Source organism: Coffea arabica, chromosome 7c (genome assembly GCF_036785885.1).
Source record: "Coffea arabica cultivar ET-39 chromosome 7c, Coffea Arabica ET-39 HiFi, whole genome shotgun sequence".
NCBI lineage: Eukaryota > Viridiplantae > Streptophyta > Magnoliopsida > Gentianales > Rubiaceae > Coffea > Coffea arabica.
In genome coordinates, this window is record NC_092322.1 from 14037692 (window position 1) to 14178049 (window position 140358).

The following is a 140358-nucleotide window of genomic DNA, read 5'->3' on the forward strand; positions in this document are numbered from 1 at the left end:
CGTAAATAGAGTAATCCTTGGGCATACGAGTTACGGGCTTCCATGGACTAGTGAATGGCGCCAAACGAGTCGATGATAATTTGCATTCTCCATTCACTCCTCCCCCACTTGCATTTATTGGTTCAAGATATCTCGCCATCGCCACTCTTAATTTATTCCTGTCATGAAATTCAAAATTGTCTGGTATAATAAAGTCAATTTCATTAACAGGAATTGAAGAGTAAGAGTCAGGAGAATAGTGATGAAGGAGTGGAGGGGATGTCACCGCATTTGGAGATTGTTCACTGGATTCATTCACTTGAATGAGTTGATCCTGGAGTCTCATTTTTTGCACTTCGACTTCCTTTTCAACTGCATCTTTAAATCCGTTTCCTTGAAACTCTTGCAGTTCCATGTCATTTGGCCGGATAATTGCACTCTCATCTCCTTCAAGATTGATATTGGTTTGTGAGGGCAATTCTTCAAGGTGAGAAGCTAATCGCTCTATCCTGGATGTCAATTGACGCATTTGATCCGCCAGGTCGCGAAGACTCGCTTGTGTCTCCTGATGAAATCGATTTAGGCTCGCTTGTGTCTCCTGATGAAATCGATTTGTATTACCAATTAGTAATCCCATCATTTGTTCAAGAGACATACCTGACACGGAGGATGATTGCTGAGACTCTTGCTGTTGAAAATCCCTTGGCCCCGTCGCATAATTAAAATTGGAATTATCCCACCATCCTTGATCATACCTGTTTGGATAAGGGTCATACCACGTTTGAAATCGAGATGGAAAATCTCCAAAAGTATCAATCAGAGCACTTAGATTATCTTGAAATGCGGGGCATGTGTCGGTTGAATAATTTGAGGCAAAATAAGTTTCACAATTTGCAACAGCCCATTGATCATTAGGAAGAACACGAGTCTCATAACTCCATTCAGGAATAAAGTCCAGTCTATCATCAAAATACGGAATGTTAGCAGCCATAAAAAAATAAAAAAAAAGAGAAAAATAAATAATAAAAAAAAATGAAAACAAGATAAATTCAAAAAGAAACAAATTAATCTGGCACCAGTCCCCGGCAACGGCGCCAAAAATTGACAGGTTGTCGAAACCTGTGCAATAATAAACCTGCTTAAACTAAAATTAATTTCTGTAGATAGCAGTAAGTAGGGTCGAATCCACAAGGACTGGGAGTAATTGTTCCTTTCCAAATTCACAGTGACAAAGGGGGTGTTTTTATCTCAGGGGTGACAATTTAAACAATCCAACTAAAAGTAAAATAATAAAAATAAAATAGCCAATTAGAAATTAAATAACAATTTACTAAAATCAAAGGATCTAGCCAAGGAATAATTTCAGCAATAGTTCACCTAATTGATCATCGATAAGCAAAGGCAATTCCAATTATTTACTAATAAATAGGTTATAACTGCCAAACAAGCGATGACAGTCAACCCCTCCTTACTGTGTCGGTGATCAAGGTACGCCCGTTAATCACTGCTCTAATTGGAAAACAATTCTAGGTACGCCCATAGAATTTAATTCCCCAATTGCCTTACGTATTAGAGGAGCCCTATTCTAACCAAATAACACACTACCAGGGTTATTTTAGATTAGCCCGCGTATTCTCCTGACACAAACCTAATCATGCCAGTTGTCACTATTTTAGAGCAATTAAACAATTACGGATTTAATGCCCTAATTGACAATAGATTACCAAATCAATTAATTATCCGGATCCAAGACAATCAATTAATCAAATAATCATAAATACTACAACCAAGGAATATGCGAATACCAATAAATAAAGAAAAAGATAAAATTAAATCGATCTCACAATTTTTAGGCGAATCAAAACCTCCGTTGTTCCTTGACTAGACAAGGGAAATTAGTTCATTGTTGCTAAACAAAGCCCACAAGAAATTGTAAAAAGAGCCGCGGCCATTGTCACGGATATTTGGAGAATTCAATTCGCAAGAACTAAAGGGGAAGAAAAGTCAAAGCTGTCCTCTTTGCTCCTGCCATGCGTACCAAGACCCAAAGGAAAAGTCACCAGTAAAGCTATTCCTATTTGCTCCTGACATGCACAGGGAAGTCCTAATCAAAAGCTTCAAAAGGAAAATCGCAAGCTAAGCTCCTCAGCAATCTTCATACGTAAGAAAGAAACTAGCTAACAAGAACTAAGAAGATAAGTCAACAACTGCGGCTAAGCTACAAGACGGAAAGCTCTCCAATGTGCGGCGGCTCCCCTTCCGGAGAGGAAGAAGAAGACCCCCACTTCAGCCCTTCGTTCCTCCTTTTAATGCTGCGCTCTGCGAATTACCAAAAAGGCCTTGTATCTCCTTGTTCCAAAAATGCCCTGGTTGCCTGCTACTTGAACTCTTTCCTGATAATTGTCAAATCGACACTTATTATGGTATTTTCGTTCTACTCCCTGAAATATATGTAAAATACTAAAAGTGAGTAGAATCTAACAATTAATTCACATTGGATTAAGTAATAGGGAAATTAATAATAAAATAAATGATAAAATTGCAACCTATCACAAGAACCACACGGTCCATGGGTGTCGCAGTGGACCGGGTTCATTCAAGAATTTGCTGATATGTTGAATGTGTGTTTACAGTTGACTGTCGTTCTTTGGGGGAGTAATTGTTGCCACAGCAGAGCAAGAAAGAATGTTGCATATATTTAAAATTACTGCAAGAAAAAAGGAGTCTTGCCGCAATATTTAATTATTCATGAGGAATTTGTAGATCTTGAACTAAGTTCATTCAGCATAATTTGCTGCACTAGACAGAGATCTGATATCAGAGTGAAAAAGAAGACACCATAATGAAGATGGCCTCCAGTGGTAGCCGCACTAGTGTCTTTGAATCTATTTTAGAGCATCTGGACTGGCTTATAGAGATGCGGCTCCAGTTCGATGATGAAGTGGAGTCGAAGTTGAATCGTCTAATGTTGGAGCTGAAGGACGACGTACGCGTATTGCTACCCTTTGATCTGTATATCACAAATTGCTGGAAGAACCAGGAAATGTGTTGGGAACCCGATCTGGAGGAGAAGGGTAATACTAAGTCCGACAGTTCGAGACTTAGTATTATGTTGTCGAAGATTCAAGATCTGGCTAGGACGATAGTGCCTGGTCCTGAGTCTGCTGTTTTTACATATATGCAGTCTCTTGGATCAAATCACAGTGACATCAAAACTAAGCTCACCACATTTAAGGAAAAGATCAGGTTATTTTTTGAGACAGAAATCCAATCATCGTGCATCATCAGTTTGTTGCACCACTGCTCACTGGGAGATCCACGACTAGTTACAAATTTGATTGACTCTGTTTTAGAGAGTCTGGAGTGGGTTGGCTGCTGGATTGGCGAACTTCACAAAGCTCCGTCTATTGAAATGAGAACCCTTGAAGCGAAGCTATCGTTCTTGAAGAGTTTCATTTGCTTTGCCACAGTGCAAGGCATCGAGGGTAAGCAATTGATGGATCTGTTGTTCCACGCTGAAGTTGTGGCTGTCAAAGCTGCACGCCTGATTTCTATATGTTGGTTTGATAGAGAAAGTAAACAAATGTGCAATGAAGTGGAATTTCAAATTTCTCAATTGATACGCAAGGAGATTGATCCCGTTGATCCCCAAGTCCGAGAAACTTATATCCGTGTTCTGACAGCTTCAAAGTTATCCAGATCGTCACACACTTTAGTGCTGGAGAAGAATAAGCATCTATTGGCCAAATTTATTGATTGTCTCCTGTATAATGCTATGGAGCTACTAGAACATTTTCCTAGTTTCTCGGTTCTCATGAAGGATCAAATGCTAATACTCCACGAGGGAGTAAGGTTCCTGAGAAACCTCTTCGGGCAGCAGCAAGAGAAATTCGACGGGCTACATGATCAAATGAAGGATCTAATTGGATTTGTGGCCTGTGATGCAGGAATTGTGATTTTATCCCTTTCAGCAACTGAAATGAACGAAGGTTTGGCCAAGGAAACAGATCTCGCGCTTTTTCATCTGGTCAAAGTGCTCAAGTTTATTATGGCAGAATTTGCACAAATTTATCCACCACCGTCATTCTGCTTTCCTTGGACCAATGAGTTGGGCTGCTTTGATTTCCTCCTAGAAAGTCTCCAAGATTTATCGAATTCTGAAGCTGATTCAATTGATTTCCCAAAGAATCATATCGACAGAGTGCAAGAGGATCTTACGTTCTTAAGATCTTTGCTCAAGAATATTGTCGGGCAGCGCAACCAGAACGTAAAACTCCAAGCTCTTTGGAATCGTGGTATGGAGGTGGCCTATAAGGCAAAGTTACTCATCAACTCTATTGTATTTGGGGATAAATCTGAATGTTTGGATACCCTTGCTGGAGATATTGAACTGATGAGGACTGAGGCCCTTGGAATCTGTGACAGCCTCGGCCATGGCACTGATACTCAAAGAGTTACCACCAATTCAGCTGATACAACATCAAAACTCAGAACCCCAGCACTGAATGAAGCTCCAGTGGGTCTTGATGAAGCAGTAAAGATAATCATCAATAGACTTACCAGGAGTTCAAAGCAGCTGGATATTGTTTCAATTGTTGGTATGGGGGGACTCGGTAAGACAACATTAGCAAACACAGTTTACAACCGTATGCAAAATTCAGTTTGTCGCCACTTTCATATTCACGCTTGGTGTACTGTTTCTCAAGCATATAGCAAGCACAATTTGTTAGCGCAGATTTTGTGCAGTATTCATCATGGTAGTCCTGGGGAATATCTTAACAAAGATGAAGATGATTTGGCTGAAGAGCTAAGGAGGGTTTTGTTGAGAAATAGGTATCTCATAGTTTTGGATGACTTGTGGGACATTGAGGCATGGAATTTGTTGGAAAGATCATTTCCAAATGATTTAAGCGGAAGTAGGATTCTCTTAACCAGCAGAATTCACAGTTTGCCATTACAATTAAAACATGATAGCGAACCTTACCATCTTCACCAACTTACTGACAAAGAGAGCTGGACATTGCTGCAAAATAAGTTATTTGGCAAGGAAGGTTGCTGTCCTCCAACACTAAATGAAGTTGGATTCCAAATTGCAAAAAACTGTAAGGGACTACCTCTCACAATTGTCCTTGTTGCTGGAATTCTTGCAACTACTGAGCATGATTGCTGGAAAGAAGTTGCAGAAACTCTAAGTTCTAGCACAATTGTTGAGACTGAACAATGCAAGATGACACTGGAGTTGAGTTACAGCAATTTGCCTGGTCATCTGAAGCCATGCCTTCTTTATTTCGGTGCATTCCCGGAAGATGAAGACGTTCCTGTTCGAAAATTGATCTGGCTTTGGAGCTCTGAAGGATTTCTGCAAAAGACTGAAGGAAAGAGCTTAGAGGATGTGGTAGATGAGTACTTGACGGATCTGCTCCAAAGAAGTTTAGTTATGGTCACTCGACAAAGATCTATAGGTGGTGCCAAAGCTTGCCGAATTCATGATTTGATACACGAGTTTTGTGTGGAAAAAGCCAAAGAAGAAAGTTTCCTACAGATTTCTCGTGGGAAAAATGATCTTTTGACTCTGACTGGACCGCACAACCTTCATCGACTATGTATTTACAATACCGGGCTGGAGAAGCTTAAAAAGTCTAAGGTATTTTTTCCCGATTTACGTTCTTTGCTCTTCTTTGATAAGTGGGATGGGCTGCGTTATCTTCCAATTGGGGTTTTGCCATTCAGACTTCTTAGAGTGTTGGATTTTGGATGTTTTAGTTTTCTCTATGGATTTCCGATGGAAGTAGTATTGCTTGTTCACTTGAGATGCTTGGTGATTTCAAGCATTGGGTCCGTGCCATCTGAAATAGCTAACCTCTCAAGATTAGAAACTCTTTTGGTGATGGCATGCCGTCGTAATGTTGGGCTGCCGACCACTATCTGGAACATTCAGACGTTGAGGCATCTATGCATTGCACATTCCTGTTTTGGTTTTAGTTTTCCTGCTGACAGTCTTGACGGCTGCCCGGATTTAAAACATTTAGAGACTTTAAGCCTTGCAATTGATTCCTCTTCTCAAAGCTTGCAGAAGATATTGACAAAGTTACCAAGCATCCGCAGGCTAAAATGCGTGCCTTGCATTGAGGATTCTAGTTCTTCCAGAAACTGGATTCTCGTGCTGGATGGTCTGAGTCGACTAGAGTCACTTAAAGTGGATTTTCGTGCTCCGTTGGAAATTAAATTCCCACTTTATTTGAAAAAGTTGACTCTCTCATGTACTCGTATGCCATGGACTGAAATTTCAACAATCGGAAAGCTGCCGAGTCTTGAAGCGCTTAAATTACGGCATGAAGCCTTTGTAGGGGAAAAATGGGAAATGAAAGCAGGGGAGTTCCTTAACCTCCGATTCTTGGAATTGTCAAGTTTGGACCTCCGAAGTTGGACTGCCACTTCTGACAATTTTTCCCGTCTTGAGAAGTTAGTTGTGGAAAGATGTTGGAAGCTGGAAGAGGTCCCTTCTTCTTGTTTAGGGGAATGTTTGACTCTTGAAATGATTGAGCTCAAGTGGTGCTGCAAGTCTGCTGCGACTTCTGTAAAGCAAATTCAAGAAGAACAGGTGGATATGGGAAATGTGGATCTAAGGGTCATTCTTGAGGATCTAGTCGATTCTTCAGAAGCAGAGTCGTGTGATTATGCTGATCTATCCGATTCTTCAGAAGCAGAGTTAAATTAACTCTTTTCTCATCCCAGTATCTGTTTAAGAGTCAGTTAATTCAGATTGGGACTGCACTCCACAGTATTATTTGTATGTGTTGAATCAGTTCAATGATGTAATTTTATTTATATTCATGTTCCGGAAGCAATTTCCGGAGTTGTTCAATTCTTGGCTTGAAGTTGGTGCAACTGTGACTTTGTGATTGCAGTCATAAGAAAAGTCATGCATTTATCAAATCCTAAGACCTAGAATTTGTTTCCTCCAACTTTCTATTTCTCATTTCCTTTGACACTTTAATCACTTTATTCGTGATTATGCTGATTCTTCAGAAGCAGAGTCAAATCAACTCTTCTAGTCACAGTATTCGTTTAAGAGTCATTAATTCAGATTGGGACTGCACTCCGCAGTATTATTTGTATCAGTTCAATGATGTAATTTTGTATTCATGTTCCGGAAGCAATTTCAGAGTTCTTCAATTCTGTGGCTTAAAGTTCTTCAACAAGCGTTTCTCCAAAATAAAGAACCGTACACTAAAATTATTAATATGTAAACTTCTTTGTGAATAAAAAACCTTCATATCATATCCGTGCAGAGAGCATTAATAGGTGTGTTTGGATAGGAGATTATTTGAAATAATTATTGTAATACTTTTTATAATTTTAAGTATGTGAAATAAAAAGGTAATTTCAAATATAAAAAAAAATGATGTGTTAAAAATGTGTTTATAAGACAAGTAAATTATTTTTTGTCAAATAATTCTTATCCGAGCACATTATCAATGAAAAAAAGAAATCAATTTTTTCTGTCTTGTTTTGGACTGCTTGCTTGTGTTTTCTTTGGGCTTTTCTTTTACTGTCTATTTTGCTTTGTTTGATTTTGGGCTTTGGCAAACGTCTTGGTGTTTATCACTGCTTTTGGGTTTTCTTTTTCTTTAATTTTGCTAGAAGATGTAAAGCTCTTATGGTGCTAGAAGACGTATTGACAAATTGCTATAACAGATTATATTTGGAAGTGGCGCTGGCTTCCAATACGCCACCATCATAATCAATACCTGATAGCAATCTGGAATCAGGAGCGAGGAGCAGATACCATCATGGAGATCTGCTCCAGCAGTAAGAATTAGGCCAATTCTTGTTTCTTCTTTCTGAAGTACAACATTGCTTCCCCATGAGGTAGTGCTCAAATGGTTCATTGTACATTTGTCGAATAAGTTGTTCCTTTGCAAGAATTAGAGCTACAAGCTAGCAGTAATATAGGCGGAAGACTCTTGCTGCTTCTCTTGTTGATTTATGCCATCTGCAACATGAGCAATGACTCCAGCCCCAGCATTATGAAACCATTCATTTTTCACCTGCGGCCAAATAACGGATTTACATTGAAAAACAGCAGCTGGTAATCATGAATAACAATTTTCGAATAATGCACAGAAACCATTACATGAATGTTGTTATGAGCGAAAAAGGGCCAGAATGCCGAGTGAAAGCTGACATCAACTTTCTTCCACCCCAATTGTTGCAGTCCACGTATCATTTCCTCTGCGACAAAATAAACAATAATGTCATTTGGTCTGACGCTGTAGTGTGTCTTATAACTAACAGCAGCTGTTAACACTTTTAGAGTACCTTCCACAATTTCATGATATTCCAATGTATTCTGCATGGTTGGTGCATTTTGAGCTGCCTCTTTTGCTTTAGCAGCTTCTGGAGGAAAATGGGGACTGCTGGACGGAACAGGTGGACAATATTCAACATCTACTACATGTTGGTAACCATCCAGCGAACGCTGAGGGGGCTGCCAGATTAAGTAGAAATCTCAGAGAGACGGAAGAACATAAACATGTAACAAATCATTTTATCATTCTTAAAAAGGTGGTCAACGCAGTCATGTTATTGCTTCTACATTTTTTGAAAAAAGACTTGCATTTAAAATATCGAGCTGCTAATCAAGAATCTAGGCACAAAAATCTTGATCAGTTGCAGATTCACTATCCACGGAATGTTATAGTGCCAAACCCAGAACAAACAAGTGAAAAAGAAATTGGTGGATGCTGCAAATTAACTATAAAGATAGGAAAAGCAATGAAGACACATAAGCAGGGTCTCTTTCTTTTTCAAATTACTCCATAAAAATGCTCAATGAAGATGAATCTAACAAGTGTATTATTTGAAATACAAAGATAATATATGCAGATTCAAACGCCGTGTATATAGTCATTCCAATTCTGTAAGCAAACACCATCTTAATTCCAGCTTATGAATAAGGAGCTTAACGAAAAAGTTGCACCCAAAGAAAAATAAAATGATGACAAGGAAGTGCAAAGCCTCAAAGTTTCACCATAAAGACTTAATAGCAGATAAGAAAAGCATGTTAATATTTGACAAAAAGGTTAATTTTCAGAGGATGATCTTAATGAGGAAACTCCATAGAAAGAAAGAAAGCAGATTTAATGTTCCCAGAGGGGCAACATTTTACCTCAGCAGATTCTCACAAAAAAGTAACTTCATATTGATGGGCTGGATTAACTTTAAAAATCATTTAATACAAGCTAACACCAAAGTGCTTTTTTTAAAAAAAAAATTTAGCAGAGGGAGGGGTGGTATTTAAGAAGCAGGGAGGGAGGCCCAGGACCACTAATTCCTTGTTCCTCGAGCCTTAACCTTAGCCACTAGACCAAGTCCTCCTCAGCAACCAAAAAAGTACTTGATATTTGATGTACATGCATTATGTAAAAGATAATATCATACATAAACAACTGTCTGCTCAGTAGTTAATGGTTTTGAGATTCTGATTAAGAAATTGAACAACTTAAACTGATCACCACCATTCTTCAGGTTCTGATACACACCCCAAAAAAAAAAGGTCCCACCGAGATTTGAACTCGGGCCATTGGATTCAAAGTCCAATGTCCTAACCGCAAGACCATTGCACCATTTGCTAAGAGATGGGTCCACCATGGAATTACTTAGCTTTCTAAAGTTCATTTCACAATTATATTGTGCAAGAACTAAAAACGTAAAAGATCGCATCAAGATTAAACTCGACTATTGGAATCAGTGTCCAATGTCCTGGTAGCCAGACCATGGAACCTTCTCTTAAGATATGGGTTCCATCAATTGAACCCATATCCAACAACAGCAGTTTTTAGGCAAAAACTTGCAAACATCCTTGTTTACACCAACTTAGGAATAAAAAGGATAAAAGGTTCCACCGAGATTTGAACTCGGGCTGTTGGATTCAGAGTCCAATGTCCTAACCCCTAGACCATGGAACCTTCTGTTGTTATCCACCCAACTATCAATACATTTTGACGATAGCAAGCATTCTCAAGTCCAATGAAGTGAAATTAGCTGTACTTTCTACATTAAACATAGCTAATATGTTCTGCAGGATACAAGGAACCAAAAAGGTAAAAGGTTCCATCAAGGTTGGATTCAGAACCCAATTCACCAGACAAGGAACCAATCTGTACTATACAATCTCAGTAAGGTTAATATAGATGAAGCAATCTTAATGTCAAGAACTTAAAATTTACATCTCTTCCTAAACTAATCGATGAATTTATTCTACAGGAGAAAAGAGAGAGAAGGTTCCATCAAAATCTTTACTAGTCCACGACTCATCTGACAAATAACATTCCTATCAGTTTTCTTTACTGGACATTATTTTGCAGTCAACAACTTAGAAATTTCTTAGGCATATGACTAGCAATTAGTTTATTCCAAAGACCAAAACAAAAAGGTCCCACCGAGATTCGAACTCAGGCTATTGGATTCAAAGTCCAATGTCCTAACCCCTACACCATGGAACCATTCTTGGGATAGAGTTCCATCAGTTTTTAATTTATAGCAGTAGTTTGGATCCAAATATACGAGATTAATTGATCTTCCATGCTAAATAAGTATATAAATGTTCTACTCATAAAAGTACCACGAGTCGTGTACGACACATAAGTTTCACGACTATCCCAACCAGAACATCAAAATTCCACAAACACGATGCTCCCAAAATTCATGCTTAGCATCCTTGCAATAAAAAACCTTTACGTTTGGCATGTATATTACAGCAGGACGGCAGACAAATTTCCCAATAGGAACTAAGATTCAAGGTGAAATCAGTATATTCAGACTTGTTATCAAAATTAGTCCCTAGACAAGGTATACATGCACGATGCACTTGACTTGTCACTTATCAAATACCATGGAAAAGGTTGTCTACTTCTGTAATCTAAGCTATGTGCTTGCAATTGTATTAATCTCTACTCGACTTATATACCCAACTAAATACCTAGAATCACTATATGTCATGTCTAACTATACTAGCTCTGCTGAGCAAAAATCTATTTCTTATCTTTCAAACCATGAGAATAATTAGATAAATCATCGAAAATAGCTAATGCTTTAGATCCTTACAAAATGCTACAATTTAATTTCATGGATAGACTATCAAGTATCAAAAGACTGCATAACACGTCTATACCTAGTTCAAGATATTGTCCATTCAAATACATTAAAATGACAAAGCAGGTAAACACTTCAAGTAGAAGACCCAAAAGCAAATGTTCAGCCAGCATTTGAGCTCAGCTGCTGCATTCTGTCTAGTAATAACAACCGGACCACAGCACTAAAGAAAACTTCCAATCAACTTCTGTTAGTGAAAACAAATATTCAAATTCCTCAAGTTTATAGCAAAATAGCTGAATATCTACCTTATTGAGCCAACATGGAAAAGGCTCTACCAAAAGCTAAACTCAAGCTGCAGGATTAGGATCACATTGTAAAGTAGAAAGATTCATCTTTATGCTAACAAGCAGATCTCACAATCTCGACCAAAAAACAGTTAAGGTGGTACCAAAATCTGAAATCAGGCTACTAGAGTCGAAGTTCGAGATCCCACTAACTAGGCCAGAGGACTTTCTCGAGAACTTCTATGGTACGTAACAACATCAATGCTTGAACTCATATCAGTTTCCAACCTAAACTAATATAAATCACTCTCTCCGTCCCATTGAAATTGTCATGCTTTCCATTTTGGTCTGTCCCAAAATGTTTGCCATTGCCAAAAAATGGTTGTGAACTTTATCAATAATTTCCAATGCTTACCCCTGTCTCAGCTAACTAAAAAGTAAGTATTATTGGGGCCAGAAAGTCTGCCATCAATACTTGCACTTTGTTGTTCAGTTGATTGATATGCACGCACCAACCATTTTGAAATGATTGCCTTGCGTGCCTTCACTCTCTAATTCTAACTGGAGTAAGCCATGTGCCAACCAATACATATGTAGACCCAGCTGTCACCTTTTGTCCACCCATTGTCCACCTTTTGTAGTCAAACAAAGGGCAAAACGGAAAACGAAGATGAATTCTTCAAAAGTCTGGCACTGTTGATAATAAGTTGAGGTCCCAAAAAGCGTCAAACTTTTCACACTTAAAAAAGGCAAGCTGTTTACATGGCCAGTTTAACCAAGATCTGAACTCTACAATAAAAACAGGAAACTAATCTTTTAATGACTGCTGACATCAACTTATCCTAAGGAACCAAAAAGAAAGGTTCCGCTGAGATTTGAACTCAGGTTATTGGATTCAGAGTCCAATGTCCTAGCCACTAGACCATGGAACCAATTGACCATGCTTTTTGTCCAGATTGCATTAGTAAGAAGGGAAGAAAAGGCAGTTGCCTGGAGACAAAAATTTAATCAATTTGAGCTGAAGAGAAGCATTCCCTATTATTGTATTCACATGCCTTATTGGCATTTAAACTTTGATCAAATCATTAATGGCCAATCATTCCCAAAAGTATTCTATAACCATTAATTAGCCACTTACTAGTTGCCATTCAATTAGGCCCCAAATGTTAATGAGCTCATCCATTCACACTTTATGCACACACCTTTATTAAATGTGTATCATGAGAGGAAAAGTACTCAGGAGTAAATCAGCAAATTACCTTCACAAGTTCTGTCTCCCTTCTTATTGAAGATGTACGCCAGCCAACCATATCTAAATTATGCTAAGAAAATTTTCATTAGAAAACAGGAAAAAGTCATATCAGCTTGGTAGAAAATGTTAGATATGAAATATATGGCTGGATACGGTCATAAGAGACATTAGCATAGAGGACACGGTATCTGAAAGCACCAAGGGCAGATCTGCAAGAGAAAAGCAGCTTAGAAGCTTTAGAAAGGAGTTCCAACCAGAATGTACTTTCGAACATTATCTTTACTCACATAAATTTCCCATCCTCACAATCAGATGCCATTCGCAACAGCAGAGGAGGTTTGTTAGGCTTGCCATCAGTAAGGAAGAGCTGACTACCAGTTCGGCCAATGAAAATGGGGGCAAGTGGTGCAGCAATCTTCTCCAAGAAGGGGACTCCAAGAAGAAATGGAAGCTAAATCAGACAACAAAAACTGTCTGGAGGTCAGGTTCCAGATCAGAAGTCAATGTTCATAGATGAGAAAGTTGATCATGCTTTAACCAGAAATATTCCTGAAAAGAACACTTTATCACACACTATGCATTAGTCAGTAAGCTTATCTACCCAAATTTTAGTCAGATAGGACCTCAATGACTATATTAAATTCTCATAGAAGTAGGAAAAAGGGGAAAAAAGTCTCTCTCTCTCTCTCTCTCTCTGAAATTCCTCTTTCTTTTACTAAGAGTTCCAACACCAAACTTTAAAATATCATTTCTTTAGAAATATGAATCTACTTTTTCCCTTGCAGAACTCTAAGAAGGCCAAAAAATGAAAGTACTGCATCCTCTTATCAGCCACTTTAGTCAACAAACCCCAAATTTTGCTAGATGGCCACCAAGGCAATGACTACATTTCTTTCTTTTTACATTCCTATCTTCATCTACCAAAACCAGTGCAATTATTTCCATTATTCTTCTCTTGTCAGGCACTTGACTTCAGGTATGCAGTAAAATACCAGAGACAAGAAAATTTTACTAATTATTACAATGAAAACTTTACAAAAGCCCAAGTGAAAGAAAATCAGGAAAACTGCAGGACTTTGTTTGCTGATGTGGCTGCAGACAAGCTTTTGCTGATTCACAGGACTATTTAGTGAAACTATAAATGAATGAATGTGATCAAGCATAACCCCAAATCAATAGCAACAAGCTTGGTTTATCATCAAGCAAAGCACTTCAAGAAGATGACACAATTGGTGAGTTAACGTAAAATTATTGTGTCCTGCTGAACTGTCCAGGAAATTCAAACTTCCAGTCAAACAAACTTGATAACTGGCAATAGTGTTTTGGATATCAATTCCAGAGGAACAGCACTACCCTTTTTAGAGAAAAAGATAGTTGAAAAATTGCAGGGAAAGCTGCATCAATATTATGTCCACCAACCAATGTAACAATGAAATTAGTAAGAGAGTAAAATAGCAAGTTAAAGCTTCTACAGAATTCTTTACCCACACTTATACATCAGTGAGTGGTTTTTATGTTAACTACGGAAAAGGTGTACAAGTATCATGCTTGAATAAAGAGCAACACGGATTTAGAGGCCTTGCAGCCCCAGAAGAGGAGGAGAAAATATCAAAAGCTAAGCATCATAAAGCTTTATGGAACTAGAATGATTTACAGCAGAATCAAATAAACCAGAATAAAGTTTCAACAAAGAACACTACGGGCACTTTCATTTGCTGAACCATATATAGTTGCAAATAACCAACCTACAACAGGGCAAAGCAACTACAGTCCACTATAGTGGAAAAATTTCATCTCTGTTTCTTAAGTAGGAAGATCACCAAGCCATCAACCGGTGTTTTCAAGATTATTGGTCGAAGAATAGAAACTTTGAAAAAGAAAAACACAGATTTTTGGACTTTAGGATCTTTTTCTTTTTCCTCCAATTCCTACCTCTTCCTCTTGTGAAAGGACAAGGAAAATAAGGAACCACAAGGCAGAGATATTGTAAATTATAACAGTATACAAGTATAACAGGGGACCCTCCAAGTCAACATCCTCATGATGACATGCACAAAGTCTCACTTTGCCATTAATTCAAAATTTAAGATATTTCTTACAACAAACCTGTTTATTCCCTCTCACTCCGAGATGCGGTGTAGCCAAGGTAATAAAATTGATAGGTTCAAGCCCAGCAATTAATCCTTTTGTAGAAGCAGAAAGATCATAGGGATGACCTGAGTTATTTGGCGTATAAAGCACAGAAATTGCATATCTTGCAAACAATCCACCAAGCGAATGGGCTAAGAATGATATCTTTTTCAGGGTTTCTTGTTTTCTAACAACCTGCATTACCTGTTCATAGTTGAATTATGGTGAAGACAATGCAATGCTACTTAAAGCTGATGCTCCAACGCTGCTGGAGAAACACAAAATATTAAGAAAGATTTCTGAACATATAAATACCAGCAAAGAAGAGCTATTGATCATACATTAACTGCGAAGATGTCATTGATCAAATCAAAGTAACTAAGCATGTTAATCCAACTTGTAGTACTGTCTATAAAATGGAAACAACCTGCCTATATCTAGAAAGCACACACAAGTGCAAATGCATATTAACCACTTTCAAGTTCCAGCTAGCCTATAAGTTCAGACATGGCATTAACAGCAAAAACGTTTGGCAACAAAGAAAAGAAAACTCACCTCATCTGCTAATCTCTTGCCAGCTCCATCAATCCCAGTGAATGTTTTGGTATAACTGTTACAAGAACTTGCTGCACATTGGGGGAAAGGGAAAAGAAGAAGAAGAACAAATTAATCCTGGGGCAAGAAATCAGCATGCACACATAGTTAATCGCAGAAACATAGAATACCCAATTAGAAATTAAATGGAGCACTCAGGAAAATCAATTCATCTAAGAAGAAAACATATTCTGCAGCAAACACCATTAAACGACTTGAATAATTATCCTTCACAGTCACCAAATTAAGTGCATCAGCTTGGACTCAACAACTTTGCCTTAAATATAGATGTAAAATTTTCAGCATTTGCCTTCCGTTCTTTTTCACCACAGCAAGCAAGCAAGGATGCTTCATGTTATGAATTTCGCTAACTCAGTTCTCTCTCGATATCCTTAAATTTCAATAGTCCATTTGACTATTATTAAATCTGCATTAATTATATACAAAGGTCTGACATCAATCTCAAGCATGCTGCTTACATGGTACCCATCACTTTTAAAACATATATTTGAGCATAAAGTTATAGAAACAAGAGAGTCAAAGATCCAGAAGATAAAAAATGACACTGCTTATAGTTATTATTGAATGCTGAGCTAGGAAAAAGAATTTCAAGTAAAGTTGCCACAGCCTGATCAATCAAACATATAGGTCAGGTAGGTATCTGCATAATACCAATAATTGCCAATCAGGGTGTGTGAGAGAGAGGTTCATAGATTGGTCTCCCTCAATTGCCATAATTTATTTCATTATATATGAACAGCTAGAATAACTAAAGGGTAGCAACAAAATCCAGAGCAGAGTAGATGGTAACAAGTTCCAACTTTTCACCGACTCCTAAGCAAAATGCTTTTGAAGCTTGTGTGATCGTGAAATTCATCCACTTTCATTCACCTAGGTTTTTCACATTTTTCTCTTGAATTGCACCAAGAATGATATGAATTTCGATTGTCAACAATGAGCCCCACTCTTTCTATGTTGCTATCACAGTACTCCACCCTTCTTAGAATCTCTATATAAGGAAACAAGAAAAACATAATAGAAAATATAAGGGATAAGATGATGGTATATGCTCTTCTTTCCAAGAAAATATGGTAAATAAGGGTGAACAAAGCCCAATATCAAGTTCCAAGCCTGCTAGAAGAACAAAAGATAGTCTCTAGTTCTATTCACACAAAGTAATTGCTGTCATGGTCAAACCCAGAATCCTGTCAATACAAGCCAAACAAAAGATTGCTATTACTACGTGTAACCACCTTCACTAAACTAAAAAATGAAATCCATAAGTTTCATAAATTTTATACAAACACTATAAACCATACCGTATATCAAAAAGTTTCTTCCCAACCGCTTCTTCAACTCTGCTTCTACATATGTCCAGTCACTAGGGCTGCACTAATCATAAAAACCAATCAAAGTTGCTTATATACCTGCAGCTTAAAAGTGCATTAAACTTGTCACTATTATGCGCAATTTGTCTTGGGCATACAAATGAAATGATCAATTCGCCTGAAGCATGCTAATACAAGACAAGCAAAAAACAAGCTTAATACATTCCTTCCTGTCTTAAGATTTGCAAAATAAACAGAAGGAATATATATCTATATGAGAAGTATATCATCTGCTGGTGACTGCTCCAAGAGGTTCAGAAAAAGCAAAGATGTTGTAGCAGCAACAAGATTCTAAAAGCGTGACAAGTTAAAAGCTACAAGTAATGGAAAAGACGCAGAATACTGAGTGGGTGCTAAGGATAACCATCACATGCACGAAATATCAATGGCTTTCTTCCACCAAGAAATACTAATAAAGCTATCCACAATGACTTCTGTATAAACATCATACATGCAGGACATGCAATGGTATACCCATCATAAGTTCTTTAATCATGAACCTCGGATGCTGCTGCATGCATCAGGAATTTTCTGATGCTCAGGATCCATGACACAAATGTGAAGTTAGAGCAATATATAATAGCATATACAGTTTAAAGATGCAAATTTACACTCCTCAAAAAAAAAACTACTCTGCTACTTTTAATCATCTTTCTTTTTCTTACCTTACATTTACCTGTAAATTTTACTCAATTATTAACATCCAAGTACAACTATGCTCCAGATTGTTATCAGACAACCAAATCAAATGCCAGTTTGAAGGCACTATTCCCCTATTTTTGACATGTAAAACTCAAGAAACACATATACCTTGCCAAGATCCCATGAACAAGGACAAGCAGATGATCTGGCTCATCTTTCAAATTATAAATGCCCTTTGGTGATGCAACATTACTCTGGGTTGAACTCATAGCGTGAGCTCTAAAGCCTTGATGTTCCCAGATCTTCTTTATGCCTGCAAAGTCATGCTACTCTCAAACTTATGGAAAGGTAACTCCAAGATTAATAAGAAGAAAATATTTCCACTATATGATGTTTGCATCACTTGTAAATTTAGGAATGGAAAATCTATAAAGTCTAAGCATCAAAAGCAGATCAAAGATGCACAAAGTCCTCAAATTTAAACCACAATGTGGTCCAGACCAATTATCTAATACTGAATGGACAACATAAATATCAAAGGCGACAGGACAAATTCTTGAAATTCTGCATGCTTAGGAAAGACTGTAGTAATGGTTCAGCTCAGATGATTTCACTTATTTTCAAAGATAATACTAATGAAAGAAACTTACTCGAACTATCACTTTTCTAGAAAGTAACTTTTGGAAAATGGGTTCAATACTTTACTGCATTGAATGTACATAACTGCTTCCATAAAAAGTGTTGAGCTCACTATTAGCCAAGAGAGAGAGAAGTTTTTATGTGGCAAGGCAAGGCACAACCTCCCTGGAAGTAAGAGCCTACATACAATGCCTAGGAAGCCTTAGTCCCAAGTCTTGTTGGTCAAATAAGAAAAAAATAAATTCAGACAAAATATAGTATTTTTGTGTTTAAGTTGTATGTGTAAAGAATGTGCACATATTATTACCACTGTCCTCTTTAATTATCTTAAACCCAATAGTCTCTACAACTATGAACTCCAACCATCTTATTAACTAGCCTTCTAGTGTTGCTCAGAATTACCTCCGTTGCAAAACACAACTTGTTGCACCAGATCAGATGCTTAACCTACTCTGCAAAGGTGCAAGTCCCTCAGATCTTTTCTTCAATTACCATGCCTAAGAACTGTATAATCACACATTTAGTGTAACAAACAGAAAGTGCAATTTGTTTGTTAAAATTATGAATGCTTTAGCAAGCCATTTAACAGAAATGCTGCTGCGTAACTAGGCAAGTCAAATTACATAAAATTAAGCCCGACACGATGATCCTTAAAAGTAGAACTGATAATTGACACTTTGTTAGGGCCATCCCTAAATTTGGAAGGATGCCATAGGCATCAGATATTAACTTACGTACCAGCCAAATATATGTGTCTAATATTAGCAACAATCACAGGAAAATGAGTGATTGACTGACAAACGACATTGGGTTCTCATTTATCTTGGAAACATGTAACTTCTTCCACCAACATGTACATCATCTAGTACCAGCTGGTTGTCAAAATTCGACTTTTCCTTCAACTTTAGAGTCATAAAAGAGATTAAGTAGTCACATTGAATTGTCAAATTCGCAGAAATGTTTTAACACGCGTTCTTACAAAAACTCTGCATGCCGACAAACCAAGTCTCCATGCATATGTTCCCCTCCAAACTATAAAATCCAAATGTTTATGTGACCAAAGTCATTTAGGGTTTCAGAAGCCATGTAATCACATTTTCAGCAACCTTAATGAATTATTAAACCATTGCCATAGGATGAAACTCAAGACTCAAGGTATCATATATTACTAATCATACAAAAGCAAAAACAAAGCACATAATCCCTGATATTCGATAAACTACTTTGTCTCATTCCTAGGACAGACAAATGTGCCAACACGCAGTCACTTCCCAAGTTACAACCTGAAGATACTTTCTAGCTGCTTTCCAACACTGTAAACAAACGGTAGCGTGCAATTACAAGTGCTACACTGTAATAATGGCAACAAAATTCTCATTCTTTCTGTCAATTAAAATTCAATCAAATTGTTACAAATGGCTGGATATCTCCCAAATAACAGATCTGAAGATTCCGTTGTCTGACTCTAATCTACGCCTACAAACAGCACGCAAACTTAATCCAAACACACCTTAATTCTCATGTATTCATTCTTTCTCGATCTACAATTTAGGCAAGACTCTTCATTTCTAACACCACATAATTCACCAAACAAAACTAACCAAAAGACAAATAAAATCTGAGCTATCTTTAGCATGAAATGAAAGGTATCATGAACTAAACCACATAAATTCCAACTTCCGCACTAATTTCCGTCAAAAAAAAACCATAAAAATAGATAGAATGACGAGCTTCAAAAAACAAATAGTTATAAATTGTGAACATGAACGAGAGCAAAAAATGAACAAATACTAAAGCATAAACTTTACCGGAAAAAGCGATGAAATCCGAATTACTCCGTTGCCGATTATCCGCCGACGACGACGAAGAAGAAGAGCAGGAACAATACGGCGAAGAAGAACAGGAATTACTAATATTATTCTGATTATGATTATTATTATTATTACTATTATTGCTACTATTTTTACCAGTATAATTAGTATTGATAAAACTGGAATTGGAGCTTGGGAGGCTAAGAATCCGGGGGGAATGGTGAATCAAAGGCGCCGGATAAGCCATGGGTAAATATACACGATTTACTATTTATAGTAATAATAATAATTGACAATTATACTTTGGAGAGGTGGCCACGGAATTGACAAATGCTGGTTGTTAGGAAGGCGTGGGTGGAGTGTCCAATTTGCTAATACGGCACGGTGTCGTTTCGTGAGGTATCGGAATGGGCATTGGAAATGGGTACTCTTTTCCCTTGTCAGCCAGCTGCCTCGTTTTTCGTGTGGGCTTAGATTTTGTCATCCTGTCCTGTGGCAATGGGATTAAGAATCCGTGTCCTTTGGAATCGTAATAGGGTCGGGCTAGAATTAGTTGATGAAGTCACTCTTGTATGGATTTTAAATCTCTTTTTTTTTTTTGGCAATTGAAAAGTTTATTATTTAGATATGAAGATGAGAGTTTGGCGAATAAGGGGCCAGGACTCCGATAAAGTCAACGGTTATGATTTGGTAAAAAAAAAAAAAAGTATGATTCATGTAATTTACCTTGCTTTTAACATATTATGTATAAGGTTCACAAAAAATTGTTGGATAAAATATCAAAAACTCCCTATGATTTATCAAATATTTAATTTAACTCCCTCTAATTTAGAAATTTACGCGATAGCTCCGTATGATTTTGATTCAATTTAATCTACGCTATAGTATAAATTTTCAAATCAGAGGGAGTTATACTGAACATTTAACAAACTATAGTGAATTTTTTGGTATTTTAACCAAAATTATTCTATAACCAATTACTACTAGACTAGTTGGGCACCAAGGAGAAAATGAAAGCTCTTCTTCGGTATAAACCAAGGGATCAAATCCCTTGATTTATGCACTCTTCTTTAGGATTTTTTAAAAATTTCACTAGCAGGTGCACAAGCATCCATATGCTCCCATAGAGGTTCAGTGGTTCAGTTTTTTTTGAGTTTCTCATTGATTCCTTTAGATCTGTCCCTTCCTCTCAATATTCAGTAGAAGTAGGTGTAGAATAAAAATTATCGTGTTAATAAAAAAAATTATTCTATGTTTTTAGAGACAGTTCCTCTCAGCCAGTGTTCAAATTTGGCTAACAAATGCCTAGTGAGCACTTGGCAAGAGAGCTTCAGGTGTTAGTTTTTTGGCAAAGGAGTTACTAATTTGAGAAAGTGTTCAAATATAAGGATATGTACACTAACAAGTACCTTCCAAACACACGTTAATAAAAAAATCCTAAAACCAAATATGAACATTAAAAAAAATTAATTTTTGCGATTCATTAGTCTCAAAAAAAGTTGGATCTCTAAAAGACAAAATTTGGGATGGTTCAGAATTAGGCCTAGTTTGTGAGTCTATGAGAGGAACAAAAGAGACAAGAAAAGACGGGATTCCAATCTTTTAAAATGGAGTTTGGAGAGAAATGCAAGGAAAAGAATTTTCACAACTGTATCCATTGAGGTTTTTGACCACACGTCCCCAGCTTTTTAGTTCGGTAGCATTGAACTTATGGTTTCTTTACGTGGTTTTTAGCCTATACTTTCAAATGATGTGGTTTGTTGGACAAGAACAAATTTTACAGTAGCATATTTCTTAAAAAATGCATGTAGATCATAATAGTGATCTTATTTGAGCAAAATCTTGAGACAGCACTAAGAATTAGTTCTCTACAATCACAAAAGAAAATGCTTCACCAACCAATGTTGGTGCAAGTGGAAGGGGCTTGCATCCTTTAACCATGAGATCTCGGTTCGAAATTCATGGAGATAGAAAAAATGACGTTGGGAGAGTTACCCTCCTATGGGGCCGGGGTGATGTCGGGGAAGCTACTCTTATGGGGCCCGATCCGGCTCGAACAAGATTAGTCGCAAACCGTAAAACGGATGCGGATACCTGTGGATTATACAAAAAAAAAAAAAAAAAAAAAAGAAAATGCTTCGACCAAAGCATTGGCTTGGTTAGAAACTTGAATTGAATTCCAGAAAATATGAATGGTAAGTTTAGGCTAGAGACTAGACTTTTGAATGGCTGAAGAAATAAATTTTTGGAATTTGATGTATTTTTGTCAAGTAAAAATGAGTTTTATTAGTCACCTAAATAGTCCGTGTCAAAAAATAGTAAAAAGTAACGGCTTTAAAAGTGGACAGTTTCTATCAAAAATTTATTCCCATAAAATACAAAGGAATTTTATTTATTCTTGCCGAATAAAAATGAAGTTTACACCTCCCTGAATAGTATTTAATCTGTGATTTTTTTATTTAATTGTATAGAAATTATATTCGTAACTTCTTCTGCCTATCTTTGTGGGAGGACATTACTTTCACCAAAAATTTTTAAAAAAAAAAATTTGTGAGAGAGCATTATATTATTGCATGTATCACAGCAACCATATTGACCAAAAAATAATTCCATTTCGAAAAATTATAAAAGGGATTTAGCTAGTAAATTACTTAAGAAAACAATAATTTTTCTTAAAAGAAAAATTACTCAATATCTAATTTTCTGCCAATGTACTTGTTAAAATTGTGAAGTGACACAGGAATCTCTCCAAGCCACAGAACGAATGTCGGAACAAACTAAGAAGTTTGAGTTGAGGCGTTCCCTAATAAGTACTATCCGAAAAACCCTTTTTCCTCAGGCCTTTTCTTGATCAAGAAGTGTCTCTCCTCTTTCCATCTCCTAGCAACAAAAAACTAGAAAGCCTCTCCATCTTCTCTCTGGCTTTGGCAAAGCCAGCTCTTCTATGCAATATATTGTTCGCAATATATAGAAAGAAGGGCAAGAATTTCAATTCATAAATTCAAGGAGAGAAAATGGGAGGCTGTACGAGCAAGCCAAAAGTGTTGAAGGATGATGGGGTTGAGGCACCTGAGCCAGCACCTGAGAAGGTGAGTGTGGAGGAGAAGGGGACTCTCGCCGCGGAGCTGGCACCTCAACAGGAACCCGAAAAGGCGGTGGAAGAGGACAAGGAGGTTGTGGCTGAGGCTCCAGAACCGGTGGCATCCGAAAAGGTAGAAAAGGAGGAGGAGGAGGCTCTCAATGCGGTGGTTGATGGAGTTGAAAATAAGGTACTCAACATCACAATTAAAACAAAACTTTGATATACGTACAAATGCATGGCACTCGGTGTCATGGCATTCATTTAAATCTGTTAGTGTAAAAAAATATTTAGTTTTGTGATGTATCAAAATTAATCTCGTTAAGTTATGTTATCACGTTTCTATTATTAAGAATTGACATACACTTTCATATACGATATATAAACACATTGAATTGCTTGTCAACGAGTAAACATGTCGAACATGGTTGATTTCTTAAGAATTTGCCCACTCTATATGTATAGAAATTCTTTTATTTGGGAGTTATAACTAATAAGAAGCTATATTCGCAATGTTTACTTATCGATATTTTTCAAAATAATTATAGGCAATGCCCCCATGGTTGCCTAGTCGTTCTCATGTTCGCGTTAATGCATTTAATTTTTCACGAAAATTTTTTAAGGTTTTTGACGGGGATCTAATATGCAGATCTAGATTCTCTGTGACGGTAGGTGCAATAATAAAGAACTTTTAAAGGATTTAACGGTCAAGATCAACTCATTTGAGTTGAGACGGCTGATCTCGATCATTGATTTAAAATTCAAATCAACCCCTAAATACTTTTCTATAGTTGCACCTGCAACCTTAGAGAATCCGCAATCCTTAAAATGCCAATATTTGGGGATGGCATCCCCCGTTGTTCCCCAATTTGTTGCATATGCATGAATGCAGCCATAAACACAGACACGATCTTTTGCTATTTTCCTTCTTTTTTTTGAAGCTACTAATTTCAGAGAAACTACAAATTAAAAGAATTTTATGTTCATATTGTATTGCAGAATGGAGAAGTAAAAGATTCCGAAGATGATCAAAAGGTAAAATCTGAAGAAGAGGTAAACTCCAAAGAAGATGACAAGGTAGAATCTGGAGAAGTAAACTCTAAAGAAGATGAAAAGGTAAAATCTGTAGAAGAGGAAAACTCTACGGAAGATGAAAAGGTGAAATCTGAAGTGGAAGAAACTGCTGGTCCTGAAAAGCTTGAAAAAGAAGAGGTAAAACCAGCAACGGAGGCCGAAAGCCAACAAAGACTGGACAAAAATGTAGAAGAGAAAACTGAAACTTCGGAAGAGAAGAAAAAAGAGGCAGCAAAACCAGAGGCTGACAATGTTCCAATAATATCATTTTTCACATCATTTATGGGTCAGAAACACTAATAATTCGTAACGCTTTTCCAATTTATATAAGGCGTGCATACAAATTAGAGGGTCATATGTCACGTTTCCACATGCTGCTTCTAGTATGCCAAATGAAAGCGTGAACATTGTAGTGCGGTATATATATCACGCTTTCGTTGTTACCTTTAACCTTAACGATGAAATTTTGTACTCATTACTCATTAGTATTAGAGCATGATCCCCAATTCTTAAATTCTTCAAGGTATACACAAATTACGTTTTTGACTAGATCCAATGTAGATGGCAAGTGATGTGAAATATGTTGCATTCTATTCCTTCATATTATGATTTAATTAACTAGCTTGTTTACTTTCTTGACACATTTATTCAATAGAACCCAAAAGAAAAAAAAAAAAAAAAACAGGAATCAAGAGCTACTAAGGGCTAGGGGCTCATGAAATTTTGAAGGCGTGAAAGAACCATTGCCCTTCACATATTTGCTTTAACCATTTTGGATTTCTAAATGTGAGATCTAATGGCTTATTCTATTGTATATTATCCTTCCAAAAGTGGTTCTTGTAGGACCATGATCCGCCTGTTACGCAAGAATGACTCTCCTAATACTTTGGAAAGTAAAGGTGTGCATTTAAGAAGGAACCCTTATATGTTGGAAAATTTTTGAGGGCAAGCCCTAAGATTTACATAGATAATTTTTAAAGTTTTTACAGGGATGTTAAAGGACTTGTAAAAATTTGGGGGAACAAAATCTAATATTTCTTAAGATATAAGTAAAACTTTTTATTATTTTAAAGGGTTATAAAAAGATTTTTGAAATCTTGGGTACTCTCCCCGGATTTAGGGCAAGCAACCCTTCTAGAAGGTTAATGGCAAAAAAAAAAAATGTAAGATCTAGATTTCATCTTTTACATCGTTTTTTATATCATGTGTGAGCCCACAAAATGTTATTCTATAATTACACGTTATGCAAAGTAAGTTATATTGTGTGTAAATTGAGTTACATCTTGTATAAAATACACAAATCGGTCTGGACGGTTTTTTTTTGTTGACTGTTCTTACCGCAAATCCGCTCTCCCCGCTCCCACTAGATCTGCCATTGTTTCCTAGGAACCTGTAGGGGTTTTTTTTTACCAAAAAAAAAAAAAAGGATATTTTCGAATATTATTGGCTAGTTCCCTGAGCGTTGGATTACAGACCTTACAACAGATCAAGCCTTCCAATTAGGCATGGCCACGGTTCCAGAACCAACGGTTCCAGAACCGCCGGTTCTGGTTCTTCAAAGAGGTAGAACCAGAACCGCACCATATAAGATGGTTCTGGTTCTGGTTCCAGAACCGGCGGTTCTGGTTCTTCAAAGAGGTAGAACCAGAACCGCATAGTTCTGATTTCTATTCTTTATGGTTCCGGTTCCGGTTCCGGTTCCGGTTCCGTATGGTTGTTTCTTTCTTCCGTTGAGAGCTCGAGGACCTCTGTGCAAGTCAGGAGCCCCCGAGAGCAAAAATTGAAGAAGCTCCTTTTTTCTCTTCGAATACAAGCTTTTTCTTCCGAGCCCTTCTTTGCAATTTTTTCCTCTTGGATCCGTTGAGAGCTTGGTCAAAAGGTTGTGGTGGATCATGATGATCATCATGATGTCTCTACTTTTATTATTTTTTATATTAATTATTTTTAATTTTTTTAACAGTTCTAGAACCGGCGGTTCTGGTTCTGGTTCTATTTTTTAGAGAACCAGAACCGGAACCTTTATCCAAGGTTCTACTACGGTTCTGGTTCCACGGTTCTGGTTCCGGTTCTGGTCCGGTTCCGGTCCGGTTCCCGGTTCCAAATGGAACCATGGCCATGCCTACTTCCAATGCACCATTCTCAAACCTCTGAAGACGTGGAGTCTAGAGAGATAAGGTATCACGCCTTCGTCGGATGCCCAATTATAAACCATAAATTGGAATTGACGTACCTCTTTTCGTTTGCTGCTTTAGTAGCTATATTTCATTAACTTTTGTAAATGTTATTTTAATATCATCATTGGTTTGGAATAATTCATGCAGACAAGCTTGTCGTTTAACATGAGTATTACAATTGTAATTGAAGACCAAGAACAAATGATTAGTCGCCAGAATAGCAAATTGATAATGTCATTATTTACTTAAATATCCCATTTAACATGGTTCAAGTAATGCAATAAACATTGAGAAAGAAAGAAAGATAGAAAAAGAAATGAAATAAATTGAGTAATTTCACTGACAAACATATGAAACCAGGAAACAATATACATCACATGAAAGAAAAATAGGCAAATTGAGATAATAAAAGAAAGATAATTATGAGGACCATCCATAGATGTTAAACAAGTTGCAGGAATGTTCAGTACTACTCATGAGTAATCAAAATATGATGTTTACAGCACAAATCAAGATATTTATAAAGCAACATCACTTAGATGGTTTGCTTGCCACTAAGATGGATTGCCTCTTAGTTTCTTTTTTATCTCATTCTATTCCATTCGCCTCAACCACAAGAACTCCATTATGAAATATTAGTTATCTTATAGTATATCTTGTTTAGCAAGTTGAATTAATAAGAAAAGAAAAGAAGAAGAAAGATCACAAAAATATAGCACAGCATAACCAGATTTTTTTTTTTAACCTTCAGATATTAGTTTCACGCAGGGAAAGAAGAGCCTTCCAAGTCATCTTCTGTGATTAATTTCTTGAAGATATACGTAGGATCCTAGTTCTTGAACCTTGTAATTTATGTACTATTGTTTTATTGCAGAAGATAAAAACATTTTCCTACTTGGGAAGGAAGAAAAAAGAAAATTTTGAACTTAAATTATGTGGTGCCCTTAATCGTCTCTATCAAATATGTGCTATTTGTTTATTTTATTTTATTTTTTTTTATGCATGTCACGAATCTAGACTTCTCGTGTAAAGCATTTTCTAAATATTCAAGAAAAATCAATCCTTACTAAAATGCCTTTCCCAAATCATATAAGACACGTAGCATCAATCACACTTGTTAGCCATTTCAAGGATTCTTCAAATCCGGTTACATATGAAATAGGATAGTCTTATAAATTCTGAATTTTTGAGTTCTTTTTTTCAGCATTTTAAAGTGTGATAGATGATGCACACACGTAGTTCTATTCGACATAGATATACTAGGCATATAGAAATTGTATCAAGTAGAAAATTTTCAGAATATATGATTGGATTACTTAGAGATGCAAATATTTCAAATATACAAATTGTGTTACTCAATTCATAGGCATGACATGCTAAGTAACTTGTCCATCTTAGTACGAAAAGGAGGAGATGGTCATGGACAATACTTCTTTTACTTATACAGTAATTAGGTGCATTACATAAACTATGGCATATGTGATATCACAACAATGTTCTATTCGGTTTGTCTAACGGGTCACCCGTTAAAATATATTTTAGGTGTTATATTTTTTAAAATATATTAAATTTAATATTTAACAATTCAATGACTAAATGAATTCAAATTTCAGATTTCAGTTTTATCAAACGCACTCTAAGTGTATTAACGAGTGCCCTATGACACCCATTAGAAAAACCCTTTATCTATTTACCTTTGTGTAATTAGATGTTGAGCCCTAAAATTAGGCTAAATTTCTTCAATCTCTAGGAGCGTTTTGGTTTGTGTTTTGGAGTCCTAAAGGATGAGTTTCAGTTGAGATCAGGATCTAAACCAGCGTGTGCAAGGGCATTTGTTCCTCGTTTCTCGGTTGTTCCAATTTAAAAAATTTTCACACACAAAAAAAAAAAAAAGCAAAAACAATAAGGTACCAGTTTTAGTTTCAGTTTTACTTTGGGTCCTCACCTGATCCATTCTACGACTTTAGACAAGGACTAATCCATAATATATGTATTAAGGTTAATTATTGGATACGCCCGGATCTTTGTGGAATATTCATGAAAAAAAAAAATCTGGCTAATAAATTTATTATACTATGGGAAAAGAATTGATAATGGAACCGTGGCGAAAAAATCTTTGTAACTTTCTTATTCAAAACTCTTGGATTTTTTAACATATGTAGGAGGCATTATTGGAGTTTGATGAGATGAGCTACTTTGGCTTCTTCAAGAACCCTTGTTTCTAAATTAATTCGGTTTCACCCATACATAAAATTTGGCATTTAACTTAGGATTTGTCTAACTGGTACCCTTAATGCACTCGTTAAGATATATTTCAAATGTTATATTTTTAAACTATAAAATTAATTTTAAAAAAGTAAATAAATACATGAGAGGGTAGGCAAGATTAAATAGAAAAGGTATATAAATATAAGAGAAGATAATAATTGTTAATATGTATATGTATGTATATATATATATATATATATAATAGGTTAGGTGAATACTATGTGTTAATAAGTACCCTAAGGGCATCCTTTAGAAAAACCCTTTAACTTAAATTTATCTACAATAATTAGAGGTCCAATATCAAATTTTTAAAATCCCACACGAAGTTTTACAATACCTCAAATGCGAGTTTTAAAACATAACGGACCGAAATGACAACGAATACAAAGTATGAGGCTACAATATTTAATTCCCAAATTTTCCAACACGTACATTTCATGTGTTGTAATGATGCAGGCTTGTTTGGACCAAAATTTATGTCAATGGACCAATCAAATAAGACGTGGTTTCGATAACCACAACATGGCCAACTCATTACACGTAGTGCTGTTCTTTGCTGTTTCTGCTTTAATTTCAATCATCAAAATCTGCTATCATTCCTGATCTCATTTTCCTACTGAAGGTGTTTCATTCCAAATGTGGTTTGAGATATTCTTATGCACGTGCATGCACAAACATGTTGGACCCTTTCAGTTTTTGTTTTGTTAATTTTCCTTTTTTATTTATGGTATCTACTAATTGACTCTTAGTAGGAAGTTCGACAGGCAACAGCTTACTGTACTAGATATTTTTGGGTACAATTACAAATTGACTGGATATGATTTTGGTTGTAAAATAATGCTTTTAGGGACAATTTAAGAGACTTCCTCTAAAGTTTCTGACTATTTCACTGGCCTCCGCGCAAGTTTTGAAAATTATACTAATTTTTCTTGAAGTTTATTATCTTGTAACATTTAGGTCCAACCAATAATTAAAAAGTGATATTAAAAGAGAGAAGATAATATGATTCTACCATTGTCCCTCTTCTACTAAATTATTTAATTAATCTAATACCAGCCCAAATAGTTAAAAAAATTAGAATTTACTATTTATCATTAGGAATTAAATTACATATGGTATCAAAAATAATATATCATTCTATATTATTCACTTAATGTAACATTCAAATTGCTTTTTTCAGTCACAAACCCATTGTCAATGTGATCAACAACAAATAATCAAAATAATCTGTAACCAAAATATTACAACAAGTGAATTTTAATACCTTAAAAATCTGAACAACTAATCTTAATATGTTGACAAGAAATGGTATACTTTTTATTAGCTGGCCAATTATAACTTGCTGGCCAATTATAATTGGCTAGCAACTAACCTTAAAAAAAAAAAAGGAAGTTATAATTGGCCAGCTACTCTAGGGTTCCTCTCGAAGTATTTTCAAAATATTTGAAGTCTAAATGCCTCGAATTTGAACATGTTCAAGGCTAAAACTTATGCTTTTGTTTTAATAAATAGACTACTCAATTTCACAATTTTTTTTTTTGGAGTGAAGATTATGTTGCATCCATGATTGCATCAATTTGATCGCTGACAAAATGGAAAGGAACTAATTATGTCAAGGAAAAATGCAAAAATGAAAACATGTGCATGTCATAGAGCCAAAATTTGAATAGCATTTACTTTCCAACTATGACTGTTTAAATATGATTGATCCCTTGTGTGCTCCCCACATAGATGCAACATATGATATTTGTGCAAGAGTTTTCTTCCCTATGCCTAATTAAGAATAACACAGACTTGTTTATAAACTTGCACCTAGAACCTTTAATCTACTTGGACATTGGCTAATTAATTGGAGATATATACTATATCGGCAAATGCTTACGAAATGTATTTATGTGTCAATCATGTTTGGTCATCCTATGCTCGTAAAAGAGGGCAAGTGCTACCAGCATTAAAGATTGATTAAGAAGAACGATCAATCCTTCTTGAACTTGATTATCCTCAATGTTTTTGTATCAACCTTGGTCAAAATCTTGATTCAATTCTGCATGGAATTCTGCAATTACATGTAACAGTTTGATTATTGAGAACTTTACATTTATATACCTATAGATAAACATATGGTTAAAAGAAAACCAAGAAAAAAAATCATATGAATTACTTTATGGTTTTAAGGAAACAATGCTAATGTCGGCCAATTGTCTAGTTGTCTACAAATAGGTCAAAATCGTGAAGCGACACAAAAATCTCTCCAAACCGCATATTGAATGTCGGAACTACGCAGTCTGTGTTGGCTTTCATATTTCGATCCCTCCCTATAAATCTCTCAAATTCACACAACTTCCTCTTCCACTACCTTTCCTTTCTCTAAAAATTTCTCCTCTCTCTACTAACCCCAGAAAAAAAAGCCAGCCCTCTCCTCTCACCCTTCTCCCATAGTATTCCTTCCAAAAAAAATCCCATCATACATTTCTACACCAAAAATTTAAAAATAAATTTAAGAAGGATGGGAGCATGTACAAGCAAGCCTAAAGTGTTGAAGGGTGATGTGCCTGAGGAGAAGGTCAAGGCTCCCGAGCCAGCACCCAAGAAGGTGGTGGTAGAGGAGGAGGAGAAGAAGGACGACGCCGTGGAGAAGGCGGCCGCGGTGGTGGTGGAAGAAGAGGTAAAGAAAGATGAAGATGTAGCCGCTGCTGCTGGTGATGAGAAAGTTACCAGGAGCCGTTCTCTTGGTAACTTGTTTAAGGAGGTATGTTTTCATGAAAATTATAACGTTAATGCAGCTATATAATGCCTGTGTATAATTTTACCATGCAAACATGGTTTTTTTATTTTTTTTATTTAATTGTGTAGCCATTAATGTAGAGTCAGAAAAAAAGAACTTGACAATTACGTCAAAAGGTGAAAAAAAAAATCATGTTTGTATCTTTTTAATTTAAATTCTTCTGATTATATTTTGTACAATGGAAATTTTAATGTCACATATGAATGAATTTAGCACCTCTAAAGACTCTAATGTTATTTTGAAAAATTATACATGTATACTGAATTTCGAAAGAAATCCACGTTTCGAAATTATGTTTTTCATGTCTCTTTGTCTTTTAAGTCTTGTTCGAATAAGAGATATCGAATTTTCCTTTCTTTTTCTTTGATTTTTGAAAAACCATGGAAAAGTCGACAATTGATTGTAGGGGAAATGGAAGATGTGGGTTATTTTAAATTTCTATTTCTCAGCAATTTAATGTATGGAGACTTTAATCTTTCTTTTCCCTTCGTACAAATTGAGAGGTAAAAATACATTTAACCCGTTGGCTTTATTACCTCTTCTTTGTCTGCTAAATTTAGTAAGTAAATGCCTTTACAATCAAGAATTTTAAATTTTATCTACTTACTCTATTAAAGTTTGGAAGATTTTTTTCCCGCGTTAATACATATCCTTTCCTATTTTGGCGGTGGAAAATTAGATGTCCTTTTTTCCCCCAAAGCCATAGAAAATACACATAAATCTAGTTAGTATACAACCAATTGCATGTTAAGGCTGCAAACAAGTCGAGTCGAGTCGAGATTTGGGCTAATCGAGCCAAGTCTCGACTAAATTTTATCAAGCTTGAACTCAAACTCAAGCTCGACGAGCCGGCAATTTAAAGCTCGAGCTCGAAAAAAATAAAAAAAATAATATTTTTTTCTTAATAAATAATAAAATATTAATGATATATATGTAATTTTACTATTAAAATAAGAAAATAAAAAAAATATATACTTAAAATAATATATATATACTTAAAATAACAAAAATAAAAAATATTATATATATATATATATACTCTAGCTCGCGAGCCTAACGAGCTTAATATTTTGAACTCAAGTTCGTGTTCGATTTCGACTCGAGCCAGCTCGAGCTCCACTCGAGCTTGACACGAGCGGCTCGATTCGTTCATAACCCTGTTGCACATGATTAGACTAGCACAGCCAATTTCTTTCTTTTTTTTTTTTTGCTTTTAGTTTCATTAGACTAATAATTGATATACTTCGGTAATTATTACCTTTGATAGTGCGTTGGTCGACTACCTTTTATCTCAGAGGATACCAATTGGTTTTCATGACCTTTTTCCTATTGTGGTTATGCCACAATTTCTTGGAATTTGAACCTAATCATTTCATTAGGATAGTGTAATTATTTGATTAATAATGGCTAAACGACTATTATTCACAGAAAATGGCTCTTAAGGTCTTTTAAGATTTTTTTGCATTTCAAGTTTAGGGTTCAAATTTTACGCCTTGAAAAATAATAATAGGGAACGGATGGAAAGGATTAGAACAAAAATGACCATCATTCAAGGTGGCCCATCTATTTCTTTAGCCTTTGTTGAATGGTCTGAGATTCTGTCTGGTTCATGCGCCTTTACCCAAAGACTCTCAATTTCTCAAACATCCAACTTGATTTTGCAACTTTATCACTGTAAATTGCTTCTTTTTCGTTGTTTGGCTATGGCCCATCAATTTTTTTAATCTACACATAACTATTAATTCCAAGAATCCTTTTGATCTGTAAAATCTTGATTGATAAGTTCCTGTTTAAGCAATATGTTACTTGCATACATCTTCATACGTATGAAATCATTAGACTATCTCATACTTCCATAATTTTTTCTGAAAATTGGAGTAATTGCCAAGCAATATACTACAAGTTCTTCAAAGTGTCAAAAAAATCTGTTTGGATTGGTCATTTTTTCAAAAACAAGTTTTTTAAATACAATACTATAAAAAAACATCTCATCCATACAATATATCAAATACTTCAAAAAAAGTTTATGGTAAAAATGTTTCAAATACACTGTTACAATAAAATTTTTCAAAAACACCCCCAAAAACAGCTAATCCAAACGGAGAAATTTTCTACCTTTTTTTGTGGGCAAAGTTTGATTAGCCTATTTTTACTATCGGGTCTTTCTAAAATTCAATAAACATGATTAATACCATGAGATCACAATATATAATAGTAGGATTTTTCATTACTCAATATGTGTAATAGTTTTTTTTTTTAAAAATTTTTGATGGTAAGATATTCATTCCCCCTTTACAAGATCACGGAGAATTTTCTGTACTGAAAGGAATGCTACTAGGACCCACTATTGGTCTCTTCTCCTTTGTTGCCCAATGAATATTCACTTGTGAAAAGAATTAATGTTCCTAGGATTATCTGTCTTTTGTTGCTTTATTTCCCTTAATGTTCCCTATGTCTTTGGCCATGTTGGACAGATCCTATTTGTCTTGTTTCTAATTTTGAGTAATTTCAAGATCCCACTTGGTCAATTCTTCAATAGCAAAAGTACAATTCATCCACTTACATTCCATAGTACATATAAAAAAACATTAAAGATTTTTTGGCTAAATTTTTGTACATAAGAATAGTATTAGGACAATTGCGCTTGGAATAATAATTAATAAATGGAATTTGAAAATTTTCTTGTAACTCTGAAATTTTATTTGCAGAACCAAGAGAGGAAAGATTCATCTGAGAATGAAGCTGTAAAAGAATCAGTTGGGTCTGAAGTGGAGCCAGCAGAAGCTGAAACAGTCAAAGAGGTCCAGCCCGAGGAGGTAAAACCAGCTGCAACAGAGCAAGTTGCTGCTTCAGTGGTTGATGCCGCTGAAAAGGAGGTCCAACCTGAGGAGGTAAAACCAACTGCAGAGGCCAAAGATGCTGTAAGATCAGATGAGACGCCTGAAGAGAAATCTGAAAAATCAGAGGAGAAGAAACAAGAAGAATCTCAACCTGCTACCGTGACAGGAAAGGATGAGATGTGAAATGGAGCAGTCTGCTGTTGTGATGAATGTTAGAATATGATTAGGAAAGCCTTGATGAAAAGTACTTCAAGGTAACAGGATAAAACAATGAATGTTTTTCGGAGTTTGTGGTGGAAAATAGTTTTGCTCAATGAACCTCATTTTCATTTTACTTTTCTGATGCAAGTTTTTGTGAATGTTCTTCGCTGTGATTGCAACTTGAAGATACTGTGGGATTAGAGATTTGTTCTCCCTGGTTACCGACTAAGCAGCCATAAACCCCAACTTTCTTTCCAGTAACGCGGCATTTTCGGGGACTAGCCTCCTTCCTTTTCCTCATGCTGACAATGAGGTTTCCCTATTTTTCTTATGTTAAACCCAAGAATACATAAGACCAAGGTGTTAAGAGTAAAATAATAAGTCCAATCTGGTAGGTAGCGAATTGATATCCAAGAATTTTAGCAGACTCAGAGTGTTTTCTCTGACCTCATCGATAAGATTTCTACATAACTTCTAGTTAGGCCAGAGTGAGGAGGGATTAAATCTTAAAAGCTGCTGTTTATCCCTCACTACCTAAGATGTATTTCAAGAAATAATCAGGGGTTTTCCTTTTCTTCCATACATAAGTCAGAGTTGATAAAAGTTTAAGAGGCATCGATAAGGATAACTTTGTGGCCTTCAATGAGATTTTGTAGCTCAGTGCTTGAGCTGAAAGAAGGAAGAACGCAAAAGCCAAACACCTAAGGCAATTGTGCAAGTTCCACAATCAAGAGCAATTATAAGTCTTCAGGATGGTTTACATTGAGAAGCTAAGAAATGTGCTGATAAGTGGCTCTTCATCTTTCGAATAACAGAAGCAGAATTCAGACCCGTTTGCTTACTGTTTTAACCATGGTTCGCCATCGCGGGTTGTGGTCGCGTCACGGTCTCAGTTGTTCCACATCCGTCGCGGCATATCGGTTGAATATCGGGTGATATGAACATTATAACACATTAAAGTTTCCAAAAATTTTGAAAAAATTACTAAAATTAGAAAATACTGAAAAAGACGCAATTTAAAAAAATATCGGAGTCGACTCGGAGTTGACTCGGATATATCGACTGATATCATGTATCACGGATTCAAATCGGTCAATATCGGCCGAGTCAGAGCGAGTCGTCGCAAATATGGTAATATCCGCGATTCGGGGATCGATATCGTACCGGTCCCTTCCGTTCCAAATACGACTCAGCCGATACGTATCGGTATCGGCCGATATGGCAAACCATGGTTTTAACAGAAAATGCTAAGACAAAAAGAGGAAAAAGAGAAGGATACAGTGGCTCAGCAATATTCAATCAATTCTTGGCAATGATGACTGAGCTTGTAAAACATGTTCATGCTTAAATTGTTGATGAACCCCATTTGTTAGATAATCAGTGCACTGCCCGGGGACAATGGGAGGAGCAGCCTGGCTACCATCAGTTACTTCATCCCTCCTGCTTTCAGTTTCTCCATCTTGAGATGCAGTTGCCTCCTTGCCTTTTCCCCAGATCACAAAGCAAAGGCCTATTGTGATGATAATGGATCCTATCAAGCTGTTATACAAGATTATCGAGGTTTAATTCAAGTCGGATATAACAGTTTGATTAAAACATAAAAATGTTTCAATGGAAAGATAGATGTGCTATAGATCATAACCTTCCCAAACACAGCTCCTCTTTTAGAAAGAGGGATCCAGCAAGGGCAGTGAATACTAGTCCCAAAGGACTGAAAGAAGACACGAATAAAGGGCCTTTCATCATTGAGCTCCAGAAAACTGCGGCCACACATAGTCCAGAACTGACAATTCCCTGCCAGAAAGATTGTACAATGAAGATTTCAGAAAGATTTCAGGTGACAAACAGTAAGACGAATTGACATTCGAAAGCCATTGCTTGCTAAGGCAGCAATACCAAAGCCATTATTGAAATGTTAGGTTATTCAAGTATGTATTTTATGACAGTGACAATCAAGTGCCTCATCAAGAAGCTTCAAAACTAGAAACCATACCAAATAAGCAACAGCTAGGAGTCTACAATCCCATCCAAGCATCCATGAAGACAATTCCCTCTCAGTACATATTGCAAGAACACCAGTCAGGATTGATCCAGTGAAACACATCACTGCAGTACTTGAATAGCATGGGTAACTATGGCTCATCTTAGTCTAATCACAATAGGAAAAGCCTTGCAGTTAGAGATGTTTTAGCTGATGAATTATTGTGCTCTATGTAATTGGAGCATAATTACCTGAATAACTAACCAAATTGCAAATGACAAACAACTCAATAAGGCCAGCAAAGAGCCTACGACATTATTAGATGGAACTGATGCATGATTGTGGAGAGGAATTATGTCAACATGCTGTGACAATATTTTGATCTTCTTCCCTTTAACAAAAGTCAGAATCATTGCTCCACCACTGCCCAAGACAGTCCCAAGAACTTTGGCTTTTCCAGCAGAGTTTCTAACATCCAATTTCTCCAACCTAAGGATTAATGATGAATAGGTGATTGTGATATTATCTTGTTAACCATAGCAGAAGAAGGATCCACATATTTGAAATTCAATTATGATCAATCTCAACACTTTTATAAGATATTACTCTGTAAAGCTCAGTTAGTGCATATTTGAATTCTGACTAACTTCCCTATGAGTTGCTGTGAAGAGTTCACTTAAAAAGTTTTATATCTCTGGCTGAGAAAATGGTAAGGAATGAGACTTTACTAGGGTTCTGAAATTAAATAAAACATTGAGATCTTCAATTCACGTTCTATTTGAATGGGTTCCAAAAGCTATATACTGCCACTTCAAACGCTATGAGAGAAAACTAATCAAGAGCTTATATATGCAGAACCTGGCAGTAAATACAAGTCTGGATAAGATCAATGTGATCAGTTGATGAAGAAGGTGCAAGAAGAAGAAAACAAATCTCTGCAAGGGTGACTGGAGATAGGCCAATCACTACATAAACTGTAGTGCAGTCCTTTCTGAATAACATATGAGCATTTTTAACAACTCAAGGCAGAAATACCTGAATATTAGGGCCAACACTAATGTGAAGCCTGGAATGAGGTTGAACATTGCTGTCACAAAAGTTGCTGATGTTAGCGACAAGCTTTTAGCGTATAAATAGTTGCCTAGCGTTGCTCTGCAGTCAGCACAGAAAGTAAAATTCTCAGTAAATTCTACTACTTGGAAATGAGTTTGTTCTTCAAATCTTATCAGATGCAAATCCACTTTATTAGATATAAATGGAAGGAAATCAAAAAAATCATTTTCAGAATCAATAAGGAAACCAGGCCTACTAGGACTTAGAAATGGTAATCTGGGAAATTCTTGATTACTTTGTTCTCAAATAAATCACCAAGGAACTAATGTTACATTTGCACAGAATTCTGTACTTGATCCAAATTTTTCATTGTTTTCTTGAGAAGTTCAGTGTGCATGCAAGAAGATAATGTGCTCATATTCTGCAAAAGCTTTGTGACTGTTACCCAAATAAAGCACTCAGGAATCCATCAAGAGCTATCATCCAGGTGAACCTTGGTCTACAATTTCTGTAAAATGAACATAGAGCTTATCAGTGAAGAAACTTCTTTCCTGTTTAATCTCGATTACCGTTTACAAAACGCTAAATGCTACATATTTCTGCACTACATGCACTAGACAGGGTCCTAATCTATGGAATGCATCCCATCAACTACTTTTCAACTATCACAGATGGAAAAGGAAACTTGAAATCTGTTGCCATCATGAAAACAAAGCACTTACATCAATTAGGGAAGAAAAGAGATCATTTTGTACCTCTCAGTGAAAAAAGCAATAGGAGCCATGAAAACTGTGGCAAACAGCAATTTGTAAAGGATTATAGTCTGGATACCCATACCATTAGCCATTGCAATTTTGTACATGAAATTAGAACCTGTAGATGCTACTTGAACTATGACCATCACCACTGCTGGTTTTAGCTCTTCTGAGATGAAGCATACATTCCTTGCCATTCTTTCTACCACAGCGTGCACTCCAAACAGAAATTGTTACGAAATACGAAACGAGATCAGTAAAATACTTTTCATCTTTTTCTAAGCCTACTTATTGGCTCCAGCTGTTTTTATCTATCAAGAAACGTACAAATATGATCTCTGCAACTAGGATATAGGTGGCAAATGCAAAAGGTAGACTTTAACATAATGATCAAAAGTCCTCATTTCGGATAACTTGGATGAAAAAGTAGAATTTCTCTAACTGATATTTACTTATTCCACTAAATATCACGCATTTACTTTTAGGCAAATTAATCACTTTCTTAAGCAAAGCAATAAGCCTAGGCAGTTGCCTTCTAATGACCCTTTTGAGTTCACTTCTCATGGTTGTTTCAAGACATCAAACGTCCATGTAAAACAAGGTGCATCAAAAATGAAATGGTAACTTCTTATTCTAGATATTTCACACAACATTTCCTCTTTTTCAAGATTCTGCGTACACGGGTCGGAACCAAGGTACTTTGTTTTTAGAAAATTATAAATAAAATACGTAGGCAATTGCAAACATTTTCACATTTCAGATGTATAGCTAGGAAAAGGCAATATTTTTACGTGGAAGTTAAAATATGCTGATAAATAGGAGTTGTAATTGCTTATATTTAGTATGTTGGTTGAGGTGTTTCAGGAAAGGTTGCTTAGCAGAACGCCTCTGGAGTGAACGTCTCATCATATAACTCAACTCCACAAATATACACTAAGTGCTAACTATAATTTAAATTAACAATTTAATAACATGCAAAATTTTAAAAGTAAATGGAAATTAAGATTGTTCATTATCTGCAGATTCATGTAGAGGTAATCGCAGCATTAGTCTTACGTCCATCAAAAACCAGGCGCAGTTACGATCCCACTTATTCAGAGAGAGCCAAAGTCTATAATTCTAATGGGTAGCTGATAACTCGTTCGTGTATTATCAATTTTGGGCACCACAAACCCGGCGAGGTGAAGTAAGATCCCTCTATTCAGCAAAAGCCCAATTCCATGATTCTACGTGCTCCAGCTGCATGGCATCCTAGTGACAATAATTCTGCTTTGCAATTTTTAAGCTTTACAAATACGAAAGGTAGGGTGAGAAATTGTGTTTTTTTTTTCCTAATAAGGGAGAGATGTAATTTAAGAAACGAAAAGAAAAAATGAAGATTAGAACCCAAAACTTTTGTATCTTGAAGTCTAACTTTAGCCACTAGACTAACGCTTCTTCATTGGAAGGGTAAGGGATTGAGTGGTACCAAGCATACCAAATTGATGCCTTGACTATTTACATGTTTGTTCCTACTTAGAAATTTGTCGATGGATATTTCACTATGAATTTGCATTTTGCTCATAGTAATTAATGCTGTTTTCCTAAATAACCTACATAATGATTTAATTATGTGCAAGAACAAAAATAATGGCAAGTAGTTTAAATTAAGGTAATTATTATTTACCATCCCATGATTTTGTCTTTTACGACATAATCCCGGCCAGTACTGGTCAATAATATTCATTTAATTCCAGTGTGGTTTGGTGCAAGGTCGAAAATACGAAAAGCAATCACGGTTGTTAAGGTTTCAGTTATATCCTCACTTAAATATACTAACACAATTAGGATCTAATCACTTTACCTAAAATGATAGGGGAATTATACGGTCAAATGCAAAATTGTAAGGGAATAAGTGGATATTTCACATTTTAGCTCTTCCCCATTTTATGCTTCCCTATTAAAAAGGGTGAAGTAGCAATCGAAAGAAGGATCCCTCAACCAAACCAAATTCTTCAAGCTATCTTTCGTTTTTGTTTTGACCTTGTTCAAGAAAATTTTCATTTCACTAACTTATTCAGGTTCTTCCTATCGGAATAAGGGGCTCAACTACGCTGTCCGGTCAATGGTCTAGATATAACCGACGAGTCTTTCCAGTTCGATCTTGGACCATTGATAGCTAGGCTGGTTGTTGAATCCTTTAAATCCTAACTAAAAAGGTAGTTCATTCTACTGTAATTCCGGATTCTTCAATTTACTAAATCATACGACGTTAAAAAGCAATCTCTAACTTGTTTAGAGATTATCTTGGTCTAGATATAATCGATTATTTTAGTTCGATCTTGGGTCATTGACAATTGGACCGGTTAGTGGATTCTTCAAACCCTAACTAAAAAGGTAATCCGTTCTAATGTAATTTTGGATTTTTCAATTTACCAAAATCATACAACGCTCAAAAAGGCAATCTTTAACTTGTTTTTTTATCTTGTGCACACTGGCTATAATTCACATCAAATGGGAATCAAATACTAAAAGGATGGCTGAGAGGTTATAATTCACATCAAATGGGAATTAAGTACTAATAAGAGTAAAGGATGCTCGACGAGACATTGGTCCAGTGGTTAAAGTTCAAATCTCAAGAATTAAATGTTCTATATTCAAATCTCCCGCCTCGCTCCTCACTTCTTGAGTTCCATCATTCCCTTAGAAAAAATTTTTAAAAAGAATACTAATACGACATAATGCTTCTTAAAGGTTCTTCGTTTTATAGTATAACTACATAAAAGAAAAATTTTATAGTATAACTATACTTGCACAAATTACGTAAATATATTTGAACTAATTAGAAATATTTGATTGGAAGAATATCTGTGGTTAATTTAACATTCTTGATTAACCTTATGCTCGTTCAAAAATAAGCTTTACTTGAAAGTTATATTATGCCAATGAATATGATTTGGAAAGTTAAAGGTTCACCAAATACGAATTTTGATAGGGTAGATCGCTCTAATTCAAGAAAAAGCGAAGAAAATTTTGTGAAAAAAATTCATTTATCATTTATAACATATTGGATAAATAACTTCAATTGTCCCTCAACTTTTACCAATGGTATTATTTGGTCTTTCGGCTTTTAAAAGTATCTTTTTGGTCCTTAAACTTTGAATTTGGTTTTAATTAGTTTTTTTTTTTTTTTTTTTTTTGTAAGTGGGGAAGGGATGGATTATAATTAGTTCCCAAGGCCAAATCTAATTAATATATTTTTACTACTAAGATTTAATTTAAAATTAGGTTGGCCCATTCAAAGTTATAGAGTGATCAAATTTCTCCACATTACTAACGAATTTATCTATCTAAAAACAAAGAGCAAACAACGAAGAAAAATGGAACAAATCAAAATAAGGAAATTCCTATTTAATTTTATTATTTGTCATCTTTTGCTTGTTGAAATTTGTTATATTCTCTGTGGCATTATTAAACAATGAATTGATAAAAAGTACAAAAAAATATCTCTCTTTTATTAATTTCCCTTGAAAATAATCAAATTCATGTTGAATTAGTTTTATGTTTCTATATGTTGCTTTCGATTTATTACATTTGAAATCAACTATTCATGATGATAGTTATAGTGACAACTAGGGAAAAAAAAAGGCACCAAAAATTTGCAAAGATTAGGTAATACTGAGCTGGTTATCAATAAAAGAACAAATATGATTGAGAAAGTTTGACTCGCGTGAGAGACACAAATATAAAAGCGCCAATAACGCTGTCAATTGAAAAAAAAAAAGTATATTCAATAATAATAAATCGAAAACATACAATTTTAGTTGTTTGAGATCCCTGAAATTAGAGGTCATGAATTCAAATCCCCTTCTTAAACCCCACCCTTGCCTCGCTAAAAGAAAAGTTTTCTGTATATATATATATATATATATATATATGTATGTATGTATGTATGTATATATGTATGTATGTATACACCTTGTACAATCATATAAGTTTTCTTTTATTATAGTTTCATTTAATATTTTGCATCCTAGAACCTAATATCTTTGTATATCTTGTATGGTTATCTATGACATCTAGGGACAAAACCAGATAATATACTCTGACGAAGCTATTTTTATACACATGCAAACTTTGCAGTCAAGACATGAGTTTTTGGAAGTTTTTTTTGGTCTTGAGGGAGGGGGAGTTCAATTCATAAAGAACACTGTTGAAAATTTTCAAAACTTAAAGGGGAAAAACATATGATTGGGAAGGACTTTGGTTTGGTGGGCGGTTTTCATAGTAGATGTGCGATAATTTGCGTCTTCCAACGTCCAACCTACCTATTGCACTTTTTCCTTCCACACCTGTCTACTATTTGGTAACCAATCCATTAGGGAATAGGGAGTCCATTTCGAAGTTTACTAGGCCAGGAGTTCCCATTCCCTAGTTTCCCGCTGGAGAATAAGATAGAAGTAAAAGAAAAGAGACGGAGTGATGGACCCTATATCCACGCTGCAGCATCGCTTTGGCGAAACAGCAGCTCAATAGTCTCCCTTCACACGCAATACTATACTGCTAGGACTAAAATTTTCTCGTTTCTTTCACGTCTAACAACTCTCTTTCCCAAATCTCCTGTTATCTTGGAGAGGAAATGCAAGTGATACCCAGATGGAGAAGTATATTGATTTTGAGGAATTCAGTGATTCAGTCAACAGCAATTGCATCAACATCAAGAACCCAGCTGGCTGATTTTCATTCTACAACAGTTAGCCTTGAGAGATGGAACAACAAATGGCCTTCTGCCGGTAAAAAGACCCCTGTGAGTATATTTCTTTAGCACCCAGAATATAAGAATCCCATTTCATATATGAGGAAAGCCCTGTTCGTTTTTCATGTTCAGAATCAAAACTTTGCTTCTTGTTATCTGATTACTTACTAATGATGGTTCTTAGCTTAGGTGGTGATGTGCTAAGATATCTTGGTTGCTTGAATATTGGAATTTTGTTGAATGTGTGCTGTTGTATTGTACATATGGAATGACAGTTATGTTGTGGTGGTAAATTGTCTTTTTTGGACTAGAACCATAAAAGGGGATGAAGGTCTCAAAATAGATTTTCAATTTTACATGTTAAAGTCTGAAATCTAGAGGTGCCAACTTGCATGGTGTAATGGCCAATTTTAGGTGACACTGGATGCTGCTTAGTTGTTTGAATCAATTTCAGTGGCCTGAGTAATGTCCAATGAGAATTTCTTTTTGTTATTTGAGTTGCACTGACATAAAGATTTGAACTTGTTCACATTTTTCGTATTTCTTTCATCTTCCTTGATTTCCAGGCGTGTATCAGAAAATGAAATGAATCTTGGTGTTTAAAAATGTTTCAGGGGAATAGTTAGCCTATTAGTATTCTTTTCAATTTTCTAGTCCATTGTGCATAGGTAGATGAATAAAAAAATCTCCAATTTTTTCTTTCTTATCATCATCTTGCAAATTTGATAATCAGTGATTAGGATGGTGGCAGATTGTTATCCTGGCTCTTCTTTTTGTTTCCACAGATGAAACTACCTTACCCATAATCACTTGTTTCATGAACTAATTTCTACAAAGCCTTTGATACTTTTTGAAACGCTTTTCAGAAGATGCCCTAGATTCTGTTTACAATGATCAGGATTGCAGCAATTATTCATAATTATTGGACCAAGATTAATGGATTTATCTTTAGGATGTCTAATTTCATATGTGTTTGTTGGGGGGGGGGGGGGGGAGGATACTTCATTACGTTAAGAAATGGCAGAGAAATGCGGTTGTACTTAGTAAGACAAGGCAAAAGACAATTAAACTTTTTGGGTGCGAAGCCGTTAATACTAATGATCATTTATTTGTCATGTATGAGCTAAGTCCATTTATCTGTTGTATGTGCTTGTGCCCCTTGGTTGATTTTAGTTGCCTTGTTTTGATGTCTATCAAGCATTCTCCACTTACCTGTTATAGGTTAGTCCTTTTTATTTGGTTAGTTTATTACTAATTTAGAAGTTTGACATATAATGTCTGCAGGATGTGAGAAGTGGCCAGAAACCATCTAAGGTAAACTCCTAAATATAACGTTTTAAAATTTCTAGCTGCTTCTCTGAACATTCAAACTGATTGTCAAGTTACCTGTTCCACCCCCTCAAAAGAAGTCTATATTTATTGGAAAATCTAAAATTTGGAATGACCGCTTTGATGGTGGGTAATTTTAGCGGGGTGTCCAACTTGTTTGTTAATACCATGTCAAAGTCAAAAGGAACACCTCAAACTTTAGTTCTGTTGTTGATAAGGAAATCTTTGATCCATTCTTTTCATGTGCAAAATGTTGTATGATGTCCTTTGACTTACCTGAAATTCCAAAAGGTGATAAATTCGATCTAATAAATTAAAATATAAAGATCCGTATTCTTTTCCTTTCAAGTTTTCTACCTAGGGATTAGGTATACAGCAAACTCAAAAGGGGGAGAATTCGCTTCTTGTTTAGGGTAAGTTACATTGAAAGTGGTGAGTCTTAACTAAACTAGTTGTACAGCTGCTGAAATTTGGTTGTAAGAGAATGTGCAAAAAGACAGTCAATGAAAGAAAAACAAGGGTGTACAAGTGTATATCTGCTTAAGCAACACTCTTTCTCCTCCCCTCTTGCATTTCCTGTTAATAGCCGTTCTCCATTTTCCTGGAAATTGATTCTAGTCCTTCACTGTTCTAACTTCATTCATCAGTTTTTTCAGTTGTGGCGAGAAGCCGTTTCTAGTTCTCTACTGTTCTTCCTTTTCTTTGACTTTGTAAATTTCAACAGGATTATATAAAATACAAAATTCGTCAGAAGCGTGCTGATACCAAGAAAGCACTGAAAAATCTACTCTTCAATAGTGGAGCCTCCAGTTCTGTATTTGAGGTAGATCCTTGGACACATGAATGAGATTTCTAACTTTTCTGGTAACTAGAAATCCCTCTCCATTGACTTGTTCTGTTTTTATGCATGTGAATCCACACTGACTTTTGTGTCAGTTTTTCATGAACACCGTGCTTGATGAATCTTATTGTTGTATGTTTACTTCCATTCAAATCATTAATGTTTCCCCTTTCTCTGTGCTACATTTGTGACTGCCTTAAGGTGGAGGATACACATTTTTTAGGTCTAAAATCCATTTTTCTTGTAGCATACACTGAAATGTTGAGTTGTAAAATTATCAGGGAGTTATACATATCTTTCAGTGTTGGCTTATCCTATACTTGTCGAATAGACTAAAATGCAAGTTGTTTTTTTCATTCACTTTTAAAAGTAGACATGTATTTGGTGCTGAGATTGCAAGGAATTATTTACATACTAGGGAGTAATTTAGTTACTTCTTAGCTCTTGGCTAATCAGACTGTTTTTGGGGATTCATCTTTTTCTTTTCATATCAGACTAGCATAGTGGTAATCTGGTTTAAATCTAAGAGCTGAAGGGTTCAGGTCATTCTGGGTTCCTGAAAGAGTTGCCGGATTGCTCTGTGAACTGACCCCAGAGTAAGGTATCGTGGATGCCAGCAACTTTCAGATGTTAAGAGTAGCGTCTGCTCGGTGCCTTGTGTAGGATAGATTGGTTTTTGTTTGTGGTAAAGAGCCTTGCTTTTTCTGGACACTCTTGAAAGAAGGTTATGCCAACGATCTGGTAACCCATGTAAACAATCTATTTAGATTTTATTTTCATTTTTTACAAGGAATAGCTTTAAGATAATCTTAGAACTCTCATCCACATTAGAAGCATTTGAGGATTTAGCTTTTTCCTATACGACACACAAGATGTATTCTGAGCATATAATCTGATGATAGTTCTGGTGAGAAGATCCGTGTCCTTTCCTGCTCTTGTGTCCATGCTTCACTTTTGTTATGGATCATCCTTCCACGTACTTCAACATTGACTGCATGGAGCAGGTTTTTAGATTTTGCACCAAACATACTCAGAATTATGGGTCAGCCAATTAAATGAGAGTAGAAGATATATATAATCATATTCTTGCTTCCTTCTGCACTTAGATTATAACTCTTTCCAATCAAATCCTATATCATATGACACCAGGATGAAACCAAATGTCGTCTTCTTCAATGCACAAGAAGGAAGATGGGGAAATTTACATTCATCTTTCCCTTCTTTACATCATTGCTGAAGAGAGCTATAAATATTTTAATACTGGTTAACTATGAAGACCATCTCTTGTACTTCAAAAGCTGGTGAAACTGATTCATTCCTCATCATAGATTGCAGACTGAAGAAGTTTCTGCGAAGAACATGTGGGGTACTATTAGAATTACAAGAGGGGGTTAGCTTCAGGTTAACTTTGACATTTGCCCGACTGCATCAGTGTTTGCTAAAGGTGATATATCATCGCCAATTGATAAAGAGAGGGGGTTATCTTCCTTGTCTTTTTTCATCTAGATGGCATAGTAGGAACCAACATGAAACAAAGAAACTAGAATTTGCAAAAGCACAAAAAATTCCTTGTGTAGAACCCATTTTTAAGTTCATTAGACTCCGTTACTAGCTTCAAAAGGGGCTAATTATACCACCACCAATTTTGAATCTACACATTTTATCACCGAATTTTAATTTTACTATGGCTGCTGGAAAAGGTCGTACAGCTTATATTTCAACTCATCTGCCTTGGAAAGTGGGGTTGTTTATCCAAATATTGATATTTTTATTGGAAATTATTGAAATATTGTTGGTTTTATTGATCTTTATAAAATCTCTTAGAAATCAATTTCCTAGCAATTGACTTCTTCTTTCCCTATGACATTTGTTCTTTTTCAGCAAATCTTCCTCTTCTCAATTTCGAGGAAATTGACTTCAAAGTTCATTCCTAGAAGTTGTTTTTCCTATCTTGTGAGAATACCAATTTAAACCAGCTATATTTGTTTAATTTACGTAAAGAAAAAATAGCATGATCGAGGTAAATGAACCTTGGATATGTATTTAAATATTTATATATGGTCTCAATAGTGCAACTTTTGGTAAAGTTACTTTTTATTTTTATTGCCTAGCCAAAAACCTTATAGCAGACATGAAAATATTGCATGACCATGAAATCTGGATTTCCTTTCAAACAAAAAAATATCTTGGGTGTATTATGCGTACATGGCACAACAGAGATGTTTAAGGCCAGATTGCTTGCTTAGAGAATTTACAAAGTTGCTAAAATGAGTTCTCTTGTTCACCTCTTACTTCAGGAATGGATATCTGTCACATTATTGATGTTCTGAATTATCCTCTTCACTTGTCTCTGTTCTCTTCTTTCTTTTCATAGTAGTACTCAAACTTGTCAATTTTCCCTCTTTGTAAAGCCCAAAAGCTATCTTTTTGCTAACCTTTACAGTATTGTTTTTCATTTTAATGTGTTAGTTTTTACACTAGTGATTATAGATACTCATTACCAATGGTCAATTGCTTCTATGATTTTCTCTTAACAACCCAGGAGACATTTGCCGAAACAGATACAACATGGGATGTGGATGAGGAAGAACCTTTGGACAAGAATGACCAATCTAAGTCTTCTCATGCTGCACGTCGTGCTGCTAGAGCTCATCATAGGAGAATGAAGCGTGAGTTTCTATTTTATGGCCTACTTTTTGATGCCATGCGGGGCATTTGGTCTTAATAGAGTCCTCTATCTCTCTTTCATTGTGTTGCTCTGTAGCATACATACATCATAGACATCTTATTAGGTTGCTCTGGAGCATACATACATCATAGACATCTTATTAGATGTGATGAAAAAGAGCTGTTGTTTGTACAAAAACATGCTCTGTATTATCAACGAGTTTCACTTTGGACACATTTTCCCCATCTTGAGCGACTCTTTGTTTTCCTTGCATTTGTATTTTGTTTAGTTCTTCTTTTTTAGGAAGGGCGTTGCTTACAGGAAGCGTATTGACATTCCGACAAACTAACAACGTGCTGCTGTATAAGTAATTTTATAATATTGTAAACACGAAACCAGCAGACTAGTATTTTATTGCTTGTTTATCACAATGGGTTTAAGGTGATTGTCCTAATGAAAGCATGATAGACCATGATATTTACAGAAAAATTTCGTAGTATCTATTCATTCCTTTCTTGTTTAAAATGAAGACCAAGCCCTTTCCATTTTCTCATGCTTAACAATTTTCCTGCATCTTCAGGTAAGTTAAGAAGAGAGAGAAAGCATGAAGATGTTGATGATCCAGAAAATATTTTCCAGGCATCTTTTGGGAAAAGGTGGTGTAGTTGGTCTTATTGGAGAGAGCCCTCTTATCAGAGTTTGGCAACTGGATTTGACTTTAGAGAACATTCCAACTGGAGTTCTAGAAGACCCAGAGAATCAGATATTGAAAGTGAGGCAGAGTCTGATACTGAGCCTTGCATTGACAGCACAAATTCTGATAGAAAAGTTCTTGGTTTGCCCCTGAAAGGTCCTCTGCAGATTCAGGATGTTAAGAATGCGTGAGTTCTTCAAGAGAGAAGTACTCTATGTTCAGTATAATTTACGATTAGTATACATGTATGTACAACTTGTTAAATTGTTGAAAATTTTCTTGATGTAGTTTTCGCTTGTCAGCTCTCAAATGGCATCCCGATAAGCATCAAGGCCCTTCACAGGTAAGTTTATTTCTTGTCTATTGATTGTCTATTATCACCCGAAATATGCACATGCATTACTTGTGTTTATCGTGAAAGAAACATGTCATACTTGTGTGACAGATTTAGCATTGCTGTAAATCAGAAACTGGAACAAATTCAATACAATACAAATTGGAAGAAGGTTGAGATAGTCCCCTTTAGGTTTTTAGAAAGGGAGGGCCAGAGAGTGGGAGGAAAGAGGAAGCAATAAAGGATAATTGGGCTGCGAGAATCTAAGCTAATGCTAAGAAGAGGAAATTGTACATTTACCTTGGGCTATATATTTCTCAAGTTACTGCTATGAGTAATGAAACTCTGTTCAATCATTTTAGATTGTTGTTGGTTTTGTCATTTTTGAGTATTATTTCTTCTGTGGTTGTTAATCTGGAAGAGAAGTTCCTTTAAGCCCTTCTTTACCCTTGTTGTGTGCAATATGGGCTCCCTGCAACATGATTATCTACTCTGTTGCAGGTAGCAGCGGAAGAGAAGTTTAAACAGTGTGTAGACGCATACAAGTCATTGTGCAGCTCACTCTCAACAGCTTGAGCTTCAAAATTTTCAGTCCATTTTCCTCTCAATTATTGGGGATGATAGGTGGAAGAGACAGGTGGGTTCTTCCTTGTGTTTAGTTCTGACTGCCCTTTAAAGAAAGCCAATTAAATATAGAAAATAGGCAATTAGTATTTTAGTTCACCCACGATACAAAGCTTCATTGCTAGCATTGTAACTTTTGTTTCTCACTAGAGTAATAAAGATGGTTGGCCATTTTTGTGTCAACAATATTGTTAGGTGGAGTAAAGGTTGTATCATTAATCTTTTGCTAGAAACCAACCAAAAGTCAATTGGGATCAATCCACAAAATATAAAGTGCTTTTCTTCTCTTCTCTCTAAAGCAACTGGCAACTAATTCATGGTTGGATAAGATATTGAGGGCTCTTGATGGAGAAAAATGACATATTGGTTATGTTTTACATTGACAAGTTCATATGAATAACTCCCAAAGTAAATGGTACAGATTGCCTGATTAGGTCTTAAACTCTTGAGGGAATGAGAAAATGTGGGTATAAAATGGACTGGTGAAGCAAATGTACAGCTCAAGATGTGTAATATCAGCATGGGAGAATGTTTTGCTTCTTCAGTCCAAAATATTCAGTGTGACAGCAGCTTGAAAGAGTGTCTACACATTCTGTCCAAGTTCAACTTTATTGGTTCAGAACATGAATATGTTGCTTTCTTAATGTTTATCATTAATTACAACAGCATACATTATACCTTTCCTCAGCTATTGAAGCCTTTGGGCATCATGTTCCTCTGTTGAGGTGTTGCAACTTTATGCAGCTGCATTATATACCCAATATATAAGCTGCAATAGGCAGTGAAATATGTACAACATATGAATAAAGTTTTAGAGCTGAGACATATTCAACTCTTATGGGATGCAAGTATCTGTTGTAAAACCTCAAAACTGAATCTCTACTTGGTAATCTTATTCCACATGTCCTGGCACCTTTGGTATTTGGTTAAAAAAAAAAAAAAAACTTTCAGCAGATGACAGAAATGCTAATCCATATTTGATCTTAGCAGAAGTCAGAAATTTGTCTACGCTGCTCAGCAATTTACTGTCAACTCATAGAAGATGACAGGATGTTGTATATATTGAAGTAAGTTTGAACTTGCCAAAAAGAAATAAAAGGGATGCTTGTATCAAGAAAATCTAAGATGGGCATTGATACTTGGTAGCGGGAAAACATGTGTAATTAATATCATATTTACATGAGAAAATGGCCATTTAAAAATGCATCTCATATTTACATTGAAAAAGTTTCATTTTGTCGTCAACCTTTTTATTTTAACTGTGCCAATGACATTATTGATGTTAATATCATACATGTTTCTTGAAGTTTTGGTATTGAGACTTCGCTATCCAAACCTGAACATTTCCATCTGACTCGAAACATTTTTTATGTTGCCATTCAAAATTTAACACCAAAACCACAAAATTTTTTTTTGATATATATATATATATAAGTAAAAGTTTGGATGAATTCGACTTAGGTGTCAAACATATATCCGAAAGCACATGTCACTTATGGGGGGATTTTATATAGATCATCAATTAACATAGTTTTCATATTGGTAGCGAAATTCTCGAACACCACTCCCACCGTTTTTTAAGAAATAAGAAAATAATCCGTCCTTGCTAAATTGAACAAACTTGTGTTCGCAGTGCAAAAGTAACAAGGTCTGGTTTAAACTTGCACCTTTGGTTCATTTATGCTGCACCCAGACATCAATGAGCCTTTACAGACGAATGGCCCATCAAACCAAACCCCATTTTTCAGTAATTTCTCCTTCTACCCCACCAAAAAAAGTTTTTTCTTTTTCCAAGTAATCATTTTTAGCACAGATGATATGAACAAAAATTTTCGCAGCACTAAGCAATATAAATGTGTATTTATAAAACAAAACATTTCCACAGAATCAGCCAAAGGAGGAAAAAAAAAAAGTAATAACCAAAATCCTAAAACAGATAAATAATAATGATAATAATAATAATAATAGAGGAAAGTTAATTTTAGGCTCTACTGAAGCTAGAAGCAAAGAAGAACAACAGAGGAAGACACCATAAACCCATAAATCAAGATCAAGAACCCAAAATGCAGAGCCCAGTTTCTCTTAAACTTGCCAAAATAACTCTCCGGTGGTTCTTGATAAGGCACTTCCAATTCATCTCCATACTCATCAATTACCCCACCACCACCTCCGCCGCCGGCGCAGCTGCTGATTTTCATCCTGAGCTGCCTGAGCCTGTCAGTAGCCAAGCCAAGAGTCAGCTTGTGACACCTCCTCTGATACTTGAACCCATTGATGCACCTAAGAGTCTGAGCCACGGAAACATAAAAGATCAGATGAGCTAAAGAAAGCAATCCAATGGGTACCCAACAATGCCGGCATTGGAGCCTTGGGGACTGGGATTGAGCTAGGAAGACAAGACCCAAGAAAAGGAAGAAAATTTGGAATAGTTTCCAAAGCTCCTTTTTCTGGACGTCTACTGCTCTTTTCTTCTCGAGGGTCTTCTCGAAATGGAGTTGGATTATGGTGTTTAGTGCTTGCAGGGCTGCTTCTTTTGGGATGAGATTGTGGTGGTGTGCGGCAGCTGTGGGGTCGTATTCCGCCATTGCTGGTGGAGCTGAGTGGTAGTAAATTGGTTGTTTGCGGGAAGGGACGGCTGGGAGATTTGTGGGCTGTGGCCAGTGGGGCTGTTTTGGGGTACGAACCAACTTGGCTGGAATATCAAAGGATGCCATGCTACGTGCAAATATATTATGTTATTGTTTATCATTATTATTATTTGGAAAAACCTCCCACATACTATTACTCCAATTGCAGTTTACACCCTTAAAGATTTTTGTAGGAACATTTATATTGATTCACATCTTTTTCTATGAATTAAATTAGCAATTGACTTGAAGCGTGTGAGGTGCAAATTCAATCTCTGAAAAACAATTTGAGCATAATGTGCCTCGTTTTTAACGACCCTCTGTTTTCTTTTTCAACAAAATAAGTTACCAGTGCATTTTTCGTGTTTTCTTTAACGAAATAAGCTATTCATATCTTCCTTCCACACAGACATAAAATTTACGACTAAATCTCACAAATGTTTAGAAAAAGGAAAGGCAAAACAATAAAAATAAAAATAAAAACCAAATATAAAAATCCGCTAACCTCTCTCTTTTTCCAATTTACTTTCTTATTTGGACAACAACAATACAACCGACAAACTCTATTAGTACACATATAGAATCATCCTTTCTTATTCGTGTTTGGTTGAGGCCTTTTTGCAGAAAAATTAGTAGGCACACAATTAAGGAATAGTTTTGATGTCCTAAACAAATTATACCTTGCCCATTTTTAGTCAAAAAATTCAGAGGAATATTAATTACAAAATCATAGGAAAATGACTACAATGCAAAATAAACAACTTCAAGAAAACTAAGAAGAACAAGTGGTAAAACATCCATAAATTGTTCTTAGATTCTCAAAACTACATATTGGAAGAATAAACAATATTAAAAGACAACCTCCAAGGCAATAGTGGTGTCCCTCTTCTCCTACCAAATCCTCTTCCACTCTTTCTATTTTGGTTTTCTTCCATTTCTTTTCTTTTTTTATGGGATTTTTTTTGAGGTTTTTTTTTTTGTCATGAAGAGAGATAGTTTGATGATTTAGCGTAAGTTAGTTATTTCCTTGATTCATGATGGATGGTGGTCACGTTTGTGGAGGAAGGAGATGGCTAGAGGCTTGAATTAAGGTGATGAAAATGATGAGAATAGTGTTGTAATACGTCATTGGAGCAGTTTTTGATTGTTTATGAGAAGAAAGAAGAATGATCAAATGATGCATTTTAACTAGCCATTCAACCAATAACATGGAGGCCACACACCGGTATTTTCATCAACAAAATGCACGGTCAAATTAACACATTATTACCATTATTTTTTAAACTGAGTTGAGGGTGTAAACTGTAAAGTGCATATAAAATCTTTGAAGGGATAATCTGTAACTTTGGTAACAGTCTGTGGAGTTCTTTTGCAATTAACTCCTGTACATTTTTTCCATAGACTCCTGTACATTGAGTTATAAATTTTTGAAAAATGTATTGTATTGATTTTTTCAACGGTAGGGAAAGGAATGTGGGCCATAATGCATTGAGAGTGGGTGTCAGTGTCAGGCGAAAGAACAGTACTGAAACGCAGATCAAACCAAATGCGGAGAGGAGACCAAAAAAAAAAAAAACAGAGAATGGTGCTGGGTGCAGTCAAAGAAACCTGCATGAATTTCAAAAATTTCTTTATCGTTTTCTTCTTCTTTTGATACCAGTCCAACGAGTCAAGTTCTTATGGTTATAGGCTATAGGGACAAGAGACATGTGATAATCATTTATCCGCTTGTTGAACGGGTGCTCGTAGCTACTCGTTAAAATATGTATTTCGGATGATATATTTTTCAAACTATATTATTAATTAAAAATTAATAAGTATACGTAAGGATAGATAAAATTTAATAAGAAAAGTATATAAATATAAAAGAGAATAATAATTATTAGTACGTGTATAAAGAGTACTCCTTAGAAAAATTCAATTGTTCTTACCTACTTGGAGAAGTGGAGAGTATCAGGATAGAAATGAAATAGTGAAATTTAAACTGCCAATTTAGGATGAGAAAATTGAATACAAGCCTGAACAGTTGTCAGTAATAACCGCTCGAAATAATGTAATATTTTTTGGACAAAGTATAATTCTCCGTGAATTATTTATAAAAGTTAACAACAGAGATATAATTATTACATATAAGATCCACATGAATAGTAAATAGAATATCCATATGAACAGTAATAGAATATCAAACATCTATTATATATAATAGATAGATAAAATTTTTTTATAAAATTACAAAATATACAAAAAAAAAATATTACACTATTCAAGTCCTTCCCCGCCTATGAGAAAATCAGTTGGATTCTTGATTATGCAAGTCATAGTTGTCATTACTTTTGGCACGTTTTCACAGTTGCATTATTGTTTGTACACTTTCATCATTGCAAAGTCCATTGGAAGTATATTCGCATTTACAACGAATTTTGACTATTTGTGCCGCAGCCCATATCCGTTGGCTTTTTCTAATGTTCAAATTTTGAGTAAGGAGAAGATATTAAGGTACATGTCATGCATTATATAACAAATTATACTTGATATGGAAGATATTCTTAGAGTTTCAATATTGTGATTAAGTTTATCATTTTTTAGATTTGTTGTTTCAAATCTATGTATGTACGTTAAGTTGATTTTAAAATATATTGTTTGATGTACTTACTGCCATGAGTGCAGATATTGGAATGAAATCATCCTTTTTATCTAAAAAAAAAAAAAAAATTATGCAAACAGTTCGTTTAACTAATTAGTCATGTTATTAATTAAAACTAATCCTTTTTTCAACGAAAAAAGGTGATGTTTATTAAAATTTGACATGATAACTAGCATCCAATTTTACTTTGGATGCAAAATTAATATGAGGTTTCTTGGCCCCTTGAAATGATGAACCGGAAGTGAAAAAAGATTCTTTCCTAAGTGACCCGAAAAAGGTTTTTTTTTTTTTTTTTTTTTGTGTTCTGATTTTGAAAAGCAGCGAAAGTGTAAAAAATGTTCATCATTGCTTGGCCGAACCTCCAACTTTGCCGAGGCAGTAAACGTCGGGTTATAGGAATCCTATCGTTACAGGAGTCCCCTCCCCCTCCCCTAAATTAGATTAGATTAAATTATAGAAATTCTATCGTTGCAACAAAAAAAAAAAAAAAAGAAGTAAATGTCGGATGAAACTCGAGCCGTTATATCCGGCTTCGGAGTGGACTCTATTGCTTAAGCCTTAAAGTATCTACTGGATCCATTCAAATCCGGGTCACATTATTGCATTTTCAAACTGGCAAACCTTTTTTTTTGGGGTAAGTAAGAATTTATTAGCAACTAAGAACCAAAATAACATACAAAATACGTTTCAAATCAATAACTCTTACTTACACAACTTATATATGATGCTGATGCTAATTCCACAACGGTCTGAGATACTTTGTGTACTGAATGCAAATGGAGTAGCAGCAACTAACACTAAAATTTCAACTTGAATAAATGTTCGTTGGTAACAACCCAAAAACCTTTGTAATCATCTATTAGTATCTGTCTTCTTGACTTTTTTGAAAGAGGACAATCTGCATTTGACTGCCTCAAGGATCTCTTCTTGAATAACTTTTTGTATCCCTGCATTCATTTTCGAATTGCCTTGCATTCCTTTCTTTCCAAATGCAATAAACAACAGCTACTAGCAAAACTCTGCCTTGGGTTTTAGCAAGAGATTTGCCTTTTAAGTTAATTCCAATCCAGTCAATCAATTTGCTCCAATTGGTCTGAGGCCATTGGGCAGCACATTTGGATTTGAAAAAACTCCAAATACTATTAGTCACAGAGCAATCAAAAGACAAATGACTGTGGTTTTTGAGGACGACCATCCCAGCTCGGCTATATCGAGTTCAATCCTTTATTATTTGAGACGGGTCGTCACCAGTTTTGGTCACCCCGGCTAGATATCACATGCGGGTAACCGAGGTAACTCCCACACCCACTGGTACCTCTAATTGGTACTGTGCTTGACACGACATCCGAGATCTTATCTAAGAACCTAACACTTGCATGGCGGACAAGACATCTGACAAGACTTGTCTACTGCTCCGTCCTGTCAAATCAGACTGGACACGCTCAATCCCTGCCAGGTTTTAGGGAGTTGGAGCCTATTATTCCTTCCTCCAACTTGTCCCCTATAAATACCACTCTCCCTCATTCAGAAAAGGAAGGAGGAGAAAGATAGCAAGAGCTCTATTATTTTCATTCCCATTACTCATTTACCAGTAAACTAACTTAATCATTGGAGTTATTCCGGGGGAAAAAAGCCCCGTTTAGTGTGTGTATCAGGAAGAGTACATCACCAAGTCCCTTCGTTCAAGAAGATGACGTATTAGGTCAGCTCGACTTGACCGTCCAAAAATCACCTCTTCAGTTTTCAATGTGAAGTCTACAGAACGTGCAACTCACATTGGAGACAATTCCCCAACTAATTAGTCTATCTTGAGTTGAGAATCTTTGCTGGATAATCAACCATAGTATGAATGCATATCTTGGTATGGTATTTGCCCACACAACCTTTGCCCAAGAAGAACAAGGCCGTCTAATTCTCAATGTTTCCCAAGTTTGCTGGATAGAAAACTCAGACTTGCCCCACAAACTTTTATCTTTCCTGACGAGGTTTAGCTTCAGACTAGGTGGAATAGAGGAAATTACCTCATGACATAGCCAATAATGCCTACCATGGCAATTCAGCCATCTCCAATGTTCCCCGAAAATAATATCACTGACCATGAATGCATCACTTATAGATAGATTTCTTACCCAAACTTGATAGCTGAATGAATGCATCACCCTTAGACATACATATTGAACCTCCGGGAAGCCAATTATCATACCATAGTGATGTATCTCTACTATCTCCAAACACATGAAAAAAGTGATTTGTCACTCTATCTCTCAGTTTTAATAATTTCCTCCATATCCAAGAACAATCATAGGATATTTTTATGGTCCAAATACTCCTACCTTTCAAGAGATAAGAAAAAACCCAGGTTATCCAAAAAGACGAATTGTCTCTCTTCAAGATCTCCACAGCTATTTGCAAATAGCTGCAGGATTCCATTCTTCAATTCTCTTCAACCCCAGCAATTTGCAAATAGCTGCAGGATTCCATTCTTCAATTCTCTTCAACCCCAGGTCGCCTTCTTTTTTTGGGGTGCAAATATCTTCCAAAGCTACCTTAGCACCAGAATGCTTAAGATCCTTGCCCTTCCAAGGGAAAGATCTCAACACACTCTCCATTTGTTTAATGATTTTTTCTGGAAGGATAAAAGTACTTGACCAATAAACTTGCATGGAAAACAGAACAGAATTGATAAGCTGGACTCTACCTGACCAACATACTCTTGCCATTTAAGTATCGTGTTTGAGCAGAGAATATAATTGACATTCATTGCTTTCTAAGGCTATTTGCAGTATATTTATATTCAATTCCTGATCGAATTCGAAGAGAAAAGTCTTGATTTGACTCATTTGCTATATCGAATAAGTAGATCCAGGTCCAATCCGGGAAATCAGAATTGAGGGAACGCCATGAAAGTCAATCCAATTAGATATTATACTTTTTGCTTTTGCCTTACTTTCTTTTGTGTCCAGCAACAAAATTAAAATGCCTATTTTTTTTAAAAAAAATAAAGTTACGACTAACTCAATGCTGACCGTTTAAGCTGGTTTAATTTGATGTTTTAAGGGAGTAAAACTGACCAACCTCATAAGCTTGTTTTCGATTCTTAATAGCAGAGTTAAAATTCGAAAGTAACTATTTGGTACTTATGGTTTTCAATTTTTTGGATTAAAAAGAAAAACCAAAATCGAGTTTTGGGAAATAATTGAGAGTAGAAATTAGTTGACATTTTTGGAATAAAAAAAAAACTAAAATCAAGTGTGCAAAATGATTGGAGAACAGTGTAGCTATATTTATGTGCACTTCTTTAGCTGCCTCCACACCTTGGAAGTCACCCTACTCACAACATATTAAGGGCAAAACTTTGAGAAAAGAAATGCATTTGTTTAGGATTGCATACGAGTTGAATGAAGTCAAGTTTTGATTAAGCGAGCCGAAATGAACCCATTTTACTATGTTCAACATGGAAATCAAATACTATCATCAATAAGCACCTTGTAGAACTTAGAAGAAATCAAGAGTAATACTGATCAAGAAAGTTTCGACTTACTTCACTGCTATTGAAACAGAAATCAATTACTAAATGCAAAAGACAAAAATTGAAATATACCATTCTACTACCAAAGCTTATATATGTGTGTGTGTGTAGCCTTATTCTGCAGATCTATTGGTGTTCGGTAGAAATTGCCTCGAGAGTTCCTCAACTACCATTTTCAGCAAACTCAAGAAACCTCTTCCTATGTTCATAATCCCTTATTATAACCTCCCTCCCGTTTCTTTTCTTTATAATTTGAATTCACTTTTCCTCCTTAACCTTCTTCCCCCTTGCCTCTGCATGGTTCCTTCGAGCAGTCTTGAAAGTAATTAATCTTCAAAAAATGATCACCCTATGATCACGAATTTTTATTGGTACTACTGTGGCTAGTTTTGGTGATTATGCATTTCTCTGTCTTGGCACCTTCATCCAAGTCAAGAAACACGCCAGCTTGCTTAAATGGTCTACGCTGCATTTTTGCAAACTGTAGCCTGATTTGAACTTCCAGGATCATATTTTCTCGGGTAAATTTAAGATGGCTGTCTCACTTGCCCCTAACCCTTCCTTCAATCCAACCCCCGGTAATAATTTTCATGTGGTTGTAATTTTCAGATAATTTTGTTGTACTCATCAATTTTGTTAATAAACACTAATTCAATGCATGAAAACACTTATATCCATAAGTGTGCACCCCAACAATCACACTAATTATATCAAAAGTTACCGGAAGGAGCCCCAATCCCAACAAATATATGGCAAAGTGAAAGAGAGAGGATGCAACATCTTATACCATCCATCATACAGGTATTCTGGATTTTGAGGTGATATTGAGATGGCCCAATATTTGAATTTGAATTATTATATAGTCCATCATTGACAACTTGTACATGATTTTCAATGCAATATGTAGCTTCCGCAATATAGTGATCTATATTTACACTACTATCTTCAGTATGATTTACATTAGGCAGCAAAACTCATGAATTGGCCCGGTCTGCTTGAGCTCCATCAACGTCAAGCTCAAGCAGCTTGAACTAGCCTTAAAGTTGAGTTTGAATCCAAATATACTTGATTTGAAGGTTTGTCGAACCTAATAATATACAATTAGGCGTGAACTTGACTAGGTTCAAACTTGGATTCGGATTCAAGTTGAAATTTTACTAGGAGTTGACTCAAGTTTAAGCCTAGTAAAATTAAGTTGAGTTTATCCGATTAGCCAAAACTCGATTAACCAGATTCATTAGCAACTCTAAGCAATAGTGTTTCAATTCTTTAAAACAAGCATAACAGTTATGGCACTGTTGCACCCTTTAGTCGTCGTGGTCAACCTCTCTGCACTCTGTGCCGGTTGACATAGGGGTTTTTTTTTTCTGGGGTAGAAAAGGAGGGGACTTAATTGACTTGGGGCCTTGGCACTTTGTGCCCGTTGACTTGGGTCTCTATTGTTCTGTTCTAAAGCAATTCATTTTGATGCTGTCAGACTGTTTTTCTTCTTTGACGAACCCTATCTAGAAATCAAAATTGTGATTGGTTGCAACCATCGTTGTGGGCCTTTTTTTTTTTTTTTTTTAAAAGCTAACTGTCGTTGTGGGTTTAAAAGGAATGAGAAAAATAAACGCACTATAATATTAATCTAGAGATTTTTTGAATTCAAATTTCTTTTTGCCTTCTCATTTTTTAAGTCTCACCTCTCATTGCTAAAACAATTAAGTAAATTTTTGTATTCTCTTGTTTACTATCTGTATTTACTATTGTCTCCTTCAGACAAAGAAACTAGTAGTAAAATAAACTCCAGCACGTTATGTCGTGCTTAACAGCGTTATCATGGATTGATTTTGGTCCAGCCTTCTTAATAGAAACTGGAAGACATTGTGGTAGATGGTAGATGATGATGAAAGAAATGCACCCAAAGATGTAACATTAAAACCGAAGATACCTAAACGAGAACAAGGGGATCCACCTTCTTCTCTTTCATGAGGCTGAGATTGCAGGAATGGATCAATCCTAACTGGATTAGACTTTGTGTGATCCCAATTTCGGAAGGTCCAGTTGTATCGTCCCCACTGATGTGTGAAAGTCAAAGTTTTCGGGCATTTGATCTTTGTTGCAGAACATGCTTAGCAAACAAATTGTGGTTGTTTACTTGTTGCATGTGCATGATCAGGATGTATGGTGATTGTGTTGTTTAGCACATATTTTCAAGCCTTAGTACCTTTTTGTGTTTTCTTGATGCAGTTAGTAAAGAGAACAAGCAAATTTTCTTTATATGAGTTGTCTTTTTTTTAATAACAATAGAATGAATGACATTACTTCAAACACTAGAATCATTATATAAGTTGCTGTCCTTTGAGTTCCAGTTTTTAATTTGAATTGCAAAAGCTTTTTTAGTTTGTGTTTTTATTCTTATTGCATCCACGACAATCTCTTCTAGTTATAATTTATAACCACTCCTGATTTAAAGATTACAAACCAGTTCAATCGAGTTGAAATTTAATCTAATCGAGTTGAGCTCAATTTCAATGTAAAGGTTGTGTTCAAGTTTGAACTCAATTTCAATCTAGTCGAGCTTAAAAAATTATTATTTTTATGTTTTAAAAATAGATAGAAATGGACATCTCACGCTAATAAATAATAGAAATATTAGGGACATGAATGTAATTTCACTACTAATAAAGTAAGAATAAAAAATTAAAAATATATTCAAGTCGGCTCAACTCAATAAGCTTGTCCAACTAGTTCAAGTAGTTTTGATCAAACCGGCTCGATTGTTTTCCGGCCCTACTCTTATAGTAGCATCATGTTTAGTGTCTGATGTCTTGGGAGTCACATGGATAAAATTTTGATATGTTAAGATCTGATTGAAACGAGAGTTCGATATGTCTAAAATCTAGATAAGCAAAGATGTTTGATATGTCTAAAATCTAGAAATAAGCAAAGATGTTAAGTAGGCAGTTTACTTACTCACATCCAAATACAATTAGTGATTGACAATTACATGTGAATTTCAAAATTACAGCGTTTGTGACTTCGCTAAAACCCAAAGATAGAATAGAAGCAACTCCCATTGTCCCCTATCTAGAGCATCACCCATGTGGTTTTCCCCTGATCAGGGGAAATTGTAACATTGTTGAGTAGAAAGACATAAACTATACTGAATGGTCCATTTCCTCTTCGGTTTGGATATACACATTCAGTTGTTGATCACCCTACAGTTGGCCCGAATCTCTCCAGCATCTCCAGTCAGGACACCAATCTGACCCATTCTGACCATTGCATCAGCAAACTTATTTTCCCAAAGAAGAGGGTTTTGAGCATTTTGAATCACTTGATTTGCAGTTGAGGGATTTGTCAAAAGAGTTTGGTCGGAAGTGAACAAGCCTCTGTTGGCTAGAATGTTATCATAGTAACATGTATCCATAATGGTTGGGGTGGAAGGGTCCATTGGCACCACTAAGTTAGGATTGCTTATGCTGCCTTGAGGGCACTGCTGTGCTAGCTGAGCTGCATATGATGGATCCATACTCGGATCCTGTGTCGTAGTGGTGTTGAAGTTGAATAGTCTGTTGCTGAATGAAATGCAATGTGATCGCCCAATGGTGTGTGCTCCTGATCAAGTAAAAGTTAAACTTTCAAATCATATACCTCAATTATACATCGTGTGCTTTTCGGTTATGTTGAAATTGATGTCCCATGTCTTACCTGAAAGCGTTACCATTTCATCAGGCCGAAGTCCCTTATTTGCAAATGCTTGAATGAGTTGGTTGACACCAAGGGCAGGAGATGGCAAGTTTGCTGATGCCTCTCTGGATGATGAGATTCTGCCGTCTCTTCTTCCTGCAGGAACATCGTAGCCAGGCCCTCCTGTCTGCAGGAAAATACAAATTTTATGTTCTGTGCTTTAGGATGACCAAATATGAAAGCTGAAGAAGAATTATAGGTCTCACTATTTCCACACTGTCCCTTGCTGCATAAGCAAGTATATCAGCACATGAGACGATTCCTGGACATAAGAATTCGAGTCTACTTTTTGCATCGTCAATGACTTCAAAGCCTCGAAGACTAGGATTATTTGCTGGTGCATCTTTCTCTGCTTGATTTGAAGGAGTGGAATCAATAAGCACCGATCCGTCACATCCCTGTAGAACAACAAAGAAGACAGACTAAAGGTTATGAATCCGGGATCCAAAACATGATCACTGTCATTAGCTGAGGAGATAATTCGCTTTCTAACAATCCAAGTATCTTGCGAAAGTAAAGTTCAAGTTAGCGATCATTGATCAACTTACTAATTCAAACAGCTCTAGTTTGTCAAATGCCGAATTTTGAAACTTAAATGCTGGAAAGGATTAAGTGACAATCAGCTCTACTCACCCGAACAAAACAATCGTGGAAATGCATCCTAACTAGGCCTGCAGCGACTCCCCTGTCAAGAATGAACGCATCCCTTACTTCTTCTTTGATCATAGATTCTACAAAGTCACACACTCCATTATAAAACCCCACTTGGAGCTGAGCATTTAAGGGAATTACACATTGGTATACCACTAGAATAAAAGTTGACAATATAAAACTTAGCTTATTTGAGGCCATTATTGCTGTGTCTGCAGGGTTATTGGTCTCATAATTCAGATACTTATAGGGAATTTAGTACAGTATCATGCTAATTACTATTTACGTAATTTGGGCTAATCAGCCTATAGTATTTTTAATCTTATAATGCGATGTTAAAAGGCAGTAAGCTGTAAAGTCGCTTTTCCTTGGTTACATGAAAATCAGCAAAAGTGTTCTTATTGAGAAGAAGATGCAAAACAACTGGAGTGGGGTCTGACCACAATTACTCGTATATCTTCCTGTTAATACTATGCTAGATCCTAAAGGCCCTGTAAAGGGGGGCTGTTTAAAAAGGTTTATGCATCAGCTATTTATCAAGTCCAATTGTGTTGACTTCCATGAGAAAAATCCAAGGATAGTGGTTAAAGATGGAAAGTTCTTATCCATTCAAGATCCTGAGCACGTACATTGTTTAAAGCTCACTGATTAAATCGCATTTTGGATTTTGTGCTTTCTATCTAGCATGCAACAGGACTTGATTGGGAGCATTCTATGATCTCATTTACAACTTTGTGGTGTCAAGTGGTCCTATCTTGTTGACTTTTTCCTTCTTCTTCTGAAGTATTAAATTGAGCAATTGTTGGTGGGATTTAGTTGAGCAGGTTAATTTATCTATTATTGAAGATAAATAGCCTTGCTCTGATTCCTGATGAACAACGCAAATCTGCAGAGATCTGCTGGAGGCAAAAATCATGCAGGATAATGACGCTTGCTTATGTGAAAATAATGATCACATGCATAATACAACTGCACAATGACGGCTACTTGATTGAAAAGGATGAGTCGTATTGTTAATTCAATTTGATAGACCATTAACATGAATGCCGTGTAACGCGAGTTCGTGATTAGATCTTCTGAAGACCACCATCCCTAAGTTTATCATCTACAAACGACCAGACCAAAAGAATGAAGTCTGCGAATTTCTTTTTCAATTTCCACAAGGGGGATTGTTGAGATATGCCACTTCTTTGCACAACCCTCTAAATTCTTTTGATACGAGAATAATTTAGTTAGTTGTTGAATAAATATAGTTGTTAGAATATTTATTAACAGAAAATCATGTTGAGTTATTAACAAATATTTTTGCTAAGATTTGTTAAGTAGAAGATTATCTTAATTTGCTAGTAAGTAGTTTTGTTGAGATTTTTATGAAGAATTGTTAACTAAAAATTATGTTAGTTTGTTGTTTGTAAACACTATAAATGGTGATTTGATGAATGAGGAACAAAAGCTCAATTTCACCCCACAATGCAAGTGTTACTCAACTATTGTGTTGCAACACTAAGTCTAAGACTTAGTGTTGTTTCTACCCTAAATTCCAATAAAGTAGAATCAAGAGTCTAAGCCTTAAGGGATTGTGTGTGTCTTTCTTGAGAGTGAGTGAAGGATCCCTTTTCCGGTGTGAAACTAAATACTTATGGCTTGTGAAAATTGCAAAGAAAGCTTGAGATGCTTTCAAAGGGACTTTCTAAGGCAATAATAGAACAAGGCAAATGCAAATCTTGAATTTTAGGAGGACAAATAAGCTTGGATGGTTGTCAACAAAAGGAGGGCCAATTTTTCGTGGCTACTTATTTTGCAAGCAATAATTCCAGTGCTAAAACTTGATTAATAGTTGGTGGTTAGTGGTTACACTCATTGCATGGGATATGATGAATCGATATTTTGAAAACTTGACAAATCACATATCTCCAAAATCAGAATTGGAAGAAAAGCTTATATTGATGTGAAAGGCAGATGTAGTGTTGCTGTTAATTATGGTTCATGTACCAAAATTATTTCTGATGTATGTTTTGTGTATATCTAAAATTAATCAAAATTTGTTGAATATTGGACAGTTGTTGGAGAGGAATTATTCTATCATCATCAAAAATAGAACTTGTGTTATCTATGATCCATGAGCTTCTCTCAGTAAAAATGAGAGGAAGAAATTTTTCTTTGAATTTGTCAAAAATTGGCAATTCTAAGGTATAGCACAGTGACCCCAAAAATTTAGAAATTGATAAAATTCAGAAAGTGATCATTGATTAGCCAATCAAAAGAGTTTATGTTGTGAAGATTCATGAAAAGATATCTAAAGATGATGGTGGTGACAAATTATCGAATAGCCATAAAAAAATTTGAAGGATTGTTTTGTCTCTCATAATAATTATTTTGTAGGTTGCGAATTTCTTACACAAATTTATCTACTATATACATAGAAATTATTTAGATACGTCAAGGATATTATCACTGATTTTGAAGTTTGGCCCAATAAATCCAAAGAATAGTTCATTAGCTTGCAAACATTTTTACAAAGGATTCATCAAAAAAAAAAATAATGTTTGAAGACTTAAAAACAGTTGGGGGCCTATTGCAAAAGTAGCAAGGAGTAATGCTAAGATAAGTCACTTCTTAGCTTTTTCCAGATTCTTTTATTATTAGAATAATTTAGGTAGTTGTTGAATAAATATAGTTGTTAAGATATTTGTTAATAGAAAATCATGTTGAATAGTTAACAAATATTTTTGTTAGTAAAATTTATTAAGTATAAGACTATGATAATTTGTTAGCAACTAGTTTTATTGAGATTTTTATGGAGAATTGTTAGTTGGAAATTATGTTAGTTTGTTACCTGTGAACATTATAAATAGTTAGTCAATGAATGAAGAATAAAAGCTGATTTCCACCCCTCAATACAAATCTTAGTGAGCTATTTTTTTCAACACTAAGTATTTGTCTAGCAGTCTATGCTGTAAAACCCAACAGGCATTTTGTTTAAGGACTAATTACTCAGTTCCACTGTTGTTACATTTTTTGCCATCAGTCAATTCCACTGTTGTTACAATTTTGCAATGCATGGCTGCCTTCTTTGTTTTCCATTTCCATTGGCAAATAGCTGCAGTTCTTCTAAGAAGTCAAAATTGTATAGCAAGTTCAAAATTTTATAGGCAAGTTACAATTTGGCAGTCAAATCCCTCTCATCTTTGCCATTTCAGCCCCATGCTCTGCAAGTGACAGAGTTCCCTGAATGGTTGCATCAGTACAAAGGAGCCTAAGAATTTAGATCAATTAACTGAGATGATGATGAATGGGACTCTTTTCATCTTTCCAGGGGGATCTGTTAATTAAAGATTACCTGATACAGCATGATTTTGATGCCTGATGCAGTCGAGATTTCGTGAAAGAAAAAAAAAAATCCATGAGTGGGAGGAATAGTAGGGGAGAAGAAAAAGCACTCTTGTTACTTGGAGAAATGAACTGGGAAGCAGGCTGCAGTTGGAGGTACAATTCAGAATATAACAAAGTATTGAAACTTTTGTTTTTTTTTTTTTATTCTCATTATGTTTTCTCCCTCCTGAAGGCTTCAAGAAACACACCTTCTTCTCCTTGCTATGTGGAATGATAGTAATTCAATCAAACAAAAGGGTCCAATTAGAAATGAAAATAACTTCTTGCTAAATCCTGATAAATGGATATCCCCTAACATGTTTACGGTGGGGGGTTTTGGCAGTTGAGGTCAAGATCAAAGCTTTAAGGATTTATGACCCTGCAGTTGGATCGAATTTCTCCAGCAGTTCCAGTAAGAACCTCAATCTGACTCATCTTTACCATTGCATCAGCAAAATCTTCCTGCCATTCTCGCTCGTTGAATGCATATTCTCTGACTTCTGAAAGACTCTCTGGGCTGGTGATGAGGGTCTGGTCGGATGTGAGAACAACACGGTGTGCCAAGATGTCCCTGTAATAGCTATTCTCGAAAAGAGCTGGACTCCTATTCATCGGCACCACCAAGTTAGGATCAACATCTCCTTGAGGGCCTTGAGGGCATTGTATCTTCAGTAGTGCAGCCAAGAAGCGGTCCAAGCTCGGATCTTGACTGTTTGCTGGGCTGAAATCGTATAACCTATTGCTGAATGATGTGCAATGAGAGCGACCAATTGTATGCGCCCCTGTACACAAACAAAATTCTTAGCATGTTACTTATGAACAAATAGATTATGCAAAACCAAAATAAATCAGAATTCAGACTTGAGCTTCACCTGAAAGTGCAATCATCTCATCTTGGGTCATATTCTTCTTAGCAAAAGCCTGAGTGATTTGATCTAAATTTTGAAAGGGTCCAGGAATGTCTATAGTCTCTGCAGCACGTGAGATACGTCCATCTCGCCTGCCTGCTGGAACACCCCATCCGCGGCCTCCAGTCTGCATAATATTCCCAGACAAAACAAGAAGTGCTTTTCATTTTCTAGTCGAACAAATCAGTATGTGGTAGCATCCAATTTAACAATTTTCTCATGTATCAACCAGCCAAAAAATCTATTACTATTGCTTTTCTTTAGACATTGTTGGTGTTTCACTCACAATCACGACAGAGTCTCTGGCTGCATATGCTAATATATCAGCACAGGACACAACTCCTTTGCATTCTGCTTCAAGTCTGGCCTTGGCATTGTCAACTACTTCCAGACCGCGAAGAGTGATGCCATTTGGAGGACCGTCCTTCTCTGCTACGTTTGTTGGTGTTGAATCAATGAATAAGGAGCCATCGCAACCCTGAAAGCCTTGTTAAATTAGTACTAATTGCTTGTTTATGTCATAGACTTTGCATACTTTTTGTGACAAGATGAAAACCTGAAACAAACTAGTTTCCTTGAAAAAACTTGACACTTGGGAGGCATTACCCGAACAAAGCAATCGTGGAAATGAGCTCTGACGAGACCAGGAGCAATTCCTTTATCTTTGAGAAAGGCTTTGAGGACTTCTTCCCCTATGATTGATTCTGTGCGAGGACATCTACTGTTGTAGAATCCCACTACTAGTTGTGCCTTAATTTGAGAACTCAGGCATAAAACAGTTGCTAACAGTGTAGCCAGCAGTGCCATTTTTTGTTCTTGACACTGATAGTGGTATGCTTGATAGTGATATGCATCTATGTTACTACAAGAGTTATATAAAGAAATCCATCTCCATCACCAGGAAAACTAGCAATTTCCAAGGCAATAACGGCTTCAAAACAGATAGCACTGGAAACAAGAGGAAATGCCAAATTTCGAGTTAAGTCCATTCTTCACTCACGGTTAGAAGGTGTGGCCTAGATCCCTATTTCATGCTTGCTTAGAAAGGAGATTCATTTCCCATGACAATAAAGAATGATTTGCATATGATCTTAAATGACTCTCATTTACTAGTTACTGGACTGGCCAATTCCTTGTTTTCATCACAGACATGCAGAAATCCTAGTTGTATAAGCTCTAACCCCAGTTTTTAAAGCTGCAATTTCTTTATTTAATTTCTTGTTTGCTACTCAGATGTTTATCATTCAACTTTTCTTAGTTTCAACTGAAATGCAAGAATTATGGCAAAGAATGACTGTCTTCTTGTTCTCTTTTTCCCTGCGAGAAAAGAAGGCTTTGATAGGGCAATTTAACGTAACATAGTGGTTGACTAAATATTTTTTTCTAATATGCATGCAAGCAATAGACTATTGCCGCAATAGTATGCTGAAGATGAAGAACTTTTCATTCAAGCACTTTATCTTCAATTCTCAATTCTCCTGTCACCATTAATCAAATTTTGCATATACACACTTGATTGACAATATAACAGTCCAATAGTTGATGGATTTTTATTCTTGTATAATAATTCATTTTCCACTTCCTTTCCTCTCCCCTTTCTTGCTTTCTCATACTAAATGGAGGTGATGTTAGCACTCTCTTTGAACCTTTTTCATTTATATGAAAAGACAAGCATATCTCTATATTTCATCGAATTATAACATGGAGAAAGTGGATGGTTTTAAGTTTAACTAAAATTATATGGATATTTGTGAAATTTTTCATGTGATTACAAAAATCGATAAAAGTGTTATTGACAAATATAACAGTGCCACTAACAATTTCTTTGTTCTGCTTTTATATGTTATTATCTTAGTCCATATATTGTTATTTCAAGGGTTTTTAACAGGTCTGCGATGCGATGTCCTTAGATGTTCTGAGCCGCACAAAAAGAAAAAATTGTTATCTTAATGTTTACACCTTGTGAATACATTGGCAATCCACATGATTTGACCGCATAATTCAGCAAATCTGCAAAAGAAAATCGATCTGGTCACGAAGGGCTGCCGATTTTTAGGGATTGGGACATCCAAGTTGTTGAACTTTAACTTCATCAAGTATATTTGATGACCCATATGATTTTTTTGTCTCCATGACTCCATGCTGTTCGTTTCTTTTGATATATATAGTAATTGCATCAACAGATAGCTAAAACCAAATTCAAAGTTTTTTTTTTCTTTTTTGGTCCCTATCTTTCGTGTGAACCTCTAATTTGTCATCTGATTGCGTTTTATTCTTGCAATCGAAGAAAATCATTGATTTCAAACTTCATACCAGAGATTTCAAAGAAGAATTTATTTCGATTTTAATTCCACTAATTTGAGATGTTTTTAGCTCCCCACTGCGTCAGATAGGCCTGAGACGCTCAATGGAATCATGTGTTGCTGGAATCTTTTGTTTAACACTGCTGTAACTCTTCAACAACCACCTCTCTAGGTCCTGTAATTGCTGTCCAATCTACTTCTTTGATACAGACATCAAAAGCCCAACCTTCTCAAATTCCCAGTCTACTCTTCAGGTAACAATAATGAGTGTAATTTCTGATATTCTTGCTCCCTGCTTCATACTCTTATCTCCAAACCCATACTACTGTTTGTATATTTATAGCAACTTGAGATACACATGAGCGGACAAAGTAATACACAGCATGCTTGAACAAAAGATGGGGTACCACATCAACCATTGACTGAAACAGGTATTAACCAATGATGCTTGGCCACCTAGTTTATTAAATAGCAGAAAGAAACATCAACAATCAACTCTCAACTTCTATTACAAGACATACAATGTAAAATTCAGGAACAAAACTGCATTAGCACTCAGTGAAATACTACTGATGATTGTAGCTCCTAATCATATTCTCAGCTGTGTCACTATTTACGCTAAAGAAAATGACACAAATATACATATCTATAAAGAAGTAATTCCCCATAATGGGCATTGGAGTAGGCATGATTTACACTCTGTTGTCTCAAAAAAGAGTGGAGAACAACTCGTTATGTGACCCGCTTCTCAACTTATGCACGCCTACTTCAGCTTTAATGAGAAAAGCTAAACCATCTTTCTCGTTCACTCCATTGATGCAACTGAAGATGGATGATTAGCCACAAGCTCGTAACCATCTCCATTGTCATTCTCTTCTTCCTCTTCCATAGCATCATCTTCTCTATTTTCGTCGGCATTCTCGCTCCCACCATCTTCTGTTAATTGTTGATGCTGAGGCTGCTGCTCTTGCTGCCCCATCATTTGCATTAAGATGTGTTCTGGTTCTAGATTATTACCAGACCACTCGGCATTCTGTTCAACTCCTTTAGACTTTTTTTCATAGATAGACTCGAGCAAATGGAAGTAGGGACATGTTTTTGAACTTTCTGGCCTCCGCTTATGGCTCTCCCTTACCCTCTTGTAGTATTTATTTATATTCTCCCACTTTTCTTTGCATCTCTTGGCACTTCTATCATAACCAAGCTTCTTCATAGCAGAAGAGATCTCCTCCCACAGAGGCCCCTTGAGTCCATTATCTTGGAATTGCATGCCAAGATTGGTTCTAAGCCTAACCAAAGCTTCAACTTCTGCTTTAGGCCATCTTGATGTAGTTGCCTGAATGGAACTTTCACCAAAACCATTCCCTCGTTTGTCAACATCGAACGCATCCTCTTGTCTGCCAATACTAGTGCCTAACTCTTGATTCTCAATGGTCCCAGGTGTAAAAGGACCTGGAGTCTGCACTTGCTGTTTGTCCGGATGTTTCTCAGATATTGGAGTTGCGGCCTCAGCAAACTGCCCAGGAATTGCTTGCTCCGAGATCTTTTGCAAGAAAGCCATGACAGTTGCATCTCTTGCTGCAGAAATTGCTCGCTCATTGGCTAAATATTCTTGTTCTTTTCTTATTCGATCCATCTGTTGCAGCCTCCATGCTTCTTCCCTTGCTATCCGATCCCTCTCACACTTTTCCAGTGCCGCTAGAAGCTGGTTCTGTAAATTCTCTTGCTTCTCCAATATTTCTTTCATTAACTTCTCAAAATAATCAGATAATTTCCTCTTTTTCTTAACGCTTCCTTCTGACTCCCTCCCTGATGAGGAGGTTGTTGACGTTGACGGAGTCACGAATTCCATATTCGGATTTTCGCTTGGATGAGGCACCATAGAATCAAGACTTCCACTTGTGACTTTTATGATTGTTGGCGCTGCTATGGTGGTTGTCTGTGTTGTTTCCGCCACATGAGTTTGGATTTGGCTTAAAGGAGGCGATGGAAGTGAGGGTTGGTTATCAAACCTCTCTAATTGCTCAAAGAATCTATAATTTTTCCCGTTCTGCCGGCCAGATCGACAATCTTTCGTTCTTTTATGGTACTTAAATATATTCTCAAACTTCTCCTTGCATTTCCTAGCACTTCGATGATATCCAAGCTCACCTAATTTCCTGTCCACCAAAAGATCCATAAATCCATTTGGACACGCAATCCAACTTCTAATTCAATAATCAAACTCAAGCCAAAAAAAAACTCTTCCACCATCAAAGTACATGCTAAAATAACAAACATCCAATTCAGTAAGGCACTTTCACACGCTGATGAACCCCAGAACAATTCAATGATTAAATTAACATGTTTTAAGCAGCAAAACACCAACCCAATTATCAAAATCAAACAAAAACATCGAATCTAACAAAACCCAATTGAATTTGAACCATAAACTCTCCCATCCCATTCAAAAGTTCACAGCTTTTCAGCTGACGAAATGAGGAAAGTATCCCATCTAAAACTAAACTTCTACCAATCCAACACATCAAACAAATCCAAAAATCTTGAAACCAGTGACGGAAGATTACAGTAGCATACCTGGTAACTTCATCCCAAAGAGGAGCTTTGACAGTGGAGTCCCGAAATGCAAGGTCCATATCAGCCCTTATCTTCAGCAAAGCTAAAGTTTCTTCACGTGGCCACCTATTTCCTCCTTCCCCTTTTCCTCTCTCCTCCTCCTCTCCTCCTCCTCCTCCTCCTCCTCCTCCACCGCCATTTTCCGCCCCAACCATCACCTCCGCCGCAGCCTCCAAAGGGGCTGCCCCACTCCCACCGCCACCGCCTCCGCCAGAATTATCTAGCATGACTTCACTTGAGATGGGTAGTTTTATGAAAGGTAAAAACTTTAAGTTGTTTTTCTCTAATGGGCTTTGTTTTGATATTTATGGGTTTAGTAAAGTTTTATGCTTCTCACCCAATTTACTATTTAGCCACTTTTTCCCCCTTTTTCTCTTTAAAAAAAATTCCCTTTTTTTTTTTTTTTTTTTTTGGGCTGGTGAAGTGAAAGTGAAGGAGAGATGAATTTATTAGGGTTTGGGAAAAGAGATAAAGACTCAAGAGGCAAGGTTCACGTGTGGGGTCATGGTAGATAGGATTGATGATATGTCAAGAAATGGTTGGTTGGAGTGGTAAAAAGTTGAATTTTCCATTTTCACTTTTACTTTGACTTTTCTTACTAAGCAATTAAATTTTGACGGCTAGGCAATTTGCAATTTTTTTTTTTTTTGATGGGGTGGGGCGGTAATTGGGATATTGTTGGTGGAGTCCATTCAAATCAATCTATTACTACTATTAGGGGGAAGACAACTAGGAATATAAAGTTATGGAGTGTTGGGAAAGGGTGTGAGGTCAAAAAGGGTGGAAAGGGAAAGAAAGGAGAAAGATGAAAAGAAGAAGTTGGAATGAAGATAATTTCGCTTTGATTTTAACACTTGGGGTCATTGTGGAGGCATCTAATCCAATCTACGTGTGGAAGATAGAGATGAGATGATGAGAGGGAGATTTGTCATACATATCTTCTTATATTATTGTAGTATAGTTGTAATAAACATTGGTGTGTCATGAAACTTTGAGAGTATTTTATGTCAAGTTGAGATTTGTAGGATTGTCATTGTATGGGGTGGGAGATAATAAGTCGGCCCACATGGCCGCAGTTTTGCCTTTGAAGCTTTGCTTCTTTTCACACTTTTGGTTTGCCAATTACCATATGGTCTTTGATCCATTTTGGCATGAGTGACATCCGATAGAGACTAATTTGTTTACATTTTTTTATTCTAAATTGCCTTTTATGCGGACAAGGGATAATACCAGGTTCCTCTTAATATCACCGGACAGCTTTAAGGTTTTAAAAACATCATTTACCTTTTTTTGCTCTTGTTGTTTGTGTAATAAAATTTCTAAATTATCCTTTCGCTCATTCTGCTAAATAAAAATACTTCATAACCACTTTGTTTGCTCCAAGAAAATCCACCGCCTGAAAAACAATCTCTAGCAGTACCACTATATCACAAATCTATAGACCACGACAATATAAATTTGAAAAATAAAATAGATATTTGTAAATTCATAGAAATCTAAGTTCAAATTTGGAATATAAGTGAAAAATAGAGTCTAGAAGTGTAATTTTATCTAAATTTGACAACACTAACATAGTGATCAATCATTAGTCAACGACAATCAAAGTCCATTGAAGGGCGGTTAGTAATTATAGAGGTGATTAAACATGATTAGAGGACTGGAGATAATCAAAACTACATCATTTTGAGATGGATTTTGATAGAAATAATGGTTGAAATTGACGAAAGGATTAGAAATAGACATTATCATAAATTAAAGGACTAAAAAATGTACGAATATTAGTTGGAGGGTTGAAAGCGTACGAGCTTAGTAGTTCGGGACTTTCTAGATTTTTTATCCAAAAAGAAATGTTACTTACATACCTCTATTTGATAACCACAGATCCTCGCTACATTAAATCGTCCAAAGACGCAATAAAAATTAAGATGACAAGAGTACGTGAATATCATTTTATCAAAGAAAAAAAAAGGTAAAGGCTGCACATTAATTTTTCTTGCGCCTTTTTTTAGAATTAATATTCTATACACTAACAGTATATATACGTACTCAATTGGATGAATGATATATAATTTGAATTTAAAATCCAAATTTTATACATGTATCACGCATTTAACCGTCATAATATGTACACTGTTAGAGTATATAAGATTTACTCTTTTTTTAACGCGTTCATGTATCATGCTTGGAGGCTTGAAGCTGCTGGTATTTGGGTCCAATGAACTTGATCAAATCCAACCATTGACTTTAACAAATTCTCCAAAAGCCATCATGGCCTGGACAGAAAAAGGGCTGGACTAATCATTTGAGCTATCTTTATAGAAATGGTTTTGGAAATTCATAATCTAAAGCCTTAAGGTGTCATTTTCAATTTCCATGTTGCCAAACAGTGAAGTAATTATCTTTGGCCCCTTCTTTTCTACCACTAGAAGTGCAATTTGTGATGGCTGTCCTTAGATATTTCCAACACGGTACAATTTCAATTTGTGAGGGCTGTTTTGATTGTGACCGGCCAATTTGTGAGGCTTCTTTACCTCACTTTTCCTTTTGACAACTATAATAGGGATTTTGACATTCCCATTGAAAGTGCCAAAGGAAATTATTACATGATAATTGTGACTGTTGTTCATTCTTCTGAAGCATGATTTTTTTTTTTACTTTGGTCAAGGATAAGGACAAAGAAAGAAAGGCATAAAGTGCGAGGTAAAGAGAATTGACCATTCTTAATCAATCAAGAAAACCATATATTTTTACAAAAAAAAAAAAGAACCCTATTTTCATTGGCAATTCGTGCATCACACAATGCCTTTCAAGCCACTACTTCAATTAGCAACTTTAAAGTTGTTACTCCACTTAGTGACTTTAAAGTTCCACCTTCCTAGTGCAATGCTATTGAGCAATACTTAAGACCACATAACTCACAAGCAGTTATAAAATTGAACATGGATTCTGGGATAACTTACAGTAGTGTTGTGAGGAAGAAGCCAATTGTCCAAATTTAGCTTTATACTTTTGTCGGTGTAGGTTTATATTTTTTGAAAGAAAATACTCGTATATGTTATTTTATACCAAAGACTTTTTTTTTCATTTTTTGGTATTACTAACAATACATGCTGCATCTTTTGGTTTTTAACTTCTTAAAACCCCTTGTAGTTATTGAATGTGATTTGTCAACTAAAGATTGAACTAATTACCTTCATTGATCTAAGTGTCACATGTAATTATGGCAATAAATATACACTGTGAAGCTAAATTGGTTCAAACTTAATTTGCCCCTAACACAAATTTTCAATATGTTTGGTGAAAATTTGGTAGCATAATCACGGATCCAAAAGTGTTTAATAACCTTTAGACAACCTTTTAGGTATAGTGATTAACCTTTTGATGAGGGGTTTAAGGATTTAATTTTCAAGAACCATACTCTGATGTTACAAGAGCTTATTTTTTAGTCTGAATTTCATTGGAAGTTTATTTATTTATTTATTTTTACATTAATTTCATTTGAAGTTTTGATGCTCCCCCTTGAATCTTTCCTTCAAAGTTTAACTCGCAAAAATTACTGTATGGCAAAAATAACTCCCTTGAATCTACCATAACCCGTTGTATTTTTTTTAATTTATACTTTTTCAAATTTGAAATTTAATTTTGCTTCAATGCATTAAAAATCCCATGAAAATTGCACTTTTCAACCACTAGAATGAATGTAAAGCCCCTTTGCTTGCATAAATAGATTCCCTCAAACTTTGGTAAAACTCAATCCATGATATTATATCTTCAATTTACAAAAGGAAAAAATTCAGCAAGTTTCCCTTGAGGTTTTTTTACAATTTCAATTGGTACCCTTAAGGCTTCAAATATCATCATGTTTGCTTTCTTTTATATTGAGTTTCAATATAACAAATTCAACCCGTCGACACAAAAAAACTTCATGCAAAATGCTAACAAATACTTGTCCAAATTACCTTTGCGTGTGACGCACGTTAAATTCAATATAACAGAATTAACTAAGAAAAAGATTTGTGAGGCAAAAAAAAAAGAATAAAAAGTTAATTACTTGCCATAGACAAAATCACTTTTTCTTTTTCCCTTGTTGAAAGAAAAATTTTAAACTTTATTAGGTGCTAAAAAATTTTAAACCTTGGGAGGGAGAAAATGAGAATCGGACCTGTTAAAGCAAGTCTCAAAAACGAGCGCACGCAGGTTAAATTAAACAGGAACAGATTTGGTGCTCGTTGGGCCGTAGTGCATGTCAAATTGGTTGGCCAAGACACGCCCAAAACCCATGAAGAATATGGGCTTAAATCATCCCACCACGCTTTCTAAACCCATTCACTCTGAGTCAAAACCAGTCCATCTGCAACCGTTTTTCGTTACTCCTTCCGCCCAACTATTTTGTTACATTTCAAGAATTTAACTGTTTAAAAATAGCAATTTGATTGTGCTGTTTGTATTTTTTTTAATTTTATTTTCATAAATTCAAATTTTGAATTTAAATGATGACATGCATATGATTAAAGGAAGGAATTATATTAAAAGAAAAAAATTAAAAATTGTTAACTTTCTCAATGTGACAAATATTTTGGCACATTTCAAAATAGAAAATATAACACTCTTAATGAAACGAAGGGAATAATATCTTCAAGGCTTGGCTAACGGATACTCAAAATTGCAACTGAGAGGAGTCTCAAATTAACAATACAACTACGGCACCGATTTTTTTTTTTTTCCGTAGCACCAGTAAGAAAAAATCATCCTTTTTTTAGTAGAAATAAGAAAACCCTCAAAATTCAATTATTTGGATTATTTACTCCTTCTGTTCCACAAAGACAGGCCTACTTCTACTTTGTACAGTTGAAGTAGTTAAAACATTCATTATTGCTTCTTAATTTCTTGATATACCTCTCGAGTAGTACTAGTTTAAGTGTTATATTTATGAATTTTTCTAACAAGTGCCCCCTAGAGGGTTTCGTTAACACACTTATCATTCACCTAATCTATTATATATATATATAGACACACACATACTAACAATTGTTATCCTCCTTTACATTTATATAATTTTTCTATTTAATCTTATCTACCCTCTTTTGTATTTATTTATTTTTTTCTAATTTATCTTATATTTTTAAAAAATATAACACATGAAATATATCTTGGACCGACCTTATATTTATTATTGCAACTAGAATACCTGACTCATGGAGTAGCATAAATACCAATAAAGATGCGCATTAAATATGGATATAATAGTAAAATGATAAACTACGTACCTTTCTGAAAGAAAGAAAGTGAGCATAAAATAAAGGGAAAAGGAAAGCGAAGCTATATTCGATGAAGGGCGTGTCAAGTAGGGAAACCAGTAAAATTTATGCTCCACTCTTTTCTTTTTGAGTCTCTATATTCTTTACGTTATGTTTTCCATCTTTTGGACTTTTTTCCCTGCCTTAGGCCCTTAGCCGGTTGCCTTATAAACCCTTAAAAAAAGAAAGAAAAGTAGGCACTGTGGTAAATATTAAGCTAAAGCTTATTATTGACACTTGACAGAGAAGACGAAGATGGGGGTCACGAAAGAGCAGGTTGAATCTTCCCTCAAATCCAAACTCAGCCCTTCTCATCTTGTAAGCCTCTCCGTTTATATCTCTATTTTATTTATGCTATACTGTATTTGCATGCATCTGTTTATATGCCTGTCCAAGTTTCAATCTTTTTTTAGTTAACATGTATTAAATTTCATCATGGAGTAGTGTAATTTTTTTTTTTGTTGTAAATGGTTATTGCTTAAATGGGGGTTTTTTGGCTTATTGATAGAATGTTAATAGAGTATTTCAGGCAAGCATCCGAAAGGGTTTTTAGTTTTGGTGCTTTAATCTTGAAAAGGGGAGAGAGATTTGGAACTGGTTGGTCTTTGGGCTGATTTTTAAATGAGTTTTTAGTTTGATTAAAAGGGCATGTTGATTTGTGCAATTTTCTCTTTGGTTTAATAGAGTTTGATTCGTGGTATGAGAAATTAGGATGCAATTTAATATGATTGTTAAAGGATAGGTGGTGCTGATTATCGAACTATTCCACTAACTTTTTGCAATCAATTACAGAAGGATGTAGCTCTGTTCTTGCATACGTTTCTTATCGTGTTTAATATGAGGTTCATTTTGCTTGGATATAGTGGTAAATGTGTAAGGAGCTGGTCTTTCATATGTTCTTGTGAAAAACTCTCAAATCATAGCTTGGCAATTGTTTCTGAAGAACTTTCTGAAAAGGTATTTTGTTCAGCACATTAGTGCTTTAGGACCAGTGATGTGGGGATTAGGGTGACATTCTCAGTTTTTATCCATTCATCATAAATGGGTTTGGTTGACTGAAAAACCTGAATGCATGTGAATTGGTCACCAGTTGCAGTGCAGTGGATTTGTGGATTTTGAATTGTGATCTCTCTAATCTTGTGATCTAGCTAAGTCCTTTTTAGCACAACAAAAGCTTGTAAAACCAAAAAGATTAACTTGACTGGGAAGAAAATGTGTATAAACAACAATAGAAAGATGAAACTTCTCCAACTCATCACTGCACTATCTAATGCTGCTCTATCATCTTTGTCCCCTTCTTCTTAGATAAAACTGATGAGGGAAAATATGTGGTTCTTAGAACTTGTCTTTGACTCCAATGGGAGACATATGGTTGAGGTGTGGATGAAGCACTTGAATTTTAACTGTTCTATTGAGGGGATGGATGAATGAAGTTTGGATAATCAGGTTCACTTGAATAGGATTTGACTAATACAGAATTAGACAAAGAAAATAACTAGAAAAGATCCTGAAGTTATATAACTTCGACGCATGATATTTGATAACCCTTTGTAGTGTATGGCTCCATTCTGAACCAGGCTATTTCTTGTCATTAGCATCTGAAGCTGAATTCATTGCAAAGCATGGGATTTTGAGGCTTTCTTTATGATTTAGTTATTTGATGTCTCCCTCACTCTCACATGAGTGCCAAGTAAATGGGATGCAGCCAAAATGCCAGTAGCCCTTGAAAGATGTTAAATTTTCTGGTCATATATTTTAAGAAAGGTGATAAAGAAATTTTCAATAAAAAGCTACAAGACTTTTATGAATTTCATTTCCAATTCCCAAGTCACGCTTTATTGCGTATATGTGCTCCTTGATGCCCAAATTCTGATATTTAGGGGTATTTGACTTATACTTTGGACCACCATTTTCATGCTGCCATTTTCATGCTGCCTACTGGAACCTTCAGATTTGTTACTTAAATAGGTCACAATTAGCTCTTACTTTTTGTTTTTTGGTTGCTACAGTTCTGTGTTTATCCTGATCTTTATGGTTTTAAATTGTGGGAGTCCAGTTTTAAGCCACTCCAGCAGTTAAGGTTTTGCTTGTTTTGACCATTTTTATCACCTTAACCATGGAATGGCCATCATGAGTAATAGTGCATGTCTGCTGAAATAAATATTTATTCTTGGCTAGGCTTCTTCACTACAAACACAATTTCCCATGCATTTCCTAATAAAAGGGCTAAGTTGGTAAGAGTTGCCGTGTTCAAGCACACAAACCATGATTCTCTCCCATTGTCCAGTTAAAAACTTCATTTAGTAGCTTTGTTTGTCCTTTTTTTCACCTTTCTTCTTTGCCTAGATGTGAATTATATTGTATCTCTAACTCAATTTGTCGGACAATTTAATTTCAGGAAGTAGTTGATGTCTCTGGTGGGTAAGTTTCTTTCTTTTGAAAAATTTCATGAGATATGTTTATGAATTAGTTATTCAGTGACAAAATTGTTTATTCATCAGATGTGGTGCGAAGTTTACCGTTGAGATTGTGTCTGAACAATTTGAAGGGAAAAGGCTACTCGAGAGGCACAGAATGGTGAATGCTGCACTGTCTGAGGAGTTGAAGGAAATTCATGCTCTCTCTATATCAAAAGCTCTCACTCCAAATCAGTGGGAACAGCAGCAAGAATCTGAAAAATCTCAAGCAGCAGTTTGAAGTTTGCTCCTCACGGCATTTGCCAGCTAGAAAAAACTGATGTCTCGTGCGTTACACTACAGCTTCTTTCGTGAAAAAGACTGCACCTTTAGATCCTTCCTACAAATCTTAGCATGATGCTCCTCAATTTAAATCTTGAATACCGTTTGTCATTTTGGTAGTAAATCTTCTAGCAGCGATAAAGCTTTTTTGATCAGAATAAACTTGGCTTAGTGCATAAATTTAACAGTCTGGTCTTGAGATATGACGAAGACATGAATAAATTCAATGAGAGGTGACAGGTGATGATGATCTTTTGGCATGCATTAATTGATGGTCTGGATTTCCTCCTTTTCAGATTATGGAGTCTAACAGCAAATTAGCAGTTGCAACTTGTGTAGCACTTTCAATTCAGAGTCAGACGTTAAAAAAATATCAATTCTCAAATTTGGCACCTTAAAAGTCATAATATAATCAGTCAAAGCCCTAAGAGTTTCGAAATTTCTTTTCCTTGAGAACACAACTTCAAATGCAGGGTAAAACTTGCCTGATCAAGAGTAAAATTTGCTTGGTGGGCCAATTGCTACATTATGTGGCTCTCCAAAAAAAAAAAAAAAAAATTCAGACGGGAGTATAGTGCACCTGTCTGGTCAGATGGTGCTTCAGTTCCCGTCAGTCTTCCTATATGCTCAGTTGGACCCTCTTTTAGAATAGGCTAAAGTAGGAGTAGAAGTAGGTGTAAAGTAGAATATTGACAACTGTCAGATTTATGGAGTCTAATAGCAAATTAGCAATTGCAACTTGTGTAGCATTTTCAATTAGGGTTAATCTTTTCTATACTGATAGGATTAATCTTATGCTATACACTGTCAGTTTTAGATGAATGACAATTATACAAAATCTAAATTTGAAATTTAACTTTTGCACATGAGTCATGAATTTAACGATAAAAATGTATACACTGTCAGTGTATATAAAATTTACCCTTTCATCAATTAAGAGTCAGAAGTTCAAAAAAATTATCAATTCTCAAATTCGCCACCTTAAAAGTCATAGTATAACCAGCCGAAGGTCCATTTGCTTTTCGAAATTTCTTTTCCTTAAGAACGCAACTTCAAATGCAGAGGTATGAAAATCAGCCTGATCCAGAGGTACATTGGTGTGGGCTGTGGTGTGCATGAAATCCAACTATCTTTATACATCCAGTACAAAAGCCTCAAAGCCCGTGAAAACGTCCATCAAAATAGGGGTCAGGATTTTCTAATGGTACAGTCTGAAAGTAATAGTCCTCAAATTTTGAGCAGATCAGATGCATAGAAAAGTCATAGTTGGGACAGTGGTACACCGTGCAAGATAAAACTCTCCTGCCAAAGGTTCTAGTTCCTCAAACCACCCAGTGTCTCAAAAGGTTCGGGAAGCTAAAACGAAGATTCAAACTGATTTGGAGCAATGGCCACAAAGCTTATCCACCCTCCAAAATCAGCTCCAAATTTGTTTCATCCAATAGCAAGCAGTGCCGTGAAGATAATGAGAGCTCACAAAGCTCTCTCAGCCACTCACTCAAGTCACAAAAACTGCAGTAGATTTAGTGAATATCCCTTTGGACTAAGAACCATTGTTTCAACCAAAGCTACTGAAAAAAGTTTTGGAGTTGAAGTTCAGGATGAGAAGCAGACAATTCAGCAAACTAAACAATCCCTTTATGATGCACTACAAGGTATGCTCTCCTGTTTTGAGACTTCCAGTTGAATCTTGAAATCCCTTAGTTGTCGATTGTTTGCTTCGCTGCGTTGCCTACCTTCTGAAATGAATGTATGGGAATTTAAACATGTCACTCAAGGCATCAACAGAGGGATTTTCGGAGTTTCATCGGAAAAGAAAGCCGAGATTACAAGACTGATAGAGCTGCTGGAGTCTCAAAATCCAAGTCCAGAACCAACTATGAATATAGAGAAGGTGAGGTCTGTACTAGTTGGAATCATGTAGGAATCGCACTTGTTGCTGGTCTAACTTTGTATTCAAGAATCTTAAGTTGGTGATATTGTCATCGTTTGGAAGATGGGAGGAACTTGGAAGCTTGTTTACAGCACCATCACCATCCTGGGGTCAAAAAGAACCAAACTAGGATTGAGAGACTTCATTAGCTTGGGAGATTTCTTCCAGGACATTGATACAGTTGAGGTATATCTACACTATTTATCAGTAAGAACTTTTTTTTTCATTTTTAAACCATATCAATTAATTGAACTACGAGGAGAGGAATACCTTGATCAAATGCAAGATAATCCAACTTGTTGAGGGGTTGCCTTAATCGCTAGGTAATGTTTTGTTCATCTATTCCTGTTTTTGGTGGTTCATTAGTTTATTTCTTAAAGGTAAGGCTGTCAACATGCATCGCCCGTATGTTTATGCAAGCGCTCAAAAACCAAAACGATAATCCAAATAAGCTTTTGTCAGACCCATAATATCTTTGGCCTTTGAACTTGTACTGCTGGTCTTTGAGCCAGAAATAGTGCGATGAGGAAATCATGTTCGTAAATTGTCCATCAATAGAATTATACAGTTCCGGGCTTCTAGCAAATTTTCGCTCATCTTCCGTAAAAATATATAGACCAGAAACAAGTAAAATTCATCTTTTAGCCTCCATACTGTTCAGCATTGCTCAGGCAGTTGGCCTTATTCTCTTACTCTAGAATCTTATTAAACTCTTTCATCTTCTGGTTGCAAATGGAGGGGAAAGCAGTCAATGTGATTGAGTTCAGCGCTAAAGGTCTCAATTTGTTCCGGGGGCAGCTAAAAGTTGAAGCAACTTTCAAGATTGCTTCTAAATCAGTTAAGCTTCCATCTGCTTTTCCGGCTACTTTGTACTGCTGAAACGTTCATTTTCTTGAAGCCTCATTTTGGATCTTGAAATTTCGTTTACTGACAAAATGTTAAACTAGTTCTCCATGAATTCAAGTAATTAGCTCTTGTGATTGTTGTTTATAAATCATTTTTGGACTTGCTTTTATTTCCCAAAAATAAATAAAATAAAATAAAATCCTTTTCCATAGTGAATTGCAGGCCTTCAATCAGGAACTTTGCATTAAAGATGCTAACCACATTTATTATGTTTTGCTCACAGAGGGTTGATATACGGTATGAAAATTCTACAATCACTCCTGAACAGGTAAATATAGTTCTAGTCCACCATTAAATTCAAAAGACCGAGCAGTAAAGAAATGCTGTTACTTGAATCTGCCTTTCAACCCGAAACTGTACTTACAATGGATGACTTATCAGTGGCTTATTTTCCATGCAACAGCTGATGAATCTATTTGAGAAAAACTACGATCTTCTTCTCAGCATTTTCAACCCAGAAGGCTGGTTGAATATCACGTATCCTTTCTTATTGGATTCAATAGAAATAAAGACAAAATATTTCTTTTTTGGGTTCTGTAATATTTTGCAAATGAGAAAAAACCATATGCTAAAATGCTTCATCCTTGACTGTTTTCCTAGATATGTAGATGAAAATTTAAGAATAGGAAGGGATGACAAGGGCAATATCTTTGTATTAGAGAGATCATGAAAAGGGCAGTCTAAATATCAAGAATTCTTGGATTAACCTCCATGTAACCAATTTATTTTTTTTTTTCCCACAGAATGGAGTGATTTTACTGTTAAAATATCAAAGCAGTTACAAATGATTAAAAAGTATTGTAGCTTTAGCAGAAAGGATTGATTTAAACAGCTACATTTTCTCACCATCCGTCAACCCTGTTGTCACAATCTGTGGCAAGATATAAACAGATGTCTAATGCGACAAATTTCAATCTAATCACCTGAAAACTCTTTGAAGCTAAAGGATCAGTGTACTGGAGATGCTTTCAGATCCTTCCGTTGTTTTTGCCTAAAAAGGGCATAGATAACAATTCCTTTAGAACAACAGAAATTCAAATTATGCTGGCTATTCTTTTAATTGCCTGTAGATAACGACAAGGTGAAAGAGAGAAGGAAGAGAAAGAAATATTTAGTTTTGTGCACATCATTAGTGTACTAAACACTGTACATGCTGTGTGCTTGCCCCTTCTCGTCTTCTTTCTGATGACTAATGAGCACTGACTCCAGTCTTTCGTGTAATTGATATATGAAAATATCAACACACTAATACAGTGTTGGACCAAAGTGAACAGTTTGTAAACCAAATAAGATAAGAACAGAGGAGCTCCTAAAAAGTTCTTGAACCAAAAAAAAAGGAGGGACTGGCCAACAAACTCTCACTGCCTTGGGCATTTTGAAGCGACTATCAGTTTTATCTCTTGCCTTGAATTAGATTGTTAAAAGACAACACAGCAGCAGCAAAAATGCAAGATTCAGTTCTTCTTAGGTATCTAAAGATCAATATTGGATCGCTAGAGTACTCGGGCACCATACAGAGATTGCAAGAGTTCCTTTCCAAAGAAAAATGCCCAAAGATGAAGCACGACCGCAGCTCATATAAGAATCGGTCCAAAGCTGGTTTCATTTTTAAGGTAAGGCATTGAGAACCACTTTCTTTTGTCCACAGTGAGATTCAATTCTTATCTTTATCTGGTAGACATAGTCTAAGATTAAAATTCTGCAACCTCCTCCCCCTTAATGTTGGATGAAGCTATTGTCTCAAAAAATAAAATCCCAAAACCCAAATCCCACCAGTTTTTACCGCCAGCATTCCATTTGCACCCTCATTCGTCTCAATTTCCCTCTCTCTTATGTATTCCAACTCACTGTTCTCTGACTTCTCTCATGAACACAGGAACTAACAAATAATATCTCCTCTCCAGCCCAAATTTCCTAAGCCTATCACATCCACAGAGCACAAAGACTAAAAGTTCATTCAATCAAATCTGGACCATAAAAATATAGCAACATGAACAACCATACCAGGCACCATTGTCAGCTGCTTCCACATCAAAATCGAGGTGGTGATGTAACCGGACCCAGAAAGAACCCACAGATGAGGGGGGGGGGGGAGAGGAGGCAAAGGCCTGATGAGTGACAAGCAGGGAGCTCACATGAAGGAAGGAGACAGGAATAAGGTTTCAAGCCAAGAAGTGACTTGTAGGTTTGAAGATGCTGCTTCTCTAACTTGTCTGCATGCCAAGGATTGTGTTTTTGTATGAACCCTCTCTGAGTATGCTCGAAAGAGAAGATAAACAGAATATAATGGAGAGAAAAGGGAGGGAGGGGGAGAGAGAGAATGTAAAGTAAGGTGGTTGGTTGTTATGGAGATCGATGATGGAGGAGCTGGTAACAGGATGACGCTTGGAGGAATTAGTCGTGGTGGTAATCCTGGTGGACAAGGCAATGGGAGGTGCAGTTGAGTTTTGGGTTTTTCAGTGTTTGAGAAAATTGATTGTTGAAGTGGCCAAATTTACAATAGGAAAGATGATAGATAATTGAAAAACTTAAAAAAAGGTACTAAACAATTTGCTAAAAACTAAAAGGTACTAAACAATTTTGCAAACTAATAAGGGTGGTTGTAGATCTTCTTAGTTTTTTCAAATCAATCGTAAGCTTTGCATTGGTCTCTATAAGAACCTCTGCCCTTGCAACAAGGGGGGGAAAAAGGCAAAAGATCAATGAGATAAACAGTTCAAAGTTCTGTAAAATGTTCACTCTGAGCTTATATGCAAATGTTATCATGTGAAGAAATATGAAGACTGGCGAGGAGGTAAGGACCTTCAATCTGGAGTCAAGGAAAACAATATCATGGACAGATTCCAACAGCAAACCAATATACAGATTCAGGCCAAACTGTTGTTAAGTTACACTTGAATGTTACAGGTTACCTCAATTTGGTCAGGATACAATGTTTACCCGTAAACAACTCGAGCTACCAAACAGCTTAAAAACAGCGAAATTCTTGGGACCAAAAAACCAAAGTAATGCCATAACATTACCAAAAAAAAAAGCAGATATCTAAAAGGAACCCATAAACGCGAGTACATGGAGTAGAAAAAAATTGGAACTATGCTTAGGATATTGGCAAGTAAAGCATCTACGCATTGCAAAAGCATTCAGGTTCCCCAGAATAAAACTAGATGCTTGAGAAGTTTGTGCTTCACTATTGGGAAACTATCTTCCCATGCTTCTCTTACTCTATTAAGAATCAAATTCAAATGCCGTGGCGGTGATAAACTGATTACCATGCAGTTGTATTATTTTAACCAATCATCAGGCTCAGTTCTCGGACCTTTTGACATAGCAACAGTTTTTACATAGCAAATAGTTTCTTTTGTTTGTTATCGAGCCAAACTTAGAGCTATTTTAAGGAAAGGAACAGCCATTTAAAAAAATGCGGAACAGCCACGAATTTCAAAATCTTGAAAAAAAGAAAATGAAGCTTGATGGAAAGCAGCAGTTGGATAAACTTCATATTGAATTTTCCTACCAGGTTACTCATAGTAAAACCAATTTAGATGTCTTACACTGTACAAATTCTAAGTTGGGAAAAAAAAGGCAGTAAAAAATGCTTATGAAGCCACACTCCTACCACTTCCAAACCAGAGCAGCTAAATAAATTTCATATATTTAGCCAAGACAGACAAATCTTATTATGCCAAATTAACAATTAACATTAATCCTTTTTTTTAGGCTTTCTAAAGTGTCAAATAAACCAAATATATATGCAGCTATCTCATGGTCAAAACCCTCTCAACAACTTATAACATGAAAAATTCCTCCTCTAATACAGCGAGAATGCTAAAACAAGCATGGTATTATTAGAAGGCTCATATGACTCCAACAAGAGAAGATAAAGAACCAACCCCAAATCAAGGGAACTCTTGTTACATATATCATTTCTGATGTACTATAACAAGTTAAGATTGCAGTGATAACAAGAAATCCATGAGCTACTAAGATTTGCTATACCAATCCTTTACAAAATGTTGCCTCGGCTAACTATGTTAAAGGAAGAGGCATGGCAAAACATACCATCTACCGTTGAATATTAAGCATAGCCTTTGCTTCACTCTGCTCCTCGACTAAATCATCACTTGCATACTTACTCAAGAGCTCCATCTTCTTCTTTTCTAGCACCATTCTCTCAATCATCTTGTCATCCGGTAATGGCACATGTACCACAAATTCCTTCTCCTTCTCCTTTTCCTCTCTTTCCCTCTCCATCCTCCTTTCCTCCTCAATTACATCTTCCACCTCCTCATACAAGATCTTAGATGCCAACCCAGCTTCTGCAACTTCCCCGCTCTTTACTCCTCTCCTCGCTTCCTTCTTTTTCTCTAAATCTGCATTCCAATCTGCCAAGGCTGCAGCCCTCATCTTCTCCTCTGCTGGCCCCTCTAACTTCTCCAAAATCCCATCCTCATCATCCCTATATCCATAATAACTTGCATCAATCCTCTTGTAAATGTCATACCTGCAAAAGGTTAATACTCATCATCAGCCACTCAAAAATTTCAACATGTTTTGTTAATTATGAAAAATTTATGCACTTCCCAACTTACCATCTAGCAACTCAAAAGCATCTGATTTTTCCATCTTAATATAACATATCGATTTTTCCCATGCTATCTAGGTTCAATTACACAGTTCCGCTAATCCCATTTTGCTTCAATTAAAATTGAATGTCCCTCTCAGCAACATACCAAAAAATAAAATAAAATAAAAAGCACATATAAGCTTATGTTCACAATTATCCATATCCACACAGCCACCTCATGACCATCTGCATCATCAGACAACAAATAACCAGACACGCAGGTATGTTCCCACACAATTCATCATTCACTAACAGATCTAACTAAGCGCAAGGACTAGCCCAGAACAAAAGTAACACTTCAACTGGTTTTCAACTTTGATCTAGGGCTTCTACTAGCTACTCGAATATATTTGATTGCTCAAACTAACTCTCTGAGTACAATTTGATCCAAAAATTTGAGCTTCAAAGAAGTTTGTTAACATTTTTCCCGCACAACTGCATGTAACTAGAATAAACCAAAAGAAGAAAACAAAACCTCGATATTTTTTACCTCGTTCGCCTTTTACGCAACTCAGGTGGCTTCTCAAACAACTCCCTAACACCAGGTAGCTTCTTCGCTGCCCCAAAATACCTATATCCAGGGCCACGTCCACCAGGATTTGGAACATCAACGATATTCCCATCTAAATCCGTCATCTTTGCCGAATTCCTTATGTAATTTGGTCCACCAAGCTCAATTATCCTTCGTTCCCAATGCCCTTTTTCTCTAATCAACTTATTAATCTCATCATTAAGGTCCCTCAACCTATGTTCCCCTAACCCTTCGTTCTGAATTTCCGCGACCTTCCGCCCAATTTCCCGCATAATTTGCTGCCTCCATTTATCTGCTTCGGCTAAATCCCGGCACTCTGAGGCTAGAAATGGACGCCGTTCCTTGGGCTTCTTCTTCTCATCGGCTTTCATTGCTATGAACCTGTTTAGCATCGATTGAGCTTTCTCTTCGTTTCTCGCCATGGTTGCTGCTGAATTGGTTGTCCTGCTGCTAGGGTTTCTAGGGTTTTAGGGTTTCAAATTGGAGACAAATTTTGTGGCTTCTTCCGGACTTGCTATTGAAGTGATTCACTGATTTATTTGCTTTTGGATTAGTTCGGTTTAGGATTTCCGAAACTAACAGACGACGTCGTCCAATCGGCAACTTTTGTAGTAGTGCTACAAGTCAATTCATGGGGGAGTCGATTTTTCATAAGTTGTAGTACTCCGCTATTAGCAATCGACTTATTTGTGATAATTATAGATGCACCCCCCACACTGTTGGAAATTACGACAACGGATGTTATGTTTGTAATAGAATTAATTAAGATTATTTAGGGTTTCAAATATGGGTAGTCAAGTCATTTTGGTTTAATTGAGCTTAGATTCATAGATGGAATCAGGGTTCTAGTTTAGAGGGAGGTGAATGATCGTACCTATTTTGGTGAGAAAATTTATAGCAAATAATGAAGCTTCGGGGAAGGCCAATCAGGCAAACCACAATAGTAGAGTTTGGAAGGGAGTCAGTGAGTGAAAGCATATTAATAGAGTCTTTTTTTTTTTTACTAGTACTATTCTGTGTTTTAATCCAATAAGGATATAAATGAGACTAATCAAGTTGAAACTATTATTCAAACTTGTTTATCTATTTTCACAAGTTTGAAATTCTGTTCAAATTTGGTTTGTTTGTAAATTGAGTCAAAATGTGAACGAACTTCTATCGAGTCAGCATTTTAAATTATTTGCACACAAATTTACAAGTGTAATGCTAATTGAGCCAAATTTGAAATTAAATTGAATACAAAATTTTGCTCATGTTTAGTTTGATTAGTTTAGTGAACCAAATCCACTGAAACTCTTATAAGTCCAAACTCTTTAGTGAACCAAACTCTTATAGTTTGGTTAATCTTCCAATCCTTAATTCAAGTCAATTTAATATAAATAGATTGTAATTATAAACAAATCTTTCTTATCCCGGCTTTGTTTCCTTTTATATAATTTCCTTATTAATATGTTGTACTAATCTTGTATAGATTAGAAATTATTTGTTAAAGGAAATTTGTAAAGGAACAATTGTAAGGAACAAAAAATAACTTTAAATAAATATTTGAGGGGGAGGTAATAAAAAATGTTGGTGAAAAATCCTAAATACCTAATGCAATTTTGCAAAGTGTTTCAAGGAGCAGTTGCCTTGCCCGTCCCTCCTAATTTCTCCCTGGATAGGTTTTAATTTAGAGTTTAAAGTGAAATCTTAATTTGAGCGCCGAGTAGAATTTGAATAGCAACTATATTACATTTTCGAGCAAATCAAATTGACACTTTACCAAAACAAGTACTTGGGTGATGGGAATTGATTAGAGAATGTTTTTGAACAAGCTTGCTTTCTAAGTAATGCATGAATGGACAAAACACTTGTTTAAAGAACCATATGTTCTTACTTGGTCGTAATTACCAACAAAAATGATGGAATGTTTATATATCTAACCACAAGTTCATGAAAAATGTATTTGATGCCTTATACATATTAACCGTAACACTATGACTGTATTAGAAATGAAAGATGTACTAAATAATTCATATTATTGAGTTCAATTGAGGTTACTAGCCTTCAAAGTGAATAAAGTATTTTATATTCAAGATTTGTTTTATAAACCTCAAATCTCCCTTTCTCTTCCATCTCTCACTTCTTATCTGATCAATGTTTCTGAGTATTGGCAACTTAAAGACACTTAATGAAAATTCTTGTTATTTTCTTTATACAAACTTAAAAGAATCAGCTAAAATTTCAACATCATATTACTAAAAACTTTAATGTTAGACTAAAAATAGAATATCTCTCACAAGTTTAGCTTATGTTCATTTTTACCTAAATTGTTCTATTTATTTGCCAAATAAAATGGGTATACTAGGTAAGTAATTATCCACAATATACAAAAAGATAAAAGATAAAAAAAAAACCTCAAGAATATAAGTTAAAAGTGTTAGAGGTAGTGTATTAGTAGTCCAAAATCAATCAGAGTTGTTAACGTGACATTGAATTTTAATCAATTTTGTTGTTTTTAGAATTTATAAAAAGAAAAAAATTTGAAAGATTTGGAGAGAAAAAGGAAACAATGGTTGGCATTTGAAGGGGGGACAAATAAGAGGAGAAGAAGGAGTGAAATAAAAGAAGTTAAAGGGAGTTAGAATGGGGTCAGGAAGTGTGCCTTGGAAAGAATTAATAAGATAGACATTAAGGGTCTGTTTGGTGGGAAGTAAAATGTTTTCCTTGGGAAAATATTTTTCGTGAAAGTAATTTTCCATGAAAATCATTTTCCTTTCATTATTTTCAGGTGTTTGGTTAATTTATTGAAAATATTCCAATCTCGCGTACTATCCAATTCATCCCTTCCTCTCTAAGTTTCGTCCATAGTACAAGTAAAGTGTTCATCAACATGTTCGAGTTTAGTTCATTTGAGTTCGAAAAAAGATTGATGGTATAATAAATGAATCAAACTCAAACACAATGCTAAGTTCATTTAATAGTCGAGACAAGCACGAACCTATTCACAAACTATTCGAATAGTTCGTGAACACATATAGAATGACAAAGAATAAATGAATATCAATATAAGTATATTTTCAAATATAGGATATATATTTCTTGTTTCATACAAAAAGTAATTATACATGAAGTTAATATTATTAATTAAATTTATTCTAAATCATGAATGATTTTTAAAATGCATAATTAAATAGTTTTCAAATTGAAATTGGAGTTAGAGCTCAAGCTCATATTCGATTCATTTAATTTAACAAACTAACGTCGAATTTGAACTCAAACATATATACAAATTATTGAAGCGAATTTGAGCATCATTTATGGGTCATTTAATATTTGATCAAGGTCAAATAACACTCATATAATATGGGAACATATATTGAACATCATGTAATTAAATTGATTTGACTCGCAGAAAACATATTAGACAAATATAATAAAAGTAAGAAAATCTGTGAATCTAAAATTAAATGGTAGAGAAACTAAATGGAGAGTAGATGAATGATTGCCTGCTAAGTAGAAAAAGGGAATAAAAATTTTTTGGCTAATTTGGCAAAGAGCAAAATAGTCCCCCTGGGGTATTTGTACTTTTAATTTGCAAAACAGTCCCCGGTGCTGATTTGAATTATTTTAATTACTCATTGCAACCTCTACCCACCACTAGGCATCCACGGGCCACTCACTTTCAAACCGGTGACAAATCGACACTGTTGGGCTGCAACGAATCATCGCATACAGCCCTCCCCATTATTGCTATTGCGGTGGCCCATTGCACGCCACGTCCTTCAAAACCATTGCTTTACCCTTGCTGGAGACATCCGTACTGTCTCGACGATATAACCACTCCCCAAAACCCTCCAATAGTTAAACTAAAACCCGTACCGGCACATCCTCTGGTGCATGTTTGTGTCAGGAAGTGATTGATTGAAGGTGTAGCTGATGATGATGGATTGTTCTTTGAGACTAATTCACAATAGCCCTTTATCAACTACTGCTTTTTTACCTAAAAAAGTCAGACTTTTTACCGTCAAATGCTCCTCCTCTCAGGGCTTCTCTTCTGTTGGTAGATATTGTTTCTATCCCTTTAATCTTTTGCACATTTTTTTCATATGGGTTGATGTTAGAAATCATATTTATGCTCGAAAATATGTGGATTTGTTGTTTCAAAATCAGAGCTTTATGAATTTTTATCAGGGTAAATGGTATGTGAATGGGATTTCCTGGATATTGACATTAATTATATGTTTTCTATTATCTTTATTTGGGAAAAAGAGGAACACTGGTGGTGGGGCGGGCGAAGGGGATGAGGAGGGAAGACGGGTCTCTGCATATGTTGGTCCTCATATATTGTATCCTGCTCAGGACGCTTTTCCCATGTTGTAGTTTCTTTGCTCTAGTCGAAAAATAGTGATGAAATATTAAGAAAGTGAAAATTCAGGTTTAGCTGAAAGACCTTGGAAGGTAGCAGATGCTCGACTAGTGCTTGAGGACGGTTCAATTTGGAGGGCAAAATCGTTTGGTGCATCAGGAACCCAAGTTGGGGAAGTGGTTTTCAATACATCTTTAACAGGGTAAGATTCTATTTTTCACTAATAGTTCATAGTTCTTGTTTTTCGAAATTTTGAGCAATATACCTCAATGTGCTGGGAACTTGTTTTTAGCGGCGTCCCATTTGTTTATAGAACTAACAGCGCTAGCAATATACCTAATAAGCAACATTTGGCTTCGAAATTTGACTTCCTATCCTACGATGTTTCTCTTGGTTCTGACCTCAGTGATGGAATTAAACTTCCTTTACATGTTTCAAATTTTTTTTGACACATTCTTGGAATTGCTAAAGATAAGTTTGGAGTTCAATTGGATTACATTTATATTTTACTTTCTTCTGAATGTATGGATTAAGTGACTTCAAATTCTAGGGCAATTTCAGTTATAAAGAACCACCAATTGCAGACATGGTGTGCATCCTTCTTGGAGAATTTTTATTTTGCTATCAATATGTGTAAGCAGTTGCTGCAATTCTGACGTTGTAATAATTATTTGAGAAAAGAGTTCTGAAATAAAATCTGTTAGAAGTTGGATTGAATTTGTATGTGGCAAGACAGTATAAACCATTGTTTCAGAAAGTGAAGCTAGAAAGAAGCCATAACTAAATTTAATTCATAGTTCTTGCTATAACATGACCATTCATTGATGCTATGTTTCATGTTTTGGAGTGCCAGATAAATGGTGTGCACCTTTGAAGTATGCACAATCAAACTCTTTGCTGAAATCCGGAACACCATACATTCCCACCTATGATTTTATGACCATCAAATGTCATTGGAAGGAGAATAGATATAATAGGCGATCTAAAGAATAACATAATAGGATATTAGATCCTTCTGCAAAGTTTGAGGTAACATTCTTAGGTTAAGGGCTATAGAAAGCTAGTAGAAAGAGAAGGTAGATTGTGTTATCTTACAGTTAATTCTATATGGCTAATTGGAATGAATTGTCATCTTCGTATAATGTACTGGTTGAGGAATAAAAATGCACGAAAAATCATCGTTTGATTAATAAGAGTGTAGATGTACCAGCTTCCTGTTATTGAGCATGGTTGGGGACTTGCTTGTAGATACTCTTACAATTAGAGCATTATGGAAAACTACCACTTTGCTTTTGAAAACTTGCACCTTTTGCGCTATGAAAAGCAAAAATTCGTCCAAAAAACCTAATATAATTTTCTGATAAAATAACATAATCTAAGTTCATTGAAAATATAATTTTTACTAAAAAGCAGAAAGGAGTATTGGGAGAAGTTGAAAAATGTGAAAAGTTAAAAGGTACTTTCTTGCTGGCCTACTGCGAAGAAAGAATAAGAGATGAATATTGTGATGCTGCCTTAGATTGCAACATAAAGATCCAGTGAAAATATAGTACCTTAAATAGTTAAGGAATATGCAGCTTATATGGCTAAAATTGTAGCATGATTATATAGAAATTGTAAAAATGAAGAAATCAACTGATCTGAAATTTGTAAAACTGTCAGTTATGGCAGAACTGTAAAGCAGAGATATGTTGAACCGAATAAACTTTTTTCTTGCTGCCCTGCTGCAAGGGAAGGATTAGAGATGAAAAATGCGATGTCAACTTAGCTTACACACAAACACCTTGTGAAAATATGGTACCTGAAATAGTTATAGGAGATGCACCTTTGTGGCTCAAATTGTAAAGCACTTTTAAATTTACAAGAATTGACTTGTATGAAATTTGTGAAACTGATGACCATATAAAAGAAACTTAAAGAGTTTGTGTTTGATATTAGGTTCTTGATTGAAATGCCTGGATATGGAGGCTGATATTATTGAGCATTTGCAGATCCTTATCAGCTTGGCATCATTCCTTTTTCTGCATTTAGCTTATGTATTCCTTTAAAATAGTCAATTCATTCTAAATGTAGCTTCATCTGCTACATTTGTTTCCAAGATAAAAGAAATCTTCGTTTTCAGTCTGACCATTATTTTTATTGAGGTCTATCATTTGTATAATATTGCAGATATCAGGAGATCCTTACAGATCCTAGTTATGCTGGCCAGTTTGTTTTGATGACAAACCCCCATATTGGCAACACTGGCGTGAATTTTGGTGAGTGCATTCTCTGTCTCCCTGTATTTTGCAATGAGAATTTCTTGTATGTTTCAACAAGGCTTAGAAAGCGCCTGGCTTGAGTCTGAGAATCTCCTTGTAGATGATGAAGAATCAGTGCAATGCTTTCTAGCAGGACTAGTAATCAGAAGCTTGAGCATCAGGTAGACTGCACTTCCCAACTACGACATTTTAGGCTAGGCTGTTGCTATTCCCTTTCTGGGTTTAAGTATTGTCAAATTGTTTACTTCTTCCAAGCTTTTTCTAGTACCTCGAATTGGAGATGCGCAGAGACACTTAGTGACTATTTGGCAGAGAGGAACATCATGGGCATATGTGGGTAAAACTTCATGTGTTTTTAGTCATCAATTTATTTATTTTTTAGCCACGGCTTTAGTTTTGTCCATGCCTTTCCAAGTTGTGGACTGCTCTAAGTAAATTTATTTTTATTGTATCCATGATGTAACAGATGATGTTGACACTCGTGCAATTACTCGGAGATTGAGAGACGATGGTAGCCTTATTGGTGTTTTAAGCACTGAAGAATTGAAATCAGATGAAGAACTCCTAGAAATGTCTCGTACTTGGGACATTGTAGGTGAGTGGTCTATCTAGTTTGAGTATCTTTTACAAAATCTGTGAACTCCTCTAAGATTGTAGTGTTGTTGAATGTCCTTGACTCTAGTTAATAGAGAATTTTATTGGGTTGTGATGCAACTTTTGCAGGTATTGATCTAATAAGTGGTGTCTCCTGTAAAACTCCTTATGAATGGGTTGATCGGACAGGTTCGGAGTGGGATTTCAACTTTAGTGCAAGGAGTAAGGAGAATTTACATGTGAGTATCAAGTGATCTGTTAGGAAACATGAACTCATACTTGCAGTTTAGAGACTAATTCTTTTCTGCTTACTTTGTGGATAAAGGTTGTTGCGTATGATTTTGGTATCAAACATAACATACTTAGGCGCCTAGCATCTTATGGCTGTAAAATCACTGTCGTTCCATCAACATGGCCAGCATCTGATACTTTAAAGATGAATCCAGATGGAGTTCTTTTTAGCAATGGTCCTGGAGATCCATCTGCAGTTCCTTATGCTGTTGATACCGTCAGAGAAATAATTGGAAAAATCCCAGTTTTTGGGATTTGTATGGGCCATCAATTACTTGGTCAAGCACTGGGGGGAAAAACGTTTAAAATGAAGTTTGGTCACCATGGAGGCAATCATCCAGTTCGTAACATGCGGAATGGCAGTGTGGAGATCAGTGCTCAGGTTTGTCTGTTTTACATTTGACTGACCCACAGAAAATAAATGCAATTTTCCTATTTAATACAAGACATACTGCAAATCTTTCAGTAGTCTTGTTTTCCTTGCTGTATGGTCCACGTTTCTTGAAAACCAATGATATACTTGACTTTGGAGCTGAATGGGTGTCAAGGTTAAATGATTTCCAATTTGTAGAGTTTGCATATGTTTCTTCATACATTATGCAAAACCTAAATCGTGCTCATCTTATAATTTTCTTTCATAACCTTGCATGTGGACTATTTACTTTCCTTGTTCTTTTTACAAATGCTTCCAGTTTGACTTCATTCTTGTCTGTGCAGAATCATAATTATGCTGTTGACCCTGCATCATTACCCAGTGGCGTAGAAGTGACGCATGTTAACCTCAATGATGGGAGCTGTGCTGGTCTTGCATTCTCCCAATTGAAGCTTATGTCTCTCCAATACCATCCTGAAGCGTCTCCTGGACCTCATGATTCAGATCCTGGTAATGTCTTTTGTTGCTTTAATTGACGTTGCACTAAAAGTCAATTTGATATCTGCTGGATAATGTTTCTTGATGGAAAAAAATTAATAAAAAGAAGTTTGTAATGAGACTCAAATTTCATTACTTCTTATTTCTATCAAATGTACTCCAACAGGCCAAGGGAGTAGCTTTGTGTCAGGCTCTCCTGTTATTATATGCTGTTGCATGCTTTTGTGTAATGTTCTTGTCATCTGATTGTCTTGTAACATATATTCTGGCTGCAGTATTTGGGGAATTTATACAACTCATGAAGCAAGAAAAAGTAAAGGCCTGATGCAAATGCTTGATGGCTACAAATTTTTCGGGTAAGCAGCAATATCTTAATGTTTCCAGGACGATGATGAGGCTTGCATTGAAGGTGAGAGCATTCAGCCACAGCAGTGCTGTAGCTCCAGAAATTGGAGGTCTCCTGCGTGATTTCCCCTTGCAGTTGTCTTGATTCGAGCACCTAAAAGGGAAAATGTTTTCTTCGATCTATTGGCTGTTGTCATATCTGTTTGGTTTAAGTGGTGATAATGTTCAATATTCAGTCAGCCTACGATTGTCTGGATCGCTTTTTTCTATGTAGGGACAACAACTGATAGAAATTTCTTGCACGTTGCTAGGTTGTTTTCCTGGAGAACGTACCAGTCTTCCAGCTAGAGAAACAACGTAAAGGAAAGTTGGAGATACCAAGTAGTTAATACCCCAACTCCTGAAATTTTTAGCAACAATTAATCATTTTCTTTGGATCTTTCCCTTATACGGATCGTGCTTAAAAGTGCTCATAATATTCAGCATTATCATAGCAGCAAGTAGTTTATACTTTTTATTACCTTACTGATCATAAAATGTCAAAACAGCTGTAGCAAGAAAGTTGCAGATTCTCACACAATGGATAAACATGTTTCTTTCTTGGTCAAATGATAGTACTACTATGTACAGAGAAATGGCCAACAGTATGAAGCAGGAAAAATGGAAAAAAAAACAAAGGAAAAAGTTCTTAGCATATATTGCAGCGGCCAGATTCCTGACCAGCAATCTATTTTCCAGTATGCTCCCTCCCAAGCAAGCGCTTCCGGCGCCAAGTTTAAAAACCGACATTCATTTATATTAGTAAACTTGATAAGAGAAGGTTATCTTTACAAAATAGGAGCCACCGCCCCAATATCATCTTGTGCACTCATGTTGAGCCGCATGGGGAAGGAATTCACCCATTCAACATTTTTAACAGTGCTGAAACATCCCTCTTAGCTGTTGTGTGTCCTCAAGGAAGGTGGCTGTGCTTGCATCATCCATTGTTCCATTGTTGATCCTATTTACAGCAGCTTGGCAGTCAGATTGCACCTCTACTCTTCTCCAGCCCGCTTCTTGTGCCTTGCTCAAGGCCGTTCTAATCGCTGCTTTCTCCTCCACACATGGTTCTCCTCTTTCCATCCCCAAGCTTTCAGAACTTTTCCATTGCTGTCTCTCGCTGTACCTGCCATTCCAATTTTGCAGCATCCGTGTTGATCAAGACCACACCTTCCCTAGGAAGCTGCCATATTCTATTGTCTAGGACTTGAGTTGTTTCAATGCTGTGCCTTTTCCACCCCCCTCCTTTTGGGCTCTTATGTTCCGGGTTTCTTGTGTGTTTAAAGGAGGAGGGTCACATCGAGTAAGCAATGGAGCATAAATCTTGAAGTTAGAACATGGGGTCGAACTAATCCATAGTTCAACTATGGAACGTGACTTCGATGCGTAATGCATAACCTGACAGTTCCGTGATATGGCAATAGTGTTTACAAGGGAAAAGATTCGTGTAACTCAAGTAGCAGAAGGAATGGCAACGAGGGCGAGTGCCCGTGTGCATGTAACTCAAGTATCGAAAGGGATGACAATGAGGGCGAGTGCCAGTCTAGGTGGGAGTAACCGGGCGGGGATGGAGAGATTTTTTCCTACCTTAAATTGGCTCCGGCCTATATATATATAATCCTCTTAACTATAACCTGATTTACATGTTTGAACTGCATGAACTAGTAGAACATAAATTAGTCTTAACTCGGGTGAATCTTTTAATGCCATGACTCGTCAGATGGTGCCTGATTGCTTCATCAAACACATTATTATTAGCTAATGATGTGCTGAAATATCCTGAGAGTATCAAGTTTTTTTGTGTCTGAGTGCTTCATCTCATCAGCACCGCCAAAGCGCTTGCTTCCTTCTATCTAAGACGCAAGAAATTTGCCCCTCGATCAAGACATGGAAGAACTTCGAAATTCAGGAGCAGGAGTGATCAAGAATTGTATCTCCATGAATGGTGGAGAAGGGCCTAATAGCTACTCAGAAAACTCCAAGTTCCAGGTCCTGTATTTCCAGCCTAAAGTTCCAATTTCGTAAAGCTCCTCTAATATCCTCATACGTCTCTGAACAATAAGCTACTGTATCTTTTGTATTTCTTGTATAGTTCCCATACTTGATCTGATTGTCTTTTCCACATATAACTAGTCTGGTTAATTAGATTATGCATGTACCACAACTTAATGAAAATTCTTGTTATTTTCTTTTTACAAACTCTCTAAAAGAATCGGCTAAAAATTCAACATCATATTATTAAAAACTTTAATGTTAGACTAATAATAGAATATCCCTCACAAGTTTAGCTTATGTTCATTTTTACCTAAGTTGTTTTATTTATTTTCCAAATAAAATGATTATACAAGGTAAGTAATTATCTACAATACACAAAAGATAAAAGATAAAAAAAAAAAACCTCAAGAATATAATTTAAAAGTGTTAGAGGTGGTCTATTATCAGTCCAAAATCAACCAGAGTTGTTAACGTGATGTTGAATTTTAATCAATTTTGTTGTTTTTAGAATTTATAATAACAAAAAGAATTGAAAGATTTGGAGAGAAAAAAGGAAACAATGGATGGCATGTGGAGGGAAAAAAATAAGAGGAGAAGAAGGAGTGAAATAAAAGAAGTTAGAATGGTGCAATGCAAGGATGTTGGTGTACTGAAGGGGTCAACAGAATCACCTTAATATACATTCTACTCATGGTATAAATAGCACAAGCACTGCTGTTGGCACTTCCATAACTATTAGTGACTGTTGTACCTCTTCCTGTTGTTAATTGAGCTATATGGGTTGGGTTTTAACTCACCTCCCTGTTTGGCACTTGAGTTTTTTGCCAAGTTTGTCCGCTATAAGTTTTTTAAAAACTTTAGTTACAGTAACTTCAAAAAACTTCTTAAAGTTTTGAAACTATACAATTTAAAATATTCAAAAATTTACAGACTTTAAAATTTTTTTTAAAAACTTCTACAGTAAAGTTTTAGACAACTACTCAAAAAACTCACTTACCAAACGGGGCCGGTACCGACCAGTTTTAATTCCAAACTCAATTTAACTAGGCTCAAAAAATTGTAACTCATGCTAGGTTCTAAAAAAAAAAAAAAAAAAAAAAGTCTAGTCAAACAAAATAACTAATTAATTTATAAACGTCCCATAACACTTGAATGAAGTTACAACATCAACAAAAGTTTCAATTTCATGACCCAGAAAAGTATAGTTTATAGTAGCACCCATAACTAGAGATAGAGATAAAAAAAGAAACAATTTACTACCAAATGAGTCATCTAACATACAATCATTTAATTGGGTCTAGATAAACAAATCTTTTTAATTCCCATATAAACCTATAAAATGCAAGAAAAAATAAATAAAACAAACTGTATGTTAACATGTTCTAGTATTTTAATAGTTAATGTTAAAAGTTCAACTCACATTCAAATCGGGTAAAATATCTTAATCCAAAATTAGCATAACTCATAATGCATGAGGCTCAATCTAATAAATTTAGGTCAGAGTCAAACAGGCTGATGGGTGTCACCTATCCTCAGGTGATACTTGAGTTTTAATCAAATACTTGTTTATTTCCAAAATGGTTTGTCTATTTTCGAAAATCGAAACAATTGACAACCTCGAAAAGAATTAAACAACAAATATTATAGGATTTTTTTTTTGCTTTTCATATGAATTAAAATGTCAAATGAGTGCCACTAATAACTATTGGAATCCCATTAACAGAATTAGCCTACTTAATTTCTATTACTACTATAATCTAAAATTTGAAAATCCAGCACTGAATAACCAAGTTAATTTCCATATTGGTGTCTTTAAAGCACTGATTCATACATTACTACATATATACTAGTTAAAAGAAAGGGGAATGGAAAAGAACTATAAAAATCCTATAAAGTATTTTTTTCCTTTTTTTCTTTTTTCTTTGAAAGGCTATAAAATTTCTCTATAAAGTATATGTTCTTTTTTTAGTATATTGGTTGATAAATGAATTTATAATTTCCAAGTTAGTACATTGGTTGATAAAACAATTGACAACTTCAGAAAGAATTGATTTTTCCCAAAAAAAAAAAAAAAGAAGAAAGAATAAACAATGTAAATGAGACAAGAGGAGGTATATAATACTGTATTTGCCATATGGAAAAGATTGAGCATGTGAATTTTCATAACTGCAGCCATTAGCTCAAAAACATATAGATAAAGGACAATGGTCCAACCTCTTGCCTAAAAAAAGAAAGGCAACCAGCACATGCTAATAGCTTTTTATTCCTTTGCAAATCAAAGTTAGTAATCAATTATTTTCATGTTTTACTTGAGAATGTGCAAAAGGGAATAATGAGGTCAATAGCAGACATAGCCCCTTTTTTTTTTGTTGGCAAGAACTGGCATAACCTTGATAAAGTGAATCTTAAAAGCTTTTTTTTATTGCCCTTATCCAAAATTTTCTAAAAAAAGTGTATTTACGAATCATACTCAGCTGGCTGTCTCTAATGCTAATAAACTCAAAGTCCTTGCTTAAAATTTGCTTTGGAATCCAGCCAGGTAGGTCTTGCATGCTATGATGACATATCCTGCCCTGTCTATGATGCCTAAATTGGTTTGCATCTTTTGTCTAAAGTTGTAATCCAACTGCTGGTCGTTTTTATGGCAATTGCATGCCATTTCTACACAAAATTCCTTAATGTTCTGTTTTAGAGGTGAAAAAACTTACAAGCTCAGCATTCAATCACAAACCCAAAATTTAGATCTATTTGGGGACTTGATAATTCTTTAGAGCTTTAACCTCATTGGTTATCGAGGATAGGGCTCCAAATGAACTGATCTACTCACAGGTGGTTCAAGTCAAACTCGGTTAACATTGAGTTTGAACTGATTAAGTCGAACTCGAGTTTTAAAATGCTAAACTCATTAACTCGCGAGTCGATTCGAACTCGATTATATATATATTATTTTTTATTTTAATAGTAACAGAACATATATATATTTCTAATATTTTATTTATTTTTTCAAACTCAAGCTCGAGTTTGAGTTTCGTAAAATTATGTTAAAACTCGGCTCAATTCAACTTCAGCTCCAATTTGAAGCTCCCCTTTTCTTGAAAACTTTCAATGCATATATTCTACGGACTACTGTTCATTCATGACATGTCAAATTTTCAAGAGAAACTGCATGAATGTGAAGTATTCCAAGTAAAACTGCATATTCATTTGCATATCTAATAGAAGTATTTCCACTGAAAATGAAAGGATGCAGACTTCTTTCTCACTGTTTAAACGTTAGGGTTAAGCCCCTTGGGTTAAATGCTCCTGATTACGTTGTGTGGTGGTTGGTCACTTCCTTTTTTTTTTTTTTTCCTAGCCCTCTCTCTTGTCTTCAACCTTAAGGAAACTTCTCGGGAGCTTGCTGTTCAGTCTATTAGTCAGAAATAATATTAAGGAAACTTCTCGGGAGCTTGCTGTTCAATCTATTAGTCAGAAATAATACAAAAAAATGGCCGACCAGACACTGTCAAGTTTTGAGCAGTGAATTTGACTAGCTTGGAAGCTCAATATTGACAAATTGAAAAGGAACCTGAAGTTGCTGCTGTTCAAAGCAAGAAGCCAACAAATAAAAAACAAAGGATTTGCCAATCGAAAGGACCACATAAAAAGTGCTCAAAACTGTTCTAGGATGGAATTCTTGACGAATTCATATGCAATCCAAGCGAGTCCATGGCTGCAGAATTGTCTTCGAAGTTTAGGTTCAGAGTTCCTGACGGATCATTTTCCATATCATTTTCCATTAGGTCTCATCAGAACAAATTTCTTCTTCACTCCTAAAAATTTTCTGAATTGGCCAAGACGAAATATGCAGAGCACAAAAACGTCGAGAGCAAGACAAATATTGACCAGTTCTAGAACAGATCAGAACCATAGCTGGTTTCTGTGATCGAGACAGTAGATGAAAATGAAGGACTTGGTTTAGACAAATTTTCAGGGAAATTAGCTTCAAGACAATCTGCAACACAAGGCAGCCCACCAAGCCAAGTGGATGATTTGAGGTGGAATTTATATCACAAACTTGACGGCAAATGCCGCCATTGAGATAAGAAGACAAGCCAGCCTTCTTACGAGTAAAGAGGAATCAGCACCGGACAGAACAAAATACATTAGACCAACTGAAAGCAAAACTGGAGTAAAGATTCCCCACAAATCTCGAATGGACGAGCCAACCAAAAACTGGACCTTTGAATTGAATATTTCTGATCCACTCAAAAAGTACTAAGAAAGTATCAATCCAGCATTAAATATAATTTCCGCAAATTGACACTAATATAAAATATCCTCGTACAATAAATATTAACATAATTGTTCCCAGGAAGAAAGAACTTCAAATATGAAAACCAAATGGTAAATGGGAAAAAAAAAAGAAAGAAAACATCACAATCACTCTCCAACTACAAGCAACCAACTAAAATGACGCGGTTGAAGCCATAGGCAGCAGAGCATGACAACGTCCATACATCCCAGCATCCATCGAGTGACAAAAATGCGAACTGCAGATACATCAGAATCACATAATGACGTCCCCTTCAAGCCCCACTTGACAGTTTGATCAAATCAGGAAACCAGATTCACTTCTAATATGACATGAAAAACCAACTAAATGGGTGGAAAATAAAAGCTCACCACCCCAAGCGATAGTAGCAGCTTAAAAGCATTTCCTGTGGACAATTGATGGGCCCGACTCTTCATATTCAGCCCTGGAAATCCACATCTGGTCATCGGAGAAAAGACAACCATGTTAATTCAAAGTCCAATTGATAGCAACAACTTCAGTAAACAGTCAATGAAAGGGTATCATAATTACCTGCTGGAATGTGCTGAGGGATGCAAGGATTGACCCGCCAATCCAAACACTGTACTTTCTCTCTGGAGGTGCAACCACCTTGATCTTCATGCTGCTGGGAGCCAAGGCAGTGATTTCCTTGCTCATACGGTCAGCAATACCAGGGAACATAGTTGAACCACCACTAAGCACAATGTTACCATAGAGGTCCTTCCTGATATCAACATCACACTTCATAATAGAGTTGTAGGTAGTCTCGTGGATACCAGCAGCTTCCATTCCTATGATAGAAGGCTGGAAGAGGACCTCAGGGCAACGGAATCTCTCATTTCCAATGGTAATCACTTGTCCATCTGGCAATTCATAGTTCTTCTCAAGGGATGAGCTGCTCTTGGCTGTTTCAAGCTCTTGCTCAAAGTCAAGAGCCACATAGGCAAGCTTTTCCTTGATGTCACGGACAATTTCCCGCTCTGCTGAGGTGGTGAACATGTACCCTCTTTCAGTAAGGATCTTCATGAGGTGATCTGTGAGGTCACGTCCAGCAAGGTCGAGACGAAGAATGGCATGGGGTAAAGCATATCCTTCATAGATTGGTACAGTGTGACTCACACCATCTCCAGAATCCAGCACAATACCTAGCAGAGGGTAAATAATATACATGTCAAAAACAGCCAATCAACAAAAATCATGAACTTCAATACACCAAAAGAAACTCAGCTTATGCTTACTAACCAGTCGTACGACCACTGGCATACAAAGAGAGAACAGCTTGAATGGCAACATACATGGCAGGAACATTAAAGGTCTCAAACATGATTTGGGTCATCTTCTCCCTGTTGGCCTTGGGATTGAGAGGTGCCTCAGTGAGAAGCACTGGATGCTCCTCAGGAGCAACACGGAGTTCATTGTAGAAGGTGTGATGCCAAATCTTCTCCATGTCATCCCAGTTGCTAACTATACCATGCTCAATAGGGTACTTCAAGGTCAAAATACCTCTTTTTGATTGAGCTTCATCACCTACATAGGCATCTTTTTGTCCCATTCCAACCATAACACCAGTATGTCTAGGACGACCAACAATACTAGGGAAGACAGCTCTTGGAGCATCATCACCAGCAAAACCAGCCTACAAAAGATTAACATAACTTTAAAATTTAAACCTACATAGCCATTAAATATCAAAAGATTTTGCATTGAACTACTGAAATTTATAAACAGATCGAGACTAACCTTCACCATTCCAGTTCCATTGTCGCAAACAAGGGGCTGAATATCCTCGGCATCGGCCATCTCTTACAATACTGGAAAACCAATATACAGTGAAAGTAAACAATCAGCAAAACGTAACAAACCAAATAAACGAAAGCATTACCAAACTACAAACAGAATTCAAGAAAAGTCTAGAAAGAAGCTAAAACAAAAAATTTATTCCGGATTTTAAATACATCGTACGAAGTCACCTTAAATAGTATATCGAGATTCAGGGTGCATAAATTTTATAGTATTCCAAACTCCAAAGCATAATCTCAGTCAATTAACCAACCAATAGAACCAAATTACACTTTTAAGCCACCAAAAAACAATTTTTACTTTCTTTTTCCCAACCAAAAAGCTAATTTACTACAGATAGCACTAGATCTAGAAAAAGATAGAAAAGTTCAAGCAATTAAAACTCAGCCGATCAATGAAAAAAACCAAAAATTGAAGATACAAGTCAGGATAATGCATTAATCCAGCTCAGTTTGAATTTCAACATTAATCAATCAATAGATCTCAGTCCAATAAATCAATTACAGAAAGATCTCACCAAATTAAACTCCACTTAATCAATTTTTCTACCTTTAATCAACAAAACCCAAAAGATTCCATCTTTATCCTACCCATATACTTAAATTCTCAAAAGGGCATCAGCAGATCTCAAAAATCAAGTAAAAACACAAGTAAAAGAACATATAAAACAGAACAGTTCACTAAAAAAATTGAACATTTGACAAAAGATTCAGATCTATACTAAGTTTTCTTGCATACCCAGAAAGATTTAATCGATCTATTAGCAGATTTAAGCTCAAGAATGAAAGCCCACCTCAGAAATTTGAAAGGAGAATGGCTTTGATGGCTGGCTGGCTCTGCCTTTAGAATTTGGTCTTCCTTTCTAGGCAGACGACAGTAGCCTCGGTTGAAATGAAATGAACTGAAATTGAAGAGACGGCAATATATTTATAGTACTAGACTAGAGCTAGTAAAGAACAGTATTGAGGGAGATAAGGGTTTAAATTTAAATGTTTTTGGCCTTTTCTTGACAATGCAAATGAAATTGGTAAAAGCAGAGCTGATAAAGTTTGAAATTTGAAAAAGCCTTGGTAGGTGTGATAAAGTGACAAGTATGCCCTTTTGGTGGAACATAAGATTGTATTTGGATTGCATTTTTCATGATTTTTTATGAAAAAATTACTGTAACGATTTGATGTATGTGAGGGAAAAAGATAATAGAAAAATGTGATTACGGAAAACAACGGTCCGTTTGAATTGAGTGTTTTTGCGCCTGTTTTTTAAAAATTGTTTTTCACATTCCAAATGCTACAGTAAATGTGTATTTCAAAAACATCATATCCAAACAATATATCAAAAACAACTCCAAATATATTTCAATTATGTATATTTAATTTGTATATTTTAATAAGCATATTTCAATTTGTATATTTTAATTATGTATTTTAATATGTATATTTCAATTATATTTTAATATATTTTAATTATATATTTTAATATATATATTTCAATTATGTATTTTAATATGTATATTTCAATTATGTATAATATTATTGAAATAAATATTATATATTTATATAAATACATTTATTTCTATATAAATTTATAAATATATTTATGCAATTTTGTTTTATAATATACATTAATATGCATATTTCAATTATGTATATTATATATAAATTTTATTAATATTAATGTATATTATATATATTATACATTTCTAATATTATATATTTATACATACATATTATAAATATTTTATTTTATTTAAAATATATTTTTATATATTTACATAAATATTAAATGTTATATAAATTATATAAAATATATTATTCATTTATATAAATGTACATTTATACATAATATATAAATATTTATGTATATTTATAACATACATTTATATTATGTATTATATATAATATAATACATTTATAATACATTTATACATTTATATTAATATACATAATATTAATTTTACATTTATACATAATATTAATACATTTATACATTTATATAATATTCATTTTTAATTTATACATTTTTAATAATATACACTTATACATTTAAATATACATTTATATTATGTATTATATATAATATAATACATTTATACATTTATATTAATATACATAATATTAATTTTACATTTATACATAATATTAATACATATATACATTTATATTAATTATATAAATACATTTCTACATAATATTAATATATATTTATAATATATTAATTTATACATTTATAATATTCATTTATAATTTATACATTTATAATAATATACACTTATAATTTATAATATATTTATAATATTCATTTATAATTTATACATTTATAATAATATACACTTATACATTTATAAATATATTTATATTATGTATTATATATAATATAATACATTTATATATTTTTATATGAATATATAAATATATTTATTTATAAATATCTATAAATGTATTATAAATGCATAAATGTATATTTATATAAAATTATAAAATTATAATATTCTAAAAATACTCAAAAATATGTTTCAAAAATATCTCTAAAAATAATCCAAAAAAATCTACAGTAAAAGTTTTTCATATAATTTTTTAAAAATAACCCCAAAAACAACTAATCCAAACGGATTTGTTTTTCAGATTCGAAATGCTACAGTGGTGTTTTTGAAAAACAATCCCAAGAACAGCTAATCCAAACGGAGCCGTTACGTAATTTTTCGACGCAAAACAGCAATCCAAACAAGGCAAATTAGTTGGAAAATCTTTTGTTATAGTACTAGAATAGTATGATGATACTCTAATGGTCCTGCTTTATTACTTTGAATAGTACAACAAGATTCCAAAAGTAGGGTATCAATATGAATTTCAACACTAGTACCCTATATTTTCTCCATTGTACCGTAACGAGAAAAAGTTGAATAACCCTGTTTGGCTTGCTATTTTTTGAAATTTTTATAGAAAAATATACAGTAATAATTTAATGTGTATAAGATAAACTGTGATTAAAAAATGTATTCATAGAACACGTAAAAATTTTTTGAAGAAAAAATGAGAAACAAATTTCCTAATGTTTTTATGAGTAAGCATATTTGATAGCATTAAATTTTAGAAGCGTAATAGATAGGTTAAAATTGTTAAATTGTAACTATGAGTTAGTTTGAGTAGAAAAAAGGGATAATATTAGAAACCTCTCTCAAGGTTTCTCTTAAAATCACTTGGCACCTCTAAGATTTTAGAAATAATAGTTACATGTCTTAGTGATTGTAAAAAGACTATATTAACCCTCTTTTGGCACATAATTCACAACATATCAAATAAATGGAGCTCAAAAATTAAAGAGAAAAGAAAAGAAATTATTTGTTGATTATGCAATATTTTATTTGTAACCTCTCTTGAGGTTTCTCTTCATCATTCTCTCTTACTTATATATTTTGGATGATTATGCAATATTTTATTTGTAAATTATAATAAACTAAAATTTATTTATCTTTTACTTTTTGTGATTGTGATAAAGTGAGGTATGATTTATTTGCTTATTTTAAGTTGATTTTTATGTACAATTTAATATTTTTTTGAACAAGGGTTGAGAAGATGTTGGGAAAAAAATAGAAATTCATAAGAAATCAGTTTTGAGCATATATAATAAAATTGATCCAAATGTATTTCTTTTTAAATATATTTTTTATTTTTTCAAATTTATATTTTTATAGAGTATAGCATTGTGATGTGGTAGTACTGCAAGAGACTATTTTTGAGGTGATAGTTTTCTTGAAGTGAATAAAGTGATTTAGAAATATTTTTATTTAGCAAGTGAAAGGGTAGTTTAGGGTTTTTAAAAATTTTGTTACACAAATAACAAAAGTAAGGGGGGTAAGTAATATTTTTAAAAACCTTGGAAATGCCAAATGATATTAAGAGAAACCTCAGGAGAGGTTTCTGATATTATCCCTAGATAAAATGTACTAATAAATTTTGAAGGCACACAATTTCGGGTTTAAAACTTCAGTCATGAATTATCATTAGTACTACTCATTGTCTCTGTGATGGATCCTCGAACTTGGAGCAGGATTAACTAAATGGCCACAGCAGGCCACTTGATTGAAAAATAAAAAAAGATTTAAAAGAAAGCCTTATTGTGGTTTTACTTCAAAAATTACTCTAATATTCACTATAAATTCAAACTTAATTTGTTTTAAATAGGTTTCCAAAATTGCCATCCAACTATTATGGCTTGTGGGGGAAATTGCCACGCTTGTCGACTCTCTTCCATTAGTCCATTTAGAACTATTACAACAATTGAGGCCACCTACATGGAGCTTTATGGATCATGTAAGCCAAATCAAGATTTTGTTATAGTTTAAGGTCTAAAATGGGTTGAAGAGCGAGTAGATAGTAAACATAAAATAAAAAAGGAAGATCTTCTAAACCTTTTGGTCTTATTATTTCATTATGCTCAACAAAAATAAAGAATTTGTATCCACAAGAAATAGGAAAATTGAGAAAAAGTATGGAGCATTATGGTTTAAAACCAATTAACAAAAAAATTATGGTTTAAACATTAACCTAGGACAACCATTAGTTATTGATACTTAACAATTTTGTTTCTTCAAATATACTTATAAAAGATTGAAAAAAAAAAAACCTATACAAAGCTAAGAAATTCTTCTTTTTATCCCTTACAAGCCAAGCTTTCCTATTTACCTAAATAACATGTCTTATATCAGCTCAAATACCATCTTGTGGAACAAAAATTGTGATTTAGTTTCACTATAAAAAACTTTGTAAAAGTTGAAGATTTGCATTACTTTGAGCAATTAAATTTCAAACGTGGCGAATGATGATTATAGGAATAGTTTTGAAAATCTATTTATCATATTGATTTTGTATGTGTTTAATGGGATTTTTTTTAACTACTCCCTCCTTTGTATGCTTCCAACTTATGCCATAACAATTGTCATAAATTATTTCAGTTGCCTTTTTCTTTCTCATTGTGAAACATGTAAACTTTATATATACCACACACACACACATATATTAACACCAAAAACCATGAGGGTGTTTTGGTCAAATCACAAGTTTAGAAGGAACTAAAATTCTGATTAAACACAAGTTTAGAGTAGAACACACGGATGGAAAACGGAATCATTTGGACCACGAGGGAGAGAAAAGAGGGAGATGGTATGTGACCTGGAGCAACTAGGCAGCCTTTCAACGCGTTTCTCAGCCGTGTGATCAGACCTCCACCGTCGGATCAAATATCTTTCGGCTCGGACTTTCTTGGCTTTGACTGCTGGCGGCTAACCAGTTAAAGATCCCACTAGCGCCGGCTTCGCAAGCTCGCTTGGCTTTGAAGGCATTTGAACTGTGTTAGAACTAGGGTGTAATTGAACTGACTGCTCGCGAGTAATTCAGTCAAAATTTGGCTCGAACTCGCAATTGATCGAGTTCGAGTAACTCGATAAACCGAGCAAATCGAGTTTGAGTATCCAGATGCAATGTTTGAAGGCTCGTCGAGTCTTATCAAGTTTTTTAATTTGAATTCTTTAATATATTATTATTATGAAATTATCCCTTATGCCCAAAAAAATGGTTGAATTTACTAAATGTTTCAAGTTGTATGAAAATTTTTAAAAGACAATAATATCTTTTCACTTAAAAATTGTCAAGAAAATGAAAATTTCTGACTCAAGCTTGATAAGGCTCGCATTAACTCGAGCCAATGTGAGTCGAGCTCGAGTTCTGTGAGCAATCATCGAGCTCGAACTTGAGTTCCAATATCCTTATTGCATGTCGAGTCGAGTTCGAGTATGGTGATACAATTCGACTCTATTACAGCCCTAATTAGAATCATATGTTCGTTTCAATTAGCTGTTTTTGATGGTGTTTTTGAAATATTTTACCGTAGCAATGTAGGTGAAAAAGTTTTACTGTAGATAAAGTTGTTTTTATGCTATTTTTTTATGTTTTTGAGATTGTTTTTGATTTTTTTGTGGTTGTCTTTCAAAAAATAACCAATCCAAATGCTTTGCGGTCCAGCTCATCTCGGCTTAGCCGACATTTTGAATTCTTGGCTTTCTGGAGGGGCTTTTTGATGGGTTGATTATTTATACAATTAGCAATCAATCCACTGTACTTTTTTTTTTTTTTTGATAAACACTATACCCTTTTTGCAATAATTCAATCAGGCAGCGATGATGATTTTTTGACATGATTGAAATAACAAGATATTAAATTTGTATTCTAAAACACAAGTATTAAAATAAACATCAATTTATATTCATGCATATTTAAAACAAAAACTATTAAATATTTCTTGTCCTCACAATAAAAATTAAAGATGATGCTTTTATTAATGATATGCAAAACCAATTTCTTAATGATAATATTGACATAGTAATATAATGCCCTATGATTGAATAATTTAATACACATGTTGAATATGCAAGGATTACAAAACTAATGGTGATATTTGTGAAATTTAGAATAAACGAATGGTTAATAGGGGATAAAAGAATGCAAAGTTTTCACTCAATGAACCTCTCATACACACCAAAGGTTAATTGCATTATGTATAAACTATTAGTGGTTTGTTGTTTGCCCCTAAATTATTAATTAACAATTATATATTTTTTTTTTATAAGTAAGAGATTTTGAATTCAAGATCTCATACGTATAATTCTTCCTATCTTGCTATCCAATCTAACCATCTCCCAAATTATTATACTTAAATAGCTTAAGATACCAAATTAGTTAACACGTACAAATTTTGCTAGCACTTTTTTCGATGAAGAATACTTTAGTGCCCCTAAACAAATAATGATACTTAGGCAAACAAGCATGTCACAGGGGCACTAACTCTCTTGGTGAAGATGGCTACCAAAATATGTTGATTTCAAACGGACTTATATAATGTGATACGAAATTATTACATATAGTAAGAATATTTAATTTCTACCAATGATAATTTAGGAGCTGCAAATAAATGATTATTCATAGGGCGCAATATTGCTAATCTAACACCAAAATATAATAAAATTGGTCCGCCTAATGCGTGCCCAATTGGCACTTGTTAATATGGATAAAATTATCATAATTGAAGAATTTTAGCATTTAAGAGGTGATGTCTTCAATTTTAGAAAACTTCCGGTAAGGAAAAATTTTTACAAATAAAAAAAAATACATTTCAAATAAATCAACAAAGATGTTTTGAAATTAAGTTTGATGTGGCTGTTCGTGCTTCAAGTTCATCTCTTTTTTTTTTTTTTCATTGTTTAGTTACCTTTTTGAAAATCTAATAATTCTTTTTCGTAAAACTGAGAACAAAAGTGTAGTTAGCTTTGTGCTATTTTTTTTTTTGGGTCTAAAAGATGCATGATACTGTCAAGGTTCCTAAAGTGACTAATTGTTGCACTTTTATTTTTTTAAACTATAAAGAGATAGCAGGTTCCTGGATTCTAAACCAAACCAAAACAAGGCCATTATGGCTTACAATAAATAAATAAGAAGACCATTATGACTTTGGAATTTTTATCCCCATAAAATGACAAATTAAAAGAAAAAAATACAATTTATTTAGAAGACAACACAGAATCACAAAATTTTAAGACCTGTAAAAAAATCAAAAAAAAATTAAAAAAATAAACAAAGCAAGTAAATCATATATGATATTCTAATTCTCCTAATAAAACAAATTATATGTGCTTGGTTTGATAAATTTGCTTTTAGAGGAAAAGGTTAAGTATGCCATTTAACATGTAAATCCTTTAAAAGTAACTCTTCAAAAAATGAAATAATTAATGCATTCATTAAGCAAGTTATTTCTTATCCATATTAATGGGTGCACAAAAAATCCCTAAAAGTATAAGTAAAAAATCCTCTTTGTGGAGGCATGATTATATGGGATGTGCAAAAAAAATACTATATTTCTAATTGGGGTGAGAACAATTTGAAGCTTAGATGAGGTCAAGGCTGTTAGATTCCAAATATGGGCAGCTAATCTAAACACACACACACACACACACACACACACATACATACATATATGTATGTTATGAAATTTTTTATTTTATTTAATCATTTTCCCTCTTCTAAGTGACACGCCTAATTGAAGAGAATTAATAGGTTAATGGATACTTAGGTTTTTATCATTTTCACACATAACTCTTCTCCAATCTATTCTGCTCATAATTTCTCTCTCTCTCTCTTCTACCAACTTGTATCTCTCTTAATAAATTTGAATTATTCTTTTTATCCGTATATGGTAACTTTGTTTAGTGTGAGTTTAGTTATTACATCAGTAAATTTATTGAATTTGTTAGAAACTAATAAATCTTTCATGAATAAATAAATTGCTTGCATTTTTTTCTTTAACTGAAATGAATAGAGGTAGGTGTGTAAACATTCTAAAGTTCACGTTTCTAGCACCTTTCCATTCCCTCCAAATGGTGAAATTTCTGTGTGGTACAATTTTTGAAGTGTGCGCATAAGGTTAATTTTAACTTTTAAGGGTAAAATACGATAAAATCCTCCTAAATTATTTCTTTGTTTAACTTGACCCCCTCCCCCCCCCCCCCCCCCCTTTTTTTTTGAGGGAAACCAAACCACTTCTTCTTTTTTTTTTTTTTTTGACGAAAGTTAAATTTGTAAATCTAATCCCAGAAGAAACCTCAAAAGCCGGCAACTTTTGAGGTCCTCCCAGGGACTTATAAACCTCAAAACCACTTCTTCTTTCAATTGCGACATTTAGTCCTATTAATATGTAACCTAGGTCAAATCTACAATAACATGTTAGCTATTTGTCAATTAATTCAACGGATCTGTAATACTATCACAATTGGTGGTAGAACAATACCACATTAATTAACATCCAAGTATCCCTTTTTCCATTGAAGATCTAGAAGCAAAATCAAGAGCACTTGCTCCTGTCAACACTGTAGAATTGTTGAAATTAATCACAAGCCTCCAAGATAGTGCAACCAAGTTGTCATGCTTTTCAACGGTTGATCATTATTAATGAAAAACCAAATGGAATGTTAGGTTAAATAACCTTAGCTACAGGGATAATTTGGGTGATAGATACCACCAGTTCATGTCCATTTAGTTGATTGAAGACCAATGAGATGGAGAAGATTTGAATCAGTTTGAAAATTTTAGGTGGCCAAGTGCTGCAATTTTGAACAACAGGTTGGCATAGTGGAACAGAAAGATATAAAAATTAAAGGGTTTGTCTAATGGGCATCCGCTAAAATATATTTCAGCTGTCATATTTTTGGTAATATAAGATTAAATAGGAAAAGTAAATATATATATATATATATATATATATATATAAAGAAGTGTAGGTAAAATTAAATAGAAAAAATATATAAATGTAAGGGAAGGTAATAATTGTTAGTGTATATATATATACACACACATAATAATGTTGTTGTTTCAGGAATTTGCTGTATTTCATCCTAGTTTTATGCCCGTTTGCCGTTTGTACTTTGTTTGTTGCTGGGTAGAATTGGAAAGCTCGTACTCAAGTTCATGATGTGGAAAATAAGGCACTTCCAGCCTTTCCTTGATGAGGAGGGGATTATTATGAGGCATTGGAACATACAAGATGAAAAGAACATGCAAAATAACTTTCGTGGGATAAAATCTCAAAACGTAAGAAACATCAAAACTTTGACTTTAAAAAGATGACATGGAGAAAATAATAATAATTACTCGGGAAATCTGATGATCACCCTATGTATCTTGTATTCTAATTCAAGTTATGTTTATGGATTATTTAAGCACCAGCTCAATCTGTGTGTTGGTGTAGTGGTAACTTTTGATCCTCAAAACAGCAACAATTTTGCCCAATTTAATACGAATATGCGCCACTAACATTTCCTTCCGGAGAGATCACTTTGGATTAGCAGAATTCTCATCATATATTATTTTGTCTCCACCTCAATTTCTCTTTTTCGGTTTACCTCTACTCTGGACTTCTACTCTGGACAGCCACACCGTATCCGTGTCGCCTGTCTTAAAGGTAATCAAGGAGCAATTAACTAGGAAGAGGGATAGCTTGGGTAGTTTGCAAGTGAAGGATCCAGGTTCGAGCCCCCTCCCAGTTACACTATATTAAAAGAAAAAAAAAAGGGAGCAATTAACTGACATTAGCTTCCAATCAAATTTTCAAGAGGAATAAATGGTTATGCTTGAATGATGAACTCAGTCTGATTCAACAAGTACTGGCGTGCACAAGCTCCAATCTACACACACACACACGCACACACATGTTGTTCAATATATTGTTCAAAATAGTTGGCGGAGCCTAGAAATAGTGAATATGCATGCATTTAGTAATTTCCCTACGTTAACCAGTACGTACCAATACGGAGAAGATTTGGAACAACAGTCGAAAAAGCGTTAAACCACTGGTAGAATGGGGTTGTTTGGTGAATGGGCATGAAAGGCAAGAATGAGGATCAAAGTTAAATAATACGCATCTCTTGCAGAATGAAAGATCATTATGAGAATCATTTAACCAGAACGAAAGATCTTGCAACCTATCCTTGATAGAATGAAATTTGTTCCACTTTCATATCAAACATATATATGCAATTGACTAAAATCAATACTCACAATGGAATATACAATCCTAATCAAGCACCCCTAATTACTTTTCTCCAAGACAAAACGGTTTATGTCACTCACTTCTCATTGTTGTCCCCTTGTGTTTGGAGAGAAAGTTGCCAAGTACAATTGAAATTCTGCTTTTAGAAATCAGTAAGTACTTCTAACTTCTTGGAACGAGAGGACAATGGATATCACATTAAACAGATAAAAATCTACAAATCAACACCTGTTATGTTATGTTTCTACCGCAATCGGCTACTATAAGTTCAACTACTACTGAATAAAAATCCTTCGAAGAATCAAGCAGCAGAAAAGTAAATGATTCAAATACAGGTAAAAGGCTGAACTTCGGGAAGGCAAAAGAGATGATCCAACTTAAACAATAGCTGGTGTGCTGACGACAATTAAGAGAATATAACAGATGGAGCTGCAATAATGATTCACATCTTTCAAAGAGTTTCATTGCACTAAGAGCTAGGCAAAAGTATGGTATATATATTTGATTTACAACTGCGAGTTACCTACTGCAGCAACTAGCAAAATGATGCACACTTCTCATATATATCATATTTAATAGGCATTTGTGATGCACATAAGATCTCGATCATTAAAGCCAAGAAGGGTAACAATGTACAGACCTGTCCCAAAGCAGAGCCTAGCCTTCATTACCACTAGATGAACAAAATTCGGCTAAGAATGCCAATGGGTAGTAGGTATAATACACAACAGAATAAGCAACTATAGAAGATGACAGCATGACGTGCTGCAGCTGATCTTGTAGAACAGTGCAACGTCACCAGCACCAAAATGTACACTTTGTACAGAAGATCTGCAAATTCACCAGCAACTAAAGTGAGAGCCTTCACTTAGTAGCCTACTACTAACAAAGACAAATTACCTAATAAGAATATAAGAAAAATCTTCTCCATATACTTCTTTCTTTTCAAAATTCACACACACATAGGCTGCCATTCTACAAAAACTCTCTCTCTTCATTTATGAAAAAAAAAAAATGCAAAATAAGCATGCAATAAAGCAGTCTAAGGACACTTAAAAACGAATGCTTTCTATGATGCCCAACATTTTCCCCTTGTTCTGGCTAATACTACTAACTAAATTGAATAACTCAGTTCTACCATATCAGATCATTGAACTGCATCAGGCCTTAACCCTAAAGAAGTTGCCCAAATATGAAGAACAATACAACCAATTACCTTTGTTCTGTGTTGTTCCAGTAGAATCACCTATAGGGAACTCTTTCACAAATATTGAAGCTGATATTGCTTAAGTGCCAAACCTCATAAACCCCCACCTATACACCCGAGCCAAAATGTGGATAAAGTAAAAAGAAACTTGGTAAAAAAGTATTGTCCAATACTAATTGAGCAGGATTGAAGAATAGCAACTGACTGCTTATAAAAATAGCTGCATACAAGGAAATCCTAGAAAACAGATAAGCAGAATACAACTGAATTTTTTATCAATAGCTTCACCTCCCTCGCTCCCATTTAACACGTTTCTCTGTAGAATAATCACATTTCCTACCATTTTAACTTTTCTCGTGCATTTATCCTATTTTCTGATAACAAAAGAGACATGAGCAAAAGATACATATACAAGACTAGCAAACAAAGAGAACAATGAAAATGTTAGAGGCACAGATTCTGACCTCAAAAGGACTTGCTGAACCTCCAATAAGATCTCTCCTGAATCCAAAATTCAATAAAGCCACACTTCTTATGTGGTGACCATCAGTTAAAGCACCCTTCTGAGACCACCTGTGGAGAGATGTTTGATGCAAGAAGTGTTCCACGGAAACCTTCTTCAAGCTTTTCAACGTCCATCTTCTCGTCAGAAAGCTCATCTGTAGAGAAAGTTACAGAATGCAGGAAAGGTTAATGGATTCTAAGCTAATGGCTGCATCGCTTGGCCACAAAAATATGATCATTACCTCAAAACACAGCACAATTTAGGAAAGCACAGCAAAATTCCACCCCAGTGAAAGAAGAAAAAAGTAAAAAAAGATAAAATGCCTGCTAACAACCTCCTTGATACAAATACCAAGTGTACTGTTAGTGCTGGGGTGCGTTATAATTTGTGTTGATTACAAATTTACACAAGTGGAAAACTATATTCAATCTGCTGCAGTTCGACTAGTTAGCAACATAAAATTTTTGCAACTCCAGAAGAATTGGATAGTGTATTCTTGTAGTTGTAGAAATTGACATTCCAAAAAAAAAAAGTATTCCAGTATTTCAGTAAAATCTGAAATTTAGTATTCCCAAGTCTTAATGCAGATGAAGATGGCCAAGTAGCTGTACTGGTAACATAGTAGGAAGTCAAGGCAGCACACCAGACATGAGGATAATAAATCAATGTAGAGGAAACCTTTTGATCACAATGGGCCTTTTCTCATTTGCTTGGGATAAATTAAAGCTGGTTAAGAATTCAAATAGTTAAAAAGCTGTATTAAAATTTGAAAGCATATTTTTGCTGAAAAGTTCAGAAAACTTGAGAGATTTTTCAAAGCAGCTCCCCCTCTATCAACTTTTTCAACTTTAAGCTCCAAGCAGAAGTCAATAAGCAAACAAATAATAACTTTTAGCTAAACAAACTAGAATCACCTAACTTCAAGAAACCAAAAGCAGACCATAAACTTTAGTATCTAAGTGACAACCAAATAAATTGACTGAATACAAATTGTTATTATCTTCATAGAGTTTGAGCACAACTCCAACTCAGTAATGGAATTTCGGTTCACATTTTACTTTTCTGGTCAATTAGAAATCTTATTGAGGTTTACTAAAATGTGAGATATTATCGTATAAATAATTTGGAAATTTTAGTATCAGTTCCGGAAACACTGCTGACTCCAATGCAATGACGTTAAAAATACGACGACTTCAATGCTGAGGCTAAATCTTCTTTGCAAAAGAAGTTGAATAATGTACACATTCCAGAAAAGACTGCCAAATATATTGCCTGTGGCAACAACACTGGCTGGAGGGGATAAGTAACCAATTAGAGGTCAGATTTAGGTGAAAGCAAAAAAGGAAGGAGAAGAGAAGAGAAAATAAGAACATGAAAAAAAAGAAACAAAAAGAAAAAATATTACTGGACTGGTAGTAGCTGGTCATCAAAGTTTTTATGGATGAAACTGGAAATTGCTTCCAGAAAATAATTACCAGAAGGATAAAAAAATGAAATAAAGAAAATGGGCTGGAAACATGCCCAGTCCTATAAATCCTTCTTCCAGTTGGGGCTGGAGTGTAGTGAGTTCTTGTAAGAATTCATCCAAGGGTCATAGAAATTACCTGCAATATCACGGTTCTCATGGATTTCCGAATCTGTTACCCACAGAATGTCTCCAGGAAAAATATTCAAGTCAGCAAGACATGCAGACTCCCCCTCAATTGTTCTGGAACCTTTATGAAGTATCTGATTCTCTTTAACTATCTGCAGATATTAACTTGGTTACAAAAAATTAAAAGCAATGGCATCAGTTAACAAAAAGTAAAGATGGGAATTGGGGGCGAGTTGTAAGATAAGTAGGAATAGGTCTCGTAGTTGCTTTTACATCATACATCATTGAGTTACTTGGAGGAACAAAAATGTCCCTCAAAAGTAATTAAAATTTTCAAATAAAAATTCAGCCAGACTTCCAGAGGATAACATTTATTTTTTCCCAGAAGATAACAAAGTATAGCCTCAAAAAGACAATAGAGAAAAAGCAAGACTATTGTTTGGACAGCTAAAACATGCATGAGATGAAGACTTGGACTCTCTCTCTCTCTCACAAACACACCCACACACACACAGAAAAAAAGGCGGAAAAGCAGTTAATACAAAATTATGTCAGAAAGAAGTTCTGCAATATATGCGTGTCTATCACCATGTTTACACATAAACATCCATCCATAAAAGCTACCAAAAATTGCATGGGTGGCTCATAATAAAGGAAATAACTAAAATAATATCATTGATATCAGCTGACAGTTTGATTTACCTTTACCAGCAACAGACCTTAACTGATGATAGCAAAAATAATATCTTCTATGGACTATAAAACTGGTTCTACTAAACTGTTAGAAATGGTTTTTACTTTGTGACACTAAAGGAGGTAACGTTGCAAGATGTGAGAATGGCAAAGTAAATGGAACAACTTGTGAAACCACGTATCTAAAAATGTGGTAAACCATTTTGGGGAAATAAGCATGATCACTTTTGCATATATAGCTCTCTACTGCTAGCTGCACCACTCGCTTGTGAGATTGCACTAATGATTAGATAAATAGGTAGGCATGACAGTTTCAATGGTCCTATGGTTATCTTAATTCTTTTCATCCATATGTATTTTACTTCCTTGGTGCAGCAAAACAAAATTCCTCTCCCTAGATATTCAAAATGGTGGAAAACAAGATGAGAAGACAACTTAGGATGGGATTTCAGTGAGCTACAGCATCTTATATCAAAGCCAACAACTTTTATTTTTTCAAGGCAGGGATAAGAAATAGAAAATACAATCCCACCCTTCAGTTTACTCTTTTCAAAGAGTAATATCACAAATTAAAAGGTCATAATAATCACAATCATTATCAGAATACGTCAGTTATTCCTAGATTCCTGAATTAGATTCTACAAGTGACCAACCTTCAGAAGGACTCGAGATCACAATGCAGAATTCTTTCAGCACATAAATTTCACTATTTAGATTTTACCAATAGTTTACTCAATCAAAGGGGCTAATGTCCATCATGGTTCAAATACCTATATGTCCAAGAAATTAAACACATCCAAGAACCAATGTACTCTCCGCTCTGTGAAAAAGAAACACACAAGTAACAGAAAAAAATATCCAGGAACCTTAATAAGCATTAGATTCTGCAGTATGCCAACTTTCTGAAACAGGAACATACAGGTGAGAGCATAGAAAAATATAAAGGAGTATAAGAAATTAAGATTTTGCCACATGGCATACCCCAAATGATTCCCATATCATCATCTTTAGCTGGTAGACTGTCGTGGACCCTGAAACACTCAACTTCTTAGAGTTTGTAGATGTTGACTTCCGGGAGCGCTTAGAGGTTCTTCGACTGGGATCCAAAACATTCCCTGATGCTTCTAAAATTGATTTTGGAGGTTCCTTGCCCCGAACAAAACAAACACATATCTCCTCATTGGAATAGTTTAGCTTTTGCATCAATTCACAGCTTTCCCTTTCGCCAATGCATTCTTCACATACCTAAAAACACATTATAAGAAATTTGATGAGGCACTAAACGAATGACTGAGTATACTTAGCATTTTTAGTTGTAAAAGATATTAAGAATCTGAGGACAGGAGAGTTAAAACTATAGAATAAGATGAGAAACAGAGGGCGATAGAATTTCTGCAATTCCCTTGGAGTGATTCAACTTAACATAAATTCATAAAATAATTAAAGCCAAAGAATCCTTAGGCATGCACAAACTTAATGCTTAAGGAAACTAAACAATGACATAAGATAGATGCCAAGGAAATTGAGGAACCAAAGTTTACCTCAACTGCCTACTGTTTTATTTTAGCAAGATGACCCACAACTCACCTATTTCATCATTTACAGAACTACAAAAGTTAACTTCAGTGCAACAATTCAGGCAGAATACAATAGTAATGCCAGTACATAGAGTCAACCTAAAATGCATCACGTGTATGCTTAATGAAAATCAAGAAAGGAAAAAAGTTGCACCAGTAGTAAGCATACAGGTTCTCCTGTTATGATGAAGAAAAAAAGACAAAGAACCCTGCTCCAAGAGTAAACCTGGCCAATTGAAAATATCAAAAGCACATACTTTGCCATAACAAATTGTCTACAAGGTCCAATAACTCTTTAGATGCCCATGAGAACTCATCAGGAGTTCATTACTCTACAAAACATTAATAAATTAAATTTCTATGTGCTACTTTAAAAATCATGATGATAAATTGCATAGGAAGAGTTTTTTCGTTTCTCCTGACATTCTCCATCTGTTCTCCTACAGAGAGTTGAGCTAGCCAGGAAAGGCAACAAAAGGCAGATAGGCTACACACGTATTGTTCCTTCACATGCAAAGTTCAATGCAAAAACAACATTTGTTGCAGTACAATCTGATCAAAGTTTCATCCAATAATGTGGGTACAACAAAAATTAGTTAAACAATCATACGTGCTGCAATCACCAGTTTTAACTAGGTGACATCGTATGATCCATTTCATTGCTGATGTTATCCTCATACAGATGAAATTCAGATCTGTTTCTACATCTGCTCGACTTGCAGAAGCAAAATTTTACAACATCTCCTTATTTGCCGATACCAACTAGGCTGAATAATTGACCTAACCAGAATGTTCATAATTTTCAATCTTTAGTGAAGAATTTGACCACTTGACATTGATGATGCCACCAAGCAACCAGATGTCATCTATGTTGACCTTTATGCTCAGACACCTTCGTTGTGGGCTCTCATACTAGCAGTCTTCACAATAAATTAATTATGCATATCTATCAATAAGGAGTTTTAAAGAGGGCTTGGATGATTGTGAACAATACAACCCAACAAAGCTGATGATAAAAAGTTGTGCTTTTGATGCAGGAGTATGTTAGAACAAAGATCTCGTTGAGTCTAGTTAGCCATTCTTTGTTGCCAATTCTTTTTTGTAGCTTTAGATATTCTTTTGTGTGGCCGGAGCACATGTGCTAGGCATGTGCCACAGTAAGGGTATTTTGATCTTTTGTCACTTTAGAGCAACAATATGTTCAGAGCCCTATAAGTATCCATTTTAGGTAATGCAGCCAGCAGTCTTTTATCTCAATTATAACATAAGATTTCTATCAGCTCTCTTGGGCTCTACAACATCTAGAAACTAACTTGCTTCCAATTTTTGTGCATTTCCTTCATCTATCTTCATCTATCCTAGCATTTTTGCGCTGTTAGCTAAAATCCCTTTTAGTTTTCTGCACCAGCTTTGTAAAAGGGCATGGAAGACTTACAACTAGCACTGTTCTTATTTATAACATGGTTGCAGCATACTAGTAATAATCAAACTGAATATTAGGGTAGGTCCGTTGCATTTGTCCAATATCTTCTGGTATGACATTTTTCAAGAGGAATTGCCCTGATATAAAAAACAGTTCCAGCAAAATATGGGGACAGGCATTAGCCTAATAATGTCAGACGGGTCCATTATCTGTCATTTTCTTTCTTTAGACAAGCAAAAAACTCAGGGAGTAAGTACACCTAGCTCTAAGGTCATCAACAAAAGGAAATCCATGAAGTATTTTAGCCTCTAACCAATGTAAGACTGGCAAGAGAGAGAGTAGCAATCAGAACAGTGAATAGAAATCTTTTGATAACACTTAGAGATTAGTTTCTCTATATAGCCAAACCATCTTTGTGTAACCTTGAGTCTAGCAAAATAATCAAAATAATTGGCTATACCAAGTTCAATATTTAAGGGAGATACATCATTTTCATATAATATCAGGCAGGAAATGCAATATACAAGACACTGCTACTCATGTACAATAACTTAATAAAAAAAAAAAAAACAATAGACAGCAACCTGAAGACAACAGATTCTGAGTACATCAAAGGACAAGTGACAATATAGTTGATGTAACAATCAATCTTTACCTCTGGAGTGGTCCTAATGATGGGCCTTCTGGACTCGCCATTAATTGCTTCATTATTCATGTAGATATGATCCTCAGAAATTGGCATTTCTTCACAAGATCCAAATAATTCCTCTTCCGAGCATATATTAGATGCTATTTCAGCTAAAATGCCTTTGGTCTCTACTCCACCCCAATCTTCACTGAATTGTTTCCAATCGTCTTCCGCAATGACTGTAAGTGCATCTGTCTAAAAAGAGATGAAAAAAGTAAAAGACTTCCCTATGACAACATTCCAGCATATTCTCAGCTTAATTCCAAGTATAGGCATTTGTTCTATTCACAGAGATTAGAAGTCAGAGCTTTTTGTCAGTCACAGCAATTATAGGTCATCAAACTATGAGAAATGCATATCTGACACACTTTTTTTAAACAGGGATTGACATAATGTTTGGAAAAACATATAAGGAGGTACAAGGTGCTACTAACAAATAATACTGTTTAAGGCACAAAATACAACCATAGGACACCAAAGTTAAAATAATTTTCCGGCAGTATTTTGAAGTTACAAAATCCCAAGAGTTATAGTTCCTATCACTGGATGCCACTAGAAAACAAACTTCTAGAAAAAGAAGAAATATCATGAGAAGGAAAAACTTCAATTAACCCGAATGAACTGACACAAAGTTAATCAGAAAAAAAAGTTTGAAGGTTGGTTATATTTGAACAAGAGAACAAAATCATCAGATGAATTTATCATATATTACGCTTATCATTCAAATGAGCAATAAAGACTGATGATTCTGATACTTACAGCTGGAGCCTTTTGGAGAATCACTCCACGCTTATAAATGACATCCGGAGGCCTTTCCAGAAGTTTTGAGTGCTGAATTAGAAAGAAACCATCAGGAGATACAAATTATGATGACCAGAAAATAACAAAGTGACCATCAAATACTTCGTACAAATAAGAAGCTTAATTCAATAATATTCCTATGTTAAATCTATATTCACGGTTTTATCTTGGATAATTTATATCCTGCTGTTGATAAGAAGATGAACACTGTATTCAAAAGCTTGAAACAGATTTTCTAGGTCATTCTCCTATCCTATTTGCTGGCCACATTTTCTTGTTTTCACCAAAAGACAATCAAAGAGTTGTTACAGATTGTAAACTTAAGTCCCTACCAATCCTAAGTTGAATCCACATCTTACAGTAATTAACTTTGTGAAAGGATATTCTGCTGTTGATAACAAATTCCATACCCATTCCAAAAGCTTGAGACAGATTTTCTAAAGTCATTCTCCTCTATCTATTTTGCTGGCCACATCCAGTAGCCCCCTCCCCCCTTCCACAAAATGAAAAAAAAAAAAAAAAGAAAACCAAAAGAATTCCACTATCAACAATTACCAAATTTGAAAAAAGCCCCTCTTTTTTTCCTTTATGAAAATGCTAGGTTCCAAACTTCCAATTGCATGGTGCTTATACAGACTGACCACTTAAAATTGGATCGCCTAAGTATCTTATGCTATAAATGAAGCCAGGGATAATTTTGAAAACCAGAAACCTTTCTAAGGCATCAGCATTTGTAAAACAACACAGGAATAAAGTGGAAATCATAAATGATCAGCCAATTACGTATACTACTATTGAGCAAGTTTCTGAGAACCTTCTCACACATCAGTGAATTAATAATGCTACACAAAGTTTCAGGTTCTGTTGCAGCATTATTCTTTCCAGTTGCATTAATGTAACTTCTCCATTTAGACAGCCATGAAGAGGGTAATAAGTAGTATCTACTGCATGGATTAATGCTAATACTCCTGTTCATGGCTAATCTCTCGTGACATTGCCGTTCTCTGAATTTAAACTCCCTGCAGCATATGAAGAAACCAGGTCAGCAACATGGAAGTTACATTCCAATTAGAACCAATTAAAAGGTGCATGATGACCTCAAGTTGTCCTCCAAAGTAGCGACTTCAGTAAGTTCAATACTACATTGTGCACAAGGCTCAGAATCTGAAGAAAAAGTTGAACAACCCTCAGAATCATCAGGCTTCACTGTCATAGCACTTTTATGTAAAAATTGCCAAAGAGCCTCAGGAACTAGCACACGCTTAGCACCAGTTGCTTGTTCAGGCAAAAGTCCACCATGTGGACACCTGATCGAAGCTGTAGGTCCTGCGTCACCTTCACAAGGAGAGTCAATTATTTTTCTGCGCACCCACTGATGCAACCTGCCACAGATGATCACTAATCACTAATCATGAACTGATAGCAAACTATGTAGAACAGAAGCACAGAAATGAGAATGGGTTGAATTTGGAACATGATAAAGGGATCAAAACCCTTTCTCAACTTGGTAAAATGTTTACCACACCAATGCAAATGTATAAAAAGAAACACACTATGATCATAAACTACAGATTGGTTGCACAAACAAACAATCCAAATTTATCAGCACTTGTCCTGGTTTCAAAAAGCCTTGAGGCATGCCATTTAAGAGAAACCATCAGGTATTACATGTACACTTGATATCTGTGTCAGCAGAAAAGGAAAGATAAGGCACGTCTGCTTTATGGGTATGTATCATGTGTGATATTCTCATATGTAGTCATACCAAGATTTAGATACAAAGTATAGCTCTCCATCCCGGCATTCCCCAGAAAGTGCTGCTTCAGCAATATCTCGCATCAACATCCTTTGATCTCTATAGTTATCCGCATTAGCCATGGTACGAGCAACTTCAAAGAGGCAATCTTTGCAGCAGTCATCCTTGCAAAGTGTTGGACCTCCATTATACTGTACTTACAAGCACCATGAAATGATCATAAGCATTAATACTCAGTTAAATGCCAGACAAATGCAAATTCAACATAGAAAATAACATGGTAGACGAAGGAATAAACCAGATTATATGCTGGAGAAATTCCCTAGTTACAGTACAATAACTCTTTTCAAGCACAATGCTAAATAAAAACATAAGCACATTCAGATTATCCGTCCACCAAGAGATCAAAAGCTAAAGTTTGTTTTGCTATTGGCTGTTGCAGATTACTAGCATGATACTGCATAACTCCATACGCCAAAAGCCAAGACAACGGTGAAAAGATCTTAAAGGTTATGCATACATAAACCAGACCTAACAATGGGCCAAATCATGGGTCACTTGTATTTGCATAAAATTCACAAATCTGACACTTGTATAGTGAGACTTGTGTCTATGAAAATTTCATCACTTTGACTGCACTGATAGTCCATCAGAATTATCTAAAATCCACAAAAGTCAAGCTAAATACAGTTGTATTTACATAAAGATGTTTACCTACATAAGTATGTGCATACACATATGGATACTTTCATATCTATGTATGCACACATATAAACATGCATACATAGCTAAGATTCTTTCAGGCTTTGGTTTATGTGTCGCACCGGTGATTCATTCCTTTATTCCATAAAGGAAAATGGTAATCTCTTCAGAGACAGTATAAATATTGGATTGCAAGATTATTCAATAGCCCGAAGCCTTAGGAATATAAACAGGGGTACCCAGTGGTATGGCAAACCCTTGTAAATTCAAAAAATAATAAGACTCGTGCAGTAGTGTATGAAAAACTCTACAAATAATCGTTCAAGTGTTCATATGAAATATTCGATCCCATTCGTTATGCTTTCAAGCACAACGTTTCACAATTGAAGTGTCTGGCTCAAAAGAGCGAACGAGGTATGAATACATATCTTATAGATTTAGAGATTTTGGTATGTGTACTATCACTATACACATTTCCCTTGACATAATTTTAGAAATTCAAGGGTGAGGGATAATTGTAATCTTTTCTTTTCTTTTTTTTTTTTCAGGAGGGATATTTGGAATCTTGAAGATGAAAAGTCAGCGGTATTACTGAAAAGATGATTATGTTCCCAGAAGCAATCATCTCACAGCAAAGGAAAGGTGAAAAATGTTAAAAAGTGCTTCCACAGAAAGCTCAAGATCAATCTAAAGTGGGATCAAGTTGACATCAGGCTGTAAAAGTTTACTTGAGCAAGCCTAACCAAACCTGCAGCTCGGTTTCCCTAGATTGCATACCATATTCTGACAGCTGAAAAATAAAGGATAAAGCAGATTACTGCAACCAAAAGCAACTGGCAAAAGAAGAAGTGAGATTCAGAGTACTTAACCAGAAAATCAAAAAAATTTGGCGTCCCATCTTTCAAAGGTTACAAGTGACTTGGCCATGATTGTCTTGAGTCTGTCATCCAAAATTATACCATGAAACAGGACTGCTGCAATGCTTCTATACTACTTCTAACAAGCACTAGTGGCATGAACAACATGAAAATGAGCCAAAAAGAACTATAGTTAAGTGCTCATAGTTGTAGCCTTGTTTTATCCACAACTATTGCCAATGGAGTCTAAGAAGGTAAATCCTTCTATCGGCTTCACAAAAATCCTCATCCTGAAACCAGTTAAGAATTTTCAATAAGATTTCATGGAAGACTGGTGTTCATGGAGTCAAATGTTGGACTGTCAAGGAAGGGAAATTATACAAAACTTCAGAACCAAATTAACTGATTTACTAAAAGTCAATGTATTGAATTACATATTCTGATCCTTGCAATTCTGTAGCTTTTAAAAGTGAAACGTGCTTCCTACAATTTGCAGGAATCTTATCTAAGTTGCCATTTGTTTGACAGACTATCTATTGAGTTGCAAAGGACTCACACATTTAATATGTTTTCGAGAAAAATCCATGTCATTACTACACATTCTATTAGAAAACACTATCACCAAGAACCATAAGCATAGATGCTGTGTGGCCTGAAAAACTCTCAGTTGCTCCACAGTAACATCTTCCATTTCCTTCAAGAAAATCTAAGCAAGCACAAGCGCAAAACAGCACAGTCCTTGTCACCACTTATAGTTAGACAGATTAGCCTCCCGATGCCAAAGACTACTCAGAAACCTTAATATTTTATTCATCTCCTCTTACATAACAAGAGTATCCAGGTGAAATACCTGAATTTGATATTCTTAATGAGGTAAGGACGATGGTTTTTAAATACCATATAAAGCACATCACTAACTGGTTTTATATGTGGAGATAACCAATACAAAAATATGAAAGTTCTCGAAAATTAGAAGTCCATAAGCCACACTACAATTCATCTGAAACTGTTAGTTCTGAGATACCAATTAGGGCCAACAAAAGAAGCAAAAGCTCAGTATCAAACAAGAAAAGTCATTCAAAGATCTCATTGATTTCCAGTATTTACATGCCTGACCCTTGGGATGTTGCGGCAACCAGGAAAAACTACAGGGATGACAACACTAATTGCCTATTCAGTATTTATGAAGAATTAAGTTAACCAAAATTAACCATCTCCAGGTACCGTCCTAACCAACCTGACATTTTCCATATAAAACTAAAGACGATTGCCCACTAGATTGCAGTATTAAAAGCAATACTTAACATCAAATACTCAATTGACACCAGCAAAATTCACGGCCTACCAACATAAACCTCAAATTCTATCAACTTCAAGGCATTCGGTTATATATTCTATTTAGTATACATTTCAGCATATTTTGCCTCATCATGCACATCCACAAATTTTAACTCCCACTCTAAATGGTATAGTCAACTAATCTTCTTTCCAGCCAGGAAAAAAAGACACAACCTGATATTATGTGCTTTAAATATCGAGATTTCGATGTTATTAACCAATTAAGTCATATTACACATACTTCAAGCAGTTAGTTAGACCAAGGTAAGCTACAACTAAAACATAAAATAAGAGATAATTCTGACAAAAGACTGAGAAGGTTATAGTATTTTCAACGTATGACATCAGAAAAGCAATCAGTCAACAAATTCATCCTACACCCTCCCAAAACCCCCTGTTCTCCAGTAAAGGGGACCAAATGTAGGCCAAACAGCTGGCTTACCACAGAAACCATGGGAGGTTTTACAAATTTGTTCAAACTTTTTAGAGAGCATAAATTTACTACTTTACCTTAGAGAATATCATGGTCCACGCTTCAGCGGACAACCGTTTCATGGAGCTGACTTTTGCAACAGAAACTTTTCCATGCACGCATTGGATAGGAGTATTGTCAATACTACTGCAAAACACACGAAAAATGAGAAATAAGGAGCTACAGAGGCTAGCAGAAGTCCACATTTCTTTATGAGAGCTAAATCTTTTTAAGGTCTTTCAAGAAAAAATAATGCAACTGCCACACATCTTTCACTTGAGAAATTTACATCTTGTCATGAAGAATGGTGCAGCACATATTCCTCATGATTGGAAAGATCCACAATACAAAAGTACAAATAAAAAATTTAAACAATTTTCAAATGTAAAAACAGAAACAAAAGTTATTACCAACACACAAACTTACGATGAGACAATGCTGTCAGCCCAGTGACGAAGCCATTCAGAAGAAATCCAGAAGTATTGCTTATCGAGTGATTGAGCAGCAGCTTCAGAAAGAATTGATCGCACCTCCTGTCGACGCTCCGTTATGCGGTTAATCTCACATTCCTTCTTTAATTTGTACTCTTTGCAGGAATTAACATATTCCGCATTAAATAGTTCTACCTCTTCGGAAAGATGAGGGGGAAGAGGACTATTGAGTTGTGCTGCAGAAATGTTAGTAACTGTTTCCAATTTTTGGCCATCAGAGTTATCATGCCAATCACTGCTATTCTTTGAGCTCCTCAGGACATACATCAACATATATGCATCAGAGGATGAGAAAGATTTTACATGATTGTTACTACTAGAATCTGAATTTGACTGAGCTGTATCCGTATCATGTCCATCCTTAACATCTGTTTTTCCATAAGATGAAAACTCAACTGGCTCAGCTGGTGAAGACTTGGCGGCAGAATTTGAAGAATTTCCACCAAATGGTTGTTGACCTAAATTTGAGACCAGTTCATCGTCAAATTCCCACCATTGCTCCGTGCTCTCATCCTTAATGTGGGCTATATAATGACCACTATTTACAGCAGCACCTTTGTGGATTAATACAGCTGACAAATCATACAATAATTCTGATTGCGAACCCTCAGATAACCTACATGCCATATTCAATTGCCCAGGGAAACAAAATGCAGATGTAATCTTTTTCTTCGTTGTAGTCTGCAAAGTTAACAGAAGAGCAGCATCCATGAAAAATATACCAAAACTGAGTCACTTCCCATCGTAACTTAAAACTGTTTTCATGTGCAAGAGTACTACTTTTCCATTAACTTTATTGAAACTACAGGTCTGCCAAACAAGAATAATGGCCATAAAACATTTACATCCTTTGACAGATCTTACAGACTAATTTGGTCCAGCAAGAAGGATCCCAAACACCTAGCAATCCCGCTCTCTCTCTCCTTTCTGAATTTTTTTTTGTGTGCGTGTGTTTATGTGTGTTAGTTGAGGTGGTAGAGGTGCTTGCATTTTTTCCAAAAAAAGAGAAATCATCTACATAACTAGTGAATACAGCACCCCAACATATATTTGAGAAGCTACAGAATGAGGTAGAGAAAAGGATACGGGCCAGAGCAAAGAGAACTCATAATGAAAATTTCAAGATAACAGTTAGACAAATAACATATGGAATCTAAAATTAAGACTTCCAAATTGCTCGAGCATTGACTTCAAATACCTTCAAAGATTAGAATCCTATTTTGTTGCTTGGAAAAGGTGTCTTTAAGAGTCTAAATGTTTCATAAATACAGTTTCAGAAATCTTAGTCTTTCTAGATATTTAGTAGCAAATGATAGTAAAGCTATTTCACAGGAATTTTCCTGCTTTCAGTATTTAATGTTGTCTTAAAAGTTAAATTTGGAATCCTTCTCTGAACTGGATCTAGGATTAGTAATACAAGAGGAATCCCATCCTTCTTATAGTAATTGATAAAACCTTGTCAAGGTAGGAAAAATACTGTACTTCACTTTCAAAGAGATTTCTATACAGATTTCAGCATAATAAAACTTCTGCAGACATTAAAGCTTCTTAAAAATTGTGTCACAATAATGCTTTGGATGTGATATCTAAAAATTTCCAGGAGTTATTCCTTGAGTTTCCTTGTCTGGTCCAATCTCTGTTTCCAGTTTATAGCAGATTTGCCATTCTTAAGTCCTTTTTACCATTTAATTGTAGCTTTCAGCTCTTTCCAATTCAGAAGAATTTCCCTAAAATCTTATTGGCCTACCAGTAGGTTTGTACTGCCTCAAATAGTTTAAGAGTGTGATTCAACAAATAAGTTGTTCTAAATGCATTACAGCTATGAAATTAAACACAAAGCACGAAATTTTTTCGCATTAGATATCAAATAAAAGAAACAAAATGTGGAAAGTAACTCAAATTTTTTCGTACATTTGGGAGGAAAACACAACGCTTGAGCTGGAAATTCAGGACAGCAGGCAGTGATCGAAGCTTAATGCTACGAGTAGCATTAACCCGAGTTGCACACGAACAACAGTAGTATTGGTTGTCTCCTTGAAGCTCCTCAATGCTAAGGTAATCATCTAAACTCTCATCTAAAGTCTTCAATCCCTTCACATTCAATTCCAACTCATAGAAGTCCTCTATTTTTGCTGAAGCTTCAGATTCCTTCCCACATTTTGAGCAACTACAGAAGAAACAAAATTAGCAACCCCCTAATGGAGCAAGGCTTCCTTAGCAGAAGGGATGAATCACAAGGTACTTAACAGGCAAAAGGAAACATTCAAAGCATACAGCTTGTATGCTCCTAATCTGCCAGAAATATTGGGCTCCGTTGGGGTTGCTCTTATGAGAAAAATTTTCTTTTTCAGAAACCAAAACACGGATTGTTTAAATCTTTTTTCTACCACCAACTTTCTCAAACAATGGCCAAAAACCTCTGAGACAATTACTCCCTCTTTCGTAAAAGTAACATATATACCCCACTTCCAACAAAATATTACGGTTACTATTATTTGAAATCCTCTTCCAAGAAAATATATCTTTACAATTATGTAGCCAAAAGGAGCAAATGGTCAACCATTTACTCTTGAAATCTACTCAACAATAATTACGAAAACAATGAAAAGGAAACACTAGTGAGGGCATGTAGCATATATGGAAGCCTGATATGAGGGCAACCATCCTGAATAGGAGACAGAACACCTAAAAAGACACAAATGGCAACAAAGCTATTTTCATGTTGTGATATTGCAATATAATGTGTAATGAATGAGTTCAAGTTGGTATATAATTAACAATGAAGAAAATGAAACTTCCTTTCACACAAAAATATCTTGCTAGTCCTCAAACCTGATCCAAAGTTAATCAGAAAAAACATAGTTGCATGCACAAGAGCTAAAAATCTCAACTTCAAAACAGTTAGAATAGGTAATTGACCTCCCTGCCAGAATTCTAAGGTTTCTTATTTTCACACCCAATTTTAACTTAGAAACTACCCTTCCCTATCTAACATACAAGAGTAAACTTGAAAGTACAAAAATATCTCGCATGAGACACATGAAACCTTAAAAGGTCACTGGAAATTTGGAAAAACGGAGTGTGGGTTTTCCAGTTTCAACAACAAGAGTGAAGATCTAGGTAGCTACACCAGATCCAGGGAAGGTAGAAGTAGTTTCCCATTCATTAAATGTTTCAGGTCTTATTGTAGTACTTGCTCTTCACAGGTAGTGAAGATCTAGGTAGTGACACCAAATACTAAGATCTACAGAAAAAAGCAACAAAAATAACTCACTAATGACCACAGATTCAACAGGACAACCAGAAAATCCATGGCTCAGAATTGATAAAAAATGTTTTATCTTGCAGGTCAGTCTGCATGCAAGAGAAAGAGAACCTGGCTCCAGGAAGAATTCATCAGACTTGCATGTGTTAAGCATATAGCTTGTACTCTATTCATTTTGCCACCCTGTCCACCCCAAACATCTAGTAAAAAGAACCCGGCCCCCAACTGGAGCTCCCTTTCTTGTTCTCGGAATCAACCACAACTCCCCTATCACATTCAACTGCTACATATATAAATATGATATATCTGGATGAAGGAACCGAATTCTAAGACTTGACAACAGAAAGCATGACAAAGACTCCAGGAAGACTTCGTTAGACTTGCATGTGTTAAGCATATAGCTTGTACTCTATTCATTTTGCCACCCTGTCCAGCCCAAACATCCAGTAAAAAAGAACGGCCCCCCAACCACAGATCCCTTTCTTGTTCTCACAATCAACCACAACTCGCTGAAAACATTCAACTACTACAGATATTTTAAGTGGAATTCTTGGTCATATGCCAAAAGAAAATCCAAACATGGAGAATTAGTTTCCACTTATCCCATAAACGAACAAGCCCTTAGAGTAGCTAGATTGTTTGCAGAGTTAAACAAATTGAGAAGCTTTATATGCCTCCTACATCAAGCATTATCCTCTAGACTATGGAGATAATTTATCTTCTGATTTTTAGGTCCCTACATATTTTCTGGTACAGAGAACAGAGTCTTATACTATACTACAAAAATCAAAACCCTGTTGAAGCATGTTTTCATTTCATCCAAGTGAAAACAGCAGTTGTTAAAACTCGATTTAATCCTAAAATCATAAATTTCAGCAGTAGACAAGAGAACGGAAGAAAAAACCAGTCCCATTTGCACTGAAGCTCTGATTTGATCCTACGTCTTACATATATGCTCTATTTTTCCTGATCTGTGCAAATCCAATAAACCATACAAACAATTATCATAAAATTCCACATCTTTTTAATTTATTTTTTACTATGACCATTGGATCTTAAGCCAATCTGCAAAAACACCTCAAATAATTTCAGGCAGGACACTGTAATTCTAAACCTTGGTTACCTTGTAGAGTTAACATCCACTATATGGTGCTCTATCTATCTCATTTACTAAAGTTTGATGTATAAAGATTCATTACTTTACACAATATAGGTGAACAAGCTCAGATGTCAATCCACAATCTCTTGGTTTCTCTTCTATGACTTATTCAATCAACCATGGATCAGCACCATCCTCATTAATACAACAATGAAGATAAAGTTTTGCTTGTAAATCAACAGTTCAATCTTGATAAAATGAGACACTGCATCTACAGTATCACAGTCTTGGGAACCTTTTCAATACAAAATTCTTCCAATGAAAGAGATTATTATATTCATACACTTTTACTGGTACCACAGAATAGAAAGAACATGATAGAAATACGGTTTCAGATAAACTCAAAAGATTCACCAGGTAGCCATATTGGTGATGAAGAGATTTTGAAGTATAAATAAACCATATATATTGTTGTTATGTAAGGAACAATTAATCTCACTTACGTTGTAACATGTGATACACCTCCTCGGAAAAGGTCTTGAACTATTGTTCTCGACTTCAAAACTTTAGATTGGCTCAAACATCTCTCAAGGAGAGAAAAAAGTAGGGTAAGGAACTCGTGACTGTCTTGCTGAACACCATTATCTAGCTCCAGTGTCTGAATAAATGGAGCTGAATCAACAAAAGCCATCTTACTGGAATGCAGCTGTGCAAAAAGTCGTGCAAGCCGATCTAAAACAGGTTGTTGTCTTAAAACTTCTGGTTCCACAGAGAAAACACCTTCTCTAAATGACCTATTCATGTAAAGGCACTGGAGTATACTATTAGCATAGCAGGTTGCGCCCAGATTTGTGAGGCCAGCAGGTGAATCAGAGGATAAACGGAGGTCCTTAGATGGGTCAGGACCAAGAGAATGGACGATCTCCGATGTCTTCTGCCACAACCCGGATTTTCGACTTCCACTAGGTGGTGGGATCAATCCACAAAAGCAATTGGGATTATCCTTTGTATTCACACGACATCCTTGACAGATAGGTTTCCACACCATGTATAGTTGGTTTATGTCATCTTCAGTAACTTGCCCTGTAGAAAGAATTCTCCTAGAGCCCAAACAAAAAGCAATTAGGACAACAGAAATCTCAATATAATTAGGTATGATATGATAATAAATCTACATCATATGTCATTTTTCTTCATATTCGTTTCTATTGTCACCCAGCAAGACAGAAACCATCCATCTTTTAGAATTCTGGTCCTTGGAAAAAAAAAATCAGCAACAACCGTCTCGAAAGCACAACATTTTTGGCTCAACAGAAATGTACAACGCTAGAACAAATATCCTGAATGTAATACAAGAGCCCATTTGGCACCATGGTACCATGTTTCCAGAAATAATTCTAACTCACAAGTAACATTAGAATCCCAGGCCAAACTAAGTGAATTGCTTGTTCTTGTCTGCCCTGCTGTTTATCACTGCAGTATACTGATTTTGTTGTCAGTGCCCTTTTTCTTAGCTCATGACACCATAGAACAAGCACAGTATCCCCACCATGTCTAACAAAATTAATTCATCTATCAGGAGTAGGAAATACTGAATTACTACCTGTAAGGTAATCACATTTCTTCTGGAAATTCTGCCAAAATGTTGACTAGGACTAGTAGAAAAAACCTAAATGTTCAGTAGCCTTCCATAGTAATAAAAGACATCACCGTTTTTTTTGTCTTTTTTTTGCATCTATGTGTTTTCAGTAAAGTGAACTGGAGGATTTAAAAGCAAACAAAGACTCTGGCTAATCCCTATCTCAAATCTTTTCCTCCTACTTAGACCCAGCTAATCAAAAAACCTTCTTCTCCCCGCTGAAATCAACACCCTCTAGCTTATCCACCGGAAATCCCTTAACTAGATATTGATGCTAACTTTTTCAAATTTGAAGAGTGCAATTACTAGAGTAAAGAGTGAATTTTACGTTGTCTGATTATAAGCTTCAACGAAAAGTAACAGTTTCTCTATGCGCTTGACACATTATAAACTGATTTTAGAACCATCTGTATTTACACAACGAAAATTTTACTCAAAAATCATCCTTGATGAACAATGTTACCAATCTTGTCCAGTCTCCTTAGCATTGCAGGCATGGTAAACAGAAGAAAATTATTTCGGGTGGCTGTTAACCACTCATTGCATGATGGTGGTCCTCAGACTTTTCGACAAGCAATTGTCTCTTAAGTTTTCAGAAATGTAGAACATAACAAGTTCAATGTCAACAACTAGTTGTCTAATTTGACATTGCGGCATAGTTCTCCAAGAAAAAGTCCTTCCTTGGTTATCTTTGGAACCTCCTATGATTGTTCAACATGCTGGATGATGAAGTTTTCCAAGCAAGTGAAATTCCAGGAAATAAGCTCTACATCATGTTAACTTAAAATGATGTCAAGAAAAATATTCCATTTCTCGATCTTTTTTCTCTTTCCTTCTCACCAGTAAGCTTCCGAGATGGTAAAATTTCTTGCTTCCAAAAGAAGACATGATATACTTTTTATGTGCTAACTGTCTCCGCTCCCCACCATGTATAGTCTACATATAGCCACTAAACTACATTTTCAACATAATACCACCTTCCGAGAGGAAACCGAGAATGCTAAGTCTCTAAGAGCAATGGAAATGTTTTTATGTCTAATGGAAATCAAAAACAACAAATTTATTTCTTTAAGTCGAAAAAATTTTGGCATTTCGTTGAGCTAAAATAAATTCAACCCTTTACAGCCTAGACATAGCAAACAAACACGAAAATTTAGCTCACATTTAGAATTCAACCAAGAAAAGAATTTTTTTTTACAGTTGCTTTCCACTAAATTCTGCTCCAAAAATCATCCAAACCAATGGAGCAAAAAAATGAAAAATAACCAAATAATACACTGAATAAACATGTAAAGATGATAAAAATCCAAAAAAAAAAAATTTCCAAGATTAAAAAACAAAAACAAAATTCACCTGAAAGTTTCAGCTGTGGCTTCAGCATTATCGTCATTTCTGCTCCGCTTATTTTTGCTGCGCGTCGTCGGTCGATTATTCCCCATCCTTAGAAGTCAAAAAAATTTTAAACAAAAAATCATGAAAAACTCCATCAATTTTACTAACTTGATTTTCAATTCAACTGCCTCTGATCAAAAACCACAGTTCAATCCGAAATAAAATTCATAGCTAAATAAACGATCGAAGGCGAAATTCAGCACGAAATTCATGTGTGGTGCGTGAGTGTGTGAGAGAGAAAGGGAGAAATTTCGTACCTTTTTGCTGTGACTTTTGAAGACTTATTTAGGGTTTTTTAAATTGATTTTTGGTCTTTTGATTTTCTTTTTCTTTTTTTCTAATTTTTTAATTTATTTTTTGGGCCTTCGGATTTTCCCTCTTATTTGGGTTGTCAGAGTTCAATAGCGAGGGAAAGTGCAATCGAGGGGACAGCCTGAAAGGAGTAGATTTTATTTATAGCACCTGGGGCAGAATCTGATGTTATGATAACTACAGGTGAATTTGTGGCAAATAGAAATGCATCCACTCATTTTCAACCACGTGGTTGTTTTAATTTTTAACCTCTTATGCTTTATTCTTGACTTTTTTAGTAAGGGAAAGTAATTAATTCCGGCATAATGACTATGCCAGAAAAGTGTAAAATAGAAGACAAGAAATTGGTTACACTCCATATTCTTCTTATCTTTTTCCCTACTCCCTCTATTACATGAATTTCACGTCACTTGTTCGAGTGTCGTAAAAAAAAATTATAATTTTCACTCGCGTTGTTAGTAATTGTGTTTGAATTACTGAATTATTTCACATAATATTTTGCTTGTATCATAAACATATTTTCTAATTCATCTCTTTATATTTCGAACTATCTTTTTATCTCATATACATCACATCACAAGAAGTGCTACACTAATTATTTCAAATAATATTTTAAATAATACTCTATCCAACACACTCAGTTTTATTAATAGATCGATCGGATAACGCAACCTCATAGCCAGTTAGAGGAGGGTGAGTATTGAGGGCGAGCACTCCTTTAAATAAATAAATAAATATATGTGTGTGTGTGTGTGGACGATGATCTAGTTACTCGACATCAAAGAAATCTAATGCCTCAAAATTAAATTAGTAAGAGAGTCTGAAATTATTTCCAATAACACAAAAGCAAATTATGATTTATTCATTGTCTTGTAGAAAGTAGTACATAAGAACAATATTCACATAAAAAGATTGCGTATGTTTCATTAGCAATACAACACAAAATCATATACTTGAATTTATTAACAAAATAATAATTTTCTTTCAAAAAAACAGAAGAAGCCTTTTATATATAATTGCTTACAAACCTGCGGTATAATTGTAACCTGTTTGTTTCAATGAAGAAAGGCACTTTCACTTTCACTTCTTCTTCTACACATTATTAGATAATCATGTATTTGCCTTTTAATAGAAAAAATTCAAAAAAAAAATAATGTAGAAGGCTTTTGGTTTTGATTTTTGTACCATTCCGTTCTTGTTACATTACAAGCTAATGATTTGTACATTTACTTGAGCACTTCAGTTGTAGTAGAAATTGTAGAAAGTAATGTAACAACACTAAAGTTGTGAATAGCTATAGTGAGCATTATTCACTAGCAAGTCCTACCACACACACATTCAAGATTTCCAACTATGAATCTCTACCACTTACTTTTTTTCTCTTGAACAATGGGATCGTCACCATGAATTGTTTTTAACAATTATTTCTGATAATTGCTGAATTGTTTTTTCTTTGTTTTCAGATAATTTGGATATGTTTTCAGTTGCCTAATTCTTCGCAATAAGTCGTCATTCACTATACATACAAACATAGTAATCAAAAGATTGAAATTGTCTATTCTAGGAGGTGTTTGTGTTGAGGGGTTTGAGACCTTAGGAATGGATTTAAAATTTTTTTTTCTCGCAGCCATCAACTAAAGATATGTTGGATAAAATTTTATGAGAAGTGCTGTAAATCAGTTCAAGGTTGCTTGCAAGCAAAACCATAAAGGGCTAGCTAGTAGTGCCTGTTGTGAAGCTCTTAGCCCATTTAGTCAATCAAGAACTTGTCAATGAACTGCTGGCACTTGAGTTGCTGTTTGGTGTTTTACAAGATCCTATACAAAAGATAACATACAAGTTGCTGTTTTGGTTCAACATCGAATATAGACCAAAATACAATAGGATCATATGGATAAACGTACTGAATGCTAGCTTAAACAAGGACTTGTTTGGTATCACAACATCAAGCTTTTTTGTAATGATAATATTACGTACGATATCAAAGAACTTGAGAGATGACTTTAATGAATCTATTAGTTTCATTCCTCCATGCTATAGGTTTGGCCGTTTAGTATGAAAAGTGTGAATTAATGTTGTCTGAATTTCTAGCATGTAAGGATACTTATCTTAGGGCTTAATTATAGTTTACCCCTTGTAATTATGGCTCAATTGTAGTTTACCATCCGAAGTTTATTTGATCTACACTTTACCATCCAAAGCTAACTGTCAACTATATTGGTTAACATTTGAACTTTTGAAGTCTGATATGTAATTCAAGTTAATTGTAGGTGCATGACTAATTAAATTTTCCTTTTGTTTATTTTTTTTTCTTTTTTTTTCCTTGCAATTTTTCCATGCCACCTCTTCCCTTCCTCTCTTATTATTTTGTGTATTTGGAATAAAATTTCTAGCTTGCTTTGGATCCATTCTATTGTTTCTATTATTTTTTAAATTAATTTTCACTGCTAACAGTTGAAACATACATGCTTTAATAGTTGTACATTTAGTCAATACTGGTAAATTTCAATTAGGAAATGTCTTCTTACAAGAGTTTTTGATGCTTGTGGTTGATTGTCGCCAATTCCCATTAGAGTGAATTCTTATTTGCAGACTTGAAAGGAAAATAATTAAGCAAATTTTGTGAAACCAGTTTTGGTGCAAATGGTTTCTTCTTCTTTTTTTTTTTTTCTAGGGTAGAGCAGTGTGTTTATCCATTTTAAGTGTGTAAAGAAATCCATATTGGTCATTGCATTAATTTTAGTGCATATTTAAACTAAAAGAAAAACATGCTTCTTTTGGAATTAAGTTTTTTAAACATGTGGAGATGAATGAATTCTTCATAAAGTAAATTCCACAATAACAATAAAATATAAGTAAAGAAATTAGAAGTCTGTTTTGAATATCAAACAAAAATAACAACCCAATGTCAAAAATGGAGAGAAAAGGGCAAAGAAAAAGAAAAAGCAAAGAAAGAAAACAAAATAATGGTATATATGTTTGCGCACTTAATATTAAAGGGCACAAATGAAGGGGAACATAATTATTGTCTCTGACCTCCAAAACAAAAGTTGCCTATAACTATAGGGAAACCAAATTATTGTTCAATCTAATATAAGCATCCCCTTAAACATGCATGTATAGTATTGAGAGTATTGATAGTATACGCAACGACTAGGAAAGCTCTATGTAATATATCCATAGTTTTCATGTATTTGTATCCAGCTCTTTGAATGATACCACTCGATCTTTGTACCATAAAACAAAATCCACCTTTTGGTACATGCAAGTATGATGGAGGCCAAATGGTGCATTCACTCTCAGCATCCAATTTGATTTTGTGGTGCGCTGATTGAACGTCGTGTCCGTCTCTTTGATTTTATTTGCAGCTAGGTTTTGCCAGGTGTTGATGAGAAATGACCAATTAACCTATATTTTTGTGTGGTCCTT

At 35.2% G+C, this 140358-nt stretch overlaps 15 protein-coding genes and 4 non-coding genes across 25 annotated transcripts; 7 read left to right on the forward strand and 12 right to left on the reverse strand.

Annotated features, from left to right (window-relative positions):
• The first annotated feature begins 2827 nt into the window (after nt 1-2827).
• Nucleotides 2828-6697, forward strand: LOC113699604 (putative late blight resistance protein homolog R1A-3). Its single transcript, XM_027219976.1, has one exon. It carries the CDS (start codon nt 2828-2830, stop codon nt 6695-6697), a length of 3870 nt encoding a protein of 1289 aa, XP_027075777.1.
• Nucleotides 6698-7657: 960 nt separating this feature from the next.
• LOC113699286 (lipid droplet phospholipase 1) lies at nt 7658-20175 on the reverse strand. 2 transcript variants are annotated; one of them, XM_027219538.2, is made up of 12 exons: nt 19817-19955; nt 18411-18512; nt 17538-17682; nt 16659-16726; nt 15301-15371; nt 14722-14949; nt 12903-13066; nt 12769-12824; nt 12623-12675; nt 8302-8470; nt 8117-8214; nt 7658-8030 (listed from the first exon to the last, which is right to left on the reverse strand). In XM_027219538.2, exons 3-12 carry the CDS (start codon nt 17636-17638, stop codon nt 7914-7916), a joined length of 1125 nt encoding a protein of 374 aa, XP_027075339.1. In that variant the 5' UTR covers nt 17639-17682; nt 18411-18512; nt 19817-19955; the 3' UTR covers nt 7658-7913. The 2 variants fall into 2 exon arrangements, with proteins under 2 accessions (XP_027075339.1, XP_027075338.1); XM_027219537.2 differs by lacking the exon at nt 18411-18512 and having other exon boundaries at nt 19817-20175.
• On the reverse strand, nt 9537-9608 carry TRNAQ-UUG (transfer RNA glutamine (anticodon UUG)). Its single transcript has one exon. It is a non-coding gene; the product is annotated as a tRNA-Gln (tRNA).
• TRNAQ-CUG (transfer RNA glutamine (anticodon CUG)) lies at nt 9879-9950 on the reverse strand. Its single transcript has one exon. It is a non-coding gene; the product is annotated as a tRNA-Gln (tRNA).
• Nucleotides 10416-10487, reverse strand: TRNAQ-UUG (transfer RNA glutamine (anticodon UUG)). Its single transcript has one exon. It is a non-coding gene; the product is annotated as a tRNA-Gln (tRNA).
• On the reverse strand, nt 12224-12295 carry TRNAQ-CUG (transfer RNA glutamine (anticodon CUG)). The gene has a single exon. It is a non-coding gene; the product is annotated as a tRNA-Gln (tRNA).
• A 2502-nt stretch (nt 20176-22677) lies between the features above and the next one.
• On the forward strand, nt 22678-24511 carry LOC113698342 (uncharacterized). Its single transcript, XM_027218129.2, has 2 exons — nt 22678-23088; nt 23898-24511. The coding sequence occupies exons 1-2, from the start codon at nt 22834-22836 to the stop codon at nt 24270-24272; spliced, it is 630 nt and encodes a 209-aa protein (XP_027073930.1). The 5' UTR covers nt 22678-22833; the 3' UTR covers nt 24273-24511.
• Nucleotides 24512-30677: 6166 nt separating this feature from the next.
• On the forward strand, nt 30678-34387 carry LOC113700182 (uncharacterized). The gene is made up of 2 exons (XM_027220694.2): nt 30678-31163; nt 33908-34387. The coding sequence occupies exons 1-2, from the start codon at nt 30921-30923 to the stop codon at nt 34220-34222; spliced, it is 558 nt and encodes a 185-aa protein (XP_027076495.1). The 5' UTR covers nt 30678-30920; the 3' UTR covers nt 34223-34387.
• Nucleotides 34388-36164: 1777 nt separating this feature from the next.
• LOC113699605 (WAT1-related protein At1g25270-like) lies at nt 36165-38226 on the reverse strand. The gene is made up of 5 exons (XM_027219977.2): nt 38030-38226; nt 37720-37782; nt 37257-37373; nt 36473-36710; nt 36165-36389 (listed from the first exon to the last, which is right to left on the reverse strand). The coding sequence occupies exons 1-5, from the start codon at nt 38224-38226 to the stop codon at nt 36165-36167; spliced, it is 840 nt and encodes a 279-aa protein (XP_027075778.2).
• Nucleotides 38227-42302: 4076 nt separating this feature from the next.
• Nucleotides 42303-50097, forward strand: LOC113698251 (uncharacterized). Of its 2 annotated transcripts, none has more exons than XM_027218001.2 (7): nt 42303-42815; nt 44049-44078; nt 44818-44916; nt 47477-47603; nt 48183-48483; nt 48585-48639; nt 48742-48986. In XM_027218001.2, the coding sequence occupies exons 1-7, from the start codon at nt 42648-42650 to the stop codon at nt 48745-48747; spliced, it is 786 nt and encodes a 261-aa protein (XP_027073802.1). In that variant the 5' UTR covers nt 42303-42647; the 3' UTR covers nt 48748-48986. The 2 variants fall into 2 exon arrangements, with proteins under 2 accessions (XP_027073802.1, XP_027073801.1); XM_027218000.2 differs by lacking the exon at nt 48742-48986 and adding an exon at nt 49132-50097 and having other exon boundaries at nt 42305-42815.
• Nucleotides 50098-50760: 663 nt separating this feature from the next.
• On the reverse strand, nt 50761-51953 carry LOC113700144 (uncharacterized). Its single transcript, XM_027220649.2, has one exon. It carries the CDS (start codon nt 51837-51839, stop codon nt 51252-51254), a length of 588 nt encoding a protein of 195 aa, XP_027076450.2. The 5' UTR covers nt 51840-51953; the 3' UTR covers nt 50761-51251.
• Nucleotides 51954-61035: 9082 nt separating this feature from the next.
• Nucleotides 61036-62695, reverse strand: LOC113698004 (peroxidase 5-like). Its single transcript, XM_027217663.2, has 4 exons — nt 62423-62695; nt 61996-62187; nt 61751-61916; nt 61036-61657 (listed from the first exon to the last, which is right to left on the reverse strand). Exons 1-4 carry the CDS (start codon nt 62639-62641, stop codon nt 61242-61244), a joined length of 993 nt encoding a protein of 330 aa, XP_027073464.2. The 5' UTR covers nt 62642-62695; the 3' UTR covers nt 61036-61241.
• Nucleotides 62696-69441: 6746 nt separating this feature from the next.
• Nucleotides 69442-72631, reverse strand: LOC113699346 (trihelix transcription factor DF1). Its single transcript, XM_027219642.2, has 2 exons — nt 71601-72631; nt 69442-71182 (listed from the first exon to the last, which is right to left on the reverse strand). Exons 1-2 carry the CDS (start codon nt 71864-71866, stop codon nt 69829-69831), a joined length of 1620 nt encoding a protein of 539 aa, XP_027075443.1. The 5' UTR covers nt 71867-72631; the 3' UTR covers nt 69442-69828.
• A 4402-nt stretch (nt 72632-77033) lies between these two features.
• LOC113697813 (protein BOLA2-like) lies at nt 77034-79942 on the forward strand. The gene is made up of 3 exons (XM_027217403.2): nt 77034-77254; nt 79335-79357; nt 79438-79942. The coding sequence occupies exons 1-3, from the start codon at nt 77192-77194 to the stop codon at nt 79631-79633; spliced, it is 282 nt and encodes a 93-aa protein (XP_027073204.2). The 5' UTR covers nt 77034-77191; the 3' UTR covers nt 79634-79942.
• Nucleotides 79943-80930: 988 nt separating this feature from the next.
• On the forward strand, nt 80931-83329 carry LOC113698239 (fibrillin-5, chloroplastic). Its single transcript, XM_027217984.2, has 7 exons — nt 80931-81329; nt 81453-81568; nt 81671-81793; nt 82346-82444; nt 82737-82781; nt 82917-82990; nt 83114-83329. The coding sequence occupies exons 1-7, from the start codon at nt 81062-81064 to the stop codon at nt 83181-83183; spliced, it is 795 nt and encodes a 264-aa protein (XP_027073785.1). The 5' UTR covers nt 80931-81061; the 3' UTR covers nt 83184-83329.
• A 3062-nt stretch (nt 83330-86391) lies between these two features.
• Nucleotides 86392-88246, reverse strand: LOC113698050 (uncharacterized). The gene is made up of 2 exons (XM_027217718.2): nt 87628-88246; nt 86392-87014 (listed from the first exon to the last, which is right to left on the reverse strand). Exons 1-2 carry the CDS (start codon nt 88089-88091, stop codon nt 86576-86578), a joined length of 903 nt encoding a protein of 300 aa, XP_027073519.1. The 5' UTR covers nt 88092-88246; the 3' UTR covers nt 86392-86575.
• A 3083-nt stretch (nt 88247-91329) lies between these two features.
• On the forward strand, nt 91330-96988 carry LOC113699376 (carbamoyl phosphate synthase small chain, chloroplastic-like). Of its 2 annotated transcripts, XM_072058130.1 has the most exons (11): nt 91332-91711; nt 92087-92219; nt 94187-94275; nt 94379-94439; nt 94544-94611; nt 94745-94873; nt 95002-95111; nt 95198-95545; nt 95881-96046; nt 96310-96390; nt 96691-96988. In XM_072058130.1, exons 1-10 carry the CDS (start codon nt 91588-91590, stop codon nt 96357-96359), a joined length of 1278 nt encoding a protein of 425 aa, XP_071914231.1. In that variant the 5' UTR covers nt 91332-91587; the 3' UTR covers nt 96360-96390; nt 96691-96988. The 2 variants fall into 2 exon arrangements, with proteins under 2 accessions (XP_027075516.1, XP_071914231.1); XM_027219715.2 differs by having other exon boundaries at nt 91330-91711; nt 96310-96988.
• Nucleotides 96989-102668: 5680 nt separating this feature from the next.
• On the reverse strand, nt 102669-105462 carry LOC113698016 (actin-7). Of its 2 annotated transcripts, XM_027217679.2 has the most exons (6): nt 105322-105462; nt 104469-104539; nt 103971-104364; nt 103260-103873; nt 103079-103166; nt 102669-102945 (listed from the first exon to the last, which is right to left on the reverse strand). In XM_027217679.2, exons 2-5 carry the CDS (start codon nt 104526-104528, stop codon nt 103101-103103), a joined length of 1134 nt encoding a protein of 377 aa, XP_027073480.1. In that variant the 5' UTR covers nt 104529-104539; nt 105322-105462; the 3' UTR covers nt 102669-102945; nt 103079-103100. The 2 variants fall into 2 exon arrangements, with proteins under 2 accessions (XP_027073480.1, XP_027073479.1); XM_027217678.2 differs by having other exon boundaries at nt 102669-103166.
• Nucleotides 105463-115548: 10086 nt separating this feature from the next.
• On the reverse strand, nt 115549-137047 carry LOC113698540 (ubiquitin carboxyl-terminal hydrolase 26). 3 transcript variants are annotated; one of them, XM_027218405.2, is made up of 16 exons: nt 136875-137047; nt 136579-136665; nt 134090-134686; nt 131134-131389; nt 129158-129903; nt 128770-128878; nt 125372-125553; nt 124704-124988; nt 124421-124625; nt 123565-123636; nt 122773-123000; nt 120099-120362; nt 118435-118576; nt 116790-116984; nt 116335-116432; nt 115549-115949 (listed from the first exon to the last, which is right to left on the reverse strand). In XM_027218405.2, exons 2-14 carry the CDS (start codon nt 136662-136664, stop codon nt 116872-116874), a joined length of 3285 nt encoding a protein of 1094 aa, XP_027074206.1. In that variant the 5' UTR covers nt 136665; nt 136875-137047; the 3' UTR covers nt 115549-115949; nt 116335-116432; nt 116790-116871. The 3 variants fall into 3 exon arrangements, with proteins under 3 accessions (XP_027074206.1, XP_071914232.1, XP_027074204.1); XM_072058131.1 differs by lacking the exon at nt 116335-116432 and having other exon boundaries at nt 128770-128875; XM_027218403.2 differs by lacking the exon at nt 116335-116432.
• Between the last annotated feature and the right edge of the window lie 3311 nt (nt 137048-140358).

What these genes read in the sequence shown, in the direction of transcription:
- LOC113699376 (XM_027219715.2), top strand. Translation starts at nt 91,588, where the DNA reads ATGATGATGGATTGTTCTTTGAGACTAATTCACAATAGCCCTTTATCA. An exon ending in ATCAGAAGCTTGAGCATCAG is followed by an intron (nt 94,440 to 94,543) that starts GTAGACTGCACT and finishes AGCTTTTTCTAG; the next exon opens with TACCTCGAATTGGAGATGCG. An exon ending in ACCTCATGATTCAGATCCTG is followed by an intron (nt 96,047 to 96,309) that starts GTAATGTCTTTT and finishes TTCTGGCTGCAG; the next exon opens with TATTTGGGGAATTTATACAA.
- LOC113700144 (XM_027220649.2), bottom strand. Translation starts at nt 51,839, where the DNA reads ATGGCGGAATACGACCCCACAGCTGCCGCACACCACCACAATCTCATC.
- LOC113698004 (XM_027217663.2), bottom strand. Translation starts at nt 62,641, where the DNA reads ATGGCCTCAAATAAGCTAAGTTTTATATTGTCAACTTTTATTCTAGTG. An exon ending in CAAGGGACAGTGTGGAAATA is followed by an intron (nt 61,917 to 61,995) that starts GTGAGACCTATA and finishes ATTTTCCTGCAG; the next exon opens with ACAGGAGGGCCTGGCTACGA. An exon ending in TGAAATGGTAACGCTTTCAG is followed by an intron (nt 61,658 to 61,750) that starts GTAAGACATGGG and finishes TTACTTGATCAG; the next exon opens with GAGCACACACCATTGGGCGA.
- LOC113698016 (XM_027217679.2), bottom strand. Translation starts at nt 104,528, where the DNA reads ATGGCCGATGCCGAGGATATTCAGCCCCTTGTTTGCGACAATGGAACT. An exon ending in ATGGAACTGGAATGGTGAAG is followed by an intron (nt 104,365 to 104,468) that starts GTTAGTCTCGAT and finishes AATCTTTTGTAG; the next exon opens with GCTGGTTTTGCTGGTGATGA. An exon ending in TGCCAGTGGTCGTACGACTG is followed by an intron (nt 103,874 to 103,970) that starts GTTAGTAAGCAT and finishes ACCCTCTGCTAG; the next exon opens with GTATTGTGCTGGATTCTGGA.
- LOC113698342 (XM_027218129.2), top strand. Translation starts at nt 22,834, where the DNA reads ATGGGAGGCTGTACGAGCAAGCCAAAAGTGTTGAAGGATGATGGGGTT. An exon ending in TTGATGGAGTTGAAAATAAG is followed by an intron (nt 23,089 to 23,897) that starts GTACTCAACATC and finishes ATTGTATTGCAG; the next exon opens with AATGGAGAAGTAAAAGATTC.
- LOC113699604 (XM_027219976.1), top strand. Translation starts at nt 2,828, where the DNA reads ATGGCCTCCAGTGGTAGCCGCACTAGTGTCTTTGAATCTATTTTAGAG.
- LOC113700182 (XM_027220694.2), top strand. Translation starts at nt 30,921, where the DNA reads ATGGGAGCATGTACAAGCAAGCCTAAAGTGTTGAAGGGTGATGTGCCT. An exon ending in TTGGTAACTTGTTTAAGGAG is followed by an intron (nt 31,164 to 33,907) that starts GTATGTTTTCAT and finishes TTTTATTTGCAG; the next exon opens with AACCAAGAGAGGAAAGATTC.
- LOC113698239 (XM_027217984.2), top strand. Translation starts at nt 81,062, where the DNA reads ATGGCCACAAAGCTTATCCACCCTCCAAAATCAGCTCCAAATTTGTTT. An exon ending in CCTTTATGATGCACTACAAG is followed by an intron (nt 81,330 to 81,452) that starts GTATGCTCTCCT and finishes ATGTCACTCAAG; the next exon opens with GCATCAACAGAGGGATTTTC. An exon ending in CTACAATCACTCCTGAACAG is followed by an intron (nt 82,782 to 82,916) that starts GTAAATATAGTT and finishes TCCATGCAACAG; the next exon opens with CTGATGAATCTATTTGAGAA.
- LOC113697813 (XM_027217403.2), top strand. Translation starts at nt 77,192, where the DNA reads ATGGGGGTCACGAAAGAGCAGGTTGAATCTTCCCTCAAATCCAAACTC. An exon ending in AACTCAGCCCTTCTCATCTT is followed by an intron (nt 77,255 to 79,334) that starts GTAAGCCTCTCC and finishes ATTTAATTTCAG; the next exon opens with GAAGTAGTTGATGTCTCTGG. An exon ending in GTAGTTGATGTCTCTGGTGG is followed by an intron (nt 79,358 to 79,437) that starts GTAAGTTTCTTT and finishes TTTATTCATCAG; the next exon opens with ATGTGGTGCGAAGTTTACCG.
- LOC113698251 (XM_027218000.2), top strand. Translation starts at nt 42,648, where the DNA reads ATGCAAGTGATACCCAGATGGAGAAGTATATTGATTTTGAGGAATTCA. An exon ending in CTGCCGGTAAAAAGACCCCT is followed by an intron (nt 42,816 to 44,048) that starts GTGAGTATATTT and finishes TAATGTCTGCAG; the next exon opens with GATGTGAGAAGTGGCCAGAA. An exon ending in AGCATCAAGGCCCTTCACAG is followed by an intron (nt 48,640 to 49,131) that starts GTAAGTTTATTT and finishes ACTCTGTTGCAG; the next exon opens with GTAGCAGCGGAAGAGAAGTT.
- LOC113699346 (XM_027219642.2), bottom strand. Translation starts at nt 71,866, where the DNA reads ATGCTAGATAATTCTGGCGGAGGCGGTGGCGGTGGGAGTGGGGCAGCC. An exon ending in CTTTGGGATGAAGTTACCAG is followed by an intron (nt 71,183 to 71,600) that starts GTATGCTACTGT and finishes TTTGGTGGACAG; the next exon opens with GAAATTAGGTGAGCTTGGAT.
- LOC113699286 (XM_027219537.2), bottom strand. Translation starts at nt 20,066, where the DNA reads ATGGCTTATCCGGCGCCTTTGATTCACCATTCCCCCCGGATTCTTAGC. An exon ending in GCAAGAGATTAGCAGATGAG is followed by an intron (nt 14,950 to 15,300) that starts GTGAGTTTTCTT and finishes AACTATGAACAG; the next exon opens with GTAATGCAGGTTGTTAGAAA. An exon ending in ATATCATGAAATTGTGGAAG is followed by an intron (nt 8,215 to 8,301) that starts GTACTCTAAAAG and finishes ATTTTGTCGCAG; the next exon opens with AGGAAATGATACGTGGACTG.
- LOC113699605 (XM_027219977.2), bottom strand. Translation starts at nt 38,226, where the DNA reads ATGGCAAGGAATGTATGCTTCATCTCAGAAGAGCTAAAACCAGCAGTG. An exon ending in ATTGCTTTTTTCACTGAGAG is followed by an intron (nt 37,783 to 38,029) that starts GTACAAAATGAT and finishes TTCATTTTACAG; the next exon opens with AAATTGTAGACCAAGGTTCA. An exon ending in CAATTTGGTTAGTTATTCAG is followed by an intron (nt 36,390 to 36,472) that starts GTAATTATGCTC and finishes TATTGTGATTAG; the next exon opens with ACTAAGATGAGCCATAGTTA.
- LOC113698540 (XM_027218403.2), bottom strand. Translation starts at nt 136,664, where the DNA reads ATGGGGAATAATCGACCGACGACGCGCAGCAAAAATAAGCGGAGCAGA. An exon ending in TTCTCCAAAAGGCTCCAGCT is followed by an intron (nt 123,001 to 123,564) that starts GTAAGTATCAGA and finishes ATCTCTTTTTAG; the next exon opens with ACAGATGCACTTACAGTCAT. An exon ending in TCATTAGGACCACTCCAGAG is followed by an intron (nt 120,363 to 122,772) that starts GTAAAGATTGAT and finishes ATGTGTTTTTAG; the next exon opens with GTATGTGAAGAATGCATTGG.
- LOC113698050 (XM_027217718.2), bottom strand. Translation starts at nt 88,091, where the DNA reads ATGGCGAGAAACGAAGAGAAAGCTCAATCGATGCTAAACAGGTTCATA. An exon ending in TTGCGTAAAAGGCGAACGAG is followed by an intron (nt 87,015 to 87,627) that starts GTAAAAAATATC and finishes AACCTTTTGCAG; the next exon opens with GTATGACATTTACAAGAGGA.